This window comes from Phaethon aethereus (genome assembly GCF_964289735.1).
Source record: "Phaethon aethereus genome assembly, chromosome: 21".
Classification (NCBI taxonomy): Eukaryota; Metazoa; Chordata; class Aves; order Phaethontiformes; family Phaethontidae; genus Phaethon; species Phaethon aethereus.
In genome coordinates this window covers 7,742,431-7,886,609 of record NC_138597.1, presented here as the reverse complement: position 1 = coordinate 7,886,609, position 144,179 = coordinate 7,742,431, and the positions used below count along the sequence as shown (strand labels likewise).

Sequence of the window (144,179 nt, the reverse complement as noted above, 5' to 3'; positions counted from 1 at the left end):
CTAGATTATGGCCATAATTAATAAAACACGCCTGCTTAGAGATAAAAGAGCTTTTGGAATGACAGTGTGCTGATAAGGTCTACAAAAATATTATCCTCTAAACAAACAGGGTCAAACAGATAAATAAGTATCTCTGGACAAGTGAGAAAAAAGGAAAAGTAATGTGATGTTATGAAAGTACGATTTAGAAAAACCCCTGTGCCTATAAGCACAGGTACAATTAACATGCCCACAAGTACACTTTATCCTCTAGATAAAATTCTAGTGTAAATGTTAAAAAGAATAAATCCACCTACTGTGCTTCTGCGGTAGGCTTCCTAAATCCATTGTCTTGTAGAAATAAGAATTTTTTTTTCAATTGCGTATGTTAGAATGTAAAAATACTCAGCATTTTCCCTCTGTCTTGCTCTCTCTTCTGCAAGTCCCTCTTCTGTTCGTGTGAGAAGGCAGTTTAAATTTCATCCCATTTATTAGCTCAGTCACTGAGGAATCGCTGTCAGTTTTCCGATGGTACAAGCTCCTTTACTGTACACAACACCCAAGGAAGCGGGGGAGAGAAAAGAGGTAGGATTTTATCTAAACTTACTTTTTGCTGAAACAATTAACTCTTCATCGACTGACATCTCCTTCCTGGTACCTCTAGTGTCAGTTGACACCGAAACGTCCATTCCTCTAAGGCAACAGGGAATTCTTTATGACAGCTGTTTAATGCTCATGTTCTTTCTTTTAAGATTTCCTCTGCTTTTTTCTTCCACTGCTTAAAATGGAACAGACACTGCCACAGCCATGATTTCTTACAACCGTATGAGGTGTCCCTTTGAGATTATGCCAGAGTGATAAAGGATCACAAATGCTACAACTTTCTAAGTTTACTGTGATCCCCTGTCACTAACAGCTTCTAAAACTTCCAGAGATCTCTAATAGAGCTTTATTCTCCACCAACTAATGTTTGCTTTTTTTTCAGGTAGAGTATTTAAAAACTGTAGTCCTGAATATCCAAAATAACAGAACAAAACTATTTGCAAAGAGAACAAATTCACTGCCTCTAGAAAAATAAAATGTGGATGCACCTGTATATACCACCTTCATTCTCAAACACTTAAGTTTTCAAGGTAGCGGAGCAGAATCATATTTGTTCCTTTGTTGTGAATTTGCACTCATTTAAGAAAGGATGATTTTGCTCCACTTTTCTCAATCACCTATTCTGATAAAGAAACACAGTTTAGTAACACCACCCCATAGCCAGTTCAGTACAATCAACCAGGACTGCAAAGGTTTTCATAAGTTTAGTGCTTTCCTGGGATTTCTATATGCTCTGTAGATATTTGCATCTCTTAAGAGAGAGTTTAAACTTTTTAATCCCTGCCCACAGTAAAACTTCTCTGATGCAAATTTTTGCCTAGAGCTGCATGAGAAAAGTCAAAAGAACTAGATTTTCCTAACTAGCCATTTTCCTCTGGAATACAGCATTCTGGATTAAGCACAAATCAACCTTTTTTCTCCCCCTCCTTCAAACAGTACTTTGCTGTCCATCTACTCCTTATTTCTGCTAGTAAATGGTAAGAACAAAACCTGTTCTGTAATGATGGATCTGAATGCCAGTGCTTCTAGCAAATGACCGTTTTGAACTCTCACTAAGCTCCATTTCTTGACTTTTAAGCTTGATCTTGACAGCAGCCCAGCTCCTACATCTGCCACTATTAGAGAGATTTGTCTTGTGCTGGAGCACAGCTTTCTTGGAACGATTTTCCTCTGACTTTCACTAACGGTCTTGCACATTCCAAGTATCTGCATATGTAAGCGCAAAGTTCATTCACTGTGACACAAACCTGAAGTTTTGTTCTTCCTTAGATCCAATCACAAACCCTGCTAGCCTACTAGGAACAAACACATCCCCGTCCGAAGAGATACACCAAAGTTAAGGTTATTAGGATGGTCTCTAAACAAGTGCAAAATCTTTTGTCATCTTCTTTACTGAGACAATTGTCTGGAACTTGTCCAGCATTTCAGGAAGGTAAAAAGATTATTACTTCAGGGAAATACCTGGTTCCAGCAAGTCGTAGAGTACTGGATTAAGTTATTTTGTCCACTGTCTATAGCTCTGTGTCCTACGACTACCAAAAAAAAAAAAAAAAAAAAAAACCCCCAAAAAACCAAACTATACCTTCTGAGTGGTTTAAACAGTTAGTCTCAATTCTCCGTTAGATTTTGGAGTATTAGCCCTAGACATGGTTAAACAAGCATTATTCAGAGACTGTTCTAATCAAATCATTATGGAAATGGCCAAAATGAAATATTAAAAACCTGATATATATCTATCTTGTTTTTCACAATTATATAGTGCTGTGCAATACAGTACTTAATCAACCACATTCTTAAATATTTAAAAGCATGAAATGAAAAAAGTTTTAAATACAAGGAAAAGGTACACAGGCAGATCGACATGATGACAGCATATAAAATTCAGTAAAATGCCAAAACATGTTCTAATATATTCATATCCTTGGTGATCTGATGGCCTGAAGCTTGGCTCTTTATTTCCTCCCAGAGAAGCACCTCCCAAACTCCACCCGACATTGAAGGAACAGAGGAACTGGTTACAGTAAAGTGAAATAAAGGACTGAACCCATCAATGTTTCTGTTTTTAAAATACATGCCAAGGAACACTCATAGTAAGGTAAAGGAAGGCTTATTTGTTACTTGCGATAAGAGCCGTGTTTAAAAAAACAAAAAACAAAACCAAAGCCGACAACAAAAGCCACAAACATTTGAGACGGCACTAGAAAAGCCAGGCGCTTGTTGAGGTAAGCTCCAGCTCTGTAATTACCAGCTATGCACACTATGTAAGTTCCTTTATAGGGCTGCTTTTGTCTACTATCTGCAAAGGCTCTTGCCGTACTGTTGCATGGCGTTCTTTCTCATCTAAGAGAACACCATTCAGGCATTCTCCCAGGAATTACAGAGGAGGAAAAAAAAAGAAAAAGAAAAAAGGAGCACGCATTTGCTAGTAGAACTTCTCTCATCATTAGAAGTAATATTAGTTTGTCAGCAACAGCATGTGCACCAACTCAGAAGGATGTCTTTCTCAGAAAGGTCTCTAACCTTTTAAGATATCTTTGGCTTAATGCTACTGAGTCTCAAGCATTCAAAGCAGCAATATGGTTCCCCATCGTTGCAAGCATGATGCTTGGGACTCATTCCGATCACTACCTAAGGAGTCTCTCTCATACTGAGAAAAAAAATCAACAAAAACTTAAAATACTGCCAAAAATAATCTCATTCACTCTTTTCTATAAACCATTCACAGCTCTTCTATGTTGTGCAGAGCATTTTCAGCATACAAGGTCCATAATAGAACAGCTTCTCTTGACGTTGGCTACACTGTTAACTCACGGTTTGTATCTCCGAGATCCCAAATTCAAAAGTAGAACATTCTCTTTTTCTTTTTTTTTTACTATATAGCTAGTGATGTAGCTGAAGAATCCTGGAAGATAGTAACAGCCACACATAAAGCAGTTCTTCACAGTTAATTAACTGTAGAAAACCACTATGATTGCTACAGAAGACAACTGAAGTTATTTGTTCTCTCAAAAAACAAAGCATTCCTCTCTCTGATGAAGTATTTAACCTCAGGTTGAACTGACAGATAAGATTCTGATGTGAACAAAGATAAAAAGAAAACTGCTTGTAGATGAAGGGCATTTAAATGTTTTGGGAGGTAAGCAATATCTAAAGCCAGGCGGATTTCACAGTATCACAGTCAGGGATGACTTGGATTTTAAAAAGCCATTTGCCAAACTCCAAATGCAACTCAAAGCCAGACAACAGTCTATGCTGTAAGACACAATGGCCAAGAGTCACTTGGCTGTATCTCCATTCAGTAACTTTCAGGAGGATTAAGTTTACCAGAACTATCAGCAGATACAAATAGTTTACTTGTGAGAAAACGTATGAGGAAGAGACTTCAGCTTTTGTTTACAGTGCTTACAAGAAGAGCATCTTTCTGACGTGATTTGATTGACAGACTTTGATTGAAAGACTTTGGTTTTGATTGTTCCAGCACTGGTTTGGTCAATCCAGACCTTAGTTTACTACCTCTAAACATACTGCACTTATTCTAACCTTCTGACTGAGCATTATTTTTACTTATTTCACTAATGTCTATGAATCAAACTATAAAGAAATTTAAATTCCCTGCTACCGGATACTCAACACCCATCAAGAACTTTTATTCTGCCTTGCAGTTTTGAAGGAAGACAGTAGCAGTTGCCCTGGGTAATAACCATCAAGTGATGCCAGGTACAAAAGCTCTAGGAATAACAAGTACTCTGACAGAACTGGTTCAGAGGCAGCATGAAACTTTCCAAACCTGCATTCTAGAACGATGAAGTGAATGTTTGGAGGCTATGTAAATATGAGTACACATGCAGTGCAGTCTTCTGTGATTTTTCTCTTTCATGGGAAGCCTGCATATTACTGGTCATATATGGTAGGAGGACCATATTTATGCATCATGTTTTTGTCACTGTACAGTTCACAAGAGCTGTTTAATAACCATGAAATATATATATGTATAAAAATATCACTTCTTGTTCCACAGTCTTGTCTCTCTCTTTTTTAGTTAGGTTTCTGCTCATGATGCTAGCCTAACATTTGTGCAATCATCCAGTAGATGGCAATAGCTATCTGGACAGACCACTGTATTAGCAATAATCTTATCCTAGACTCTGGAATGCGTGTGCAAACAGTACTATTTATTCTGCTTGAAGTGTCCCATTTCCCACGACATACTTTAAAATCTTTACAGGCAGCAACAGATATACAAGAGAAAGAGCAAGAATATGGCTATATCTACATGTGTAGTACACTGCTTTTTTTCTCCCCCAGTACAGGAAAAACACCGATTCAGCAACATAGTTCAGTCAGTACCTTTTATCTTGTTTTCACTCATTAACTTCTACAGAAGAAACAGAGCTAGCACATAAACTGACTAGCCAAGGAACTCTCCCCATTTTATTATAGTCGCATGACTTCAACAGCACAGAGCGGAGAAAGGTGAGGCCAAGCTGCAGTATTCCTACTGACAATGGAGAACGACCAGCAAACCAGACCTCTGGTCTTAAGGACCTCTGTGGTTCCCATTGCTATTTCTGACAGTTTCACAATTTCCCACGCATTTATCCTGACAAAACTCCAATAAGACAAAGACAGGTAGTTGTTAGTATTTCATGATTCTAAAACATCACTATCCAAGGTCAAAGGATGTGTGAATTGCAGACCTCTGCTCTGTCGCAGGTGTCAAATTCAATAGTATTTAGGCTCCTAACTTCCAACATATTTCAGTAGGAATGTCTGTGCCTAAATAGGAGTTAGGAGACTAAACACCTTTAGACATCTTGGCACAGAGCCTCCAAGAACTACATTACAATACACTTCACTAAAAAACAGGCAAACAAAACCCTCAACCAAACAAAACCAAGAAAGAAATGAATCTGGAAAGCTTGACAGTTTTTCATTGCCTGTTGAATCTATTTGGGCTAAATGGCAAGGCTTAAAAAGCTCATTTGATCCAGACTAACATCCTTAAGAAAACAAATATACATTCCTCAAAGGCAGGAAAAAGGAATATATGAATCACATAGCCAAAAGACAAGATACCAATGTTCAGCACAGTCAAAATGAAATGCAAGATCCTCATACACTGCTTGGTCCAGATTTACTATTGAGCTATGCCTTCTATCATCAATTATCCTACAGAAGGATCGGAAATAGGTATAAACCAGCATAGTAGTATTGTAAGGCCACTCTGTAAATAGGCGAAGGAAGATAACAGCTGAGAAGCAATCCAGGTTGTGGAGTGCTTGCATTAATCTAAACATAAGCTAGAACATTTAGAGATTTATGTTGCTTTTGTATCACGAGAGCACAGATCAAGCTCATTAAACTGGACAGAAATATTCCAGATTTATTCTATTGCAATCTTGAAATGCTTAGTCAGACGAGTTTTAACTGGTTCATCATGAACATTAGCAGCCTCGAGAAAAATTTTCATTCAGTGCAGTACATCAGAGTATTTTTGAACCCTACTGGACCCTTTTGCATGTTAAATGTTTCAGATACAGTAAGATTAAATTTTGTATAAATTATCTGAAATATAAATTAGCTGCTTTACATATCTTTGAATACCTCAAAGCAAACAAAAAACCTCCACCAAACCCAAGTATATTACAATCAATCCAGACCTTCCCTTCAGTTAAATTTTCCTAATGTTTTCATTAATTTCGACTATTACTTCCCCTCAATATGTTTTCTCATGCTGGTTTCCTAGTGATTTGACTGCTCAGTTATTTTTTGTTCATGCATCTTAAGTTATCCTTCTGATGTGCACTTCAGCATCAGTTCATGTCCTTTAATAATGACAATGGTTAATACAAGGACTATAAAAGTCAGCAACTATTATGTACAGAACCATGCCAAGTACTTTCAAAATTTTTGTTTTAAATTCTCCGATTAACACTCCTCAGTCAGCTGCAAAATAAGAATTGTGTGCATTGCTGTAAGATTTTTTTTTTTTTAATCCAATGATGACATGGAAATACAACCCATATCAGGGATGCTTACATGGAATCACTCATTGCACACAAGTGACAAAGTGTAATTAAGCACTGCCTTTATATGTCATCAACTGTATCTTACTCAAACTTCAAATTATTTTATACATCTTAATTTTGGGAGGTACGCTTCAAAAAATATTAAGTATAGTGACTTTTCTCGCTTAAAAAAAAAGTAAAGATTGCTGAAATAATCTGCAAGAGAGACTCTAATGAGCCACCACAAAAATCATTGCTCAAGTGTCTGTTAAGCTACCTTTTGTAGCTGGAAACAGATACTTTGAGGCCCTGTAACCTGGGCACCAGTGGTTCAATCTGGACTCTTATGACTGAGCCTTCTGCCCAGCCCTTCTCTGGTGGAGAGGTAGGAGGGAAGCAGGGACTGCATAATGAGCCAAATGTCTTGCTGGTACCTTCTGTCGTATATGATTTGCAAATCTCTGCCTTACATCAGCTCTATGCAATGTATGTATGGAACACGCATCTGTGCGGGGCAATGAATGCATGGATAAAATTAAGAACACTGCTGCCCTCTAGTGTTAAATTACAGTCAAATATTACCTTCTGTAATACAAAATGACCTGAGGACTGGAAGTTACTCTTGTCATCAAGTAATTCGAGAGACGTTCTCCTTTACAATGCACACTACGTTACATAAATGGCACAATTTCTTACAATTTTGTCATCTCTTAATGGGAGATAAAACAGCTCAAAGACGGAATTCTTTCAAATAACTTTTCTTTTGAGACTTTAACAGTATTGAATAACGCTACATGAGCATGGACAACAGAAAACAGCCTTTCTCATAAACTGAAAATTGATTCAGTTTCACCGTTTCATCAGTCCTCAGATCTGCTCCAGACCACAATGACTCAAGACGAAAATACGTCAGTTTGTGATCTCTCAGGCAAAACACCCACCTAAACATTTGTCTGCTTATTTGCACATATATGTCTGCAAGTAGAACACATTTTCTTTCAAAAAACCTGAAAGTCTGGCTAGAGATTGCCAGTCACATTCTGAATCTTCATTAGGAAGCAGTAAAAGCCTAACCTCAGAAAAATTCTAGGCGGAAATGGGCTCCATCTGTTTAGCTCTACTGTTCCAACTCTCAGGTACCGAGGTTTGGACAGACTGCTAAACCTCAGAGTTGCAGATATGGGTATCCATTGCAGCGTAGGTCTCTCACACTTATGAATGACTAAATGCTCACACCTCTTTTCCAAATTAAATTAATACTGTTAATTTGTTACTCACCAAGAAGCCTCAATAAAAATTCATCCAGTAGGGTACATGCAGAAACACTTTTGAGCCTTCTATTTACAACCTTTGTAAAAATTTATGTATTCTAAATTTATGCAAATACATAAATAAAATTTATGTGTTCTGCCCCTCAGATACACACGTTTACTTCCAAAGAAACCATCATCTTACGTCCAAGGCACAGAATTTACGTCACAGAAATCCCACAGATAGGTGAAACGTTAGTCAGAGAGGGACTGCAAGGGAATTCTCTACCCAGACGAGGGAATACCTGTCAGCTGAAGCAGCCGTACATAGCTGACTGCTACACAGATAGTATGTTATTGTTCTCCATTTCAGTCTTGTAGAAATGGAGGCACCGAACAAGGATTCAGCTCATCCAGGATAACTGCAAAAAGCAAACAGCAGAATATGGAAACTGCTGATTGCCATCCTTGTGTACAGTTCACACTACACCATTTCGCAGACATACAGTTCAATCAACATTTCTCACAGCCCTGCTCTAAGTCTTTCTCCAATATTTTAAAATGTTAACCTGACAAAAGTAATAGCACCTTTTCCCTCTCATTCTTAGCATGGCAGTCCCCAAATGGAACCAACTGGTACCTAGAATACATAAGACTGCTAAAAGAGCATTTGCCTTATATAACGGATGCTTCAACTAGTAAACAGCCCTTCATCATAAAAGACATGTCTTTTTTTAAAAAAAAAAACAAACATCTAAATCAGCAGCTTGGGCTTTTTTGTTGTTGTTATTTGGGTATTTTTTTTAGCAGGAAAGGGAATAAATAACATTCCAAGCTTATTCCCACCTAACTCAGTGTTTCTACACAAGACTTCCAGGGTTCAGATTCTTTTGGGTTCTACAGATTGTGTTTTGCAAGACAGTTCCTAAGAAGCTGATATCAGTACCCACAAGCGTCACTGTCTGGAAGATCTTACCACAGTTATTTAATTTCTGAATTGTTTAGGTTGAATATTATTATTATATTTCAGCACAGGTAATAAAGACCCAAACATGGCTGGAAAGTGTCTGTTGTGCAGGATTAGCAATTCCCATTTGTAATCAAAGTAAGAGACGACAGAAGGACAAAGCGAAGTTGCAAAACCAGTCAAACAAGAAGTCAGCAACAGAATCAGAACTAGAATCTGGGTCTGCTGAGCAATCCAGTATAATATCCTTAGATTCATGTCTTTGTTACAACAGTCCAGACTCATGAACACTTTAAATTACTATAAGCTGACATTGCCAACAAAGGAAACAATAGTGCATTCTGCAAGCCTCACTTGTTCATTTCTGCCTCTGCAGCAAAAAGGAGGACAAACAGCAGCTTGCAATGTTTCTTACACTCTAGCCTTACTCTTCATTCAGGAAGGAAAAAAAGGTGTTGAAAATATAATTCTTTAAGTCGAGACTACCCAAAATCTTCAGGATTTGGTGTCAGAATTTTGTAGTATCCACTGTCTGTGTAGTACCAAATCAAGGAGACTGACATGTTCAAGTTTAAACACTTGGAATAAACAGCGTGTCTTTTCAGAGTTGTTTCAAACTACATTAACAGAAAAGAAACCCAAACCAGTATTCATTCTTCAGTCGCTCACTAATACATGCGGTGCTAGTAAAACCACAACATCAGTTCACATTTTATTTTGAACTGATGGGCAGTTTCACAGCAATCTATCTTGAATTCAAGTTACGATAAGATAGCTGATGCCAATTCACATATTACCACTTGCGTGTCTGTTCTTCAGCTAAACTTGTATCATGGAATGGTTTGGGTTGGAAGGGACCTTTAAAGATCATCTTGTCCAACCCCCTGCCATGACAGAAGCATCGCTCATGTAGACAGGCAGCATGTTAAAGCCACATGCTGAAGGCCATCTGAAGTACTTCTTCAGGCTAATCTGATGTACTATATATCTAAGCAAACAGGATTTTGCATGTCTGTGCACAACACTCTTTCATCAGATTGCAAGGGAAAAGTGAGTCTAGACATGCCAGAACATATTTGAAAAATAGAGGATTACTGAATTTGCCATATACCTCCTTGATTTTGGACTTTCCCAATGCTGCTGTAATAATGTTGAATCACATTATACAGCAAAATTATGTAAAAGTTAATTGCATTCCACTCAGATTTCCTTTTCACATAGCAATCTTATTCCTCAACCATATACAGCCTACACATAAAAGTAGAGTTTTTAGTCCAAAAAGAAGAAACAAGTTTTGAAAACTGTTTGTTTCAACTGACGAAATCAGAAAACTGCAGAAGAATGCTAAGAATTTCAAAACGTCTCAGATTAATAAGTATGCCACAGAAGTACACTCTAGGTAGCTACGATACTATGGGACTGATTGATCAGTTGAGGAGCATTTATTTATTTATTCCAACTAGTGATTTAATTCTCTAGCTCCATCTTTTCCTAAGTTTTCTTGCAGATATATACCCAAATGAGAAAGCGAAAGTGTCACATTTGAAAGCATAGGCTTGATAAAGCTGAAATGTCATATTTAAAAGCATAGGCTACTCAATGAAGACAACAGCTCAACAGTATTATGATCACTTCTGTGTAGATTGCTTAGCATTTATTACAATACAAAGACAAAGTACGATAAAAGTTGTCACTGCACTACACCGCATTCAAACGGAGTCATATGAAGAGTTAATTAGGGAGGTAAGAACAAACTTAAGCGGGTGTTCTGAACAACTCTGCAAAGGGATTCCTGAGCTGCAGACCAGCTTTTGTTTAGGTTGAGACCCACTTGCATTGGAATGTTGGAAGTGCTGCACAGGCACAATGAAGACTTTCTCTCCCTCCAGCTATTTCTGTCATTTCTTTGCACTTTGTCCTACGCACGCACAATAATAGAGCTTTACTTACAGAGGTATATAATGGACAATTTTTTTTCAGGAGGCAACAAATTACAATTCATCCTACAAATCAAAGGTAGTTTCTTAAAAGTCAGTTTATATAATATAGCAATAACTGGAACATACCTACCGTCTTACTTCTGCAGTGCCAGAAAATACACAGATTACGTAATACACTTATTTCACCTCCAAATTTCTGTACTTGTGTTTTTCAAACCCCTTGGAAACCAATTTATGAGAAGGTTAGAAAAAAATTATCATTGTTGGTATGATCTGCACAGGAGAGGCAGGAAATGATTTTTGTAAATACTTCTCTTTTTCTAGTGACACACTATAATAGTGGTATTGGGGCAACCTTCCCCAGCACATACGGGCAAGCATATCTTCGCATGCTGAGGAACTACAAGATATGAATCGAACAGCTTGCAGAGTTAAGGACAGGAGAGCTCAAGAGTTGTGCAAAGGCATGAGAGGACAGTGGAATGCTACAGATCCCACTACAGGCCTTCAGTACTCAAGAGATTTGTCAGCTAAGAATAATACCTCTTAGGAAAGGTCCCAGTTTAGCAAAGTACTTCAGCACATGCTTCCTTCCATTGCTAGTTATCATGACACTCAACAGAAGCTTCATTTAGCCAACGGCTGGGGCATTTGCCTAAGCTGCAACCATGCAAACAGTACACTAATAGAGGCTCAACAGACTTTTGAAAGAATAAAAAAAAAAACCCTACTGAAAAACACTGCTGAAAAAATTTCGTACACATTTATACATGCATAATAGCGAAACAGTAGTTGCTGTTTGCAGGAAGTTAAAAATTTGTCCATTACCTTTAGACTACCTTTCAATTAAGAATATGCCTTACGGTTACTTTCAAAAAATAAAACAAACAGTCATTGGAATAATTTATTTGTGAACAGATGCTCCACTTACCTGCATAAAATCAAGAATAAATAGAGAATACTTAAGTACTTACTGCATACAGTGAACCCAAGAAGTGCATTTAGATGATGATCAAACATATGATGGATACCTCTACTAGGAAAAAATTAGTATCACTGCAAATATGATAAAGATAAGAACTAGTGTAATGACAGTTAATTATGGATTACATTTTCACTGACAAGCTATTTTTAATACAACAGAAACCTATTCAACCCCATTAATGCTAGTAAGAAATATACACGTCAGCCCCAATTGTAAGCCAGCAGAAAGCTAAATTCTGACAATTGCTGGAAATTTGGCCAAAACGATGAAATTCATTCCTTAGAGCGCAGCCAAAACTTTTAGTGTTGTCTACTTCCTGACCGTAGGCAGTAAATGAGTATGTATTTCAAGCAAATGTATTGAAAACATGAAGTTCCAATTAAAATCTTGGGCTAAATCAACTTTTTTTATTTGAAATGCAACAATCCAGTTCCTCCTCCTTCAGATCTCTCCTGTAGCACAAATTCATCTGCCACAGACATCAGTTACACAATTCCATTCCTCCTACCCAATCTCCAGTCAACACCTGAAGTGCAAAATCTCATCTGTAATCTCCAGAATTTCCTAAGAGAAGAGCTCATTCTCCTCGGCACAAGCTGTCAAGACTCAAAAAACCCCAACGGCTAACAGTAGTTATTCTTTGAGCTCTGTATCTCAGCTCAGTTCAGACAACTTCATGGCACAGAGCCACAACCTGAGGCAGTATAAATCCCGCTCCCATCAACTTCAAGAAGGATTTTCCAGAAGCACTTGAAAGAATCAAGGAAAAAAGTTGCTATCAGTTTTGATAGTCTCATCCTATGATACTAACTTACATTTTTTAAATATGTGGCCCAAAATGTTTTGATTTGAGAAAGAGCTTGGGTTTTCCTTGCTCTTCTTATGGCCCTCATAACTACATTCTATTGCAATGACTCCTCACGGTCTTCCCAGCATTTAGAGTTCCCTCTGGAATGTATCTGGTAAAGATTAAAGAATAAAATATTTAGGAGCATTTGGCGCTGCTGAATAAAGGAACCTAGTTGAAAGCCAGAAAGTAGTTGATAGGCAACTACATTATAATCACCCACAAAAAGGACAATGCTAAGTTACAGGGCTACCGCTATTTCTTTCTTATTAGTATGAATTGCTTTGACAAGAAAAAGTAAGTTTTTTTGTCTCTCAAAAAGTTTCAGCGTAGCTCACTGCCTTCTTAAGAGAAATTCAGCAGACACAAACATTTGCACTAGCAAAGCTGCATAGACCAGTGCTTATCCCTTAAACCACCAAGACTTTAAGACTTCTATGCCTTTTCTCTCTCTCATCGTGTTTATGTGTCTTGTCAGCTTCATTTTTATATGTATTGTTTCCAATCTACATTAATTGCCAAAGGGAGCTACAAGCCACCAAACTACTATCCGCTGAAGATACTACAGCTAATTAATTCCTCTCAGAAAAACATCTCTGCTAACCAGCATTGGGAGGCAGCTAAACATGCAATGGTCAAAATGAGCAGGTTTGCGTTCTTTCAGAAGAGTGTTAACTTTTATTAGCCACATTTTCAAACTAAACCAGATACCCATTACCTGTTGGGGACAAGAAGGGATAAGAATAAGTAACCAGTCTAATATTGGGATTCTACTGCATTTGGACATGAAAATCTAAAAGCAGGAGCACAGTTTCTGTGTACAGCTGCTTGGTTTTATACTTGAAAACCTGCTTATGTTGGAAATATATTGCTTTTCAAACACATAGACTTTACATTCTTACAGATAGGAAGGCAGGCACACAGCCAAGAACACGGCTGCATCTGCTGGTTTCTGTAAAGGCACCAATGTTAAGATTCTTTCTTAACAAACCATGGATGATATGCACATTCACTGTGGTTTCAAAAGCAGATAGGTATATATGTCCAAATATGCTTATTGATCTTTGAAGACATTTTAAACTTCAGGTATTTAGCAAACCAACAATTGAAACATTCCCTGCCGTGAGAGATTCGGTTGAAGATCAGAAGGGATCATTGGCATTTTATGGGAAATGTGCATACCCCACTTAACCCACAAGTCAGACAATGATTCATAGCCAGTTTGTTACTGATGCAAACTTGCATGGTTTGAAGGTCTGGTAAATAACAGTACTCTTATCTTGTCCTTCCAATCTACCTGTGAATTTTGCCATGTCCCCATTTTTTTGCTATACCATTGTTATTTACAGCCACAGACAACAACACATCAAGATTCTAATCAGCACATTAGGTGAGGGTACTATTTGCATTTTTCCTTAACTCGGGAGTAGAAGTCAGTTTCCCAGTATTTAAGCACATCTCAAAAACACTACAGTCATTTATTCAAGCATACACATTACCAGTTACAATGAAGATACTATGCTGTCTAGCATGTCTTGGGAAACACTCCTATCATTAGAGTTGTAAGATTATGTTATCATGCAGCAAAAAGGTTCATAACAATTCATACTGTACTTAAACACTGAAAAAGCAAGCAGTTCCTGCATGCAAAATAGTTTCTAAAACACATACATAAATTTTGCCCCCCATTAAAATCAGCAAGGAACTAACTGTTTTTAATGGAGAAAAGAGTCTAGGGGCCAGGGGGTTAGTGTAGGTGTCAGTTTAAAACAGTGAGCCAAAAATTTGAGGTAAAAGGATGTTTTCTCAATACCAAACTATTAGACAAAAGGATGGTAAACTTTCACCTACCTATTGTGATCATGTTTGCAGAGAGGAAATGGAAACAGTTTCCATCATGGACCATGGGTTCTTCTCTTTGTGTCAAACCCGCTGCTACAGATTTTGGAGAAGTCAGAGCCATCTCAAGCTTTCAGAGCAGCCTAGCAACAGTGCTTGCTCCAAGTCAAACAAAGTATTTCAGAACAGATATCTGCAGAAAAATTCAGTAGAGTAATAAAAGTATCTGAGAAAAATCAAGAATTTCAGGATGTTGTTGGCTTACTTCAGAAGTCACAGCAAGTGCCTTCTCTGGAATTCCATATTCTGAAGACTGTCCTGGTTTAATCCTGCTGACACATATTCCACGCATTGAAGAACAGAATTTATAGCATCACTGTGGAGAAAGAACTATCACTGAGCTCAGTCTTGATAGAATGGATGTGATGGCCCTTCCCAGGAGCAAAATAGTTACAAGTATTCGGTGTATCTGATCTGGATCTCTTGCATGTTGCAAACCTGGAGAAGACAATTTTTTTTTAAATAGTGGAAGTTGCTTTAACTGTTTATAATACGATATTTACTATAGGAACATAGCTAGATGACATACAATAGACTGACCTCAGCAGTTGCTTATACCCAGAGAGCTCCTCACATAACAGAAGACACTGACTCTTCTTTCCCTCATCCCAGTATTTTCTATAATCACAGAAACCTATGCTTTTGCTGGCAACAATTTCTCCAGAAACAAAACTAGTCATGCTGGGTTTAATTTTTTTATATATACACACACACACACTTAACTCAATCATTCTACATAATATGTGAATGTATCAGCTATATCCCCAAAGTACAACTTTGAGAACTATCTGCTGTCATGCTGGCTTGTTCATTCAGTTCTGTCTCTTAGCCTTTAAAGCTCTCTTCTCACATGCTGTCAGCTGTCTCCATACTGTATCTCTTCATCATTGTCTGGCATTCTCCTTCCGTTTTCTTACCTATCTCCTGACCACTGGCTACAGAAGACTCACCTTTCCGATGGATACCTTTCTCAGAGAAAGAAGGTCAAAGGCTCACTCCAAAACAACAATCACACAAGACAGAAACTCAGGATCCTACCTTGTGCTGGTAACTGTTTGACTCTATGGGAGTCTCCTTTAGTTTGTAATTACAAGTTGAGCTCTGAAACATTGCCCTAACATGTTTTGTTGTGAAAGCACAGATCCAGTTTGACATTATTTTAAAAGAGAGGGCAATGAGGCATCACTACTAATTTACAGTGGGCAGAAATAGAGGGGGAGTTCACATATTTGGAGCAAAAACTGATTAAGAGATGTCCCTGTTACAGCATCTGCCAGTTTGAAGTTGTACCTCTCTTCTTGTTTTTGGTCCCTCATTCAGCTTCTTTGGAAAGTCATTTCCTCTCTATGACTATGTTTGCACCAAGCCCCAACTTCCCCATTCTCTATCTTGTCAAAATCTCCTCTGTTGAGAGGGAGCATGTCAGTCAATGAAGTAATACCCATACACGGAGCCATAGCAACTTCATATATAGGACAGTAGTGCTTAGCAATATTAATCCTGTGGAAATTCAGTATCATTAAAATAACTTGTTTCCACATTTAAATAGGAAATATCTCAAAGGGCAACCTGTGGCTCTGAAGTAATTTTGGGCATATCAGTGGGTGAAATTCATTTGGTGAAGAATGTGTTTATTGCAAAGCACAGCTGGAGTCACCAAAACCAAGATTATAGATTTACGATCGAGTTCACAAACCAACTGGACTGAAAGGGGAGGGAAGTAATAGGTTATCAGAGATAGTCCCTGTCCCTCCAAATATACATCCTTGTACATGCTGTCATCTGTCTCCGTGACTGCATCCCTTCATCACTGTCTGATAGATATACATACATAATTAGTTAAAATACAGAGCAGACATTCAGCTTTAGACTGAACAAAAACAATTCACACATTTCCATGTATTAATTTTGTGCATCCCAAAATTAATGTTTTTTCCTTTAAGCTAACCATCGAATTAATACCAAAAAAATATTTACGTACATAGCCAAGGCTCATTCCAAGTTTTTCTATCCTATATATACTTTTCTCTAGACCCTTTACTGAGGCACATTTCTGATTCTGACACTTTTTGAAGTCCAGCTACAACTCTTCGGCTTATAGGATTACTTGCTCCTACACTCAAGCTGTGTCTTCTATGACACCAGAAAAAAAGGTAAGCGTTCATAATTGTCTCTTGGCAAGAGACACTATTTTAACACTGGAGGTGCACTTCTTGCTGCAGTTCATTTGGGGATGTTCTGACAAAACTAAAACTGTTTGTTTCAGCTCTTACTGATCTGGTAAAAGGATGTTATTATTGCTACTACACCTTCAATGTTCTACCATGACTATAATATGAATGGCATAGCAGCCTGTGCTCAGAGGAACTAATACTATGCATGTGGAGGAGGAGCAGGAACAAGGTACTTGAAGTGAGTAGGTGTAAAACACAGTAGATATTGGACTCAACTCAGCAGCAAGCCTGAGTTATCTACCAATAGAATTTGGGGGCAGAAACCAACTTTTTGCTGCAATTCACTTATGTGTAACAAGCACCTAATAAAACAGAATACTACCTCACAACTGTAGTCTGCTATCACATCCACCCTGTAAAAGCACGTTGACAGATCTATTGATCTCACTTGTATTTTCAGAGATGTCTGTCTACATGACAACACGTGGTTTCCTGGTTGCCACTAACTGCTGTCTTATCAGTATTATGGGGTTTGCAGACTGAACCCCACAGCCTAGGTTAATTTCTCTATTCCATACAAGGTGACAATATGAGAAACTCTTCCTGCGGCTGCTGGTCAAGTTCTGCCTCAAAAGTTGTCTGCTAGATGCTGCTCTAACAGAAGGTTAACAGTGCCAAAACTCTCCTTTGAGTGTATCAAGTCTATAACCCTTTCCAGATATTACTATAGTTTTACTGGCTGTTTTAAAAATCATGGACAAAAGACACCCTGCAACCTTTTACCTGTATCCAATTCCTATACAAGTCTTGCACCACAGACAACAGAAAACCTAGTCCTGGTGCTTTGCCTTCTCATCTCTTCTCCCACCCAACTTAAACATGGAATTTTTGGAGGACTCTAGAATCCAAAGCAGATATTGAAAAGTTAGCCAAAGTGGGGGTGGGGGAGAGTGCCTTTTTTGCATCTGATTTTCAGTGTAAAGGCCATGGGGTGAAGTAGTTTCTGAAATTTAAGTATGCGTGTCTCAACTGTGAGTGAACACATACATACATTTAAAAATGGAAGAAAATCTTAAGCAACTTTTGTTTCTAGTTAGTACATGTTCTTCAAATAAGCATGCACCATGCATACCCTGTTCCCCCTTTTTTTTATTAAAAAGCATTAGAGTTCTCCCCTTCTGCTTCTATCTACCCACTACCTATAAAATCCTACAGCTTAAACGCAAGTCTCTTAGGAATAAGATTGTCTTGTTATCTCTATATGCAGCACCTAGTACAGGTCTCTGTGAAAGGTTTCATGCAACTGAAACAACAGTAACATGTTAAAAAAAATAGAAAGAACTTCAGCAAAGGAATTTTCTTATTTTTTTTACACACAGAGAAACAGCATTGTAGCCAGGTTAAGCCAAAGGAAAAAAACCTATAAAGCCAGAAAACCTCATTGCACATACTCAAACATTTCTATATGTCAGTGACTAGAAGATACCTGCAAATATAGTTGCTGAAACTCAGTATTCAACTGTGCAAACAATTTACCAAGAATAAGACTCCTCACTGGAAGGGAAAGCCTGGTCTGCATTCAGTGTTGATCCTGCTTTGAGCAGAAGGTTGTACCAAACAACCTACCCTCTGAAGTCCCATCAGACTTGAATTATTCTAGGAACTGAAATGAATTTATTACTTGAAGTAGAAATTGCATGATACTCATCAGGAGAATTAACGACCCTATAACCGACCAGGTCCTCACATGGATTAAAATACAAGAGAAATATTTTTTGCTAATGGCTTTTGTAGAATTATTGAAGATCCCAAAGTTAACAAAGAGCTATCAGACTCTTTTAACAGTATCACCTTATCCAGCCATGATGTCATTAAAGCATGCAAATGCTCTAACAGTAAAGCCCTTGTTCTCAGATGAAGTGAGCAACATTTGCTTAAGACTAAACCTTCGTGTTATTACATTTGTTGTGGCTGCTATTCCCATACATTGTTTATACTTTGCATTTATGTAAACTTTTGCTCAAGAAAGAAAATATGCTGAGATGGAGCATAGCTGAGGAAAAGTCTTAAGATATGATCCTGCTTTGATCACTCTCCCCTGTAGCCTCTCCCTATACCTTCTAAAACCTAAAGCTAGGTAACAGATCTTCCTTGTCTAACTTTCCCATCCTACTCAATAAGCATCTCCAAAACTTCCTGAGCATGTCAAGATATACAATGTCAAGAAAGGTAGACTGAATACAAGGAAGAACTGAAGTAGCTATAGTTAGATAGATAAATGCACATTTGCTCAGTATATTTGCTTTCACTGCACCTGCCCCTGATTTACAGTAAATGAGAGAAGACAAGAAGGTTGTTTTAGAACTTTAGGACAGAACCAAAACTAGACATTAGAAGGCATCTCAGGAGTTAAATCAGCTGTGTCCACTGAAAAAGCCAAAACTCTATTCAACAGTATTTCTGGAACTGCTCCATTGCATACTCTGAGCAAGTACTTCCACAGATAATAGGCACTGCCTCGCAGCAGCAGAGTTATCTGTCTGCTTTGGTCATTTGGGCAACTTCTCCTCCTAACCACAATTTTATAGCCACTAGCCACAAAGCACCATTTCTGGTACATGCACATTAAGTGTTTAATCCTGCGATTAATCCAGGAAGCCACAGCTCATAGGACAGATGAAGCTGTTTTAAGATTGAGACAAGATCTATCCATTTCTTTTTCAGAAAGTTGTACTGGTTGGTAGTTATTTTGCCAGGCTCTCTCACCTCTTTGCTTCAGGGGTTTTCTGAGAGGTCATTTCCTTTGGAGGAAGTTCAGTCACTGTGACTCATTACACACCGAAGAACATATCCATGCGAGTGAGGAAGACTGAATGGGCACAGATGTTCATGCTGGTATATACTGGCATAATTTCAGTGAAAGCAGATGAGCTGCAACACTTTACATTATATCAGGATGTGGCTTACTGAATACTGTCTTGAGTCATGTCAAATTCACGTTCTTGACTCTTTTTTCTGATCTGAAAGTGGAGCTATTGTCACTCGGCTGATCTCTAAATGTCTTCTGTTTTCATGCAGAAGATGTTCTTTCTTCACTCAGTCCCACCTTTTAGAGCTTCTGTACAGGTCCTCAGACTTCCCCTTCTTCCCCCTGCTTCTCTTCAGCATACCCGTACTGTTTAAAAAAAAAAACAAACAAAACCCAAAACAAAAAAAGAGATCAGCCCTTCTCCCCAAAAGAGCAAGCTGTACGTCCCCATAAATCCTAGGCAGCCAACAGAAAAGCACAGAATTAATCCATAAAAATACAGCAGGATACAAACTGGTATCCCCAGAACAAGATTCAGGGGCCAGGCTTCCTATTAAAGTAAATGAAAGAAGCTCAGTTGGCTTTGCTGGAAAATTTATTGTGAAGATTTTATGATGAAGGATATCAGTTACATTCTCTGAAAATAATTCACCTCTGTCATACTAGGAAACACTCTGTCCTCTGAGAATAGCACCGCTCATGGACAAAAGTCACAAAATAGCCAAAAGAGAGCAACTGGATCTGTTCAGACCACATGAACAAGACTTAAACTGACTGCTCAGGTTAAGAGCCCTACCTATTATGGTGTGAGGTTCCACATGCCCTTAGAAAACAGGACTTAAAACAATAGAGGCAGGATAGATACCACTTGCAGAACAAAAAAGCTACGTACACCATTAACAATCCTTTAGCCATTTTTATATCACTGTCGTATTTAAAATTTAACCCCAAAAGACCTACTTTTGTGTTCAGGGAGGTATTGTGGGGCACCCACCAGAACTCAGACAGACTCTGATATCCTTCCAGGACAGATACACTGATGCTGTGGATGAAACACAATAAAATTAAGTCATCACTTAAACCTGAATAGTTTGATCCGGAAGCAGATCAAAAGGATAAAAGACCAAATGGGAGGAAAAAACCCCACTTTAAAACATTTGCATCTGAGAGTTGGGCTTTGCTTTCAAACTCTACTGCAGTTCACTATGACATGCTGTTCATTTTAAAGAATGCAACTCCATTCACCGGGCAATTCCATTTGAGATAATTTGCACGCCCAGGCATGTTACTTCACATCGAAAGCAACTGCAAAATGAAAGAAGTCTGTTTCGGTGCTATGGAACAAGGGGGTAAGCCCACACCTTAGGGTGTGATACAGCATTCTTTTTCCCAAGGGACAGAGCATGCACAGAACAAACTGGCATGTGATACAGAGCTCTCTGGCAAACAATTCAGTCAAAAATATAAGGGGGAGCATAGAAAAGTAATACAGAAAAGGACATCAGAATATCCTTCTGGCAGCCTGATGCATTCACCTTACACCCAGAACACAGTCATCCCACTTAAAAGGAACACTTGTCAGCTTTTCCTCACCCACTGCTTACAGCGTGAACTAGAGCTGCTCATGCAGGAAAGCCCTGCATTTTTGCTGAATGATGTAACTGAATATTCCTTATGCAACTGAGAAGACTTATTATTAAATCCAAATAATTTAATTCAGGCTTATATTGACTGTCATATGACTTTAGCATTTACTTTACAAAACAAAACTTGAAATTTGCAACAATTTCTATATATAGGGGATAGACTTGTTTGTAATCCCCTTTCCTATTAATCCCAAATTGCCAAAAACCCTCTCAGTTTCATAATCGTTACTTGTTGCTAGTCAGTTCCCAGCCCTATCTGAAATGACAATGGAAACATAGCACAGAGCAGCCTCTTGCATCTTGGGAAGATCTGCATTTCTTATTAGCAAGGCAGAACTGGAAATTTTTATTAGAAGAGCAAAGGGAACTAATTAAGCAAGGCTCCAAATCTCATCCAATATCTTGGCTCAGAAGTACTTTGAAACTACAAGTTTCATACTATAGACCACGAAAAACAAAAAGCCTCAGAGAAGGAATGGGGAGAGGAAGATCTCCTAGTTAGGAGACAGAGAGGAAGTGACTACTGCTGGAAAAAAAAACCCAACAAGCTTTTACTGGACATGGGAATTTGTGAGTCATAGGAAAGAGGAGATGCAGATTACGGGCTCCAACACCATTTGTAACCAAGGGATCTATAATTCTAATAGTGTTAATACTCTCAATTATGTTAGCAGTCTTGGTCACTCTCCAGAAGCCAAACTGTTTTTTTTTTTTTTTTTTTTAAACCTCATCTAAAGAGACAGGAATTTAAGAATAATGCCTATGACCTTTAATCAAGCTGCTTTAGTTCTGTACAGCAGTTTATTGCTGTACTGATAAATCTCTTAGATATTAAGGAATAATTTATGCTGAGGGAGTTAGAAAGGAGGTAGCAACATGTGTTCTCCTTTTGCAAGTCAGTGGTAAATGATCAGCTTTCTCCTGAGGATGCTCAGTAGGACCAGATACAAAAACCTAAGCAGAGGAAGAAGGACAGTAAGAGAGAATAGGAAATAAAATTAATATATCCTGTTAGCTAAATGGTGAGGTAAAATGGTATCAATCTAACAATTGCTTGTGAAATGAGGATATTACCCTAATTAAAAGCAAAGGTTTTTTTCACCAGCCCTATTCTAGTCATCTTTCAGCGCATACTTATTGTAGTTTTCTACCACTTGTATCATTACTAAGACAAAAAGTTCTATAGCAGAAATTTATATATAACCCCAGATTGGAACAATATGAAAAGCCAATCAGGGTAAACAAAAACTGTTCACATGCACAGAATAGATCCAGAACACAGGTTTGACACCACCGATGACTATGTTTTCCAATAGAAAATCACCAGAACTCCCAGCCCTGATGTCACTTCTCTAACTTATTCTGGGTAGCTGAAAGGGATAAAACTTTGGCTGTGTTTGACACAACTCAAAGCCAATAAGCAGACTTCATACCACTGGATAATATCAAGCACATGCACACAGACTAAAACACTGAGCTCATTACATATAGCTCTGGGAGAAGAGTACACAAGCCCATTCAATTAAAAGTGTGAAAATAGGACACTAGTATTTATGTTCTGCAAATTGAAGTCAAGACTATTAACTTTAACTACACCATAGCTCCCTCTTTATAATGCTGCACAAATACTCCACAAATCTACACTACTTTTTGACTTTCCTCAAAACTTTACACAAAGTAGAAGCCTGTCATGACAGACTTCAGAACTAGAGAAAAAGGACACAGAAAAAATGAAATTACTTTCAGTGACAGGGAGAAAGGTGATGAGCAGAAAGCATGAAATACCAATTCCAAGAACAAAAAGAGAGAATGACAGTCTTTGGAAGGATTGTGGGCTTTCAAATACACTACAAGAGATCCTCTCCAACTCGCTAACAACTTAGATTGCTTCAAAAATTTTACGCCATAACTTCAAATAAAAGTAGATGCCCAACTTCCTCTGCAATTTGAAGTGGTGGTGTCCATTCTCCTTTGGACATCTCTAATCTATTTGAATTGTCCTTAGGGTCACATGCGGCTTTTTCTTAAGATTAGTAGTTGATCTATATTTAAGTGCCTTCTATGATGTACAGTTTTGCTGGGGAGCATTGAATTCTCCTGGTTTGCAATTCACACTTCATCTCCAATAAATACTCCTGGAAATGAGTTGATAATAAAAATATTTTGTGTGTACTCTCCTAATGCCATTGTCTATAAAAATAATCTTGCAGACATTTTTGAAAGCTTAGTAAGTCACCATCTGGGACCTAAGGCTGAGCAAAGGTTTTCATAAGGATTTGCACAGCTGGCAACATTTTAATTTACCACAGTAAGGGACCTGAACAGAATCAAAAGCATGGTCTCTTTTCAAGTGGGTCTTTGTTCACGCCACCCTACTATAAGACAGAAACCAAGCTGGTGAAAGTCACTGCTACATGTGTATGCTGCAAATAAGAAAAACACGCTTACACTTGGCAACTTAAAGAGAAGGCTGTATTTTTTTTTTTTTGCCAAGCATCCAAATTAATTTCTTACATTAATGAATCTCCTTCACCATTAACAGGAAGGGGTCTGGGAACCACTCAATCCATTCTCATTTTGTCAAATAGAGGGCAGCGACATACACAAAGGGCCTAACCTGGTAAGTGTCAAAGTACAGCTCTCATTTGTTCACCACCTTATCCTGGACTTTAGTACTTTGTTAGTCAATAAATAACATTACTTCAATAACCTCATCTCATTCAGAATCTGTCTGAACTCATAGGAGGGGAAGAAAGAAGGTCACTTTATACTGTAGGACACCAAAAAAAACCCTATTAACTTATTTAATGAAGGATGATTCAAAACCAAAATCCTAGACTGCAATCTCACTACCCAAGACGTACAGCACCAAATCCACTAGGTGGTTTCTAAGTGTAAACACCCCCCCCCCCCCAAATCCACACACCAGAGGCCAGCTCTAAGTAAGCATTACAACAATTGGTAAACCCCACCTTTATCAAAGACTCACTCCCAAACCAATGGAGTTTATGCAAGTCTTTCTGGCAATTTCAGCCACCTGACAACCTATCTTCAGCTCCACTCACAGCCAGCTACCGCTATACAATCTAACGTGGACAAATCCTTGACACACCAAATCAAGTAGAAAATATTTCACTTAGTTCTTACAGCAATCCCACCAAACAATACCAGCACATAACACATCCCGAAGTTCTGTTTTTCACTTTCTCCTCTGCAGGTAACATAGTCACTTCTTCTAGGCACCTCAGTTGCATGCTTGCTTTGTTTCCTCAGGCTCCATAACTTGCTCTTTTTTTTTTTAATAAATAGAACATGAATTACATGTTTTCAGTTACAGGCAGAGAAAACTTCTAGAAAATAAGTTTCAGCATCTAAGGGCGCTAGGAAATCTGGAATAACAAGCTGGGGCGGGGGGCATGTTGAAGGGGAGAAGAGGCAGGGAGGAGCTTCTTTTAAGTTATTTTATAGTAACTAGTCCTGCAAGGAGAGCTATGAAGAGACATCCTCTTAACATCAGATTCAACACAAAAAGTGGTATTGCAAGTTTCTGCATAACAGCCTTTGGCAAGTAACACCTGGAGAGGATGGGAACTACACAGTTTTTGCAGCACTTTCAATCTCTCCCAGGAATGTTAACATGTAAAGCTCCTTCACCTCCCCACCTGATTTCCCTCTTAATTTCTGAGGCAATCCAGAGCTTCCTGACAACTATTAAAATGTCAGAAGATTCTCCAGGAGCCATTCCTTAATTAGATGGAAACAAGTGAAGCTGTGACAAACAATAAAAAATGCAGGGCCAGATGAGAGCCAGGTATAGAAAAATCAGTCTCTCAAGTTGCATGCTGGATTTCTGACTCAAATGGATCTGAAAACCTCACACAGCTAATGCTTTCAGGCCCACAGACACGGGGAAACTGCACTTCTAAAACTACTTCAGTACTTATTTTAATGTTTGAAATCCAGCCTCAGATGGATCAAACAGTGAGCACTCTAACATGAGATCCAAAGGCTTGCAGGCTAGCTTCAAGCAGCCAGAGGCTTAGCAACAAAATTCTTACATAGCTCTTCTCATCAACAGAGTCCAATGCACTTGACTCAGAGTATATTTTATTGTGGCCATTTTGCACCTGAGGAAGTTGTTCATGACATGTAGCCTGAAACACTATCTCCCCATCCAGAACCCTATTCCCTTCATTTTCTCATTTCTTAAGTGAACACTTCAGGATTTTTGTTCAATTCCTATTTGAAAGTCAAAGAACTTTCCACGTGTGGACTCCAGCTACTACTGTTCCTTTGTTATCCATTATGCCTCCTGGAGAACAACAGAAACCAAGATTCTCTAAATACTGAAGCATTAGACCTGCTTGTTCTGATGTCTATGTTCAAAATTTCTATCAATAATGCACAGACTCACATGCAGTCTGCCAGACAGTGATGTACAAAAAACCACAGGAAGGAAATCAGAACTTTGCCTAAGCATGTGTAAAGATTTGTCACAGCCTGCTGTTTTACAGGTACCTATTCAGTGACTTTACTGTGTACTTAAGTGTGCTGAAGGCAAGTGCTCCACCCCCACAAAATGTAGGCAGATTAAACAATGAGTAAAAGGTTTGGAAATTCCCTTACCGATTTAGAGTCTGTATTCTAAACACTAATGTGGAAGTCCAGAACTTCATAACGACTTGCAGCAAATACTGGGATCAGACATTCTGCAAACCGGCCATGTATATTATGCTTAGTTCAGGGGCCAGGGAGGGAGAACACTTTTTCCTTCGGAAAAGGACCTGGCTCGTGTTATACAGGCCTTCGCTATCATCTGATCCTGAATGCAGGGTCTATACCTACTACTCATTTCACATATGCCACTAAGAGTTATTCACAATAAGTGATATACAGGAGGGTTTGCCATAATTTAGCGAGGCCTGCAACACCAATGGGAGCAGAGGTTAACTCACAAATAGGGCCAAGACAGTGGAAGTAACTGAAAGGAAATTCAGGCCTAACGCTATTCAACAGTAAGATCAGATTAATTTGTCTTTCATGGGAAGCAGCGGGTCATTTTATAGTTAACTAATGCAGAACTGAGATATCTTGGTGGATGACAAACGTATGGCAGTAAATTCAGATGATCCTTAGTAACTGAGAGACTGTCTTTGCTGAAAAATCTCTTCAGCCTCATCCTATTACCCACTCTAATTTATACAGTCATTTTCTCAGCTCTGGACAAATTAACAGGAATAGCAAGAACAAATTCCAGTAATATTCACAAATAAGTTGGTCCCTTTGAATTATATTTAGGAGCTGAGGGCTCTGTACATTTTATTTTAAAACTAAAGTAAGGTTATAGTGTTCTGAAGCTGTGGATACAGAACTTTAGAAGAACCATACACTCTACATCTTTTATTCCTAACGAAAAGTAAAGGTTCTTTTACAAAAGAATTTCAGTCTTTCACCTTTTTACAATATATGAGTGTTATCAACAAGCTCTCACAGTGAGAAGGATTTCCTGCAGCAACATTCACTTAGATGCTCTCAGACCATTTTGGCTAAGTATGGAGGAGCTTTTAATTCAGCATAAATTACAGAAATTATGAATCCCACATAAGAAGAAAACAAAAGCCTTTTCAGATAATGTAAAAGGAGCTTGGCCATAAACGAGAAAGTTATCATTTTTGCAAAGCCAGAACAAAAACCAACCAAAAGCAAGAAATGACTGAAAATTTTGCAGTGGTTTTAACAGGAATTTACAGGCAAGACATTCCATCGAAAAGCCTCAATTACTTACCAATGACAAGGCATAAGTTAACAAACAATCCATGTATCTGTGACCCTAGAAAACTTGTGGTTCTAGAAGATGAGAATCTCCATGAGTTGCAAGGACAATCAGAGAAAAAATTAACTTTCCAAGACTAACATAAGGATTAGACAAACTAACGAAAAATAGTCATATTAAAGTTCTCCTGGCTTTAGACAGGAAGCCACACCTTAGGCAGGTGATCAGAATGAAAGATTCTTTGGGCTGAGAAGGATCAAAATACAATGCATTATAGCAGCTGATCTTCCCAACATAGTCAGTAAATATAAGAATTAGCAACCCTCTAGTGTTTCAAGATTCAGTTATGCAAGCTTATATTATACAAGTATGTGTGACAGAAGTAGATCTGGTAAAATAGTTTGCTTATTAAATAAAAAAGCCCACTGTTAACTGGTCCGCCACGTCAAATGTATCTATATCCAGTTGTGGTCTCTAGTCTATATACAATCAACCCTCAGTGCCCAGAAGCAGACAATATAAAACAAGTTGTCCACCTACCGAAGAGCTCAGAGACAAGATAGCATTTATTCATCTGTTCTTCATACACTGATACTGAGGTCATTAGAATTCAATAACTATGACACCATGCGACCTCGCCCGCATTTAGATGACTAGTCAGTAGTCACTGACCTTCCCTCACAATCCTCTGTCCTTCATTTGGACTAAACAGTTCCTTCATACCTAATCTTACTAGGCAAAAAAGAATTATCCGCAGCTGAAGGTTTTTTCCCCCCGTCAGGAAGAATAGAAAAAGTTCTCTTAATAGACAAAACTTTGACCGCTTTCTTCTGAACAATAAAGAAACAACTTAATTTTGAGCTAGATTCTGAAGATGGCATCAATTTCCTATCTCAAACTTACTGCAGTCAGCAGTGAATCTTATTCTACTTCTCTTTTATTTTTTAACTGTTGAACCTACCTTTACCATGAAACAAAACTGATTGTAGAAATTATCACCCTTAGGATTTGGGGTATGTTTAAGATCTACATCTAAACTCTGGAGCCTGAGGCACTTGAAGCCATAACGAGCACTAGCAATTTGGCCATCCTTATTATTTGCCATATCTCTGCAATCATAACCACATTTTTATGCCAGGAAAGAACTGAAAATTCCTTCTCTGCAACCCAAAACAACAATTAAAAAAAAAAGCCAAACAAGGAATACCTTTTTGAAGGGTCATGCGTCTCTCTCCTTCCAAGCTAAAACTTACCAACTGTTCAGTCACAGAATCAGACAGGTTTATATTATATTTATATTACTTAACTGGTATTTTATTTAAATATCTAAAGTTTATTTTACATTCAACTTCTCTTATCCAAGTCAGTTTTAGTTTGGCTTAGTATACCTGGGAAAGCTCAAGGCTCAGGTTATCATTTCGGAATGAAAGCTAGTCCCTCGTGCTGAAGAAAGCAGTCGTCCAGTTAGAAAAGTCTAAACTTAAATCACAAATGCGGTTTGCTTCATCCCTACAAGCTCAGAGAATCTAAAAACTTAGGACTAACAGAATTCCAAGGCTCCTGAACTTTTTCATGAACAAGAGAAAGCATGACCAAAATAAAATAAGCATTATACATCATGCTCTTTCCATTCTCTGTCGCAATCATAAAGCTATATACATTCCTGCAGTAGCACATTATAAAATTTGCTGCTAACTTCTAGGACTGAGGAAAAGTGTTGGAAGTACACCAGAATGATTCCCGAAAGTAGCATATTAAAATAAAACAAAACCAAGCAAAAAAAAAAAACCCACACACCTTTGTCGCTTCTCTCTGGACAGTGCAGACAAGCTGTCGCAGCTTCTTGGCACCGTGCATCGGGACCTTCAGAAGCGTGACAAAAACCGGGGGGAGCGAAGTGCAGGGCCCGAGGGTGAAGGCTCCGCCCTACATCGCACATGGTAAGGGCTCCCAGCCCACTGGTCACAAAGCCGCTCTTACAGGCCTTATTCAAACAGTTCAGCTCCAGGGTAACAAATTCAAAGTGGGAGGAGGCGAAAGGAATCAGGGGGTGGCACCAATCCTGAACAGACATTTCGTTCCTTTTACATCTGCAGAACCTGTTCTTCAGGTTGGAAACTGCAACATCTGCCTGTTGCCCTGTTTGAAAGCTGTGCTCCAAACCTCTCCTATACTAACAGGTCTGCAGAGGTAAAACCATATTTAATAATGCACAGACAAGCAACATGTGGGAGGAAAAGTTAATCGTTACTGTGCACCGAGTTTGTTTTACATTTTGGACTTCCTTATGTTAACGTCTGTAAAGCAACTCACTCCCTTATCAGGTCTGTTATAAGGCAAAGTAAAGCGGTATGCAATGGAAATAAAGTCTGCACAGAAATTTGTCTTGCAAAAGCTTAAAACTCAGCTGCTGCGTTTTACTTAAGAGATACGGCAGTTTTTGCAGTTGCCAATATCAATCAGAATACAAAGTAGAAGAAACATAGGTTTTTCTTGCAGGTCACTGTGCAACAACTAACATTAGTCTGGCCTTGCTGTATGCAATGAAGGGAACAATTAGCCTTGTCCATCCCAGGGTGTTTCACCATGTCACTTCCGGTATCAGCTGAAACATAGCATTGGTAAAGAATCATAGTGGGCCAATAATCCAGACAGTAATTCTCACAATACAGTCTATTCAAGAGACTTTCACCAGGTTAGCAGGCAGCATTTGATACGTACTAGAGCCACGGTCTATGTTTTTTCAGCTTAATACACTTTACTGCTTAGGTTATTAGGTTAGTAGAAATATCATTACTGTTATACACACAGGCCAACTTCTCATGTGAAACACAGCAGCTGCCTCAACTATTCACAATGCTGGAAATAAGAAATTAAGAATGTGTTCCCTTACCACAATAATCAAATACAACACATGAGAGGTGGAGAGAGTTCTATCCCTCTCTTGCAATTTGCAGTGCAAGCAGGCAGCTAACTAAACCAGAGGTAAATTCTCCTCAACGGTATATACATGAAAGTTGTCATGCCAAATAATCTCTTTGGTTTGGGTAGACATTATCTCCTCAGTTCAAAACAAAAAGATATTTTGAATTATTTTCTAGATTTGGACAACCATCCTCCTTTTGAGAGGAGAACATATGTTTATTGCTGTACTCATTAGAAACCCAACCTTCAAAATATCACAAACCAAATTAACTTTTAGAATATAACAAAATCCATTTAATTTGTCAAGAATGGTCACATGCAGAGAAGTTAAACACATGTTTTAACATTTGTGGGAACAGGGTCTTGGCAGCCTGGAACCCTAGGTGATGATAAGGAACAGTTAATGTGTGAATTCAAAACCATCAGTAAATAATTAATGAGTTGACCCCATAAAAACACTGATGCGAAGAACAGAAAATGCCCACAAAACTGAAGCAGGTACCATACAGCACTGAAAACTGCTTACAATTTGGATTTTCAGCTGTTATTAAGGTCAGTTTGGGTTTTCTACCACAAAAAGTGGGAATGGACCACATAATCAGTTACACAAACTTCTACCAGACTATAAGAGTTTATTACCTCATTCTTCTTACAGCTTTCGGATACACTTTGACGGTGCTGTTAAAAATAACTAACTCCACTAAAAAGAAAAAGAAAGAATATTATTTACCACACAATACCCCCAAAATATCAAATTTTTAAGGAATGAAAATCAGAAGCTTAAACTTATCTTCAGCTTTATAAATGGTTTCCAATTTAATAATTAAATGCTCATTAGCCAGCACTTCAGCTTTGCAAAAAAAAGTCTTTTGAGCTCTTCTTTGGTTTCTTGACCTATAAAACAAGAAAACCATATTTACCCACTTAAATAAAATGGCAACGAACATTTACCCTGCACACTTAGAAAACATCTATCTCATACAGAGCACAAATTGAGAAGTTACACCTAGCAATCTAATCAACTTCTCAAACAGTTGTTCACAACCAAGCAGATGCCACCCTAAGCTGGTAAGTCTAACAAAATATCACCATTTGCTCCTAACTCCCCCTAGACTCCTTATGTTCCAATTTTCTCACGTGCAACTGATTTAAGAGATATAACCTCTTGACTGCTGAAGGAAATCATAGGACACAAGATGAAGGAAATGCTACCTATCACAGACAGTGGGAAGATTAAACTATGATTAGGATGCACTTGTTGCACTGCGTGTGCAACATTGACATAGCAACTAGTGTTTTTGTGGTGAGAAAGTCACCAAGTTCTCTAATTTTAACCATAGTCTTCCCACGGTTGATATTTTTCTTAACAATAGAGCTGTTGGACACATGAGATAGCATGGAAATCATAGCTCTCACTTTAAACAAAAAACAAAACATATGAGGTTAATTGGAAGTCTGAACAAAATGACCCAAAGATTAGTCAATTGGGTTTAGTTTTATTTTTTTTTTAATGCAATAATTTAGGGTAGCAGCTTCAAGTTTCTTAACTTGGGACATATCAGATCACCGTGATACATCAAGATCTAAGTGGGAATTGCGCACTAGAGGTGAAAATTTCACATGGGGTATTTTCTTGGGCAGGTGCTCCCCCTACTGTTTTACTCAATAGGTTCTAATGTTTTCCTTAGTTGCATTGGTTTTATAGATATAGATTGAACAATCTGCAATTTCATTTACATTATACACCCTTTCATACACTACCAATTAAAAATGTGAGATGCACCTGGAGCAGGGAGGGAAGGGATAGGAATGTATTATTTAAGTGTAAGATTCATCACAGCTTTACTTACAATTTACAACTTCTGGTGCAGTTAAATTAGAACTTTGATTCCCTAAGCTGCATTGCTAATAAGAGTACTGAAAACTACAGGGCTACAAATATGCAGTTTACTTGTGTTTCTCTTTGTCAGTAGGTAGCCTTTCTTTGCGTTTCTCAGCACTGAGAAGAAAAAAAAATTACAAGCTCCAACTCCTTCATGTTACTTTCAAGTGTGTTACTGCACCATTAGTCTGTAAACTCTTCTGGGAAGCATCTACTTTAATCCAAGTGAAAGTAGTTTTCTCAATTAAATAAATTACATCGTAGAACTGTTTAACTTCCCCTTCCCTTAAGCACGTTGCAAACTGAATTTATAACTCTGTGACATTAAAATCAGCTCAGAAAAAAAGAAGTGTTTTGACAAAAATGAGTGTAGCAGACTTCAAGATGCATATAGCTAGCAAACACTTTCAGAACGCTGCTACCTTTGTTAGAAAGGCCATCGATTGTAGGGAGCATACCACAGCACCAGTCACACCTGCGACAGCCCCGTAGTAGGCAATGTGATTCCGGCTTTCTCCATCAAGAGGCCAATAAGCCTTATGACAAGAGTCGTCGCTAGACAGGAGTCCACGCTCAGTTCCCTCAATAAACTAGCAGTCAGGCACAACATCAAGAGCACATTTATCAGAAACGCTGTTGGCTATGCTGGTAACGCTTATGTTCACGGATCTTTAGCTCTCCAAGCCCCACCTTTTACCAGTGAGTGAACCACAAGAGGAAACCACCTAGCTGAGACGCTGTGGCAAACGGATGTTCAGGGACAAGCAGCGCAGCGCCCCGAAAGGCTGGGTGCCTTCGGCCTACACAAAGACGCACCTTCCAGCGAGGGCTCTGGGGCGCGCTGGTAATACCGCACGCCAACACTCCCAGCCGCTCCGGGCGGCTCCCGCACCCAGCACAGCAGGGCCCCGGCACGCGCGGCGGCCCGCAAGAGCAGCTATGTGGGAGCCCGGACTCGCGCCGTCGCCTGGCACACACAATTTACCTCAGCCAGACACGGCCCGGGTTTCTGGGCCGCCGCTTAGGGCGGAGGCCACGAGTCCGCGCTAGCCTGCTCTGCGGACGCCTCAAGAAGCGCGCAGTGGCGGGCAGCGAGCCGAGCCCAGGCACCGGCTGGGCTGCGGGGCACCCACCCTGCGGCACCCGACGGGAGCCCCACAGAAGGCCGCGTCCCTGGAGCCAGGCAGCACCGCAGCCAACGGCTGTCAGAACAGCACTAACGGTACAGCGGCGCACGGCGGCAGCCGCTGCGCCGAGGCGGCGGAGGGAACCGGCTCCCGCACCCTGACGAGGCGCCGCCTCAGACAGCCGCCTGCCCTCTGCGTGGGCGGGCCGCAATGACGCGGCATCGCTGCGCCGCCCGGCGCGCGCGCGGTGCACCGCCCTATCTCGGGTCCCTCCGCGCGCGATGGCGCCGGCAGCCGCGGGGCCGGCGCAGCAGGTGCGCTGCGCGCAGAAGGACGAGCTGTACCGGAGCGGGCTGCGGAGCGGGGCCGGCGCCGCGCTGCACGGGCTCGCGGGTAATGCCTCCGGGGGACGGTTCTTTCGACCCCGGGCCCTGCCGAGGGGCTGGGCCGCCGGGCTGGGCGTTGTGGCGGGCGGGCGGGACCGCAGTGACACCGTCGGTGCTGTAAGCGCGCCGGTGGCAGCAGGCCCCCGCCCAGCTGCGTGCTACCGTACAGCCTTCGGGTCGGGTGATGGAGGTGGGCCGACCCGTCGCGGGGGCGTCCTCCAGTGTTGGCCTAGGAAGAGGCCCGGAGAAGGGCTTAGGTCAGCCTGAATTTTCCGTGAAGTAACTGCACTGATCCCCATGCCTTAGGGGCCAAGAAGTGGCTGGAATGGAGGAAAGAGATTGAACTGCTTTCCGACGTTGCCTACTTCGTCCTTACTACTTTGTCAGGTAATGTGCCTAGTAACTTCCTATTTAGCATTTCTCCCAACAGTGTGAAAAAGGAGCAGTCTCTCCTTTTAGCGGCTGCTATTTGCTGGTGACCACCAACAGGAATGAGACTGCTTGACAGTAATTTTGTTTAATACGGAGTTGTTGGTTGATATTTCTATTAAATATGAAACTACTAAATTGTCAAAGTATGAGTTCAGATGCAGCAGTTTATCAACCCAGATATATGTTCTTTCAAAAGCAAAAGTTCTTTTCAAAAAAGGGATGCATGACAGTTTGAAAAAGTATCCCTTTAGGCTTTAAGCCTAAAACCATTGCAGATACTGATTCTGCAGCTGCTCATGTAAACATAATGCTTGCCTCATTCAATACAAAAAATTGCAACTGTTTCTGAAACTCCAAAACCTGATGTGTTCTGACCTGAGCAGCCTGTCACCACTGCTTAACCATTGCAATTGCCATCTTACCCTGCACGTTTTCTGTTGCATGCATTATTTAGGTTATCAGACTCTGGGTGAAGAGTATGTTAACATAGTTCAAGTTGACTCAACCAAGAAAAGGGTACCTTCTGTTCTTCGACGGGCCATCTTCGTTTGTCTTCATACTGTAGCACCCTATTGCTTAGAAAAGGGATTGCTGCATCTGGAACATGAGTTGCAGATGGAAGCTGATGAGTCCAGAACCTTGCAGAGCAACCCAGCACTTGGCTTATCCAGTAGGACCTTAATGCGAAACTGGATACAGAAACAAGTTGGGGAGCTTACAGAACAGCAGAAGAAAAGAGTCTTACAAGTTGTGTCTGTTCTTAAGCAATGCATACCTGTGCTTCGTCGACTACATCTGGCAGTATTCTACATAAGTGGCACTTTTTATCACCTGTCTAAAAGAATCACAGGAATCACATATGTAAGTGGATGTATTTCTTATTTGAAGATGGTGAGCACTGCAGTATTTTGGCCTCTTTTGGGATGCCACGTGTGTAAAAGGGATGTAGAATTTGGCTGTAGCTGATTGTAATATGGGCAGAGTGGGTGAGAGGGAAATTTCTAATACTATGTAGAGGGATTATGAGTCCCTGCAGTCAAAAGGTTATGGTTAATAAATGGGAATGCACTGTCAGAAGTTAATACCCTATGTAACCTCAGAACACTATCTAGTCCAGTCTGTCTTCTACACATACAGAAAAAGTGAGAATTGGTTTAATAAATCCATGGAAAATACTTAAATATAGTTTTGAACAAAAATCAGTACACATTTAGATAGCATTTTTCTATATGAAGAGCTTAATTTCACATGGTCTTTTCAATCAGTATCCTTCAAAAAATCATCAGCCGCTGGCCCAGAAATATGTATAGACAAAAGACTCCTCAAAAATTCCCCATGTCAATGTGGAAAAGAGGTGTTTGACTATTTGCTCAGCACTACATAACAAAACCAAACCAATTAAAGCAGCAGTTTTGATAGACAGACAGACAACTCAAGACGCCTGATCCTTGCGCAAACAGCAGTTAAGTGTAGACTGACTGAGATGCATCCAGGACATGTTGGATCTCCTGAAAGACAAGAGGTTGATAAGTCCTACAAACATGTCAAACTTTTTTGGACAGAAGAAACCTCTCAAATTAAGAGTATTGATATGGGGAGGGGCAGAGTTTCCTAAAACCGCGGTAATGAAACTTCTCTATTTCTGTGAGCTATGTAGCTGCATTTTGGAGGACTGCAAGGAGAAGATCAGAGTATTCGATCAAGCTACAAGTTTCTTGGAGTAATTTCACTCTTCCATCTTCTTCTGACAATTGGTGTTCAAATGTACAGCCTCAAACAGAAGCAGAGAGCAAGGCAGGAATGGAAACTACACCGTAACCTACCTCATCAGAGGTATGATGATTTTTACTTGCTAGGAAAGAGCTGAAAGCAATGGTGGGAAATGTAATAGCTTTCATGAACAGGGAGAACACTGGAGTGACACTTTTAACTTAAGTTAGAACCTGATGTAAGGTAATGTTTGATGCATTCCTCACTCTCTTAAGCATCTCTTACATTTCATGCTTTCCTTTCATGTTTTTGAGATCTTCACAAAAAGGGTTAAAACTTGAAGATGGAGTTTACTTTAGCATTGCATTATCAAATAATTTTATTTAACCTGCTTGTGAGAAATAAGTAATATGTAACTATGTTAATTAGAAATACGACCAAGGAAAAAACTACTGGGCGCCATTCCCGCTGCACTTTGTGTTTAGAAGAACGGAGACATACAACAGCCACACCTTGTGGCCACCTGTTCTGCTGGGAATGCATCACAGAGTGGTGTAACACTAGAGTAAGTACAAAAGGGCAAACAGAGGCTGGAATGGGTAAACGTGACAAAATTTCTACTTGAAAATACTGGTTTAGCCTCAGTGTTGAAGTAATACCCTTTCTCTCACTAAGGTACCCAAAATCCTCACACAAGCACTTATCAGGACCTATATATTTTATTGGAATAGAATATGCATTACATAGATGAGGTAAATAAGGTGAGCAGTTTTCCATCCCAACCATTGAAATGTAATCAGACTACTGTGGAAGTCAGACATGAAGATAGTTCCTTTATCTACAGACCTAGGCTATAATTCTGATTGCAAAGAAAATAACAAAAGTGATAATGTTCTGAAGCCTTCTTCACTTGATTTCCAGTAAAAAGGAATAAGTTACACCCAAACTGAGCTACCTCTCATGCATGATTATTTTAAACTTGGATGTTGCTCTGGATTAATGAAATACAACGGAATTCATCTAGTAAGGATTTTATAGACATTGTGGAATAAGATGTTCTCCATTTATTTTCTCTAAAAAGTGAAAACTACTTGCCAGAAAAAAGGCATAAAAGTGTTATTTACAAATAAAATCCTTGCCACAGAGTCTATGTATGTGCTATAACTCAGCAAGCTGTTAAGTTCTACGATAGATACACCATTTGAAGACACAAACTAGAATGCACCTTGTGATAAGCTCGTACCTTCCTAACACCACCCTGACACAAATCAGGAAACATCAAAAGTCACTTCAGATTTGCTTGTAAAGACTTAGCCAATGTTCATCAGTCTTGCCTGAATGCTCTTGGAAGCTGTGGTAGAAACTTTCATCTAGTTGTAGGGAGGGAGTGGTAATCTACTGAATTACTCAGATGTGTTTTCAAGGTTGTGAAAATAGATGTTCTTCTTATTGGGTAGTCAGATTCATTTAATACTTTAAAAAAAAGAAAAAAAGTAGTTTCCCTAACACAAGCCATACTGTCTGCCCCTCCAGTTAGCATTTTTCAGCTTATCAGCTGTTTGTTTCTGAAAGAGAAATGTAATGGAGGCAGCAAATGTTATGATGTTTCAGCTGGATGTGCAAGTTCCCTACACAGGGATACAGAACTGAAAGTCAGTGAGGGCCCCCTTCAGAAAACAATCTCCCTAGCCTGGGAGTAAGTGTAACTGAAGCAGGTACCTAAAGAGGGGCCCTGAAACCCAGACGATCCTGCTAGACTGTAACAGAAAGTGTTCCAGACCATTTAACCAGAGAGCTATCAGAAGAAATGAGTTATTAGAGGAATACTTCCTGTACACAGATTTCCTACCACAGTGTTCAAAATACGATATTTGATGAAAGACATAAGCAAGATTGTTAAATATCCTTAATGCAACAATATTAACTCCTGAGTACTGCCTTCTTAAAAAAGCAAAAAACTTAGTCCACTTCAAAATCAAGTATAGGGGAAAAAACAAAGAAAACACTCAAAACTGATAATTAACAAGCAGATGCAAAATGGATTTCTATCTACCTCCCTAACTATTACACTAGCTGACAACAGTTATATCTGTTAGGGGACATTTCTTTTAGTTCATTTTTTGCACTGTTGTCCACTCTAAAGCTGTTCCAGATGCACGTACCTGTAGGTAGGCAGTATTAAAAATGCATTACACTCTGATATTTCATATCTGAAAACATCCATTCACTGTAACTGCATCTTTACCTTATTCTTTGCCCTAAAGGCTTGATGACCAATTTACTGCTCGGGGAGCAGTTGTAAAGGAATTTTTGTTTCAGCTACAGAGACTTATGCTTGTTTTTTCTTAACACTGACAACAATTGTTACCATTTTAGTAACTTTTAGTCTTTTGGAATGTGCTGACCTAATCTTTTCACCCTCCTACTGGATTCACCACGCACAGATACAAAAATTGGAGAGCTCCAATTTACAGATTAAGAGCATCTTATAACATGCAGTCAGTATCTTTAAATAGTACTTATAGCATACATGAGTAAATGCTTTCTCATACTGGCTCTAACTGTAGTTTTTTTCTGTTAGCAAAATTAACTGAAGTAGTAGTATTGCCACCTAGATTAAAAAAAACCAACAACCAACCAAACACCAAAACAACTGTTAAGAACACATCCAGTTTGTTTTGGCTTACTGCTTCAGAAGTGCTTGGTAAATAGCAGGTAAAAGCACAAAAGCACAGCCCTTGTTGGGAAACTGCTTATGATAAACTCAGGACAAAGCAACTAAGAACTGCCTGCAATCATAAGACAAATGAACTCTGCAATGAAGCTGCCCTGCAATACACTTGAGTAAAAACATGCATAATGCAGTATTAGATATTTTGGGTAAAGACAGCAATAAAGAGACTAGCAGTCTGCTAGTTCCAGTTCAGCTGCAAGTAAAAATACAGGACATTATTTTTAGCGTGAAGAAGGAAAATAAACCACAAATTACCTCTGAAATTAGTATATGGCAGCATTACTTAGCAATAGTCAAGGGTAACAGAATATTTGAATTAAAAAAAACAGTGACCATTTGGATGACTTTGCTAGACAGGCTTTCTTCCCTGAAGGTGAAAAATCAGAGAGGTCACTTTTACCTAAGATGAAGACATTACTTCCAGGTGAAGTTGTTGCATGCTGTGTACAATGACCATGGTTTAAAGTCATATTTTAAGGACCCATGTCATCTCAAGTTCCTCTTTAAATTAGGCTAGCTTAGAATGCTTTACATGGTTAAGCTTGGGTCACAAACTGGCCTGAAAAAAAAGTTTAATTATGGATGCTGATTATTTTCTAGAAGTAGCTAAATGGTTATATCTGAATTTTTTTACTTTTAAATATAGCAATTCAGTATGTCTGTCTAATTTCTTTTCTTTTTGTAGCCAGAATGTCCGCTGTGCAGAGAGAAGTTTCATCCTCAGAAACTGATCTACCTACGTCACTACCAACTGTAAAGGAAAAATCTATTCTGTTTCACCGCAAGGGCCTCAGCTCTCATACCCTTTATAAAGTTGTCATACAGCTTGTGTTAGTCTGAGAAAAAGACTTTATTATAAAACTGGTAACTGCCTGTGCAAGGTACAGGCACTTCATTCCTGTTTTACAGAATAAAACTGTTTCTGCCTTGACCCTTCTCTTTCTTCTAACATAGTTCTTGACCATAGTAAGAACATGTCTTTTTAAAAAGTACTTAACACAAATGTAATAGTTTTCTTAACTTTGGACAATGAAAAACTTAGATTCTCATTCTCTAAATGTAAGTGTGGATAACGAGTCTTCCAACCTTCATAGCATGCTGAAGGTATTAGTAAAATTGTATGATTCATAAGACTCCCTTTCTCCTGTAGCGTAATAACGAGTGCATACTGTGGACTTCAGGGGAAAAGGACAAAAGCTGTACACAAATCCTTAGCTTAACTGCAGTTCAACTTCTGATGATAAATGTATGTCATGTACCACTCTGTTTTCATAACAAGGTTAACACCAAAGCAGTTTTCCTTGATTTGACAAACTGAATTTCCTTTAGACAACAGAAGCAACAAAGGCAAATCCACAGTAATACAGACTACTCTGCACACTGATCAATTAATATTCAGCTTCCAAACTCATAGCTTTGCTATCGCTATTAGGTATCAGGGCTTTTCTTCAAGTATTCTAGACATTTAGACTATAGCAATGTAACAAGTGCTGTTTCAAAAAAGCCCTAGTATGTATACTAATAGAAACTAAGCTCAACGATAAAATGCTAGTTTTATAACACGGTTTAAGTTTTGTCTGTGTGGCATCTTCTAGAGTCTAACAAAGATAGAGAAGAAGCTGAGCAGCCACAAGCAGCCCTCTGTGGCAATAGGGGCTATTTCAGCTACGCCAATATTTTAGAGTATAAAGGAGGAGGGATTCAGCAGCATCGCCTTGTCAAGGTTTATTCCCGTAAGTTATTATTAGTTCAGTTATACAAGTACTTGGAGCAGCAGGGAAAAAGAAGATTGTTAGTTGTTAACATACCTTGCCATTCTTGCATGATAGAAAATGTACAAGATGAACTTATTTGTATTCTTTAAATACAGATGGGGAGAAAAAGCCAGATGATCTGCTCTGTGGATCATGAGTTACAGTTTCAATAAATCTTTCACAGATTGCACTGAATATGGGCTTGGGGTGGCAGTATGAGGCATGCTACAGTAAGAGCACTTCTTTTAAGATGGTTATTTCTACTGCAGAGATCCCGGTTAGCTAGTTTACAATTAAATCTCCAAGTGTTATCATAAAAACTCCAATAAAACTAACTTTTCATCACATTTATAAATGGAAGAAAAAAATATATGCTGGTAACTATGTGAACACTTCATCGTTACTGTACAAAAGTGCTTTTTGGAGCTGCAAAAACCCTTTCCTACACCAGAAAAATTCCAGGCATCCCTCACCTATTTAAAACTGTCAAGGCAACAGTGGAAGAAAAATGGTCCCTATCATGAATCAAAACATGACTACCTAAGGAAGTTACTGCCTGATCCCCTTACGAATTAAATAGTAAGGAAAAACATTTAGTTGCACATAAAAACAAACAGGGAGCAGTCAATGACTGGGAAGTATCTGTGAAGTTACCAAGCCAAGTTTTTGATGCATTCTGTAAGGGTAATTTATTTTTATCACTGTGATAAAAATAGAGAAAAGTTTAACAAAATGCCATCAAACTTGTCTGGCTGTTGCATGCTGAGAGTCAGCTAGGGAGCTATAGCGTTGTCCCAACATCATCTGCAATCGGTATTTGAAAACTGTTAATCCCACTGAATGTAGAGCATCTATGCCTACCTAAGAATGAGCAGGCATTAGTCTCAAACTGTCACTGAAGTTCAAAGTTAACAAGGTAAAAATGTCTAATTTGCAGTGGATGTCATTAACACTGTTTAGTAGGTCATCCCAGTCGCTAATTTTAACATTAATAAACAGATTTTTCTCCCTGATCTGCCCATATTATTCAGAAACTCCAGCAAACCTGAAGACAGCTTCTTCAAGGCCGGGCTTTCAGATTTGTAGGCAATGAACTGCAAGCATCCATGACTGGTACTTTTATAAGGCCATTTCTGGATACTGCGTTCCATAACTTTAAATTCGTACATTACTAATTTCCACACTGCTAAGAAAACAGATACACGCAAACAAACAAAAAACAACAGGCCAATGTGAACTAAAACTACCTGTCATTTTCCCAGGATTACTGAAGGCTGAATTCCAAAGCTCCGTAATGACTTCATGTACAAAAATCACATGAAAGGATTCCTACATACATTTTCCAATTAGGTGTCTGTTGAAGTTGCCACTACTCTCTATTTAGTCTTCAAAGAGCTAATCTCTTCCTACTTTCTGCAAGTGAATGCTCCCTGAGGAGTTGAAAAAGGCATTGCATGAAGATAAATTGAGGGTAACCATTATTGAAAAGGAACCATAAATACTGTTAGAGCGATATATGTATATAAAGATAGAGAACAAGTAAAGGGGGACACTGTCTTTTAATAAATTTTGGAATTAAAAAGTCACTTAATAAAACTGCAGTTATATCACATGAAAAAGTTACATGCAGGTCATTTATCTCTTTTTTTTTTTCTCCTTTTTTTCCCCCCACCCCATAGAAAATGAAAAGCTGTGTTAAAACCCACAACGTTTGTCTGCTGTGGCCAGTTTGGGTATATTCTGGAGGGGCTGCATGAATTCAGTTTAAATTAATCAAGAAACCCTTAAGTATGAAAGAAACTCCAACTAATAACAATTAAAAAAAAATATATTTATAATTCCAGGTCCTCAAAGGAATCTGTGATAGAGTTTTGAGTCATCATGGAAAAAGCCCAATTTTAGCATCTGGTAGGAGGCGTAATGGTGAAACTGGCATTAAAACCCAAGACAAACGAGTTACTTTAAAAGCTATATGTGTATTTTTTCCCTACTGCCAAACCCATTATTTAGTAGATTTCTTATTCCTATCTATATTTGTTTGGTTGTAACTCAGTAATACCATGCATTTAGGAAACTGGCTTAAGTTCTGCACCTATTTAGGTCTACCATATTTTTCTATGAAAATAGCACACGGCCATGAAGCAGAAAACAGCATCATGTGTGCCATCTTAACATTTTTCCTCCAAACATGTACACAGCACTTCAAGGTGATATTGAGCAGGAGAACTATGTAAAAATATCCAACTCTAAGACATGAATCTCTCCAGTGCAATGGATCTTGAAAGAAATACATTATCCCTAATCCCATGGGATACAAAGTTTCTCCAACTTCTTACAAAATAGACTCAATGCAATTTGGTTAGAATGCCAGTTTCTTCAAGAAACTGATACTTCAGATAAAAATAGCAATATCCTCTTAAAGTGAAAATTCAACCGCTTTGTCACCACTCTGTTAATCATTTTTTATGAAGAAAAAAGGCATTGTTACAATGGCTCAAAATCGTTCCTTTAGTTAGAAGTAGAATTGGTCAACAGGTTGATTGCATCTTCTAGCTAGCAAACGTCTTTCCCACATCTTCCTTCCCTTTGTATTTCCTCTTGCCATGCGTGAAGGGTATATATCTGTACTTTATCATGTGCTGAAAAGAGAAAGACCAATTTTTGAGGCAAGAAACATAACTAATATTTACAAAAATGTTTTACAATACACATTGTAAATTACAAAGTTCTCTAGACAGTTCTTCAGTATTGTAGAGAGAACGAAATAGCTAATCATACACCAGCTTACATCGAAGTAGGGGTATGAGCCCAATCTTACAAGTCTCAAATTTTGGTACACCCAACAACTTACACAGTACAGTGAAGATTACTGATTGGGGGATCAGAGGAAACTGGAGAGAGCATATGGGTATTAATTCTCTACTACCCTTCAAGCTTTAATTTACGACTTTCAATAACAGTACCTATTCAAATTCTGAATGTCGGGGGGGAGGGTCAGGGGAGGGAAAAGGTTCTCCTTTTGAAATGCCAACAAACCATAAGCAATCTGTTGAAAATGGTCTAAATGACTTGCCTATGTTCTTCTTTCCCTTCTCTCCCATCTACTTCCTGGCATCAACTTGTCAGAACTTTCCTTTTCACCCATCAGATATCCTACAAGACCTCTTCATTAAAAATAGCCATAGTTAACTGAAGAAAGGAAGGGGATGAGAGATTATAAGACTCATCCTGTATAAAAAACAAATACTGAATTCTAAGATCAAAACCTTTTGAAAGCAAGCATAAAATTTCGTAACGTAGTGTATGAAGACTTTTTTTACCAAGTATTTTTGTTTCCCATTGTCAATATTTGCTCAAAGTGTTCAAATTCCCCTAGTAAAGAAGTGCGTGCAATACATTTAGTACCTCTGCAGTGCTGAACTGGATAGGCAGTTTGGATCAATACTGTAAATTCTGACATCGCAAGTGCTACTATCTATTCTCAGCAAATTACCTTGATTTGCCTCTTCATAGTGATACAAAATAGCATAATGAAGTACATCACAAGGATTGGCCAAAAAACGGGAACGTTGAAAGCCTCGAAGAATGTACATGCCATAGCAACCAGGATTCCTTTAGTGGCAGAGTGCCTTAAAAATAACATTAACAATTAATCCTTCAACCCCAGCCACCACTAATTTGATGCAAACATATTTTTCCAAAACAGAGCATGGGCAGACAGATCCACTCACCAGAATTTAAACTCTGGGAGCCTTCTAATGAAAGGCCGAAATTCTTCATTTTGCCTTGTAGGTAAGGAAGGACCATCATCTAAACAAAACAGAAAAAAACCAAAAAACCACAAACCCCCTCATACTAATTTTCCACACTATTTGGACTCCAGATTTTTATTATCTTTAAAAAAAAAAAAAAAGAAAAACTTCCACTGTTACATAGATTCCAGTTACAGTGGCTGTTTTGACGTAACTTAACAGTGATTTCCCAAAAGAAAATAGGTAATAAAAATGAGTGCCAGGTCACTTGAGTTAGTCTGGGGAGAACTTAAGTCACATAAACCTTCCTTCAAAACATAGAAAACTAATACAATACAGAATATGTTCAAGTTCTGGAAAAAAAAAGACAAATTTTATAGTAACTCTTGATGTCAAGTTGTACAGATTTTCTACAAGTCTAAAAAATACAACGTTATGCTGAAATTGCACATCTTTACACTACTGTATCAGATAAAAAGAGCTGGAAGTTTGACTAAGTTCAAAATTACAGCAAAATAAACTATTCATCATACCTGAATCTTCCATTAAAGAGGGGTCTACCTTTGGCGACAAGAAAGCTATGAAGAGATTTAGATGGTAGATTCCCAAGGCATATGTCACAATGTACCAACCCTGGAACAGGGAGGAAAAAAAGAGATAAGATTAAAGCTTTCCTGAAAACTATTTTCAGATACTTATTTTTCAACAAGATCAAACAACTTGGTTTTCTGCTTCATTGAGAAGTGCTTTTCTACGTCCTCACATCAACACAAAAAGTTTTCTGGACTCGTTAAAAAATACTAAAGATTCTCACTGTATAAAATAAGCATTCTGACTCTATGAAAAGATGAAATCACCTATATGAATCTATTTCTTTTATTTGTGTACTGACAAATAACATATGTAACAGTTTTCATTTAAAGCTACCTAAATACTGACTAAACTTACTGCAATACAAATAAGCAAGAAAATCTATTAGCCTTTTTAAGCTACATGGTTTCCAAGGTATACTACTGTAAACATAATATATTAATCAAAACAAGCCTTAGAATATGAGAATATTGCAAATCCCTCATGTACTGACAGATTAAACATAAAATACCAGGCATCTGGTCTCTATTTCAAGATATAGACATCATAAAAGAAGCATAAAAGAAATAAACAGCATAAAACCATCACTTCAATCATCTTTGCAGGCATCAGTCTCTCCTATCTTCCTATTACTACCACCTGCACAACTTTCACATTCAATCTGTAATCTTCAGCTTTCAGGAATAACAATTCCGAAGTTCGTAACTGAATTGCAGATTGGCATGAAATAGAGCCACCTGATTAGTGGAGAAACAGCCTGCCACTGGCCTGCAGTAATAAAAGCACTGAAAAAGCAATGGTTTATGGTTTGCATGACAGAAGGTAGCCACGGGCTCCTGAACGTGTTACACAGCTTTAAAAATAAAAGTAAAAACTTAATTGCAACAGAGTTTTCAGAGGCTTATTACATAATTTCATCATACAGAATTAATGAAGTACTTCCACTTTCTGCTGCCATTGGATGAATATCCTTAAGCATTCGCTCCATTCTGAGGCAGTAAGTTTAACACCAAAAAGATGTGTTCTTTCCTCAGACTAATTTACCTTCTACTCTGTGCTAAATGATACCATATATAATTCCAAAGTAATACCATACTTCAAAAACCCTCTTAACAAAAAATAGAACATTAATGATATCTGAAACTACTTCATCAGTAAATCCAGTTTTCTTACCTGTAGTAAATAAACTCTAATCATATAGATAAAACTCAGACCCAAAGTTACAATCCATCGCACTGCAGTGTATGGAGTAGATTTGTCTAACCAGGATTGGTAGATCTAGGAAGAAACACGAAGTGTACAATGGTAAAATATACAATGCACAATGAATAGTGTTTATTACAGGGTAGTGTTAGAAACAGTAATCATTTGTGAAGAGTATTTTGGGGAGGATAGTAATGTAAACATTTGTATTCTTTATTACAAATTAATTAAATTAAACATAAACACACTTAGAAGCATTTGTAAAGTTCTAGATTTTTAAAAAGGCAAAGAAAAATTTCCTGATGCTTGGGGCATCGTAAAGCAATATAAATTTTCAATATTATATGCAAATTTACTTTCCTTAAGATGAATCTGACATGAAGTCTGAAGTCGCTACTCATTTTTTACAACAACATATATTTTCACTGTGCAATGTCACATTAAATATTCCATTAAGCTATGTATTATAATATTTATTTTTAAAAGGCTTCAAAAGAAATCTTGTGTACAGATTTTAGTATTTCAACAACTCATCCAACAACTAATGAGTTTAAGAAGCTGCACTGAGACCTGCTTCTAATGAAGTCAGAAAAGCCCTACAGAAAACCAACCTGTCCAAGTCTTGAGAAAAATCTATAGACCACAGAAGGCTTTCCATGAACAGACTCACCAATACTGTCCCCTTCTGACATGGTTGCTGTGGAAACAAAATATGATACGTAAGTAACATTTAAAACAAAAATCTAAGCTCTGTGAAGCTCTACAGTACATTATCTCTCTACATGTACTCTACATGTACCCTAAACGTACTTTACAGTACATTTATGTATGATACTCTTTTGGATTGTCCAATGTTTGTTTGAAACAAACTATTTTTACTGAAGTATTCTGAAAGGACGGACATTTATTCCAAAAGCAATTTCTAAAAGAAATTGTCAAGAAAGCAAAGCACAGGATATTTTAAAAAGGCAAGACAGGATCCAATCCATTTTAGGAAGGGAAAAAAACCAAGTCCATACAGAAATGCAGGAATGAGCCTTGTTAGACATTTTCACCTTGAGAAGGCAGGAGCTGAATTATAACCTCTAAGCATTGAGATATGAACTGCAGCACCACCTTCCTGTCACCTCAGTTTCTAAAGGCAAAGAATAAAACCAAAATAAATGTTTTTTTAAAAGCTGCTTAGGACTTTTAAATACTGAGTAACTAGATAGTGAAGAAGTTCAGGACTCTGTACACGAGTGGTTACAGACAAAAAAGTCTACCATAAGTACCTAAACCAAAACACTGTCCAGTGCTAGAATTGTTTAATGAGTTTATCGAGCTCTTGTACATGAACAGCTTCGCAGTCACATAGAAGTTTTACTCATGAGCAAAATGAGTAAAAAAGGGGACAGGATTCTGAACTCAGGTTAAAAAAAAATTAACTAAGGGAATTATTTTTCAGTAAATGCTTCTGCTACTAATTCCAGATCTTTATTTTTCTTTTCAGTTAAGCTCCACTAAGTTTTACAGTTCGCTTCAAGATATAAAACAAACAAAATAAAAAGGATTCTAAACAGAAACATTTTTGCCACATCACCAAAAGCAATCCCTGACATTACTTCCTGAAGTCCTCATCTGTGGGTGGGACTATGTAACTCTGGGATAGTGGGAGTACTTTCAGCCCTGTATTAGTATGTCAAGAACCTCAGATAATAGTAAAGACATATGAAACATTACTAAATCAGAAAAACGTAAATTATCTTAGATGCTGCAATACAGTGATTGCTGCAAGAAGTAATTTGAGACCAAGGACAATCTGGGGAGGCACAGAACCTTAAAATTGTATATCTTTTCTGTGAACGTATTAAAACTATATCCTATTAGTATAATAATTAGTAAGTAGAAAAACAGAGTCCTGTTACGCTTCAAAAGGTAAGGGGATTCATTATGAAACAGGAGCTTCAGTCCACTTCATTTCTTTTCTTTGTAGCTATACCTTGAATTAATCAAATAGAAACTCATACAATATAGATACGGACTACTTCTTTACAGGCAAAAGGAAGTAATTATTAGTGTCCCTATTCACTGCACTGCAGAAGAAAGAAGTTACTCAGCATTATTAGCTGAGCATAATTTTGTGCTTTATTTTGGGTTTTTTTGAAATGTCCTGAGGTACAAAGCTGTTACAAAAAGATACTCAATCTATTGATAAGATAGCAATTCTCTAAAGATCATGAACATAAAAAATCTCATATTCTCAAAAAAAAATTTTACAGATAAATCAATAGCAAATGTGGGCTATAAATAAACCTAACATTACAATCTTATAAATGTTAACCTATGCAGATCAAGTGAAGAATCACATATGTAAGGATACTGATGGCTTTATGATGGAGTAGGCATTTTGCTCACTGTAAAAAGTTACATGATATATGATTGTGTATGATTATCACACAAACAGCTCTTCAATAGCAGACCAAGAAATACAATCTAACATTGTTTTACTGAGAAGAAACCTCTCACTAGCTCAGTTAAAGGAGCATAGACTGAAGTATGTAACATGGCATAGTTTAGAATTTAAGTTAATGTTTCTTATCACTTTAAAACATTTACTTAAAGAACATCTGTAATTAGGCTATTATCAAGAAAAGCAGCCTTCAGCATTGCTTTGACGGTAGTTACAGTTAAGAACACCAGTCAGATCTCATTGGTTTAAGGGAATAATTAAATCTAAACGGTAGCAATCCCTCTTTCATAATGTAACACAAGACTTTACTGTTCACCATAACAAGTAAGCTTCCAGCCATTCCAGCAAAGCCAATAATCAGAAAAGTATACAAAGATTAATATAACAAACAATAGTTTGCTACTAGCAGAATACAGACCGCTAGTAAAATTAAATCATATTAAAACGTTTTTCTCTGCTGAAAAATACCAAGTAGGCGAATGCATGACCTTCAACAACTACGCTTTCTACTACAAACGTTAAGGTAGTATCATTACAAATACCACTGCATCGCTGAGTTCTTAAAAATGACAGAACCTGAGGCAGTAGAGAGATTTAACTTATGCCTGTCATCACCACATACAAAGAAGTATAGATTTTTCAGTCAACCCTCTGATGATAATACAGATTTTTCTTAAATTTAAGATACAAATGAAGCACGTAACTAGCAAACACATACTACTGTTCATAGAAGTTTCCTTATCGCATAGAGAAAGCTTCTTTGAAGAGCACCACTCTAAAGTGATTTATTAACAACAGGGGGAATGGACAACCACAGGAAAATAACCCATTGGCTGTATAAACTGATTTTTTTAATACTGTGTAATTGTATCCATTAGAACAGCAGCCTGGTTTGTCAGAACCTGACGACTGTCTGAACAGCAGCAGCAGCATTGCACCTGCGCTCCTCGCATTTACCCGGAAACAGGGACTTCACGTCCCCTGAGCGCTACCCAAGACCAAACGCTGTGGGACAAAAGCAACACAAGACGCTTTGGAAATAAACCAAAGCGCACGAACGTTGGCACCGTTTCGGCACGGTGGCCAGAACGAGAGGCCCTCGAGGGAGGTCGGGGCCCGCTGAGCTGAGAAGGGCCCGGGAACAGCAGCAGGACAGACAACGCCTTAGCGACAGGGAAAGCGAGCCCTGCGGCAGGCCCCGGGAGCGCGGCCCAGCGCGCCCGGCCGTCCCCGCCGCCGGAAGGCAGCGGCCGGCAGCGCGGCCCCAGAAGCGCCTAGGCCGCGGGCACGGCGGCGGCAGCCGAGCCCGAAGAAGCCCCCGCGCTCCGGGAGGGGCCCCCCTGCTCAAGGCGCCCTCCCGCTCGAGCACTGTCACTGTAACTGTCACCACCTCCGCCCGCCAAGCCGCCTCCCCAGAGGCGCAAGCTCCCACTCCTCCCACCCTCGGCTCCGCCGGGCCCCCAGGCGCCGACGCGGGACACCAACTACTCACAGTCACCCAAGCCGGGTTCTTCCTTCCGTTCCCCCTCCCCCCACTTCCACAACCCCAATATGGCGTCACCGGCGGGGAGAAATCCACTTCCGCTTCCGGGGCAAGAGGGGTGGGATAAAGACTCGGTACTGCCTTGCCATTGGCCCTAAGGAAGGAAGTGGGCGTTGCCGCGGCGCCGAGGAGGGAGGTGGGAGGTGGGAGGTGGGAGGTGGGAGGTGGGAGGTGGGAGGTGGGAGGTGGGAGGTGGGAGGTGGGAGGTGGGAGGTGGGAGGTGGGTGGCGGGAGGTGGGAGGTGGGTGGCGGCGCGTGTGAGGGCGGGCTGACGAAGGGTTGCTGTTGTGGTCCCGGTTGCAGGCAGCCGCCGTGCTACCGGCAGAACGAGCGTGCCCTCAAGCCGGCGCTGTGGGCGAGACGCTACTAGGAGGGACCGAGCACGGGGGTGCCCTGCGCGGCCGACAGCCGTGCGGGTTGCAGGTCATTTAGCAAGCGCGCAGGCGCGGGCCCGCTTTGCTACCCTCTGGGGACAGGCCCCGCCTCTCGTTCCCGCGTAGCCAATAAGCGTGAGGAGACTGTTGCCACGGGCCGGCGCTCGGAGCGTGCGCGGGGCAGATGGTGGAGTGGTGGCGGGCGGTGGCGGGGCACCGGCCGCGGCGGCAGGGGCTCCGGCCTAGGCTCGCCGGGCCTGTTGCCGGCTTGTCCCCATCCCGTCCCACCGCCACCTTCCCTTCACGCCTCACCCCGCGTCGGTGTGCGCGTGGTAGCGAGCCTTGCCCAGGGCAGAGCCTGTGGCGCTGGCCTCCCGCGCGGTGCCGCCTCAGCCCGGTCCCTCGCCTGGGGGGGCGAGGACGAGACTTCCACGACCGCGAAGTCCGGTCTCCCGTTAAAACGGAGACGCTAAGCCCGCGCTTCTGTGTTTAGGCTAATGTAAATGCAAACCCTTTTCCTCTTGTGGGTTTGTTTTATTTTCAGTGCTAGCGTTCCGTTTTATGCAAAGGCGGCGTAGTCACTAACACTTTAGCTTCTGGCTGTTTGTGTAATGCTTATAATGACCTTTAGATGTTTAAGAGCCTGCGTTCCTGCTAGAATGTAAAATGAATACAAATAGTAAGCGAAGTAATATATTTATCTTCACACAAATGGCTGTACTGAAATTTTAAAATAGGTATCCGTGAGTAAAATTAGTGCTTTTACTTTTGTGTTACTACTTATTCAATATTCAACCTAGCCTTTCAGTATTGTTTAAATAATTTCAGTTGTCTTTTTTAACATGGTGAGCAGGTGTGGGTGTAGAGGCCTCAGCTGAGTCTTGTCAGAGGAATTGGGGCCTCTTGGGTGTACCCAGGGCCATGACCCGAGGAGCACAAATGAATTGAGCTTGCAACAATCCTTTTAGTTTCCCCCTTTTTTTCTAAATAGTGTCATTTGTAGTCTCTAAACCTTTTGTTATGCTATAAGGCAGAACAGGAAGGCAAACGGATCCCCCCTTTTTACACAATAGAGATCGTTACTTGTGAAAGTAGCATAGCTGTAGATCTTACAGACTGCTGTTAAAGTCAGACCCTTGACTTCAAGAGTTTTAAAAACTGCGATTCCATTCTCTTCTATTATAGCCAATACAGAAAAATTTGATTTAATGGGTTTAGGATTTCTGCCTTGCATATACTTTGTAAATCCCTTCAGTGGGGGTCAATGTTTAGATGCTAAGATAGTAAGTCTTAAGAAAGTCTAAAGCATGTGAGGATGCTAACAATACATAGACATAAATTTAATCATATAAAGAAGAAAAGAAAGTTTCAACTTTCAACTTGAGTTGAAAACAGAGGTGGACATTTGTCTGTTAAAAGGTGTTGGAAGTGTTCTATTTTCTAGGTCTGGACAAGGTGTTCTTTAAAGATGGAAGTTACTATGAGGGCAAGTTTGTCAATGGACAAATTATGGGGAATGGATTTCAATCCTGGGCATCGACAGGTGAGCCTATAGCTATTACATACCCTTTAAAAAAAAAAAAAAATCCCTCTCCCCTTAAATTCTGATACATAAGTACATATCATAAATAGCCAAACTGATGTAGTCCAAGTTGTCAGTCTTTCATGATGTTCACTGAAGGGCCATGGTTTTCAGGTTTTCTTGTTGGCCTTTCAATTTAGGCTGGGTTAACTTTCAGTCACCTCAGAAAGTTAATCAAATGTGTTAATGATAGAAACCAGAAGCATGTATCATCAATTTCTGATAACAGTCTCAGTCCTTCAAAGATGCACACGTGCAGACTTGTGCTTCTTTGAAGTGCTCCACAAGATCAGGACAAAGATGTTAAAGGATTTAAAGAACTTGAATAAACTATCCATTATGGAGGGACATCTTATGCATGATTTACCAAGGGAACATTTCAATGAATTCATCTCTCTCCTAGCATCCTGAGCAGAAAGAAGTTCTTTGATTAAAAATCTGTCCCAGTAAGTTGCTCCAGAAAAGAATTTCTCCTGTTTCTGTTTATTCCTCTACAGGTAAGTCAATGACTACTCGACCTGCCTAACCCCTTTAGTCAACAGTTTGTAAGGCTGACAGAAAATTAAGGTTGACTATATGCGATACAGTGTATTATATAAATAAACTGTATAAATACTTGACAGAAAAGTAGTTCTCTGTCATTCTAAGATCACATATACATTAGGAAGTTCACAGTACAGTAATTCTAGTGCTAATCAGCTGATTTGTCAGGATTTGACACAGAAGATTTGAATGAGTACATGCCATCAAAAAGCTGTTAAGGTGACCATGAAATTCAAGTACTTCTTTTATATATTCCTTAACCGTAAAAGAACATACTATGAGTCTTTTCTTTTTAACTCATCACTGTTGGTTTTAAAGACCAGAAATATTATGATTCATTAGTCCTAAAATAACGACTGAATGAGCACACCTATAGTCTTCATTAGACAACATTAATAATTAAAAAAGTAGTTGTTAATTATAAACTTCTAGGCTTTTAGAATGTCTTTTATTTGTGCACTGTAAATAAAATATCACTTATTGGTAAACCTTAAATATATTAAAAAGATGAAACTGTGTTTGACAGATCTGTTGTTTCTTTCTCATATATTTGGTTCAAGGGAACACTTACTCTGGTCAGTTTGTGTTTGGAAAAGCTCTGTGGGCACAAAGTATTGCAATATAAAGATGGTGGGAAATATGAAGGAGAGTTCCTCTATGGAATGAGAGGAGTGAAGGTAAGTTAGGCTCTTTGAGTAAGCTTTGTTTAAAATTTATGCTGTCAAGACTGAACAGACCTGCTTGCTGTATGAATACAATTATTTAATTATTTCATTTTTCAAAGATAGCTTTGGTCTACTGAAAGCCAGGAAGCTAAGCTCTTGTTCTCACTTTATGTTGACTTAATCCCTAAGAATAATTTTTTGTTTGAAAAGTAAGAGCTATAAAATGCTGAGTAATGTTTGAGTAAGTATTTAGAAATGGATAACAAGCTGTTACTGGCTATAATCTACAAGGGAAAAAGCCATACTGATAAGATGTTAAGATTCAGGTAACAACTGGCACTGTCACAATTGTACAAATAGTTTAGTAACATAGCATGGGAAATGGAACTGTGGCCTTAAATTAATTGCCTCTATGCAATTGTTTAGTTTTTCAAACACAACGACTTGTTAATCAGGAAAAGCTTTATGTCCAGCTTGCTTACTTCTAGTCACTGTTCATATTTAGGAATTAAATACATTTTAAAATATGCTTAAGTGAAAAAGGGTGCAGGTGAATTCTAGGAATCCCATACTTTGGCAACATTCAGAGATGGTACAGCTTGGTTGACTGAATTTGTAACACGTACATCATACAAGAATGTGATACTTTAACAGGCTATGTGCTAATTCATTGGCTACAACCTTTGAAACAATTGGAATGAATTTTGAGGGCTCCTGAAAGTTGAAATAATACTGTTCTGGATTTTATTCTGTTTTAATCTAGCAGGACTAAAACAGTTGTGATTTTGCATGTGTTTAAGACAGACTTTAGGTATAGTCACTTGAGTTTGCAAGTAATTTCTTGAGTCAAATGTAACCAATTTAGTATCCCTGCCAAGCTCCATGTTAAGGTATTTGCACTGAAGTCAAGTTACTCAGCGGTGCTACTGCTTGCAGTACCACTGAATAGCAAGATCTTTGGACCAGCAATTTCATTGTGTATGCAGTCAGTTGCCTGTTCTGATTTTACTGTAGACATTCATCTGGTATAAAAACTATGTGTGGGTTTTTTTTTTTCCTCATGTTTGGAGTTTACTGTGCTTAGTACCAATCACTGTGATTTGACTGAAGGTAGATAACGTTCTACTAATTTAAGCCAACTGTAATTCAGAAAAAAAAAAAATCTGACAGCTCGGACCGAAAAGTTGCTGAATACTCATCAGAAATGATCAGGCTCAAAATGAATGAATGAATAAACAAGATTTTTACTTCCGACTTGTAGAGGAGCATATCATTCTTCTTCTCTCTGATGAAAGGTTGGAATGCTATGTTTCGAGAACTGAACTGTGCCATTTCACTGGTCGCTTGAAGTTTGGGGGAAGGACCGTAAGAGTGTGGACTAGATTTGGCTGCCACTGCTTATTATTACTGGCTCACTTCCTCTGATAGTCTGGTGTATCAGGTCACCAAATCTGTTTTCCTTTAAGAATTTCTTGTTTGTTTTCCACTGTTTTAGGAATGAGGATAATTATGAAAAAGCCTGGATTCTAGACAAGTGTCAAGGTCACGGAATATTGCCTTGTGCTGTTGGAACAGTATATGAGGTATGTAAAGAAGACTTACTAGAAACTATACTGATTTGTTTGGAGAAGCTCAAAGGATCATGGTAAAGGATGCTTCAGGCAGATAAACAGAAAAGGCCTATGTTTAGAACTAGTACTGTTAGTCCATTTAACAAATGCATTCCCCATTTTTAGTTGAGTAACACATGAAAAGATTTCAAATTTAATATTTTTTTAAAACATTCTAGTAGTATTTTGTATGGTTGAACTTCAGATTCAATTTCAGTTTGACTTTTCTGGGATATGTAGTCTACTTGGGAGTTTTCTTGTGGTTATTATTTGCAGTATTCCTTATTTGTAAAACAGGAGTAAACAATGATTTGGGGGTTGGAAGAAATGTATGTGTATATATGTATAAGTACATATGAATACTCATACTCACTGACACTTCCTTCAAGGTAGAAAGATCAAGGAATATATTTTCAGTGTGAACTAAACAACAGGACAAGATGTGGTCTGGGTTATTTTCCAGTAATTCAGTGAGACGACCTTGAGGCCTAGGACTTAAGGACCATATGTAGTTGTAGCATGTAAATGAATTGCTGCATGACAAATCAAGAATAGGATTCTGTCACTATGATCACAGTGTCTAAGGGTTAAAACAAAAATCTGAAATTTATTACTGAAATTTTGAGAAACTAAATGAGATACTCTGGTAAGTATTTGGAGAGAAATTCTTTGAAGTAGTAGCATTTTATACTTTGGTAGTAATTTCAGAACTTGAAAACAGTAACTTTTCATTGTTGCATACATATTAAGATTTGAACAGGCACTTCATAAACTATTTCATTACCCATTTATGATGAAGTTCTGAAACCCAGTACTGATATAATCACTTAAGTCTCTTCTTCATTCTGACTTAGATTCTCATTCAGTTTTCTTTCTTGTTGAAAAGAAGGGATCTCCTTAGGTTTAGTGGAAATTCAGAGTAGTACCTGTTCAGAGAAGTTAAAAATTACAGGGAAGGCTGTTCAATATAACTTTACTACATGTCTCTAGCCAACTGACATTTTTTCCTATGAACGTGAAATCACAACCAAATTTCTCCTGAATATTGTTTATGGAGTTAAAATAGAGCATAAAGTACTTCAATATCTTGCGGTTCGGTCTGCTATTGGCGTATACATAAGCAGATATCTTGGCTTTTCAGTTAAGCGTTTGGTTTTTTGGTTTGGTTCTTTTTTTGCACCTGTCAACACAGATTTCTTTTGACTATACATTACAATTTTGTACTTAAATCTGTTAATCTAAACTTAATTATTGAATACAGTTTAAAAATCTTTATGTATTATTCCAGGAACATATGAAAGTTGGGAATTAAAATCAGTAGGACAAGATAATAAATATTTGTTAGCTAAAGAAACAGATGACATAAAAATATGTACAAGTGGTGTTGTGCGTTTGTTTTGTTATAACCTAAACACTGTTAAACAAAAATGGTGGTGGTGGTACAGCTTCTCACTTCAGACACTGAAGGCAAGATATTTTTGTATATTTATTTGCATGCACATGTGTGCACATAGTTTTGTACCGCTGGGTGTCTCTCTAGCATCTGTTTTGAGACTGAATTAGTAAATTCTTCAGGCTTACACTTGCTGGTAACTGCTCTGTCTCTGTAGGGTTGTAAACATTTAGTACTATATTTAAGTTTACACTGGATATGTGCTTAAAAGTGACAAGATACTTTGGACAAAAAAAAAATTGTGACAGTACTGACAACAGTATCTTGTTGATTGATTTGGTATTTATGTTATGCAGAAAACAAGAGACAACCACTTAATGCAAGTGTTCACTCAGCATATACTGCTTTCAAATTGTGTATCTTAATGTAAAACAATGAAAGCATGTGAATACTTTTTTTTCAGGCAAAATAATAGGTTAAAGTTCTTGTTTTTTAAACTTGTTACCATAGATTATGAAAGAGCTAACCAGCCTCTGGAAAGGGTCTAAGACATAGTTGTGACCTACACCTTACAGGTGAATGATTTAGCCATGGGCTTCTGCAATTTTAATCTCTTTCAGCATGCTGCTTGTAGAGCCATTCCCCCGAGTGGTGGTAGTACAAGTGTTATTCTCCTTTCTGTCTTTCTGCTCCAAACACTGTCTCAGATCTCAATCTTCTGTGGCTCTGTCATTCTTACAAAATTTATAGTATGCATTGTCACTTTCCTTTCAGATTAGAAAGTTGACAATAATACACTTTGAGAACAATAATCACGAACTTAATGGATATAAAATTTTCAATACTGCTTGTTTCAGCAGCCAGTCTTGACACGGTATAAGTAACTAGCAGAATCTACCACCTGCTTTAGTGATCTGTTGTTGTCATCAATGAAAAATTGACAAAAATTATGTGATTGGTTAACCATTGTGTTTGTGTACACACTATTACATTTATATCAGTACATTCCCAACAGATACAGTAATAGATCAGCATACACTGAAGTCCAACAAAAATCAAGGCTCAGTTCCAGCAAAACATGAGCCTATGTAATATGGAAGTAAACAGGAAATATCTGAAAATTAATTAGGGAATTATGTATGGGTAGCGCAGAGGATGCAAACCCAGTCATAACACAAGTGGTAAGGCTTGGTTCAGTGCCCAAAAAGGGGCAAGTTACTAAGAAACTCAGGTTAAGGATCTGGAATTCTGTCTGCTTTGTCTACATAAACTTTTGTACATGACATTTTCAAGTTTCTTTTGTATGGTCTGATATCTCAGTGAATGTCAAGCTTTATTGCTAATCAGTTAGTGTACCCATACTTTATACAAATAGTTCTATGCTTGTAAACTGTGTGTAACTAAGGATTTTGAAAAAAAAAAAGATTGCCCCCCCCCCCCCTTACTGAAATAGTACCTTGGACATACTGAAGTAATCTGCTAGGACAAAAAGAATGCAGGCAAATATTTTGAGTTCTAGGGTATTCTTCTAGCATTACTTCTGTGTGGTGTAGAATAGATTGAATAATGGCATGAATGTTGAATTTGTCTGTTTTTCCTCTTCAGTTTTAATGGTAATAATGTCAGGGCTAGATTGATAGATCAATCTTTTACAAGTGGTAAATTTTTAGTGAGTGGATGCTGTCAGTTAATAGCATATATTGTAGTCTGCGAACCGTCAGAGATTCAGGTCGATTAAATGTCCGGTAAACAAGCAATAATTTTAACTGTATCAACAGCGGAGTCCAACGATAACAAACAACTCTGATTTATCTACTGCTTAACCATAAAACTGGTTTCACATTGGGTAAAAATGTTGTCAAGAGATGCAAGATAGAAACTATAAGTGAACGCTAGGGAACATGTAACAAAACAACCTCCCTGAAAGCTGCTGATTTTAAAAAAGAATAAATAAATAAAAAACCCAGTGACCTGTGGTGGCCTGTCTGGTTTTCCTGCATTTGTATGCGCACACCTTTGAGAATGAAAGAAAACAATGACATGTAAATGAAGTTTGCAGAGGTTAATGAAGTGAAACACTAATTTTCGTCATGGAAGTGTTTCCTTACTGTGATTTCTCATTTCTGGCTGCTCCTTAAGTCCCAGTAAGCAGATGCTGTGTTCCATTCTGTTCCTATTGCTGCTGCTTTGTGTGTTTTGGCTGTGTGTAGTTTGTCGTCTTTCCCAGAGGAAGGCCTGCTGTTTGATACACCTGTTAACCGCACTAAGCAGGTGGCAAGCCTTATGGACTTTTTCACCTGCAGGCTTTTGTTCCCCCAGCCGCCCTAGAATCCATTCGAGTTACCTGTTTGGAAGAGTCATAGTTTCAGTTCTGATGCAAATTATTTAAATTACGGGAATTTCAGTTGCTCAGAATTATTACTGCATACTAGTGGATAATATGAAATTTGAAGATACAATAAATCTTCCCTAATCTCGATTACGGTTATAATTACAATGTAATGACATATGATCTAGAAATATAAATAAAGCTATTGTTGATATCAAGACCATGAAAGAGTCTTCCCACTAGTAAATGTTGAGCTCTATTATTTTAATTGTTTGTGGGCAGGACCACTGCCTACTGCATCACTCATAGCTCTAGTAATTTTTAGAAGTTACTGTGTCCCAGTAGTGGCCTGGAAGTGTGCTGAACATACTTATTAATGCATAATCTGTATATTTAATTGCCTTTTTGAGTGATTTTTAGTGATCTTTAGCTGATACATAGTTCTGATGCTTGATAATGAGATGTGACAAGAAGAGAGTGGGAAGATGTAATTAGCAGTCTTCATGTAGGAATGAAGACCAGCAATGGTGGGGGGGGAGAAGGCAAAACAAAACCAAAATCCCACCAAACTACTATTTCTGTAGTTTGCCTAGATTGTGCCATAATGTACAGCATTTTACATTGAGGATTTGTTGAAAATCTTGTATTACAGTAGTCTGTCTTGCTAAAGAGAAACATGGTTGAATGCTTTCCTGACTCAGCCTAACAGAGAAATCATCAGGGCTTCACTTACTACCTTCACGTTAGAAGACAGATAATGAAAGGCCTTCAGAGAAGGCTAAAGTAAGGTTTTAATAAAAATTATCAGACCAGAAATAAACCCATGAAAACAAAACTAATCGGGGCAGAAATTTATATTTAAAATGGCTGCTAAAGTGCCTGCAGAATTTGAGGTTTTGGTCTTATTGTGAAGTGCGTGCTGATTTGCGAATAAGGTAGTTTCTCAGATCACACACATTTCTATATAAAAAATCACAGGAAACATTATTCTCTAGTATGTCTTGATTTAAAATTATGTTAATACTTGTATTTATTTCCTTATTCAAGGATCAAAAGCATTGGAGAGTTATTGTTGTCTTTTATGTATATTAAGCCAGTGTATTTTCTTTTATTAACACTATTTGAGTGTCAATAACTTTCTGGAATGTTGTATAGAAACTCTTTGAAGTTTGAGGAGGAAAGGAAATAAAACCTTGTGTGCCTTTTGACATAAACGGATTTACATTTGAGACTATAGTTCGTGGAACAGACATAGATTCTACCAAGTTCTAAAACCAGGCCATACAGCATGAACTATCTGAACGTATGCAGCCAGACAAGTAGTCAGGATATACTGGAGTAACTCTGTGTATTTAAATATAGATGTGTTTATCTAAATTAAAGTCAGCTGAGGCTGTATACTATAATGACAAAGATTTTTAAAAAGGAAAGCACGGTTCAGTCATCGCTTGAATCTGTTAGGTAATTTTAACAATATTTAAGATCAGGTCCATGCAAACAAATTTGATGAATGGTTGAAACCAAGTAATGAAAATGATTGCTAAAAGCACAAAATATAGAGCACGTGGAAATCATGCACTGTTAGAGGCAGACAAGTTGAGTATAGAGGCAGGCAAGTTTGAATTTGAAGTAAACAGAACTAATTGCAATAAAAAGTGTAATAGCCACTAACTGAAAAATTGAAACCTCATCAATTAACTGGAAATTGCTTCCTGAAATAAAAAAGAAGTGGTAAGTACTTACGACCCACGTACAACATCTTTTTCTATATTCATAAACAGATGTCTTTGAATACCTTGCTCTGCTACACAATGTTGGGAGTAACCAACATTAATAATGTTATTAATTCCTGAATAAAAATTGACAAAATTTAATCCATCAAAGTTACTATTTGAAAAACGCTGCTTAGTAAGAGACTACCCCAAGGAAAGCTACATGTGAATTTCTGTAGTTAATTTAGTACTATTTAGCTGTTTTCTTAGAACTAGGTGTTTCAAAATTGTCACCCATGATGAATAAATTCCTAACGTCTCAGTTTTTTTTTAAATACAACATGAGTCATGCTAACCTTTTTAGGTCGGCTGTTGCAGAAATGAATTAATAATATGACCTTGTGAAATTATTACTGTTCGTGTAATAAATGTTCTTATTTATTACCCATAACATTTAACTGTGGTTTAATAAATTCCATATAAACACATTTACTTTAGAGTTTAGAAACACTCCACAATTACATTGTGCAGTTACCAGAATAAACTCCTTATTACTGATTCTTAAGATAGGGGGATTTCTGTGGTTGATACATCAGTTACTGTTCTTTATGAACTTTTTTCTCTCTGTTCTGGTCTCTATTAGTAGATCGTAATGTCTTTGTGTGTACTGCATTGTATGTCTCTGAATCACAGAAAATATGGCACCTCACTAAAGCTCCAGGATTTTGCTTTGTTTAAAGAAGAATTTCCTGTTCTAGTTTAAAAACAAAACCAAACACAAACAAAAATACCTCACAGCATAATACAGCACATCACTGGAAGCTTGTAGCTTTTTCTTTTCCCTGTTTCCTGCTCCACTTTGTTTGTGTACTAACTGGTAGCTCTTTTTCTGGAGGCCTCTATGTCACTCTGGTTGTTCACGCCTTTATTTCTCTGCATAAATGTGTGATGTATAGATAGTGCTTATGTGGACGTCAGCATTTCCAAACCTTGCATGTGTTGCATTGCTAAGCAACTTTTAGCAACACTTATCTGTCGTCCTTATGCCATCTGGAAAGGAGGATTAGACAAGGAAATGTGCCAGAGAGAGACAAAGGCACATCCAAGAAAGAGGTGGCTTAATTACTTACGAGAATGAGTGACATTAATAGTAGGCAATCATCAGAATTGATTGAAGGCAAGCACAATGCCTTTACAGGTAGCGATAAGGAACCACTGAGAGAGGCTGCATATTTTATACCCCTGTCCTTTTTCCTTCCCTAGAGGAAGCAGCACACATCTGAATCCTTTTGCATGTTTACATACGATGATGCAAGATGAAGGCCCCTATGGTTTCAGTACATAATTTAGATACAATTCGAGTTACAGTGAGTTTTTTCCAGACTTCCTTCCAGTTATGTACATTCAGGAGTATAACTAGCTGGCTGCTGTTTTTTAAAGGTCTCTTCCACTAGGCAGAGAAGACTGTGGAAATGCCAGTGGAGCTTGAAGCTTGTGTACATTAGTTACCAACTGCTATCACTGGGGTAACTGCTGAAGATTGCAGCATGTGCTTTAAAGTGATGGAAGGATTCAACCAAAGCAAGTAGTTTCAGAAGCATATTTCCAAGGAACTGCTCTGTCTTTGCTTTTATCTTCCAGTTTACACCTGTAATTGCTAAAGGTGTAAACAAAGTGCTGGAACTTTAGCTGCTAAATCCACCTGAGTTTCAACTGGGCTCACATACATTTTAGAATTATAGTGGCACTTTATTTGGTACCTCTGCTGTTATCTCATGAAAAGCCACTTTAGAATTTAAATATTCTTGTTCTCTAGTTCCTTATGTACTCTAACGTTGAAAGAATGCTGTCTGATAGCTAAACAGAATTTAGTACCGTGTAAAACAAGTGACTTTCGCTACTGAGATTACTTTCCATACCTTGACTTTTGACTGAACTTTGACCATTGTCTGATTATTTCCTTACCAGTTTAAACTCTTCCAATAATATGGGAGCAATTCAGGCTAATTTTCAGTGCCTGCTCTATGCTTCAAGATGTTTTTGATACGTATTTTGGAACAAAAGTGCATGCTATAGTACACGATACTATACTCTCTTCTCACATCTAAACTGAAACTGGTATTTCTGATTGTGACTTTCCCTGTCCTGTCAGCAAAAACTGGTGAAATGTCTGACAATTTTTTTTTATCTTCCCCTAGTACAGGACCACAAAAAGGAATCGGTTGACTCTGTTATCAGTTAACGTTGGTAAAATTGTGGCTGTGAACTAATTATCTCAAGATTATGCTATATTGAGTAGGAAAGGGTACACTAGAAAAACTGCACATCCATCATGATGTAATACTAAATTGCACGATTACGTGTGCAAGTTTAACGTCGCTAGAACTTTTAAATGGCTCATACCTAAGCTTCTGTGGTATTTGGCTTTGCAGCCTTAGGTATCCCTAAACCTTTAGCTAAAGGGTATTTCTTGGGTGAAATGCAGTCCAGATTTAAATAACGAAGCTTTTTGGAATTGAGTTTGGTATGTTACTTCACTTTTCACAATCTTTAAAAAGCGAAATAATGTGTGATTCTGTACGTGACAAAGCAGTTATTCATTCTTGCCATGCAATTTAATGCAATGTAATATATGAACTGAAGGACCTCAGATAATAGTGTCCCACAGTAACAAACCTTGGGCAAGAAATGTTTAATTCTGCCCCCTTTCCCCTTTAGAGGAGTGCCACATAATCCTTGGTTGTTGTGTGGTCTTCTATTCAACTTTTCACACAAATGTTGGAAGGGTATTTATAAAAAGCCTTGAGGACCACCCACTTTGCTATTGAAAATTGGCTGAAATAATCCCTTCTTTATAATTTAGCTGTGGTGTTGTCGAAAACTCAAATCTGTGTGTATTTCTGTTTAAGGGGGCAGTGGAGAAATGACGTATTCAGTGAACGGGGCACTATAGTTAATTGTTCTGGTGACATCTGTGATGGACTGTGGATCAACGGCTACCCTGCTGGTACGTACATTCATTATGCTCTTCAGTTATTAACAAGCCTTTGACATAATGCTTTGGTTGTCCCTCTTTTGATTAATATGATCTGACTATGGTGTTTAGCATCCTCTGAGTACTTAGTTCTCCTAGAATGCATAGTTCTCTGGAGCAAGGGGGATAGCTGTTTGATACCTTTCTTGAAGGGAGGGAGCTGTTCATTCAAATTAAATGCAGAACTACAGTGAGGTATTGAATGTTCTCGTAATGGATTTTTATCTTGCAATGAGGGAGAGTTTTTTGGTTTTAATAATGTGGATTTTTAAAGCGCAAGTATTTTGGAATTAAGAAATTGGAAAAGATAGCAAAAGAAACAAACTCTCTGTGTGCATGCACAGTATGCATGTGTATAAGAGAGGTAATCCCAGTTAGTTTAAATGGAAATTGGAAAATAGTAGTGTTATTGGAAATAGTAAAGAATTGCTCAGCAGGTTATAATTTGTTAAACACAGAGCAGAAATGAATCCCATCACAATGCAAAGGTATGGACTCAATGGCTTAATAGAAAGCTTTTCTAATCCAGCTGACTTCTGCATTAGGGGAATGTTTACACAGAATATAGTAGTTCCAACTTGAGTGCAGCTGGTCAGGAGATGCTCATAAGCAAATTTCTATATTGCCTCACTCAGATACAAATGTATCACCTCAAAGGAAATGATCCAAAGAACTCGAAATACAGCATATATGCATGTACTCTTGGTGTCAAACAGCAAAACATATAGAATGGAAGCCAGAAGAGCAGGTCTGTGCAGCAGCCCATCCTAAGAATATTTGCATGTCAGAATCACTGCAGTAGGATGTTAACACTCTAAAAATTAAATATTTAATAAAAAAATCAGAAGAACATAATTCACGTGATTTGATTTCTGTCTTTAGTATTAGACATACTTGTAATACTGGGTCATATTTTCAGAACCCAGAATGAAAATTTTTATTTTTAGAAGCATTTCCTATAAAAGAATAAGCTTTTGTAGTTTCATAAGTCTCACAGTAAAGTACTTCTTTAATCCAGTCAAAGTTGGTAGTAATCAAAATTCACAGCTATGTTCAAACCCTATAAAATATTGTGATGGTCTGTTTCATGATTAGTTAGCAGATGTTAGCTTTAACAGGCCTTTTTTGCTGGCACTGTAAGCTGAACAATAAGGAATTGAATAGGTCTTGAAGAAATCTCTACACAATCATGGAAGTATTCTCTTCATATTACTATAAGGATATATTTGAAGAGAGAAAATTTGTTCCACTCCTGTTCATTGGCTACTTAGAAGACTTAATTTTCCCTTTTCTCAGCAATGCAATCATTTACATTCTGCAACAAGAAAGCATGGTATTCCTGTTTATTGCTAAAACTTAATTGTTTTTTAAATCTTTTTAAAATACATTTTTGAGGAAGAGAAGGTTATTCACAGGACTTCAGTTTAAAATAAATGTCTAGATAAGTATTTCAGGCAGCTTGGCTTTTGTGAAGAAACTGCCTTCATTAAAAGGAATGAATATGTATCTTCTTTCCATCCTTCTGGGAAGACAAGTTCGCTTTAATGTCATGATTGTCCAAGCCAAGTACAGATAATATTGTTTACTCTGAGACATTCACATTCACAAGGATTGAAGACTCTGGTTGCCTTGGGCAGCATTTTACCTGTACATGTTTGCTAGCCTTCTGTTGGAACTTTGCAACAAATTTATCTACCAAAGCTTCAAGAGATTTTTGCTTAAGTAACAGAACTGTTTAGTTGTTGACCTGCATTTGAACATATGATTGCTTTCAATTTTACAGTAGTTATGTCAGGAGAGTGTCAAGATCATAATTATTTCCTTCACTTTCTCCTGTTCCCTGAAACAACAATAACAAAAGAATAAGTTTTACAGGAGCTTAATGCAAAAATCTGCTGTTCTGAGTCCATTCGTAAATAAGCAACTTAAAGACAAAATCATGAGCAAAAATTTTACTCTTTGTGGAGCCTGGGAAAAAAGGGCATGTGATGGGGGGGAAGATGTCGTTTGAATTTATTTTTGTGTCTCGCTCTATAAGCCTATCTTAATTTGCAATAAATAGTTTTCCCTGAGTCTGTTTTGCCCATGGTGGTAATGGGTAAATGATCTCCCTGTTCTTATCTTGACCTATGAGCCTTTTCATCTTGTTTTCTTCTTGCTGTCCTGTTGGAGAGAGGGAGTGAGAAGGCAGTTGGATGGGCATCTGGCAGCCAGCCAAGGTCAACCCACCACAAATGCTATGAAAGATATAACAAATAAAGCTACAGTGGCTCACTCTATTCAGTTGATTCTAATTTGGTTGAGATTTTCTTTCACCTGCGTAGTGGTTTTTAACATTCTCCTTAATTTTAACCTTAGTTGTTGTCACCAGCTGTTGATTTTGCTCTATTTAACGCTGCTGGCCAAAATAGAGAGTTCTGTTGCCTCTCTGAGTAGAGTAAGAGTGTTTTATACTCTGACTTAAAAACTTTACCTGAACTTGTAACATGTGACGCAGTGAAAGTAAGAGATAGTTAATATATAATTGTGACATACTAACTATTTGTTGTTCTTTTGATGATCAGCTGTGAACAGTCATGATCTGGAGATCTGGGCTGGCATCAGAAACCACAAAAAACCGTCAAGTTCTTCTACCAACTTATTTGAGTTAATTGAAGAAACTGAGAGGAAAACCGTTCATTCCTGTGTATGTAGTGTGGGGAAGAGCCAATTTCTTTATATATTTCTCTTGATTAATATGTGTATGCAGTAACCTAAAACCAGGTAGTTAGTATGACAATTTCAAAAATTACAGCAAATGTGCAAGTGTTATACCCTAAAATAGTAGCAAATACCTTTTTTATATGCTGATGTGTTTTTGTGATTGTCAAAAATACTTTTATAATGGAATGTTCAACCTTTAAGGAATGCAAGTTGTTTCCTACCCTCCCCTGCCCCCACCTGGTGGCTTGTGACTAATCAAGGAAGGATTCTCTAATCAAGGAAATACAGCAAGCTCTGTCTTCAAAAAAACAGGAGCATGAAAATCATCCTTCTAAATACTAATTTGCAATCCTAAATTAATAATTGATATCTGAAGTATTGATAAATCCACTAAAGTTCCTGGAAACTGCTGAACGTGTTAGTACTTCTAAGAAGCTAAGAGCCTTTAAACCTCACTGAAATTGTTTTCAAAAACCTCACCCAGCATTTGGTTTCTCTATATATTTTTATAGCAACAGTTTTCTTTTTTTCCCCTGTCAAGGATAATAGCTGATGTCAGAATTTTAAATACTCAACAATAATTATTTGAAGTACAATGCCAGCTGAAATAGATTCTACAGTGAAATAGTTCTTTGAAGCTGTGAAACTTGATTCTTTGTTTATTGTGGAAGTCATTGCTTTAAGTTTGTGCAGCACTTCAACAGAACCTGGAAAACACAAGGAGTAACCTAAATGAATTCTATATCCCCATTTGTCAACTGTATCTCCACTTTGACAAAAGCTACTCTACTTAAGTTGTTGGAGAGGTCGTTCTCAATATTATGCTTAATGTGTGTTTTCTGCTCTATACCCAACTGTAAATTTAATATACTGAGTACCTAATGTCTGTCATGGTGGATTTATTCTTATATTTGGACCTAGTGAAGATTTTTAAAACCTATCAGCACAAACAAAAGTGTCAAAACTATTTTCTTTCCCTGGATTTGAGTGTATAAGCTATCTTTTGACATGTGCTGCATCTGGAAAGTGGGAACTGAAATCTACTGTTTCTGTCACTAGCAATTTTGGATTTGCACTGGCTGATTTACCAATCCCTAAGAGAGATAGAGCCAGAATCTGGATCTGACACCCTATATGGAGCAGGAGATGCTTCGAGCAGCCAGCATGGTAAGTAAAGATAATGGATTAGTTGACTGCTCAGCTTTTTAGTTAACTGAAAAATGAAAAAGCGTCTTTGCAGAGCAGTAAAATAACTTGAGAGTTTAAGAAACTGCCTTTATAATACAAATGGGCAGTTCTTAAGTGATATTTTTTTAGCACAGAGCACTGAATTTCTCATAATAAATAAACAAAATAATTTTATGACATTGGTTCCATTTTATAAGAGAAATCTATCCCTCCTAGGGTTTCTTTTCAGTTATTTTAATAAAGCAAAACATACTGGTATGCAGTAAGATAAAAAGAGTTCAAGTAGTAATTTCTACAGTCTTAATTCATTTACTAGGAGTGAAATAGGGCCTAAAATTTTACTCTGGCATCCAGATTTTATGCCCTTCATTAATGTTCAGAAATACTGCCAGTACTTCTCATACTTCTAGTAACAATTTTGGCATATGAAACTGGTCCCATAAATGCAGCAGTTACTGTATCTTAAATTGTGGGAGTGCTAGTTTCAGTAAAAATCAGAAATATTCAGCCATATAGGCTTTTAGGTCCATGCAAAAGCCATTTTACACTGATACAAAATATTCAAGCAGATGGTGCATGCAGAAGTTTTTAATTTTTTCCCGTCTTGATATTATTCTGATTCCTGTCGTGTCTGATTTTTAATTCTTGGTAAATGAACAGCCAACAAGCTTTAACCTGCAAATTATTTTGATGCTGGAGTAGCCAATTCTAGTACTGCCAGTCCAAGCAGTGAGAAGTTGAGTCAAACAAACCACTTTTCTTTCAGAAGGATTAAGATTCTAAAGGTGGTGAATTTTGGTTCTGTTTGTTTATATTGTGAGATTTGAAACATCGGAATTGACAAAGTCTTCCTCTGTATTCATAACACTGGAAGACATAACATTTTCTCTTGATCCCCTAATTTGCAGCAGAGGTTTAAGAAAAAAACACGGAATAATGCTGGCCACATAATAGAATCATTATAGAATAGATAGTTGGTGACTTTGATTTAAAGTTTCAAATTTGATGCTTCTGAGGAGGCTTTTTATTTACCACTTGGTAGCTGGGACTGCAAAGGTAACTGTCCTAGCTATGTGTTACTTTGTGAAATGCATCAAAAATAAGCAGTTGCTTTTGCAATCCATGTGCAAATCCTGTCTGTGACTCATGCAATTTAATCAATTGGAAACAAAATCTCTTGTGACTTTCTGGATGGGATGCCGTATGTTGCAACCGAAAAAGAGCACTTTTAGAGGAGGCATTTCAGTGTTTTTGGAAAGATGGCATTGCAGAGAAAATGTAGAAGAATGTGGTTTGTTTTAAATATTAGGACTTCAAAACAAAAACCAGTAATTCTTTTACATAGTTCACTGAGCTAAAGATAGTTTTGGGGGATTCAAAGCATCCTGTTGTTACAGGCAGTCAACCATAGTTTTCTAGTCTTACAGTGTCACTACTTGGGTATGCATGTTTGTGTGTGTGCACCATGTACTTGTGCCCTGTAGGAGGATGGAATAATATATGTACAAATGTTTGCTGTGTTTTCCATAAGTTTGAAACATTCTTCTGTCCTGTAAAAAGATGGAACAACAAAGTGACTGTGCAGCAGCCACATACATTTGTCCCAGCCGTCCCCCTCTCTCCTGCTGTCCAGCTCTTATTATTTTTATCATCACACTGGCGTGCATAATTTGCAAAAAATTACTAGTTCATAGAGTTCTATTTTGTCCTTTTTCAGTTGTTTTTTAACTCACCAAAATAAATGGAAAACATTGACTTAACACCTGAAGTATTAAAGATATCCTAGAATTACTAGTATTAAATATATGTGCTCCTTTTGGTTGGCTTATGCCAAGCACATGCCATTACCAGATCTTGGGGTCACACATAAAAATAATGTTCTTCCTTTTGTGGGACACTGAAACAGAAATAGTGGAGGTAGTGTTCTCGCACAGTATTTCTATATGTCGTCCTTCCACAAAAATCCTAATCCAGATCAGGTAGATGCTTCATTCCTGGTGCCCTTTGTAAGTGAGAATAGTAGCAGTAGTAGTACTTTGTATTCTCTACTAAGACAATGCAAATTAATTTCCATGTGTTTTTCAACTTGAAATCTGGTTACTTAAATACATAATCATACAAATCTTCTATGAAAGGGAGAAGGATTATAAACTCAGGTGCTTGATCACACATGCGATCAGAGGAAGCAAATGTGGACCTTTGGACATGGTATTTTTTATTTTTAGACTCTTCTTATTTACAGGTCAAGTTTGCCCAAAGCTACCCTACACATGCCTGTTTGTGATGGTCCCTTAATGTGACCATTACTTCAGCAGGATGACTTGGACCACAGAATTCTAGTCTATTCTTAGATGTCCCTCAACCACAAATGTTTTCTGTACTTGGGGTTCAGTGATTAGAAAATGGCAGCTGCAGCAGACCCTGCTACTCTATTGTCTGAGTTGTATTTAAGAGGACAGTGTTTTTATGGTGCTGGGATTTTGAAGAATTAGGCTTTTATTTTTTAATTTTTAAATTGAGTTTTTAAGTGTTCTGTTGAGGTCATGTCCAGTGTGATTTCTTCTTGTCTTTTTGAGTGTTCATGGCAGACAAGTAGTGGGACTTCTCATCATTGATTTTAGTGAACTGATTGTGTGTTATGTCAGGGCCATTGGAATAATTGGTACTAGAAGGCATGTTAGATGAAATGAGGCAGAGGGGGTAGAAAGAGTGGGAAAAGATGCCTAGGAGACTAGAAGAAAGGAAGGAGGAAAGAAAGAGAAGAATAAAGAATACTTGAAGAGCTATTGAAAGATTCTTTTCTCCAAACATTACTGATTTCTCTTCAGATTCTTCTCATCTCTACTTTTGGAGAGAAATGTTGGCTAACTCTCAAAATACCTTGGGAATAACTTCTGCTAATAGGTAAATGATGAGATCCTTGAGGCTTTCGTGCACCACTGCCTATAGTATGGATATAATCATGCGATGATGGAGAATCATCCAGTTTTTATCCAGTATTCATGAACTGCCAGTGAAAGAGTTGCAAGGTGTTTTCTTGTTTAGTGGTAACATATATGTAGCTATTGTTTAAATGTGGCTGTTTTTCCATATTTCAAATAGGTAATGAGATCCACAACCATGAAAGATATTTCAGATGTACGTTGACTGGAAAGTCTCTTTAGTCACTATTTAGTAACATTATCTTATGCTTACAAATTTCTAGTAGCTTCATGATGTTGGCCAAGCACGTGAGCTTGGTATCAATGCAGCTCTTCGCTTTTTTCTTACTATTAGTGATGTATTTTTACAGCATTTTTTGTTTCTGTACTAATTATTTTCCAAGACACTTTTTAGAAAAGATAATAATGACTGCTTAAAGGAGGATGAGATACATTAGTAAATGGACTTAGCGTAGCAATGCTTTCTGGGTTATTTCAGCTTGTTACACTAATGGAAGCAATGTGTGCATGTTGAAGAATGTTCTCATCTATATTCTTGATGTTATTACAAGACATCACAGTGTAATAAAGAAAGAAATTTCTAGGCACTGATATCAGTGACATAATGTTGCTGGTTGTCCAGATTGTTTTAATCCCTGTGTTTTACATTTGCTTCGTATCATCACATTTCTGCTGCATCAGCTAAAATATTTTTCATATTTCTGGATTGAGGAACTTTATTGTGCTACATGTCTTAAACTTGGGGGAATTTATAAGAGTGAGTAACAAGCTTTCAATTGAAACCAGGGCTAGGAATGGACGGAGCTTTCGTATTAAGCCAACTCAAATGTATTGCTGGCTCATTGTTTAGAAGATTGGAGCTGTAAAAAGTTCAAGTTTTTACTGTTTTTAGGTTGCAAGTGCTTAGCCTTAAGTATTCTGCCATCTAATTCAAGCTTATCGCTGTCTGATACTTCTTCTTCCTTCACCCACTAACTCCACTGAGTTCCACTAAAAGTATATCTGATTGAGACACTTTTTTTGAAGGCTCATTATGGATGAATTGTTTCCCTTCTATTTTACCATTGTGAGTATTCAACTGACTGGATTTGAATGAGGAATAAAACACACTTAGGTGAAGCAGTAACTGATAATTTTAGTTGTTCATTTAAGCAGAAAGATCATCGTTCAGATGGACCTATGTTAAAATTACTGGCTAAGCAGGATACAAGACAAACTTTCCAAGATTGGAGCTCATGGAGTTGCAGGCACTTCATTCAACAAAAAAAGTGACATAAAAGAGCTACTCTTAATATCATAATGTCATAGCTCTGAGCTAACAAAATGTTGACTGTATGCATAAATTTAATCACATAACAAATGCTTTAATGGATTAAAATGGTGCATGTAACTAAATAGTCTGAGGGGAAAAAATTTATTTTGTGATACTCCATGTTTAAAACGTTTTGTTTGTAATAGTGTTAAAGTTTTCTTTATGGCCTTGATAATTCAGGAGAATACATATTAATCTGTAACAGAAATAACTTGCACATAAATGTTTTGGGATTGTTCTTTATTTGGCAATACTCAATTTGATTAATTGAAATTTTAGATTCATTAATAGTGAGAAAATTTGTGATGAGAGTGATTATCTTTTACAGCAATTTATACATTGAAACGTACCAAAAAAGGGAGGATAGGTATGATCCTTTATCTTTGGAGCATGCAGGAGGGCCAAGGCAAACCTGCATCTTTTCATAGGTAGTTGGACTTGTTATCATGTAAGGATTTGGAGCAATTTTATACTTGTGAAAGCAGGATGCCTGAGAAAATTGTCCTGCTTTCTCCACACTATTTCTTCATCCAAGAAGCCTTTTTTAGACTATTTGACAAAGGTGAATGTGTAATGTAATTCAGGAACAGAATCAGATGACACACAGGCTGTGTTTAAAAAAAAAAAAAAAAAAAGAAAGAAAGAAAAATAGTTACCATAACAACTGACTTGCCACTTCTATTTTCAAGAGAGAGAGTACCTTAAAAGAAAGAGTAATAGGTCACTCACATGCATGTTAGTAGCGCTTTCAGTGAAAAAGCGTGAAACATTTTTTCATGGGTTGCCAGAATGACTTTTTTCCTTACTCAAGGTTTTGATATAAAAAATAAGATTATGCTTCTTAAATGATCATGTCCATTACTGGAAGCAGCAGCAAGTATGTTTAAAACCAAAACAGAAATCCCCAACCCTGAATACTTGATTTCTAATCGTATTAGGGAATACTCTGTCTGGACATCGGAGCAGACAGAATCTGTATTAAACAACGGAATAACAACACTCTCGGGTGCCTTTTCTTTTTCCTCTTACTGACTTTTTTTTTAATCTTGAAGACTCAGAACAATCTATTTGTATTTTTGATTCATTGTTGAGAACCTGATTCTGCTCATGTTTGAAGTCAATAGGAGTTTTGCCTTTGACATTTGTGTTTGCATGATCAAGCCTTAACATGATTTATTTTATATTTTCTGCCAGCTTCTCTGAGCCAACTTCAAAGCCCACTTCCCCATCCACTTTTCCTGCTTCTCCACTGAAGCCCTTAGTGCTAAAACTCTTGACATCATCAATAGAGGTAGCCTGAGGATCATCAAAGACTTCTTTGAAGACTTGTTAGTAATTTCCACTACAGACAAATATTCTGCTGAAAAAAAGGTTTTGACTCTACCCCCTTTTTCCTTCAGGCAGTGATAAATCAAGAATTTCTGCAAAATTAGATTATTTTAAATCTGACATTTCATATGTTCTCCTGGGTGGGGGCAACAGGAAACTGCAGCTATAATTAGGTTTCTCCTCTATTTTATTACTTAGTTTTGTTACTATCTGGCCTGCATTTCAGCTAGCAGTTTCTGCTTCTTTTAGCCAATAGGTATTTATTGTAATTTTAATAATTTTATCTGGAATTTTATGTGAACCCATCACTGTAGTAATTACTATATTTCAAAAGTAAAGAAGCCTGACTTCTCATATGACATGGAAAAAAAATATTAGGTTTTGGACTCATGTAAATTAGAGTTAGGGAGAAATAATTTTTCTTTAGCAACAGTATGTAAATTTAGTATCTAAACTGTCTATGATAACTTTTTCTTCATAGTGTCTCTTTTAGTTCTCTTAAAGGTCTGAAAAGACACTTATTTGGGTATAGAAACTGTTAGAGCCCCCAGTTAGTCATTTTACTTATGTGCAGCTGACAATCACTGCTTCCCACTGATTTCTCAGCGCCACGAGGCTGTTGCCTGAACGAATGCATTAGTGTACGTAAGTTCTGTGAATTTAAATATACACATTTGACTCCCTTGAGACAAGCGTCAGGACAAGACACACAGTTTAATTACATGGCCAGGGCACGTTATCTCATGATTGTCTGTAGTATCTCAAGATCTCTGTTGTACTTGCTGGAACAAAGTGTGGTTAGGTAGTATTTCACTGTTCGTCTCATGGGATTTTGAAATAATGTTAGTAACAGAATTGCCGCGTCTGCCTTTTCCGCTGTGGTTTCTTTTAATGTTGCTTAAAGTGACACTATTTAGGTTTATAAGTCCACAGATAGACCAATCTTAATATTTTAAAAGGAATAGGGGAAATCTGCATTCTAAATATCTACATGCATTTTAAATATACTACTGAAATAATAATGAAACAATTATTTTAATGGACCTAAAAGAAAGGTGTTGAATGTTACCTCAGCTGTCTGTAGCAGCTGAATAAAATATTACTAATCCTCATCCTAGATCTTTGTTGTATTCCCGCTGTTTTATGTGAACATGTAAAAAAAAGAAAATTGGCATCAGAAGCAGTGTTATATAGCACCTATAGAAATGACTGTTTATTTTGAGTCTGTTTGCTGTATGTGCAGAGTAATCTTTACAATATTGATACATACTTTACATGACAAAACTACCTGCAATTTTTAAAAAAAAAATAATACTAGAAGGGAAAAGTTAGAGCAGTACCCTGCATGTTTGACAAGAACAGGTATAGGGATACACTGAATTTGTGCACAGCTGTACATAATCCGAGACTAGAACCAAGTTTTGTGAGCCCCATACAGATCTGTCTAATGTAATCTTTTTCTTTTCTGTATGTGAGAATGTTGCATAGCTTTTATTTGCTCTCTTTTCTCACTTCTCATGGGCCTCTTCCTCTGCTTGGAAAAACATGTCATTTCCAGATGTTAAAACAATTATTGTGTATGTCCCTAAAAGTGTGAATAGATATAAAATAAAACCTATCAGCACTAGCCATAATTATTTTTGGCTTTGCGGAGGAAGAAGACCAGCAAGTGAACCTGCTCTATTGACAAATGACCTAACAGATAATGAAAGGGAAAAAATAATACTAAGGCTGGGAACTTCAGTTGACCAATACCTTGGGAAAAAATTCTATTCAAAAAGCAAAGCCATGGTCATCTAAACTCTTTTTTTTTTTTTTAAACCGCATTTGAAACTTTAGAATAATAATATTGTCAGAGTTCAATAATTTCAAAATTTCAATAATACATGTGGGTTTATAAAATCTGATCTCAAACGTTGTCCTCTGGCAGAATAGGTATGTTTTGGTTGCTGTTTCAGTGCAACAAGCTGAGATTTTTCACTGGAAGTTAGATAGTCACAAAATTGTGTCATAAGACAGGTTCATGTTGTAGGTTTTGATTTCTTCTTGCTGGAACATCTTTTTGACTTTTGCTGTGCTGTATCGTGCAGCATCTCCTGGTAATAAACAGAGTTCTCTATGCAAGGATTGTGCTTTTTGAGGAATGGGTTCCACTGCAGTCAAACTCAGATGTATTGACTGCTCAATCTCAGTTCAGCAAAGCCTTTCCTAAACCACCTAAGACATTTTTAAAACACCTAAGACAGTGAGATTTAAGCATACTTTCACACATTCTGCAAGTGATAGCTCGTGTGGATAATAATCTCAAGTTTGTATTTTATTCAAGGTTTATATTGCAAGAATATTAAAAAAAACAAACCGATATGCTAAGCTGCAGCACACTTTGTTGTATTTCTATAGGAAGAATATTGAAGAAGAGTATAAAGAATTTATAGAGGAGGGTGCAGCCTAGCTGGAGGTAAAATAGTATGGCAAATGGTTGTTAAGTGATTATTTTGCAGATTATACCTCTGAGGGTTTTTCTGTCAAGGTTTTTGGATTCTTCTTCCTCTAAAAACTACGCAAACTTTGGGTAGGACTGGCATATTTCTTCCTACTTTATTGGTGGAAATGGTTGTGAATTGTTTCAGATATACAGAGAATCTAAAATGAAACGGAAATCCTTATCATCTGTTAACTGAGCAAATTAAATGTCTTCCTTCCAGTCACTCCCGTCTTGCTTCTTCCTCTACTCCATTCCAAATATGTTAAGACTTTTGCAGTGTAGTACTTAAGCTTGTATTTGGAGTGAATAACACCTTTGGTAAACGTCTGTCTCTGCAGTTTGTTTATTCTTCGCTTTTACCGGAACTTTTGAAATAATTAACAATGAAGATATCTTTTTTTTTTTTTTTTTAAAATGAGACTAGCTGAGTATGCGCGTCCGTACTCAGCGAGAATCTACCTTCTGCCTACTCCTGTACTTGATCAATCAGTGTGTACGTATGTGCAGTGCTTGCTCTGTTTCTTCTAAAGCATCAGAGTTACTTCAGGTGCGATTTTACAGTTAGGGCTGATTGAAGAAAAATGCAAGACTAAAATCTTGTGTTGTGCAGGGTTAGAGGTAGTTTATAAATTGAAAAAGAACCAGAAATGCAGTTGATCCTCATTCAAGAGGAATCTGCCTTCTCTTGTGCAGGAAAGTAGGATTTAAATCTCTCATGTAAAACATAGCTGCCTAATAGTCTTTTGGTTTCCAGCACTGAAGAACCAGTGCGTGCAGTAGCTGCATGGAGGCATTCTGCGTGAACGCAGGGAAGCTCAAGGTTCGGTGTATGTTAACCTTCACCTTGAGCCCTGAAACTACTCAGCGATCGCTACGGAGTACCTCTAACTTCTTTTATCTTTAACGGTTTTTCCATTGGTGCTAATGTCTGGATAATGACAGCTCCAGAACTGAGGGAGTTAGCACTTCTTCCCATTGTGTTGTTCACCCCTACCCTCATACCATCTCTCCCAAAACCGCTTTTTTTCCTTAAGGGTTTTGCACTTAGGAGGTCACTTCTCATCTGTGGTTTTTGCAATTTTAATATTAATTAAGATACTCATTAATATTCATTAAAATAAGTATGTTCTAATCTTGGGAAACCTGGGGCGGGGAGGGAGCAAAGCCCTGTTTGTACTAGAATGTGTATGCAAGTTGCTAACCTGTCTTGCCTTTCAGACAAGTGTTAGTACACTGGTAGCCTTACAGAAATATAACTAAAAAGAAGTAATTATGAAAAGCATCTTGCGGTACCATGGTGAAATAGTAGCTAAATCAATTTGTTAGTCCCCTCTATAAACTCTAATACACATCTGTAAGCTCATTTCACAACAACGGGGCAACAAAGTGATGATTAACATGTTTGCCGATTTTGCAATTAGAAACCTTGGGCTAGCCCTAAACGTGCTGACTCTGTTAGACTTGCAAGGAGTGCTGGAGATGTTGCACTAATTGTGATAAAAGGGGTCCCGGCATGCGTCAAGCACATCCATGTTAACTCAATTTAATGAGACATCAATTTGGAGTTAGAATCTAACTGTACCAGTCTCTTACCTGCTTTGCTTTACTGCTGCTTCTGTGGCCTAGGATATGTTTCCCCGGTAATTATGTTATTGTGAGACTTGTTGATTGTTTGTTAAAAAATAAATTATTGGGTGGTAAAAGGAATTAAGCTTTCATGTCAAAAGCTCTTACTTTGAATTTATCTGGATCCAAGTTCCTGTATGACCATTTATCTTGTCAACAAAGGACAACCTAGATAAAGTTTTAGAGTTATTAAGCTTGTATTTTTCCTGAAGATGCTTTGCTGATGTCCATTACATTTCTGTGTTCTTTTCAAATTCATCATTATCATTTAGTACTCTCAATGAGCAGAATGTCTTTGTTTTCAACTGTTCTGCTTGTATTTTCAGTCTACATACAACAAAGCTATGGTCCCAAGCATTATGAAAAACAGATTTATTTTTTATTTTTCATTTATTTCCCCTGGTAGCTACACAGAAGTAGAAACCACTTCTGAAAATACAGATGTTGTGATGTAGTGATGACCTTTTGAGAAAACTGCTTGTTACTAGAGTTGAATCCAAAAATTTCTAGCAAACTTTATTTTGACCGCTAAAATATTTCCCTCACCAAATCCTACAATAAAATAATTCTGGATTTTGAATCTGAACGTGTAAAAAGATCATTCTGAGGCCTGATAAGAGTGGTGTTCATTTTGGTGCTAAGCTTAGGAAAATAAATTTAAAAAAAAATATATATGTATATATAAAAAAACACTTTCTTTGGGTCTTTGGTTTGTTTTGTTTAAAACTTTCTGATTGGCTGCTTGGCATTTTGCTTAAAAGAAAAGCCAAGCTCACGCATATGGAAGATTGCCAGATACTCTAAACCCTATTTTGGTTAAATTACAGTACCCAGACTTTGGTAACAAAGCGCATTGATTTTATATTCAAAAAGATTTTTATATTTATTCTGTTAACCTTTTGTAACTCCCACCCACAGCTTTAAACCATAGAACATTTTTATGCTAATTGTTGTCAGTGGGGTATCTGCCATGGCCCCTTGGTAATTTAAATCCATTGAATTGTAATGCAGGTGCCACTAACTGCAGAACTGTGATTGTCTGACTGGCTGCAGCATATATGTCTCAAACAATTCTTTTCAAACTGGACGTGAGAACACTTTAAAAAAATCCCATATTTGAAGATAAGCTTACATCGTACTTAAAGAAAAAACTTGGATGAATTTTCCTCTCATTTCTAAGACAGTTTTACATACAGTTTTAAAACACTGTGGCAGAGTCTAAGGTTCAACAGCTATTGTATAGCTTTTAAAATGTCATTACTCCATTTGGATTTGGAAGTTTATAGGAATTTTTGTCTAACATTTTCTGAAAATATGGTTGTGTGGTGCAACATCATAATCCAGTGAATACGATACGGGAGTGGGAGGAAAAAAGAGGTTTTGTGTTCTGAGCCCAGAACGTCAGGTGATTTTTGGACAGATTACTTCCTTCTAGTCTTGCTTTTCTCAGTGTGAAATAATGACATTGCTTTTCCTTTGCACGTCTCAAGACATTATGTCTAATCTGAACTACGTTATATCCAACAAAATTCTGTCCTGCAATCTTAATGGGCATACGTGTATATGTTTTCTATCTATAAGAAAACTTAATATTCTTTATTTCTCTAAAATCTTCATTATATGCCTTATAAGATCTACGTAGTGCAGAGTTAATGATTATGCAGTAGCACTTTGTTTGGAATGCACAATATGCTAAAATGCTGCCTGGGAAAATATTTTAAATACAGAGTAGTCATTACTTTTATTAAATGATTGTAATTTCAGTGGGTTTGATGAACCCTCCCTCTGAGTGAAGTCTTTGTTTCTGCAGAATGCTTTAATATGGGTGAGAGTCATTCTCACAAGTAAAATCTTTGGTTAACTGAAGTTACTATACAAAGAAAGAAGGTAAATTTAGGGTCAAAAATAGAAGTTTTTTGTAGTCTTCACTGAAAGGTGCGTGGTGTTTTGTTGTTCTCCCCCCCCAATTAAAAACACTTGAACTCAATATTAGATTCCAAAGTTCAAATTTAAAAGGTGTTCTAACAGTTTAAAGGCAGTGACCAATGATTGTGAAAAATCACTGCTGGAAGCTGGAGTTCCAGGTTCCTGACTGGGAGTGTGGCTTTCTTGGTAGAGCAGGTTTCAGGATGGGCCGGCTGATTTTGGCTCTCTTGCCACTTGCTGTAGAGGTTTTGTTGTGGAGATGTAGTTATATAGCTGTTGCAGTGTCTAGTTGTGGTAATAGTGATTAACTCCAGTGGGTTTGCATTAGACACAGAATGCAAGATTTACTGCTGTTTCTTCATGCCCCTTTATTTGTCTGGACCTAGTTACAGAAGTTCTAGGGATCTGAACACTTCTTTCTTTTAGCCTCATCATGAAGTAGAGAATTTAGCTTATTTTGAAGCAAAAGGAATTAATACTGCAAATATAAGCAGAAAATTCTGTAGAGGTTAAATTACCTAGAGTGTAATATTTCACATCTCTTAGCTGATTAAATCTGAATATTCACTAAAATCTTCAGTGGTTAATAGCTATTTGGAGTAGAGCTTCCACTCTGCCTAGGAGTTACTGCTCCTACTGCAAGACTGTCCATTTAATTCTCCTTTTCAGGTCTTGTTGAACCTTTATATAATAAATCTGTTCTTAAATGATTGAACAAATTTTGTCCAAGAGTCTTCTGAAACAAAGATTATTTTTTTTGTACTTCTAGTGGATAGGTTTCTTATCGTTACTATCTTACTCATGTAACTAAGATAGTATGAGGCTGTTGAGATAAACGGGTGCAGCATTTTTCATATAAACATACATTCTAGCTCATATGGTACTTTAAATCCCTTCTAATGCATGTCTGTGTATGAAAAGTTAAATGCAGCCATTAAGAAGATAATTTTGGTGAGTAAACCCTGACGGGAGCTACATGCTTGGAATTCTTGTTGACTCAGCCTCCCTGGTTCAGGATTTTGGGGGTTCGTTTATCTATGTTACAATTATACTGGTGCTAGTAACAGTTCTTTTTTTCTTACTTCTCAGTTTTCTAATGCATGAGTATGTTGAATAAGGTCTTTACTCTGTGGCAAGACAACTCGGGCTTGACAACAAACTAAGGTTAATATAGAACCCTTGGCTCTTAAAAGCTTTGAGTTTTGTCAAATTAACCTAAAATCTTGCTCTGACATACTATCGGTGCGTTTCATTAATTGAAGTTAGCTTTGCAAGATACTAACAGAACAGCATTTTTTACAGTTAACAGTTGATTTCAGTCTCTGTAGTTTCATGTTTTTCAACTAGCAGTGAAAGCAAACTATTTGTTAAATATGTTGTCTGTGTTTTACATTAGGGAAGTTTGGGTTTTGCTATTGGAAATGTGCGATGTGTTTTCCCTGTGGAAACTCTGGCAGTCTAGCTGTGTGTGGTTTATTTTTATTGTAAGTAATTTGAACACCATTTTCTAACATTGGCTGTATTTTTAAAGCAGTGCTGAGATAAATTCAGATAGTAATTGTTTTACAGTGTGTGCGTGTTTAAAAAGTGGGGGTGTGATTTAATAGAATACCTGTTTTGTAATGTTAGTAGCTTCCCAGACAGGATTTACCGTGCAAAAGAACAGGACTATTTAAGCAGTATTACCAAGCAAGGCATAGATTCCCACCTGCTATGCTGTGTTTTGGTACCACCTGTGCAATTTACACCTGATGGAGCCCTCTCCAATGCCAGAAGCGGACACTGATTTGGCCATTAGGCGTGCCGGGTGTAAATTTTGTTCTGGTGGCATCACATTATATTGATATCAAGTGTTGTCTCGAAATAGGCTACAGCTGAACTGTGACTGGGATTTTGTCATTTCAAAATATTGGCAAAATATAGCGTTCTTCTGAAAAAAGTTTTAACCCAAATGACAGCAGCTTCTCATGTGTTAGCAGCCACGTGTAGCCATAGACATTGTTTAACCTTAGTTTAAGAAGGAATGTTTATATAAAATATTAATATGAAAATATACTTACGCAATTAACAATATCGGCGTAATTATATTAGGGCCTATATTGTTATATAGTCTTTAGTATAAGACCTATTGAATTGTAGCCCTAAGGAAAGAGAAGTTTTGAAATGGCTATTTTATAGCAGTGGTTAGTTCCATAGCAACAGCTGGCTCCATTTGCAATCATAAAGCTTCATACAATTGACCTCGATTTGTAGTGTTCAGGTGGCTGAAGACCACTATTTGTTTATGGAGATATTCCTCCTGTCTAGATTCCAAAATAATACTTCTCGTATTACTCTGGTGTTGATTCATACTGTGTGCCAGGTTGATGAGGTTTGCCAGCAAAACCCATTTCTCAAGGAAATTCGGTTGGCATCAGAACTCTTTTTGGGAAATGGACACAGACATCAGTACTGTATTAAGGCAGCAGAAAAAAACCCATTAAGTGTAGAATAGCCTTTTGGAATAGAAAGTACTGGTAACTGTGGCTGAGGTGCAGTACAGAAGGTACAAGCATGTTTCAAAAAAAGTCTTAAATAGGAGAATTTCTCTTAATGGGGACGCTCACAGGACAGACACTTAACTGGTGTTGGTTACATTGCTTAGAATACTAGGAAAGAACTTTTAGGTACCGCAGCAGTGATTGTGATGTAAGAACCTATATAGGATAGACAAATCTAGAAGAGAAGTTCCTGTAGGATGTTCTTTCATGCAGTCATGAGTCTGCAGGTGGAACAAACAGTGCTTTTCTTTCAGAATATTTTTTAAAGAGCGCTGAACAAAGACAAACCTGCCCTTTAGAAACAGCACACTGTTAGTGTTACAGAATAGGGATGGGGGAAAAAAATCCATACTGGCTCCTCGTTTTTGCTGTAGTATAATTTTTTAATTTGAATTTGCAGAGTTAACATCTATTTTGTATGAGCCTCCTTTTTGCAAAGCACTTGGGAAGAGTCAGAAGAGTTGCGTACCTAGCCTCTTTGAAGCTCTCTTTGCCCTCTTGAGTGATACAGAACACTCTGAATATGAATGCCCTAAAATCCTAAACCCCTAAAAGACTAGACTCTGTTCCTTGGATAATGGTATATTGTATTTTTTGGTCATAGAAGTTGATCTGCAGTCCGTAACGGAGTTTTCAGAGCTCCCTTTTTTTTAGGAATGTGAGTGCTAATGCCTGTCAGTATGCCAGCTGCAAAGAAATTGAAGGTGTCACTGTAGCATACGTATGGGTTCTAGCCTTAATCAGGCTGTGTTAAAAATCGTAGTAATGGAGATGAATCAGAGTAGGCTAATAAGCTGCCAGCGATCCTTGTAAATTCTTTCAACTTAAGCCCGAGTCTTTCACTGCTATGGCTAGGATACTGGCAAGGGAGACTGAAGTTTTTTGCAACAAAGAAATTGTCAGTTACCCTATGGCCATGCTGTGAGAGTTTTAGCATCACAGCTACTGTTAAGTGCTTAACTTCTGCAACTGTGTTGTCAAAATGTTTTGTTGGTTTTTTTTATACTTCAAATTCTGTCCATCAGGATTGCTGAAAGGAGTCTTGCCTTTCTGTTTCAGATATGGACTAGATAACTTTTTCTTTCTGGTTCTGTTATCTATGCTGAAATAAATGGTCTAAGAATCATTTAACAGAAATTAATGTGAGAAGATAACCTTTAACGTACTCCTTTCTGCCATAAATTTTGGTTTTGTTTACATAAAGCATACATTTTGCATATACTAATGTATTTATACATGCAGTCATACTTCTTTGAAGTTTGGCCTCTGTAGCAATGTGATCATAAATTAATATATGTTTGGTTATATACTAATATTCTGCTGTGTACATTATTGTAGATATAATGCACTTGATAATTTTCTTTGGGATCAGTATAGTAGTGAAATAGTCCTCAGTAACTTGAGTTAATATTAGTTTATTTAACGAAAGTTAAATGTGTTTTGCTTTCTGCTGAATAGACCATCTTTCCTCTCTTTTTTTTCTTTAATGAACAAAGCTCTTTGGTGAATTGACTCTAACATTAAAGACTAATGCAGTGTGTCTGGTCACCTTTAAATGAAATGTCTATTACCCCTAGGACCAATAACTCCTTATTTTTAAAACAGCTCAGTTAAATGAGGACGGTATTACAGTATTTAGTCTGTTACAAACAGATCATAACTATTTGCATGATGTTAATAAATGTTACATCTGCAACTGTGGGATTGCTGCCTTGTCATCCGTACTGAGGGTTGCTCACTGCTAATGTTTCTTCCTTGCTTTCCCCAGCTGCTCCCCTCCCTGCCAACTTCTGGCTTGATGTCCTACGCAAGTGATTAGTGTGCTGTAATTGAATTGGCTGTAAAAAGATAATTAATTGATATTTCACTCCCAGAGAGGTCAAGCTGCCCTATCTTGAATGGTTGTTATGAAAGTAGTCATCCTGCTGGCACTTATCCCTTGAAGGTGACACATGGTCTTTGTCTTGCTGATTGTAATAACTGTTATAATGGAAATTAACACAAAAGGGGTATTTAAGGAGTGATCCTCTGATTTGGATGCTTTAGCTCCACTTTGAAAGCATGTGAAACTGGAATTTATAAACCTTACTAGGTAGTTGTCTGGGTAGTATGTTTTTAATGCCTGGCACAATACTACCTTATTTGCTGTCTAAACCTTCATTGTGCCATATTACCAGTAATGAGGGACAAAAGAAATACGACTATAGAAATGTAAGGTTTCTGAGATGACTAATGTCAAATCCTGTCAAGCACCTTGAAACCATTGATCTTAAACACCTTTCATGTAACAACTGCTTATTTTGAGATTATTTCAGCTCAAGGTTGGCATGAATAATTTTTTTAATAAATGGATTATCTAAATGTAGGACTTCCACTGATGTTTAAGAGGCTCATAAATAAATAAGGGAGCAAAATTCTACAAGTGACTCTCTTGGAAAAGGTGGGAAGACTTTATAAATAAAGGTGGGAGTTGGGTTCACTGTCTCCTATGAAAGGCGTATTTAACTATTTGCTTTGTGTACTTAAAACTGTCTTAGAGAAGTATCAGGTGACACAGGCTTCTGCAGGCCTAACAGCTATGGCACTTACTCTTTTTAAAGACTATTCACAACTGTAGACTTAATGACAATTAAGTAATTCTACCATTCCTAGTAAGCCAGGTATGTACTGGTACGTCCCTGTGCATCAGTGTAGGGCGACTTACTCAAGGCCATACAATGAGTCAGGGTGTGAACTCAGAGTCTTTGTTTTCAGTGCTTCCTCACATCACACAACTGTAGCAACTGTAGTCTTTACTTGTTCCTATAAGTATCTTGACATTCACTGTGCGAATAAATACATTATGGGCAAACCTCTTGAAGACTTGTGTCAAACAGAAAAACATTTGCACTAGAAATGTTCACTCCTTCTTTCTAAAGAGTCACTGATGTTCCTTTTCTGCACTGTTAAAGAGGAAAAGTTGAATGGGGTCCCTTTTTTAAACTTGCCTTCCCATCCCTGATGACATTTACACTAACCTTGTGACTATAGTGCACTGCTAGAAGTACCTGCTCAGTGTTAAGCATTTCCTTTGAAACTGTGTGGCACAAGAGCTATCAATTAATAATAACAATTTTTAAAAAGGTTAAATTTAGTGGCACAGGAACCTTTCTGAAACTGTTGGTGCATTAAGAACCTGGAGGTGTTCTGGAAGCAGTGTGGTTTTCATTCATTGCCCAGAGAATAACTACTACTACTACTACAGCAAAAGCTAATGGAGAGAAAGACGTTATTTAATGTCCTTGCAGAGGCAAAGACTTAACTTTTATCTTGCCATATAATGATAAAGTTACGGTACTATGGAGAGAACTGCAGCTTTTGCAACTAAAATTTCTTAATTTAAGGTACTTTAGTTAGGATGAAGTATTACAGTTAGAATATTGCCTTTCTTTCATGCTTCGCCCCACAGAATTTGGGACAAACGCTACTATTTTTGGGTTTTGTCTTGAATAATTCAACAGGAGTTTTCCAACACACAGTATTCCTGCCAGGATGGGAAATTACCTACCAAAGCATTTTCTAGTCTTCCGGTTTATGTTATGAAATGCTGCTTCAAGTTTCCACTCATTAAGAACATGACCAAAACAGCCCTCTTGCAGGTTTTGCAGGGAACAGAAGTTACTTAATTGTGAAATTTGAGTTCCTGCAGGGTGGGTTGGTATAAAATTATCACGAGTAATTGCATTATTACATAATTGTTAGTTATGTTGGTTGTGACAAAAACCATACAAGATGGCATCGATTCTGTTACACCTGAGTGAAAATAGGAAAAAAAACCCCACAACACCCTATTTTGTGTAATGCTGTCAACATCATTTCTCAGGCTCTGCAGTACTTCTTACAGTGGGATCCTGAAGAATATTTCAGGAAAGTAAGAAAAGTAAAGGCTATTAAACTTTCATCTATGCCAACCTCAATGTAAAATACTATATCTGCATGGATACAATGTACTAAAACAAAGAAAACAATGGTGTAGGCATTCAAAAAGTCCAGGAAATAGTTCAGAAAATAACTTGGTCTACTAACTGAAGGCTTGAAAACAGTATTTTAGCAGGACCTGTTGCAACAGGACAAGGGGTAATGGTTTTAGCCTAAAACAGGGTAGATATGAACTAGATCTAATGAAGGCGTTTTTGACAATGAGGGTGGTGAAACACTGGCACAGGTTGCCCGGAGAGGTGGTCCATGTCCCATCCCTGGAAACATGCCAGGTCAGGTTGGACGGGGCTCTGAGCAACCTGATCTAGTTGAAGATGTCCCTGCTCACTGCCGGGGGGTTGGACTAGATGGCCTTGAAAGGTCCCTTCCAACCCAAACTGTTCTATGATTGAGAAAATTCTCGGGGAAATCCTAGATGCTATTGCTCAAACTGAGAAAGTGAGATGTGCCCACTCCAGAAGTTCAGGTATAGATAAAATAACTATTTACTTCACTCCCAGTAAGATTGTGGTTCTAAAAAGTAAGAACTTCAGATCAGACAATTTGATATAACTTCTGGTTTCAAATTCTTTTGACTGGTGAGCTATGCATTCTGGCTTTTATCTTTTTTTATGATTTGGCTCATGTTACTGTAAGGGATGCTAATAGTTTAGTGACCAGGATCCAATTTTGTTTACAGAAATAAATAATAGGAAATCCTGAGAGAATCTTAATCCTATGTAAATCAAAATTCACTGTATTCAAGTGCTGATGATTTTGCATTTGTTGTGAACTTACGAGTGCAAAGGAAAACACTAGCACATCATAAATTACACCATTTTTGGAACTTTCCTTAAGCACTAAAGAAATACTTTTTTTTTTTCTTTCTCTAGAAAAGAGGCAAAAAGCCAAGTGGCAAGGTGTCTGCTGAGAAAGCTGAGAAGGTGACAGTCTCGCAGGAGAAAATGGAAGACAGCAGGTATGTGTGAATCAGTATTCCTACTGCTCAGCTGGAGAATGCTGTCTGCCGAAAGCAGTTTTTATCTCTTTGCAATACACCGCTTCTAATTGGTGTTATTCTCTTGGACAAGCGGCCCTGTCTTTTTCTTAGCCAACCACTGTGATGTAATACTGCCTTTCACATTGTATGCCAGTACATCTTTTACTTCCTTATAACCTGGGCTTGTGCTTTCAACAACAATGTTTTTTAGTCCTTCAATTTGGAGTGTTTGGTGTTGGGTGTTTTGAGTATTTGGGGTTTTTTTTTAAAATGCTTTTCTTGTTTTATTAGACCTTTTTCCCCTCTTTCAAATGAAGTAGGTGTGGCAGGTTTCACTTCACCTTAAAAATTGCCACCAGATCTACTACTTGGTTTTTCAACTCAGTTTTGCAGTCTACTCTAATTTCTATGTTGCTCTGATTACACTGAGTAATTACATCTAACCTTGCTAGTTTAAAACTGGTGTGTTTAAACGAACCTCCATAATTGCATTACATATGATGTAGATAGTTAAAAAGACAAGAATTACATAGAGAAGAAAAATTTTTTCCCTGCTTACTAGGTTAGCCAAGTTTTGCAAGGGTGATCTGAACAACTGTGGCAACATAAAAATTTTAGTTTGTTTAAGCACAGAAAATCCCCGCTTTCTTGAAAAAAAACCTGAAAACCACTAATTTGAGTTTAGCGATCGTCTAGAATGGGATTAGGTGAAGAACATAGTACATTATGACCCTTTGTGGTGTTAATGTATCAGAAGTAAACTCTAGCTGTAGATTTTCAGTGCATGATTGGCATGCTTTCTGTTTTAATGTTTGGCAACAAAAACACTGGAATTGCATTTTTCTGCTTGATAAGAAAGAATTATCTTGCCCTGTTTCATAATTACAGCCTCAAGAAGGTGTAAGTATTTTATTTTGCATGTTCCATGTTGAGATTCATAGACTCAATATTTAATTAAAATGGAAATATCAAAATTCTCTTTGAACATATATCTTCAATTGTGGATGGACAAATGGCAAATTCCTTCATGCAGGAACCAGGTAGAATTATCATTATCGTAAAAAGGAATTAGGATGTAATCCAAAAACCCACCTGAAGTTCCATCCTTATATGTTAAAAAGAGAAAAGTTATTCTTAACTTCCATCAGTGCAATTACATACAAATTGCAAATTGCCTGTATATTGTTCTACTTTTATCTATCAAAATTCAAATTAGCTGTTGAAAAGTTTGTGATTTGTTTCATAGAAACTTTTGTGACATCTTTCAGATTGCTTCCTATTTCACCCCCAATGGTACTGACTTTGTATGCTGAGTATAGGAATTTTTTTTGTTTGTTTGTGGGTTTTTTTTCTTTCTTTGTTTTATCAGGAGAATCTCTGTAAACTAATGATTTTTAATGCTGCAAATAGAAGCTACAAGTCCATTTCCAGCTCTGCAACTCAGAAACTTAACTGCAGTATATAAAAGCTTAACTGGAGTAAGCTTTCCTTGTCCAGTGTCAAGGTCTAGGTGAACTTTCAAATCCTCTTACTCTGTTGTAGGGAAGAATAAGGCATATGCAGTAGTCAGAGAAGCCAACTTGGGAAAAGTGTTAGGTCACTCTCTTCATGCTGGAACACTTAAAATGTAAAATTCTGGCTGATGGTCCATTTAGCTGTTAGCTGCTTTAGGTATTAGTCACAAACTTTCAAATCCTATTCCTTCAATTCCAACTGGAAAAAGAGAAGATGCTGGTTTTGTAATTTTGCTAATGTAAAGGTATGGCAAGCAACTAAAGTAATAGTAGGAGGCTTTTTAATGTCAGGGTAGCTTTGACTAGCCTGGAAGAGCAAGAGAACTTGTAAATGTCGGATACTGATTTACAGAAACTCTAGCTTTCAACGAAGGGAACATGGCATCTACTGCTTTCTTAGATTGAGGCCAACTGTCATGATACAACTGATTTCTGGAGTTGCACCAAAGCTAAATTTGGCTCAGCATGTGTAAACTGCCTCGTATGTGTGCTAAAAAAAGAAGAGAATAGTAGAAATTTTTTTTTGAACAGCATTATTTCCTCAAAACAAAAAGTAATTGGTTTCTTTCATGATACTGCTTTAGATGTGAATTAAAAATATATTTTTAGCTTTTGGATAACTTTATGCCTTTTCAGTTGTTTTCTGAGAGAATGCATGTGCAAGTAGACCTCCTTCTATACTTTTTATATTGAGTATTCTCATACAGATATTTTTGCTAGGTGACTAACTGGAAGAATAAACTGTCATTTCAAGTACAGTGAATAAACCTTCCTTTTTACAAGTACCATATGAGAACATAGTAAATAAAAAGGCTGGTTTCTCATAGCCATTTAATCGATATGCAACCCTGAAAGCAATACTGAATCTTTTCCATGATCCAGCCACAGATGTGCTTGCGTTAAGGCTGTGGTATGAGATGACAGTAAATGAAATTGCAGCTACAGCAGCAAGTATTAGGGGGAAATGAAAATTCCTGACTCAGAGGAGCAGGGCAATGACAGAAAGACTCCTCATTATAGGTCTTTTCATATGGAGAAGAATGACTGGTAAATGAGGTTTCTGTGGCACAAAAAGGATGGAAATACAGTTGGACGTTCATGCAGAAATTGTGCTCACTGTACAAAACAAATAGAAGAATAGGGGATATCTAATTTGCATTTCTTAACCGACAAAATGAGTATGGAGATATCCTCTGAGACTGATGACGGTTGCAACAGTTGCCACAGTTGCGAGAAGGGTATTGTTTAACTTTCCCATCGCTTGTGATACAAGTGACTTTTACTATAGCCTGCTTATTGGCAACTTTTCCAGTGTTCACTTTAATTTATTTACTGTACAATAGGTTACAGGCTTTTTAAAATACTGACTTGAGCAAATCTGCCATGATGAGTAATTCTCCACCTTTTTCACTAGTTCAGCTATTAGCAAACCATAAAATAATTATAATGGGACTTGCTGACATAAGCAAGCATAGTGATTCCGGTGTCTAATCAGAGTTGGTTCCACTGATTTGCAATAGCTTCTCTGTAGCAGACAAGGTATTTTGTCATCTTTAACCAATATGAGAAGTCACGTTTATGTCAAAATAGATGGGACAATGTGCACTGGCTCATAAAAGAAACCAGAGGTACCTAGCTATTTAAAGCACTTCTAAAAAAAAATGCTTCATTTACCACATGCAGCAACTGTCTCCCTCATTTTTTGCAGTGTGACCAGGGAATTTACTGTAGACTATTGGGTTTTTTATTTTGGTATGTTTTTACTTAAATGGCTTCGCCTGTCTGCATTCCAACCCCTTAGTGTAAGCTCTTTTCCTTTATCCTATTAAGTGGCCTAGAGAGTTGCAAATTCCCAGATTTCTGGATCTAGAGTAGCTCGAGGTGCCTTCACGTAGGATGCCATCTCTCTTCTGTGGTCTCTCTTTGGGCATAAGATACCTTAATTTTTTTAATTCTTTTTTAAATTCAAATTCAATGTCTTTCAGTCCAGTTTAGTTGGGCTTTTATACTGTGATGTGAAGGGTATTTACTTGTGTGCTTAGAATTGGATCTACCTTTTCAGGTACTTGAATTGAAATGCTTGACTTTGTCTTAAATATTTTATACAATCAAAGATCAGGAATAACCTGTATAGTCAATGTATGTAGAGAAAAGGCAACGCTGAAGTTTCAGGACAGGTCACTTAATGTACTTGCAGCTGTCTCGTCATTCCTTCAAACCCACCGTAAGTCACACATTGAGTCATTAGCTTCCCTGCGAAGCCAGTCTCTGCCTACAGTGGCAGCCCCTGCATTATCATCTGGGGTATTTCAAACAATAGAAATGATTGAAACAGGAACTCCTACATTTCTCTGAAGATTAAGAATGGCACACCACCCTGTAATTTCAGTAGTTGTGCAAGCTTTCATTTGCATTAGCAGAATAGTACACTCTGTGTTGAATTATTCCATAGAAATATCTTCAGGTTTTGAAAGATTTACTGTGCCATATGTATGTTTATTTTTCAGTGTTCTCGTTTGGTAGTGATGGATTTTGTGGTGGTTTTAAACGTATGTGTTTTCAAACGAAGGTGAAACTAAGATGCATTAATTCTCTAGAAGCCCAGAGAGTGGCACATTTGAGTCTCAGTGCTGGTTTTAAGCCTTCAGAGCCACCTTAAAACTCTTGAGTTACATTTATAGAATAGCTGAATTTAATTTTAAATCTATCAATCAATTCCTTTCCTTTATTAGTAAAATGCACTTTTCGTATGTGATGCTGACAGTTATTGCAAGCAGAGATTTGTTGTCACATGTTTTTGTTTTCTTCAGTTATGTGGTAAGTAGGGTCAAGTTTGACTACATTTGGTGTTATAATTAATTCAAACTAATTGAAATTTGTATTTACTTGAAATGTGGAGGAAGCTGGCTGCTGTAGCTGTACATACATTTTTCTGTGACTTGCATGACTTTGGTTTAGACAGGATAGTATTTAATCATGCCAAAAATGTAACCGGATGTTACATAGTCATGACTTAAGAATCTTTTCATCTTTTTTTGTCCCTTTAGCTTCTCCATCCATATTCTGGGTGCTATTTTTAATCAGTTGGGTACGCTTTAAAGCAATACATTGTATGTTCACAGGACGGTGTCCGTTTTCAGTGTCACCGCAGAGATCTTTTCTGTCAGGATTGTTGGTCAGAGTACTTCTGTGTAGGAAAATGAGGCAACAGTAATTTAAGAAACTTACTCGGTACTAAACGTTGATTCAGTTATTTTAGAAGAACTGGGACTTATTTGGCACCTAATGCTGGAACTGTAACTTCCATCAGTGCTGCATATTTGATTTCAGGATTTTGAAAGAAAGTAAAGGTTACAAAATTGGACATTTGTTGATAATAGTGACAGGGCTATACCAACTTCTTTTTTTCCCCTGTTAAGAAATATTTAATTTTATAAAAAACATTGTTTTATATACAAGATAGTATATTGTCATCTGGGTTATGCAAAATTGTTTCAGCTAGTGATACGGCAGACTTACTGTGGCTGCAAATAAGATTTGCTGGAAACTTCAGGACAGCAGTCAGGAAACAAAATAGTTTTGTGTTACAATTTATACATTGGATTCTACTTTTTATATGCAATGTTTCATCAAAAGTGTATGAGTTACATGCAAGTGGAAAGTTTGTTTGTCTAATCTCAAGACACACTTTTTTCCTTCTGTTACTGGTTTTAGTACATTGTTTTAAATAGATAGATCTCAGCTGTTGAGGTAGAAGCAGCTTGTTATTTTTCCATAGCAAAGGTTACTATGCATCAGGGTAGTCAGGTGGCTGGCAAATAAAATGTAAAATAATCTTTTAATTTCATACTGCCATCTTGCTTCACTTGAAAAGGATTCTTTTAATTGTCTGGTCATTTTATTTATGCAGGAAAAATTCCTTGCATATTACAGCATTTCACTGCATAAGAGATCCCTATCAATTCGTGAAGAATATTGAATAGCTGAGGAGGATGGGCTTGATTTAATGTATGAGGTATGGGACTTCACCCAACCATGTATGACAGTTGTGTATGAATCTTTGACTGGGTTGGCTGGTGTGAAGACGGAAGAGGAAATGTCAACTTCCTTTGTTATTTATTCTAACCAATATTAATTACCTGTTTTGTGATCGGAAAAAAGCAGGCACATGCAGAACCTAGCCAAGCACCAAGCCCTAATCCAATCAATCTGATGTACGCAGAAAGTTTACAGAATGACCTTGTGCATAATTACTCATTTGATGGCTGTTAGTAAATGGCACAAATGGAATCTGACATACATTATAACACATTAATGATTGCCTTCCTCCCTCCATCCTCTTCTGTACAGAAAAATGATTTTAATTAAGACTTCCGTGATTAGTCATTTAATCAGTCATTAGGCCAATACAGATGGAGTCAATTAATTTTTTTACACTTGAATAGAGACTTGATGCTACTGCAAACCATACAATCTACTTTTTTAATACTGTATCATGGGCAATTGCCTTGATGTCTGTCTGTAAGTGTATGTTAGTTTCCAAGAACCGGATAGCATTTACAGCACATCAGTATTATGGCAACTGTAGGAATGTTTTATTATATGCTATGCAAATTTTAATGAATCAGTTCAATTTTGAATTCGGAGTGACGGTTGCTCTTGTTATGGAGTATCCTTTATTAAAGAGTAGTGGGGCACTACTACTCTACTAGAGTTGCCTTTTAAAGCAAATATATTCAGCATTCTAATGCATTTTGTTATTACAAATGATAATATGTTGTGCTTCAGTGCTAAATTTCATGCAAGAATTTCAAATGTTTTATGAACTTATGGGCCTGTTTCATTTGGTGTGGGAAGATCTATCTACTTGGCAGATTCAAAAATTTAGATGTATATAGCTATGAAATGACTTGCTAAAAATCATCAGAGGAGTTGAGCAATTACCATCCATGTTAGATCAACAATATTTGAAATGACTCATTGGCTGTAGATCAAAGTCATTGGTTGTTTACAGGACAAGAAGAGGACAGAAGTCTTTTATGTTTTTTAGTCTTCTCTAACTGTTTTAGAATACGTCTTCACCTATTGTTGCGGTTGGCTGATACATCTCTTTAAAAGATAGCACTCTGAAACAATATCAAAGCTTGTTTTAAAAAGACAAAGCGACTTATATTTCTATTCTATGAGCAATTATATACAGAGAAAATTAACGAACTGATGAAACTTCCATGATGTTTCTATTGACTGCTCTATGTTGACTCATAAAGCAGCATTGGTTTTGTCTAGTGGTGTGCATTTGTTGATCTTACTGCCCTTTTTAAAAAAAACATAAAAACACTGGATTTTCTTCTTCAGGATATGTTCTGAATAAAATTGAAAATAAAATATTATATAAATTATGAAAAGCAGTGTTGTCTTGAATCAGCACTCTTGCCACTCCTGCCAGACTACGTTCAGCAATGATCTAAATCTAGGTTTGTGTCTGGGAGGACAAAAGAAAGCGCTTACTGGTAGAATGGGTCATAAATGTATCACATCTGAAGATATCCATGAAAAAGGAGCAAGGATTTGTAATTCTAAGTTTCTAAAGTAAAATGTCACTATTATGGAATTCTGGAATTGTAAATATATGATGGATTTGAAAACAGCAATACAGTATTAGTTAATCTTCAAGTCATTATTTATACTGTTTAGAGTGCTACTTTTCACAAGAAAGAAGGATTTAGCATATTGAAAAGGACAAGAGTGCTTTGTGTTGAACACATTTGTGCATCTGATATGTATTTCATAGATCTGCTCTTGGCCTCAACAAGGAATTTCCTTGTCCCTCCTTTCAGTTGCTTCTTCATAGTGTTCCTTTGCAGGATTCATGCTCACTGCTTACTGACCATTATAGTTCATGCAGATGAACACTGTGGAGTCATGCCAAGTGCTGGGGCAGCCTCCAAAGTGGTAAGAAAATCTGCTTGGAAATTGTTAGTTTTAAAGAGATTTTCAAGGATTGCATGATACAGAGACAGGCAAAGTAGCTTAGGTCCTGAAAACACTGGTTAGTATGACTTTTGCAGACCTATGAAAGGTACGGTGAGAGCACTGAAAATCTTCAGTAGTACTGGAAATATATAGAAAATAATTTTAGTAGGTTTTGTTTATGTACATGAGCGTAGAACAGAAATGTCTGTATTCTGTGCTTATGTTTAAGCAGCATTACAGTTCCATCTGCCAACTCCATCATGTTCCATCCGTATTTTCACTTTTCAGGAAAGCAAGATGTGTTCAGGGGTAAAATTTTCAAAAGCAAGTAGGTGTTTTCCCATTTAAACTGTCTCCTATATTCGTGTGTCTCATTCCACTGACCCCTATATGTCCCCATGTTCCCTTGTATTTTCTGGTGCTCGTGCTTATTTAAAGCATAGTGCTTGGTGAGTCAGATAGTCTAGCTGCTCTGGATATCCTGAGGATCAGGTTGCAAAGAAGGGAAAAAGCAGAATGTCTCCCCCATAAGAACTGAATGAATTGCAAACAAGACAGAAGTTTGCTCCATCAAATAATAACCTGGTATGCTAGGTATGAGATGAACACCTGCAAATGGGAAAGTGTGCAGTGAGTACAAGGAGGTCTGGTACATTTGGTTTGCATTTTAAATGTGACTGAATAATTACTGTTGAGCAGTTAATTAGAAAGATTCTAATGTAAGACTAGCCTGTGACACGAGAGAAGATTGCAAAAACAATGACTTCTGAGTCCTTGTCGGTTAAAATTACTTGACAAAAAAGGACAATCAAATACTGAGGCAGTGTGATCTCCTAATAGAGGATAGGAAGGCAGTTCGTCTGGACTGCCAGCAAACAGGCTCTGTGGAACGGTAGCCTGAAATAAGTAAGACTGGAGCTCGCACCGAATGTAGTAGTACATCAGTTTGTTAGGTCACTGCCACCCAAACCTCTTGAGTCCATTTCCAACGTAAACTAAAACCAAAGCAACTGAAATCTCTGGGAGTAAATGAGGTTAAGAGTCCATGCTAACAGCAGGTTTTTGTCATCGATGGTGTTTCTGTTCCATCTTGCCATGTTGTCACCGAGCTGGGAGACGAGGGAACTGTCCAGCCCCGATGCTTGAGTGGTTTCCCATTAGGTCAGATCCTCGCCGTGTCAGTATTTCTTTCAATGTTGTCTTGATGGGCTACTGCAGAGGCAAAAGGGAAAGGAATAGATTGACTTGTGTCTGTCTTAAGAAAGCTTTTAAAGATTGAAAAATGAGCCCTGTCTTGTCTAGCCCAGGAATAATAAATAAAAGCAGGTGTGAGGTGTTGGAATTGAAAACAGCTGGATATGACGGATGTGATCTGACTTCTCTAGAGCTTCAGTCTTTAATCCCTGTGTCTCAGTGTGAATATTTCCCTCCTGATGCAATGCAGAAATAATAAATAGAACACAGCATATGGAAGGGTTCCTCGACTGCAAAATCATAGTTAACTCCCTTTAGGCATACTTTTCCTTCACTTGTAGGTATACCTCAGGAACCTTTCTTAATACATTCTACTAATCTTCATCGTCCATTTCTTGATGTTTGTAGCAAGGCATGTCATGCTAAGATGAAGAAAATTGGAAGCCTTTGGAAATTTGTGTTGCAACTGGAAGGTACCTTAATTCAGAGCTATTTTTTGGAACATGTATAATAATCCCCTCCCCATTTTTTATGTAGCTTTTGCACATAAATGCTTCTTCCTAATTAAAGTAAACACTAAATCATCACTATAAATTGCAGTGAAATGCTTCTCTGTACCGTTGAAGTGATCTGATATTCAATTAAAGTATACGGTCATCCAGCCTTATTCTGTAACTTGAATCCTGTCAAATCCTGACCCTTGTAGTCTGCCAGAGGATGGGTTAGTCCACTGGAAAAACTCTGCCATCTAATTTGGAGAGTTCCATACAAGGAATGGATAGGAAGAGCAATTGAGTTGATTAGAGCTAACACGGTAATTGAGGTGACATCAAATGATTCATTACACTCGTCTGAGACAGCAGGATTCAAAAATAGGCATAGTGCAATTCTATCCTACCCAATAATATTTTTTTATTTAACCTGGGTTTACAATGCTTTGTATGTTGGAATGAATACTTTGGCATGGATGTGAAGTGATATGTAAAAGAAACAAAAGAAGTGCTCACTTAAGTAAATGATACATGAGTTCTTTCTTTCTTGTTCATTCTATTGCAAGAGTAATGGTAAGATTCATCAAGGTCACACTTGGAAGCTGTCTTGCAAAGCAGATAATTTAGAAAAACATTTTGGCACCCTGCTGTTTTGTCATCTATTCCAAGCAGGTTGTGCCAAAAGAAAATTGTAGAAACTGCTGTCATAGAGTACAAAATCATTGGATTTATAATAGGGAGCCAGTGGCGAGAATTCATTATACATTCACACCTGCAGATAAAGAGCATCTAAAATTGGAAGTTTTATTCCACTCATCTTTGATCCTGATATTATTAGACGATATTAGCATCATCCTACACTAGATTCTGGAATTGAGGCAGATATGAGTTCCATCCATTAATTTTTTCATGTAAGTCATTCTTTCTGTACAGCAACGGTATCCTGTATTTAGAGCAGTAGTTCTGGATACTGAGACTTGTGGTTTCTGTTGTTGTATTGTATGGTCCTAATCTCCTATACATAATTTACCTTTTGTAAATTAATAATATAAAAATCACTTGACTCAAATTGTTCCACTATCCTGAATAGAAACTTTTTCATACTTCTAAAGTATTTGGAATCATTTCATCAAGTTCTAGACATAAAGTGATACCTTTACATAGAATCTGCTAATTTAGGCTCTTTCTTTGTACTTGAAAATACATAGCTCTGTGTCAAAATAACACTTAAACACTAACACATACTAAGACTAGGAATTCTCCTTAATCTCTACCTAACCTTGGCAGCCCAAATTCTGTCTCAGCTGAACAATCATGATTCTAGTGTCCCAATTCAGATCTTCCTGCCCACTCTGAGAGATTAAACCTCAAATTCTACATGTGCTGGTTCCTTTCCTTACCCTGCAACAGATAATTTATTCATTCACACTCGTATGTGTTCATACAGAGCTATTTCAAACAGAACTACAAAATTTGGGCCAAATTTTTATGTTGTGTAATGTAGCAATAGTCTTATTGAAACTACGTTTACTGATTGGCAACAGTTGAGTATTTCACTAGTGGATTCTAGTTAAAGACGAAAATTATTTGCTATGAAGAATGATCACAGCCAATCAATCCTGTGTTTCTGGATGTTTGAGTGCTAAATTTTCAGAGCTTTTACAGGGAATTTTTGCACAGTTCCTGTTCCCTGTGTAATGTCTGGAAATACACACTTAAGCGTTTCAGTAGCCATCATCTGTGACAACTTGTGTTGCCATAAAGAGAGTTTATACCAAAATAAAGATCTACAACCTGAAAGTTTTACTTTGTACCACGGGGAAAGTGAAAACAAGAATGCAGATTTTTGTCTATTGTTGTAAGAGAATTGATCATTTACTCGGACAAATTAAAGCGATATTATCTAAAGCTTTATAGACAACTACTGTACAAACATTGTGAAGGCAATTAAATGTATAATAGCAGTCCAACTGAAATTATTTTTATGACTAGATGATGAGTTACTGGTAGGTTATTTGTAGGCAGCAATTTAAGTAAATCCTAAAGGTTACATACTGCACAAAAGAATCTAAATAATTCAAGGTTCTGTAGACCTTTGTTGTAAATAATCATTCGGTCTGGATGTTTTTTACCATATAGACTATGTATTCAGCTAAGAAATCAGCAGTGCATTGAATTCTTCTGACTTTAATTGATGGGGAAAATGGAATATGAGTTAATTATCCAGAATGATTTCCACTTGATATAAAAAGTCTACTTCAGTTGTGTAGTCCATCTTAGTATTACTTGGTGATTTTCATCCTGAACACTTAGAGAAGTTAAACCCGTGTCTGTTGAATTACATGCTTTTCAAGTAGAGTGTAAAATAGAACTAGTAGTGTAGCACTAAGCAGCCAAAGTTGAAACCGGAATAGCAGTTTGTAGTAAGTCATGCAAACTTACCGCTGTCTTTGTCTGACAGAGCAGTAGAAGGAGTGGTAGAACGCACATCTGTAGAGGGTGGAGATGCCCCTTTGTTTCTGAGGCAGACTGGTAGGAAATCATTAATACCGTTTATAAAAAGAAGGCAATTCAATTGATAGAGAGATTCACCTCTCTGGTGAGAAGACTGGCCGTCCCTAGAATTAAAGACACACTGTATGAAATGTAAGGTGATACTGAATTTGTACAAAGAGAAAACAAGATGTTAAAAATGGGATTTTATAGGTCCACAGATTAAATTACCTGGCTTCAAAATTCTGTTGACCAACAAGGAATCCTCCTGGAATTTATAGAACAGCATGTTGTTCACAGTGTGGCAGACACATTTGTTATTTTATTTGCATGTGGAATATCTTCTGGTAGACTGAGATTTCGTTTTTCCATATACACTAAATGACTGGCAAGATTCGGTCAGTTCTACGGTCAAGATTCGGTCAGTTCTACGGTATATTCTTTGGCGAATATTGGCTGGATTCATTTTTGGCAAATACTTGTATTAAATCGTTTGTCATTAGGGGAGGTATATGCCTAGCCATAGTTAACTTGTTGAGAAATCTTAGTCTGTGGAAGAATTTTTGTTTGCTGCTTTACTCCATGTGTAGAGAGGGACTTGTAGCAGTAGTGACTCTGTCCCCCGCACTTCAGTTTATGGCAGAGCCCACCACGAAGTAAAGCGCTCCCTTTGGAGACCTTTCCTGAGCAACAGTGAGTGGGAGTGCCTTCGTACAGGTGGAATATGCCTGTTTTCTTTCCCATCTCAAGTGCTCATTTGTACAACTTTGAATCATTAACTATGAAGACTTTTAAATCAAACTGGATGGCAGATTCTGCAACACCTCCCGTGATATATTTGATCCATAGCTGCTGAAGTTCTAACAAAGAATAGACTTTTTATCTCAGCTACAGCGTTAAGGATCAATGGGTTGTCACATGTATGTCTTTTTAATAAATGCCAGCTGAGATGACATTAAAGTGATAGACTGATCACTGTAATCAATGCAATTCAAAATTGCTTTATGTCTTAAATGAACTTGGTTCCTTTCTGTGATTCTCCTACAGTTAACATTGTCTGAGCAATGAAGTGCAAGGTTACATCTTAGTTTGAAGTAAAAAGTGATGATGAGAGGGAATTAAAATTTTTTACATAGGTGCAGGTTTTGCGGTTTAACTCCTCTTTTTACGCAATTCAAAGGACCTAGCTGTTCATTCTTATTGCAAAAAAACAGTAAGAGGAAAAAAAATAAAGTGGAAGAAAATAATACAAAGTGTCCACTTCCCCCTGCACTACCCTCTCCCATAAAAAGAGTGAGTGGCCAAGGCTTGCCAAGATTTTTGTTTGCTTAGTTGTCTTATGTTCAACGATGCATCTTGAAACTCCAAAACACAAAAATTACTCAACTCGAAGGCAATTAGAATTGGTATTTACGCATGCACAGGTGGTTCATCTTGAAAGATAACTGTGTGTACGTTGTGTAGTGCCTGTGCATTTAATGCTAAACATAGGCTTAGCCATAGCATCTAAAATGGTACTGGTGTGTTTTGGTCTCCCAAAAGCACATCTTGCCTGGCCTCTGCCAAGGCAGTGCAGCCGTGAAAAAGGGCAGCCCGACTGATGATGCAGTCGGTGATGGTGCAGGAAGGCAAACGTAACACCAGAGAACAGTCTAATTTTGAGCTAAAGGAATCTTTCCATACCATTATTCTCACAGTCTAATCGGTGTCTTTGAAATCTATTTATGTGGAATACTTCAGAACGCTTTTCTTGTTCTGGATTTATTTTTTCAGAACCCTAGAGGTTCTATAAAAACTCTCAGGATCCTTGTGAACCCCTTTATTTCTCTTAAAGTTGGCAGACTGACAGGCTTTAGTTATGCTTAGTGCTAAATTATTTATCTTCCTTTTCCGTCCTAGCCCTGACTTCTGAATCTTTAACTTGACTCTTGGGACATTTTTGTTGCTTTCCTCCTGTGCGCTTCCCTCCCCCCCGCCCAAGTGAAGCCATTTTTATCTTTTGTCTTTAGTGTTTTACCACAAAAAATGTACGTGTAAAGTTTGAATGTATAAATATGTTTAAGATGCGTTGTCTGGTTTTTTTTTTTTTTTGTAATTGTAATTATAAATGTAACAAGGTAAATAGGTTGTATAAACCATTTTATGTTTTCTTGTATATGATTCTTACTTGTCACCTGCATTCGGTAGTGGATCTCAAATTGATCTACACTTTTTAAAAATACCATTCCTGTACTATCTCATGTGTTATAGAACAGTCTTGAGGTTTTCTCATCTAGGATCAAAATCATTTAATTGCCAAGAGTATTTCAATTATGATTTTGAAATGCTGGTAAAATAAAAACTTAAGTACATAATGTCCTTTAAATCCAGCTTCCCGGGAAGTACAATGTAGTGTTACTATATCAGTCTATTTTTGATGGGACATGAGCACACAATTAAATACCTTCCTCATAATCATGTTATTGTGTGCTTTAAGTTATGTATGTCCTAATAACTTTCAAGCAGGAAAGAAGTGAGTAAATGGTAGAAGAATAACCTTTTTCATTTTCATTGCTCATCAGTAGTGAGACGTTTATTCTTACAAAATACAAGGATAACTATTTAAATAGTAGCTTTTTTCCCCGGTATGTTTTAAGCTTTCTTACGTACAAGGAGTTTTATACACTAAAGTATCAACATGGATACTATAAAATGTGAATAATATGTACACTCTTTTAATATGTGGCTTTGTAGTCTACAGTGTAGCATGGCTGTGACTGTGACTCAGGTAGTACTTGTTAGACATTTCCTTATTTATAATTTTCAAAGTATAATTTTTTATCTGACAAATATGTTTACACCTTTTAAAATTGTTACTTCAATTGGTAATATTTGGCTTATTTGAACAAAGAAGGCAACATGGCTTCAGGATACTGAATGCTTTTGAAAATCCAGCCTAAAGGATCTGAAGCTTGTTACTGTATTGTTTTGAAAGTGGCTGAGTATTTCACATTAAAGTGAACAGTACAAAACATTTTACGGGAGGAAGAGTCTTATGAGCTAATAACAAAAGTTCTCATCAACATGTAAGTAAGCATCGTTATCGGTAGTAACGATATATTTATTCTACTCCTCAGATCTCGTGTGACATCCAAAGAATACAAGCTACAAATACAAACACCTCATAAAGAATTCTAAGATATTACAAGGTAAAAATTGTTTTTCCTTGTCTGTATTATCATATTAATCAAGTGAAAAGCTGTGGAAGCTGCTTTATAGTATAATTTCAGGACTGAATGTATTGATCATGAAGGCTATGTCAATTCTTAAATTAATTCTAGGATTATTAAAGACGGTCAAATTTTTCCTAGAACTTTTCTTTCCAAAACATTTATCTTCAGTGTCTTAAATTAAGTGTCTAATATGTCATTTATCTGACAATTTTGGGTGCTACTTTGAATTAGGCTTCTGTTGTTTCTGCCATTCTCTAAAACCATTATATTTATCTTGTACATGATTATAAACAAGATTGTGGGAGCCCTTCAGTCTCCTGCTCTTATGACACCAAAAAGCAAAGTCACATGTGGAAGGAAGCTTTCATTGGAGTTTCCTTTGAAAATAAATAGGTGGGAATGGCATAAGAAAGCGTGGACAAATGCTTGTTCTTAAGGCTATAGAGGAATAGGAGAAGCAGTGCAACGTGCTATCCACTGGGTCCAGATCCTCAGTTCACGTCAAATGGCGTCACTGAATTATGCTAGTGAAGCTGTACCTACTTGTTTAAGTGACGGAATTGGCAGTTACTGTCCAAGGGGAAATATCATCTCCTGACTGGGGGAAAAGATTAAAAAGACATCCTCTTATTTCCTTTAAATGGATGATGTATACTTGTTTCTTGTGCTGTAGCGAGTTTTATTGTCTTTTAAAAACTCTGATATTTGCCCTTTCTTTAAAAACATGACTGACAAAAACAAAGGCCATTATTATCATAGAAGTCATGCTTCCTTGATATTTTTGTTACTGTGATCTTGAAGCATCCCGTGCATACAGAATAAGAGTAACAGAATGGAAGATCAGCTTTATTCGCTGTTATCAAAATGCACATTCTTTACAAAAACGTTTTTTGGAACATATTTCCAAAGGGCATGATAAACTTCTCCATCACTTGGTGTCTATAAGCCCTGATCCTAACTTTCCCTTCTAGCTTAAAACCGTGAATCTGCATACATGTGAATTTAAAATATGCAGTGTGTTCAAAATGCATCTTACTAATCTTGAATATTCTAGTTTTGTCTTCATTCCAAGTTGTTGACAAGGTAGATATCCTTATCTTGTTTTATTAGACTGTTGAAATTGCAATGCGCGATACTTGCCATAATACTTCTTTTTCATTTTTACTCACATTAGTATTAAACAGTAACTTTCTATTCTATTTTTGAAGTTGGTGACCTCTGAAGGATTTGGAACTCTAAAAGTTTCACTGGTGGAGAAATACCTGATATTATGTTCAGGAACGCTTATGGCTCATTAACTACTGTCTATTAATGGCCGCAGAATTCATAAACCTTTACATAATGATTTTCTTTAACTGTAGTACTATTAAATTTTATGGTAATTTTACTGTTATTTATGACAAAAGAGTCTGTTCAAAAAAGAGATAATGGCACAGGGCTTCCAATTTGTAGATCCTTCTATGCCTTATGGTAATTGTTGCAGGCTCTATTAAAGATTAAGGAGGTTACACGCTTTGACTTTATAAGGTGAAAGTAATTCTTTGAAGGGAAAGTTGTATTATTAATAGTGATTGGAATTGATTACTCAGAGCTATAGTAATTCATTCATGAAGTCCATTCAGTTTTACTTCTTTAAGGGTTTAAAATGTTTCTGTCTAATCTGAGGGATCCTGATTTTGTCTGCTTACCATCTATAGGAGCTTTTAGACTCTTAAAAAAAACCAACCAAACACACAAGCAAACAAAAAAAGTCACCAACTCTGTAATTAGAAACAGTTCAGATTAAAAAGCTAAATTACTATGTTATCTTTAAAAAATACTGGAGAAAAAACAATCTGCACTTCTGTTTATCTGTCTGGAATATACAGAATTTATGGTAGTTCAAGCTCTATACTGCACATGGCGTACAGGTACTTACAAAGGCTGTCATCTTGAAAATGTAATACACCAGAAATAGAGCAGCTAGCAGATATCTTCTGGAAGGTGCATAGTAAATACCCTATATTTTGATCCTTTTTACATGCACAGAGTAAAGCAAAGGTACACACCATACAGGCAGGAGACGTTGAGTTTTAGGAGATGTTAGATTGTTTTACTTGGCATCCTACAGATTCACAGGTTCCTATAAGAAATGCCTTTTCTGTTCATAAGTCAGAACTAGCACCAAAAGCTGCAGCCTGAAGTCTCATTAAAGATTTGCATGTGAAAAGACTTCAGGGACAGAGATTGATCAATCTGTAAATTGGGATTTTTTTTCTAGTGTCAATGTATTGTATGTAGTATCTTAAAAATATTTCTTTCAGAGGGGGGTATACATGTATACATGCTTGTGGGACTTGGCCTGTTGCTTATTACCTGAGATCTTTTGAGAGAAAGTATCCTACAGATACTCCAGATATTATTAAAATCCTATATTATCATAAGTCACTATTTAAATTACCACTGAGGTGTCTTTGCTGTTTTAACTCTATATTGTCTTGCGAGGTTATTGTATATGCTTAATAAATTATAGTCCTAATTGGTAGCACAAATTGTCATACTGCCTACTCAAATATTTCAGTTGTCTTCTCTTTGTGATTTAGCAGTTATAACAGAATTTGGTGTTGGAATTGTATAATTTTTTTCATAGTTTATTTTAATACTTGTTATGATTGTAAATTTTCTTCCTGTCACTTCTCCCTGTTTGCATACTGAAACTGTTTTGTTCGGAGGAGGTTTTGCTTTATTCCTTCCTCATTTGAAATGTTTAATTCCCAACTTTCCCTTATCTTTTTCAGGCCAGTATGTGCTTATGGTCCATGAAGTGACCATGCCCCCATTCTTGGGCCAGACTCTTCCACCTGCCTTCAAACTCTTGAATTTTTCCAGAGAAAACCAAAACCAAGAACAAAGATTCTTTCAAAGTCACCAGCAAGTAAAAAGGATCAAACCCAACAGCCAGGGCTCTTACCCAAGGCACACTGAAGTCAATGGAATTTTTCCCATTGAATGCAGTGGAAGTTGGATTCAGTCTTTGCATCCCAGTCACTTGTAAGGCTTTTCATGCAGGAATTGGGGGCTTCAATTTTGAAACTTACAGTCGTCTGATAGCCAAGAAAATAATTGACTCAAAGATCCATGTTGTGGTTGTCTTCTTACTATTAACACTTTGGAAGAAAAAAAGAGATATTCTCTGTAGAGATTTGAGATACAGATTAAAAATTTGTATCAGTTCTGTTTTTCAATATATGTCTTGGGGGTTGGTTTGTTTTTAAGAATTTTGATCCAATAATATGGTAAATTCTTTTTTATGACAATTGTAATCACATCTCTAATAACATTTGGAGATTGTTTCATGCAATTCTCGTTCACGAAGTACCTCTATTGCATGAGGACAGCCAAGGAACTCTCCTCAAACTGACAGAGAATCTACCAGCTTCAAACAACCAGTTTTCAAAAGAATTATTTATCAACTTTGAATCTGACTGATTTTTGTGCAAATTGATCTTACGATTGCATGCAACAGAGAACATTTTCATGAGGTGAATTATGCTCATGTACTTATCTACTCATATACATTAATGTCCCTGTATTCACTGTATGAAGAAATTTCACCTGAAGAATAAGGTAGGCATCCTCTAAAAGCCTGCTAACTTAAGTGCAGTGCCTTTGCTTATGGATCAGAGGTTGAATGTATCTCTAAAGGGCAGGGCTAGAGTTAATTCACATCACTGCATCAAAATCCGTAATTAGACCTTATCTTAGATGTCTGTTGTTGAAGTGAATAGAAAACTTCAAAGTAAAGGCAGATAAAGCACCTTAAATCTAACTCAAAGGAAGTTTTCCCTCAAGAGCCTCTTAGGGTAGAAATCATCTTTGGAAATGTGGATGTGGCATTGCAAGACATGCCCGTGGCATTCCATGACTTGTAATATCTTGACTTTTTTACCTTTAGAATACATCCGATTTGTCATCATCATCTTTGCTCCTTCTTTGGAGATGAACTTTGTTATTTCCTTCACATTTTCTTGCAATGCAGTCATTTTGTTTGAATAGTATTAGCAGTTACAAACAACAGCAGTATTTTATACTTTCCCTCAGTCTTCATTCAAGACTCTCAGACCTTCTATTCCTTGAAGTTATAGCTAAAATTTCACACCGACTCCGCTGTGAAGTCCCAGGTTTGATACAGCTTCATTATACTTGACTCAGTTATCGCAGTGGCTCTTTCAGGCCTTACTCTAATGAACTGAATGAAGGATAAATGAGATCAGTTGAATTACCTAGCATTTTACTATGCCTGCTTAGGGCACACATGGGTGATCACTGTGATTCAGCTGAGATGATAACCAGTAAGTTCTTGATAACCCTATGATAACTTACCTCTCTGAAGTTGTTAACTCTTTAATCTCCCTGTAAGGATGGTTTTGTAGTTCTACAGATGCAGAAACAGAAACTTCATTAAATACAAGGGATCACAGACCTTGACAGTAGAACTCTGATATCTTGACTTTGGTAGTCCTCTGCAATGCAACTGAATGGCAGTTGTTATTTTACACCTCATTTTCATGAGAACTTCATTGATTCTGAACATTATTGCATGCCTTTTTTTAACTATAAGAAAGAGCCCCTCGCTATGAAAAAAGTTATTTATCTGAAAGTATTGTAAATGTATGAGCTCCTTATTATCGTAGGTGTCTTGCTGCTATGTCCCCAAGTAAATATACAGCTGCCAACTTCTTAATTATTAGCCACAACTAAGATGTATTGTGTCCTTTTTCAAATACATGCTATATATTGACCAAAAGATATATCAAATCCTGTAATACAAAAGGCTTCATCCTTCTCTGGATTTTCCAGATTTTATCTTTTTGTTTGTCCTCTGAAATATGCTTTTTAATGAGCAGAAAGCCTGGAGTATGACGTCTTTGTACCAGTGGACCCTGCTAACAGGCCATTTGTGAATTCTTTTTAGACTCCAGAATAATGAGCTACATTTCCTATTGACGTGATGGCAGCTTTCACTGTGAAGAATCGGTCTTGTGCTTTTAGTTCACATAATAAAATTTTAACAGTGGGCCTTTTCTAGGTTAGCTAACTTTGAACAACTACGTGCTCTAACGTCGTGTCTCTTGGGACAATGAGAACTACACAAACTATGGGTCTCAGAAAAGGAGGAGTCTCTCAAGCTATCCATTTGGAAGTCCAGTTTTCAAATATGTTGTTTAACCCAGCTGGATCACTATGCCTTTCCCTGCTACCGTGGAGATGCCAGCTCGGTAAAACAAAGAAAACAGAAATTCCTGATAATTCTTTACCCAGTGACATTTGTTGGAGGATTGTGGAGACTGTATATGAGCACCAAGGTCTCAACATGTAACAATAAATGAGCTGGTTTGATATTTTGTAGTATTTCCATGTGGGTTTCTTTCTTGTGGAAACTGCACGCTGCTGTGTCTTAAATTTGAACACTTAGTTTGAGGATGTAGGGGAAGTAACAACAAGTTCTGCAAGATGAGAATATTTGGTGGCTTGGCCCTTCATGTACTAATTTACTGCATGTCACTCTAAACCCCCTTTTTTTAAAAATTACTAACATACAGACAATTTTAGCAACAAGTTTTGGATTTTGTTTTCATGTAAAGCTTAGTCACTTTGCTTAGAGTAATGTCCCAAGAGAGTCCCTGGTGAGAAACAATTGCTAGCTGTTAGCTGTTAGTCCTCTATCAAGACAAATTTTTGAATTTAAATTTCTGAATCTCCTGCTGACTACCATCTTTCTTTAGATTGATATTCAGTGGAACTACAGCAGTTTAAATCTGCTGAGGGTCTGACCTACTTATCTTAAAGGACATGGATGTTGCATGAATTTAACTCAGAAATGCTTTTTCAACTTCAGATGAAAAAACTGAGGCAGAGAAAGATTTTGAAGGATAAAAATATAAAAATGTCTGTGTAAAACTGAAACAGATACCTATAAGGGTGCTTTGGGGGATGTTTTAAAATGTTTTCCACTTCTATTCCTAGAACTTTTCGTTTCTTTTTCTTCTGTCTTGATTTTTTTTTTGTTCGTTTTTCTTCAGTAGAGTTGAAATTGGCTCCATTTTGTGTTCTTAGCACAAAGATTGTTCTGTTAAGCAAACAGAAAGGCAAGCAATTATGGCACAGTACTGGAAGTTACCCAAGCTAATCCATACCAGATACTGGATATTTTTTCAATTCCAGCAGAGCTAGTACCAGTTCATTAATAGGAATACTCTGCGGGAGGTGCAATAATCTATGTTTTATCTTAAAGTACATCAGTAACTAGCTGTGTGTGTGTACTTTATGGCATTGCAATTTGGTTGGACTGTCTGCTATTTTAAAATACTATTTAGAGAAAACAGTCACATCTAGCGTAGCATTTCTTTGTACTCTATAATTTTTAGTGCTATAGATTTGCAACAGAAGAAGAAGGAGGGATTCTAGCAGGAAATTGTGATGAAGATGACCTTGAATTTGAAGTCTTTCTGCATTTATAAGTATTTCCCCATCACTGTGGGGGTCAGGAAAGGAGCAGGAAAGTGAAGGTAATAAGAAAGAAGCAGTTCTCTTTGTTTTCTTGTGTACATGTGTTGTAATGAAGGTGAACCCAGGAATTTATGTTTAATGTTCCCCAGGGCTCGGTTCTGGGGCCAGTCTTGTTCAGTATCTTTCCTGATGACCTGGGTGAGGGGGTCGAGTGCTCCCTCAGTAAGTTTGCAGGCAACACCGAATTGGGCAGGAGTGTTGATCTGCTGGAGGGCTCTGCAGAGGGATCTGGACAGGCTGGATTGATGGGCTGAGATCAGCTGTATGAGGTTTAATAAGTCCAAGTGCCAGGTCCTGCACTTGTGTCACAACAACCCCATGCAACGCTACAGGCTTGGGGAGGAGTGGCTGGAGAGCTGCCCAGCGGAAAGGGACCTGGGGGTGCTGGCTGACAGCCGGCTGAACATGAGCCAGCAGTGTGCCCAGGTGGCCAAGAAGGCCAACAGCATCCTGGCCTGTATCAAAAATAGTGTGGCCAGCCGGAGCAGGGCTGTCATTGTGCCCCTGTACTGGGCACTGGTGAGGCCGCACCTTGAATCCTGTGTTCAGTTCTGGGCCCCTCGCTACAAGAAGGATGTTGAGGTGCTGGAGCGTGTCCAGAGAAGGGCAACGGAGCTGGTGAGGGATCTGGAGCACAAGTCTTACGATTGGCTGAGGGAACTGGGGTTGTTCAGTCTGGAGAACAGGAGGCTGAGGGAGCCTTCATCGCTCTCTACAACTGCCTGAAAGGGGGTTATGGTGAGGTGGGTGTTGATCCCTTCTCCCAGTAACCAGCGATAGAATGAGAGGAAATGGCCTCAAGTTGTGCCAGGGGAGGTTTAGATTAGATATTAGGGAAAATATCTTTACGGAGAGAGTGGTCAAGCATTGGCACAGGCTGCCCAGGGAGGTGATGGAGTCACCATCACTGGAAGCGTTCAAAAAATGTGTGGATGTGGCGCTTTGGGACATGGTTTAATGGGCTTGGTGGTGTTGGATTGATGGTTGGACTTGATCTTAAAGGTCTTTTCCAACCTTAATGATTCTGTGATTCTGTGAATGTTTTCCTGGATTCCAGATGTTGATTTTTACTTTTTCAAACCAAACTTATGTGGAGGAATGTCCTTATTTTATTATAGATATATGCAACTTAGCCCCTAGCTTATCAAGGTGAACAATTCTAGTATGTTTAGAATTCCAGTTGCTTGGATGTCATTTGATTCTTCAGTCTTTGAAAAGGCCAGCAGGTAACATTGTTCAGATTTTTTACAAGATTTTGATTTAAGGTTTTCTTAGTAGTTAAATCAAATACAGGTATTTATCTTCCATGATAGAAATGTATTATATAGCCATTCTCTCCCTACTTGTAGGTCCCAGCATGGATGTAAGGAACAGATGACATGCTTTGGGTTGCATGATAAATCGTGGCTAGGAGTATGAAAATACATAAATAAGAGACCTCATTTGATAAACAATCACGTAGTTTCAAAAATAGTGTGTTAACCTATGAATGGATTTGCAATGGCCCAATGCGGGGGCTGATTGGAGGATGATTCCATCTGTAGCTCTGCAATCAATGATTGGAAATCTCAGATGAGTTAGTTTGGGAAGTAGAAGGAGTTTAAGAGTGTGCAGATACCTGTCTTTCCTGGCCTTATGACACAGTGGCAACTCTAGATAGCACTTCAAGCCATCAGGTCAGAGGAGATACAGTTGACTTAACATATCTATCATGGAAGAAGGGAAAATGAATAACATATTCTGAAAGTCTTGATCAAGATAGGAGTCAGATGGCAGTTAATTCAGGAAATTAAGCCAATGAAAATCCAATTCTATACAGAAATGGTTTACAAGAGAACGGGCAATTTTTTTTCCTCTGGCAAAAATTTTCATTCAGTGATTTCCACAGCATCTTGATAACACTTTTGCCTCTTTTTTTTCCCCTTGGTAACTGTAGGCTACTGAAAATGCGATGCCATTAAGCAGTTTATCTGCTACTTGGACATTTCTTTAAGGAAGGAGTCTTAATTTAAATGTCTCTTGAGAGGGGTTCCCTTGATACTGCATCAGAGGTCTTCTGCACATTGTTAACATATGGTGTCAGGAGCAACCCTCTTTTTTGACCAAGAAAACCTTAGGACCAGAAGAACCCCAGCTCCTTTCATTACAAACCAAGAGCCAGAGGGATGAGCGTGCAAACCAAGAAATGACAGTGTCTTTTCTGTGAAGCTGTTTTTGCTCTGAATGTCCATGCACCTTCCCTGTAGTCTTTGGACTTTTGACACTGTCATTTCAGAGTAAAATATTGTTTTATCAGTGAGCTTCATAATGGTAGTGAAATCTATAAAGGAGAGCTTAATTCTTTCTCAATTTTCTTTAGTCCTGGAGAATTCATACTGAGAGTCCTATAGTAGTATCTAGAAGACAGATTTCCATATATGATAAGATGGTTGTTGATTTGAGACTCTTACGTTCCTGCAGGATGATGTATTAAACAATGATAGAGTCCATAATTTTTGAAGTAACTGACAGCATCTATGTACCCAGCCACAATGTGTATATAATCCAGAAAGATAATAGGAAGCATAGACATAATAATTGCCTCTGTGTCCCTTTAAGGTACACAGGATTGGAATAGATTTTTGAAGAGTTGGAGTGAAACCTTTAGCTGAGAAGTACTGGTGCATTGCACCTACAAAATAAGGTTTTGTATGGTGCCATTGAATTACAACATAGATAATATAATTATTGCTTAAGGCTCAGGAACTAGTATATTAAATCTGTTTGGTAATTTTTGATTTTATAGACATAAATCAGGTAGGATGTTCTGTTTTGGTGGTACCTAAATGCTGGAGTCCTCCCTTACTCAGAGGTGAGCATGAATAGTTATCTGGGCACTAATATGTGTGGGAGATACAGTATCTTAATCTGTTCTGGTGCTTGTAGAAGCTGTCAGGCTCAAACTGATTTTTTTAATGAAATTACCATTATTTTACAGGAATAATAGAAAATATGAATCAGGAGTGAATAGGTGGTACTGATTGAATGGTACTAGCTGAAAGTAGTGTAGCTGGTTTTTGTTGTTTTATTAGGCTCCCATTCGTGAAGCACAAAATCTTTCAGTTGAAACCAGGATTGTTCATCCTTGAATTTCTTACAGGATATAAAAGACAGTGTTAGTGTGCTACTGTTCTCCTACAATACCTAAACTATGTTAATCAATTTAAATGTATGGAAAAGTTCAGCATGCCGTTTGAATTCCAGCCAGCCACCACAGAGGTAAGAAGCAAGAGGGAGACAAAGGTACGAGTGGAGCAGGACAAACAAAGGGGATTTACCAGTGGACAGACACATTCTCTGTCTCAGTTTTATCATCAAAGAGGAGTTTGCAAAGTAGTTGGATGCTGAATCTGCCAAGACAGTGGCAGGATTGTCTCGTTTTCTTCTTCCCCTTTTGGTTACAGTGAACAGTAGGGCTGTAGAAACCGGGGCAAAGTCTGGAATGACATTTCTGATTGTGTCGATTTTGCTGCAAGGATCTACGCTGGCCCAGAACAGCATCTGTCTCACCCAGATCACAAGGCAAATAAATCCCTGATGAGGAAATTGTCACTGTCTTCTGGCTGTTTGGTTGAATAGATTTTTTTAATCCATGGGGTTTTGTAATGTTTTCTGAATTTCAAGAACTTACCTAAATAATAACTGATTCAGAAGTCTTGAAGAAGGTAAGAAAATACAGTGAATTTGACTTCTGATCTGTTTTATTCTAGGTTGGGAAAAAATACCAAGTTTTCTATCTTGTTTGCCAAATTCTGACATCCAGAACTACATAATACTATGAACCTGAATGTCAAATATTTAGAGACATCTCACATTAGAAAAGCAGCATTATAAAAAAAAGCTAAGGTTAAAACAACATGACAGCAGAAAATAGAAAAACAGCTGAAGATGAATGTCCAGCACTGCAGCTGATTTTATTGGTATAGTTCAGCTGACTTTACCAGAGATGAGGCTGTAGCACAAAAGTTTCAAAATACAAACCCTTCTTATTTATTAGGCTTCCTGGAACATACAACTTTGTTCAAATTCATATTTGAAAATTACCTATAAGATTGGAATACTTGGCTTGCCAAATGGAAACCACCATCCTTTCTTTTCTGATCCTTTCTGCTTCTGTGAAGAAAATAAAAATGAGAGACAAATGTGGAACAGAGAAAAGCAATAAATAATGTTCCGTAATGATCAATGATGAGAAATATGTGCTTGGAAACTGGGAAACAAATTGTTCCTGAAGCATGATTTGACACTGGTTAGTGCTTTTCTATAAGGCAGTGCTTTTTGACTCGGTGGTAGCGCACGGGTGCTGTGGTTGCCATGGTAAGGTACATGTTTTGTTATGAATGCTATAAATAGTCACATCATTGGCCAAAATTGTTAGTGAAGATCCTGCTCTCGTCGTGTTTATTGAGAGGTTTGATCATGGTCACAAAGGTTTATGTGATGATTTACGTGGTAAATTTAATGGGCACAAAGACAACCCTCTTTGTGTATTTCTGCGATGGAAGTATCTGCCACATATGTAGTCATTCTCTCGTAGATTGTAAGTACTTTTGAACTTCTAATTTTAAGTGACTGGGAGATTTTCGTGTTGTCTTTCCAACACTCTGTCTCACAGACTGTATTCCTGACCTAAGGAGAATAGACTGCTGGATAGACGTACACAGACTGGACCAGAAATTGAGGTTATATGATCTTTGTACATAGGTCTGCTGCAGATGTGCTGCTGTGGAGTAATGCTCTATATCTGAGAAGCAAAAGCAGTAAAACTGTCTCCTGTGTCGAGATGGAAAAGCTTAAGTCTTTGGTGTTTCTGAGCATTTTGAGATCTTTGGGTGAAGAATGCAAAACATTACTATGGCACTTCTTGACATTGTGCATTTGGACTGTCCTTGTCATTGTGTACAAGTCAGGTTTTATAGTACTACGGATATAAGGGTTAAAACAGGATTTTTTCAAAGTTACATGCAAGTTTGAAAGGAACTGTTGTCAGAGCAATTCCAAATCCACTCGCATTAACAAATAGTGCGTAGCGCTGCAGTGTGATTGCTCTAAGCGATGGCAGAATTGCAGAGCGAGCCTTCCTCAACACATTGCCTTATGCTATAGCCACACTCCTCTGATGGTTATAAAGAATTGTATCAGTTTTCCTGTGTAATTCAGTCAATTTTAAAAAATTTGGCATTATCTCAACCTCGTGGGAGGAATTTTTCAGGACTGAAAAAGTATGATGATGATAAAAAAAAATTAAAAATCTTTAAAACCCACTTCCATCCCAAATCCCTGTTCCCCAGTCAGAGCTTTTACTATTTACATTTTCCTATGTCATCTGGAAACATGGCAGACCTGGATTTTCTGTATGTTATGTCAGTGCTACAACATCTGTAGGAAATTCTACAAATGTTTGTTATGGAAACATTTGCCTAATCATCCCTGTAAAATTTTTGAAAAGCTAAGAAAACAGCCTGCCACTTAATGCATGCCATGGCAATACAGACGGCCGCACCAGGAGAGATACCCTGTCCTCAGTAATTGAATTTCTATTACAAAACACATACTTACTAAAATGCATATGGAAAGATTACATCCTCTTTGAGTCCTAGTGAACTTGGTGTAAAATTAACTCTTTGTGACTGTTTGTGGGGTACTTTGGAAAACCTGAGGAAATAAATTTCCTAAATACGCAATCTTTTCTCAATTGTGATTTCTCAATCTTCTCAATTGTCTGTTGGGGCCTCTTTGAGTCCTAGTGAACTTGGTGTAAAATTAACTCTTTGTGACTGTTTGTGGGGTACTTTGGAAAACCTGAGGAAATAAATTTCCTAAATACGCAATCTTTTCTCAATTGTGATTTCTCAATCTTCTCAATTGTCTGTTGGGGTATCATTTAGTATGGAAGTGCACAGTCCAGAGTCGTAAGGAATCTTTTTTCACTACTGTAAAGGAAAGTTGCATATGAAATGATTCCCTATGATTCAGCATGGTGATTACCCCAACAATAACGGCCCTCCTCACAAGCTGGGTGCTCAAAGTAGAGCCTGCGTGATAAGCTAAGGCTGAAGACATCTTGGCATTCCTATAGGAGCGGTAACTGCTTAGTGTCTTGGCTGCCTTACTATTACAAAACAGAATATATGTACAGAGTTAAGGAAAATGGAGCTGTGTGTGATTCTTGGGAACAGAACAGAAGCTGTCCTAATTATGTATGGATTTGTAATTGCAGGAGCGCTCAGCAGAGTTGCATGATGCATGCTCTTGGGTAATGCTGGGGTGACAGCTCTGGACACTGTTTTGTGAGGTGTTTCAAGGGCAGAAGCAGAATAAACTTCTTGTTTCCACCTCTGAAAGTTCACTTTGCTTTTGCCGTTGAGATGGCTAGCCAGACTGCTTACCGGTGCCAGTACGGTATAAACACCTCTTCGTTAGCAGCTGGATTGAGTTTTCCAAATCGTTGTAAACAATCCACTGAATATCCAGCAGAAGCCATTTCATTTGTTACCGCATCTCCTTGGTTAACGAGCAGCAATACCCCTTACACAATTCTTTTAGGCCTTCGGGTAGTAGGATCCAAGTCAACCTTCTGTCTCGAATTCTGTGGCTATCGATAGCAGTCCCCTTTCTAACACAGGTGGAAGGATTGCATCAGAATTACAGTTTTAGGAGCTTCATAATCTCCAACCATCATCCTTCTGCCGCAGTTATTACTCTGGCCCATGTCTCCCTTTTCCTGCCATACAGAAAGAGAGAGTGTGTCACGTAGAACAGGCTATAGCTGAAGGCTTTCTGCTTTAGAATGAGATTTATGTACTACTTTTAATATTAAGCTAGGGAATGAAGAGAAGCACTGGGAAATGTTACAACTGTGATACCAGTATTTTGAGAAGTGCAATGAAAGCTTTATCCATAACACTTTAAATATTGCCATCATTAATATATTCTGAGGGAGAGCTGAATGCAGATAGAAAAATTTTCTTGGGTGTACAGCAGTAGAAATGCTATGTCTGTCTGTTTTTCATTCTTTGCAGACAGGACGAGCAGTTGCTTTAAAAATGAGTTAACAGTCAGGCTATCTGGAATATATTTTTCAAAAGTTTGGATTGTTTCCATTAGCATGTAAGTACCAAGAAATATATCATAAAAGCCAGTTGGCCTCACACGCTTTGAATCTAATACCAGTTAATTGTATCAAGTTGCAGTTGTTTTAATGTTTTCTATGTAAGGGGTCAGGGTTCCAGCAAACATGTTTCTGGAGTTGTTGGCAGCTGAAAGAGAAAGGCTGCTTTATTGCTCTTTCATAACTGTTCTGATTTCCATAGCCAAGAAAGCACCATTAGTGTTTTCATTATTTTTAATTTTTAAAATGGTTTAGAAAATACATTACACAAGGACACCTGCAGGAGCAGAAAAGTTCTGAAATTTTCGGAGCTAATTCTGCTTTGGAAAGAGACGTTTTCTTTTATATGCTAAAGAAAACACAAAATTTCAAAACCTTTATTTGTGGCTTTGTAGCAGTGATAAACTTTACATAATAAGCCATCTTTCTGCTTAATATCATCTAGTCACATCTTCATTGTGTTTTTAAACCAAGACCAGTCTTTGCTTTCATTGCATCTTCATTCCCATTTATGGCTTTTAAGAAGTATTACTAGCCCAAATTTGATAAATGCCCTCAATTCCTAATACATGTGATGTTTTCCCCTTACATTTTTGATCTATCGCGTGGGTAAAGTCAATAACTTTTAAGAGAGACTGCAGATATAACTGTCAACTCCTCTGGTCCCATATCAGGATGGAATTATGTAATCACAGAAATCAGAGATGGAAAAAACCTATTAGGTCATCTTGTCCGTCTCTTCTGCCAGTTCATAATGACTCCCTGCACAATATTCTCCAGTGAGTTGTTTGGCTTCGTTCTGGACAGTTCTTTTGAAAGGACTGCAAAGCCTTTCTTACGATTCTCAGTATCTTTCACTTGCCGTCTCTTTAGTCTTATATGACAGGGCCAGATTGTATCCGTATTACTCCTGTAGTGCAAATATTAGTAATAACAGTAAGAGCAATTGGCATTTTTGTTGAATAAATTATTTTGGATTTAGGGCCAAGCCTACATCTTCTGGTTTTGGTAACTGGCTGAGAAAGTGAATGGCAGATAAGAATTTCTGCAGTACATTTCACCTGTTCTTGTATCTTCTACCAGCAGTTCATGATTTCTGTGTGTTTACTGGCAATTTGCTGAATTGTTTCTGGTAGTTCCTGGTCTATGGTTCTTTCACAAGGAGCTTTGAGTGACCAGAACTGAAATGACAACTGGTTTGGTTAAGTACTGAGCATGTGACATTTTATATGCCCTGATAGGTTAAAATTAACTCAGTTTAAGTGGCAAAACGTGGCAGCAGGGAAAGAGTGTATCAGACAACTGACACAGGAGGCAGGTCTCGCTTTTAGCCCTGGCCACACTATTAAATCGTAAGTACTTTCATCTCTTTGTGCCTCAGCTTGCAGGATGTAAATATTGTCAAAGGGTGAAATGAGAGTGAAGTTACCTTTCTCAGTAAGCCTTTGTGGAGCTATAGAAGACTGAAATTCCTGGATAGATGGTGGTAAAGAACGGTGATCATCACCATTGTCTGTAAGCATTACTTAATAACTTAAACTCAATTGGATTTGAACATTTCATCTCCACATTCCGCTCTGCTGCTTAAGGGCCACAGGAAGGATTTTTATAATTGGGTGCGTGAGTACTGCTGCTCCCCAGACCGACGAGTCAGAGTTGCCATTATTCAAATGTTCTCTTGTATTGAACTTTTGCGTTAAGCCTTCGCATTAAGCAATGCGTTTGCGTTACTGTGTTGTGTTGACCGTGTAGAGGTCAGAGAGCAGAGTGGAGAATTGTGCCGTCCCAGCCATCCACCGGAAGGGAAAGCCAGCGTGTGAGAGTAGGCCGGGAAGAGCCTGCAGTGCAAACAGGTAAGAGACCGTTGTTAAATCAGACTTGGCGATATGGGACAGCTCTCCCCGCAAGTATACGGGGCGCTGTGCTCAAACAGGAACTGACAACGTTTTGTAGAGCTCAGTTCCAGTGTAGCAATTGCATATTAGAGACAAGCAGACTGTGCAACAAGACTCACATGTAGCAGATTTCCGTAAGAAATGGGGGTGTTGGGTTTTGTGACTTGGAGAAAACAGGCCTGTGAATTCCCTTGTTTCAATCTGCAGCCATATGTTAATTTTCACATATTCTGTGACTAGGGCAGAAGTGTCTTCTTCAGAGGGTGTGCTAATTACCTTCCTGGGGATCTTGGTGCATCACTTCTGTGAATGTAGGGCTTATCTGTCAGAACTTTTCAGACAGGAAAAAAAAAACAGCTTATGCTTTTGAGAGGCAGTGGACACAAACTGAAATACTTTTTTCTTATGTTTAAGTAGAATTTCCTGTATTTTTACTGTGCGTGTCACTGAACAGTGGAACAGTTTGTCCAGAGAGCTTGCTTATGAAGTCGCTAACCTTGGAGATACTGAAAATATTACTGGACAAGGCACTGAGCAACCTACCCTGTTTGATCTTGGTTTGAGCGGGGAGGTTGGACTAGAACTCCAGAGGTCCTTTCCAACTGCAGCGTTCCTGTGATTTTGAGATTATCGGAAACGCCCCTAACCTGGAAAGATAGGGATTTTTCTCTTGGAAAGGGACAGAATTATCCAGATTTAAGAGAGCTAACTTCAACTTTTGGATCTTCTACATGTCTTTCTGAAAACTATTCTGCCTAAATCCTAGATTAAAATTTGGGGTTTCAGGTAGGATGACACCCTCATTACATTATTTTTACTCTTCAGTTTCATCATGAAACCTAGTCATTGCCACTCCTGATCTTGATTTCATGTTGCCTTTAAATTTCTAGACAAAAGAAACAGAGACTGCCCACAGAGGGCTGCAGTGAACCTCAGTTATCCTTGTATCAGCAACTCAGGTCTCAGGAAGGCTCTCAGGATTGCTAATTGGTAATCTACAGGAGCCTGCCCTCGTCTCTGTGGTCCAGCCTGTCATGAGACACCATAATCAGCATTGCCTTTCCTTCTGTGAAACCACCCGTACACAGTAAGAAGGCAAGGGAGGAAGAAAGTTTTTGATAAATCCAAACCCATGCCGCTGCTCAGCAGCAACTGCATTTTCATAAAGCTTGTACGTCCATTATACTTATCTTGCAGAATGCAAGGCAATATATCAAGTAAATGTTTACTTCATTAAAAATCCTTTATGTTCTCATTAAGCAGTCATTTTGAAGTAGTAAATTATCAGATTTAGAAGGTTTTGAGAGGCATTTATATAATAATAATGTCATACAGTTTTCATGGTCTGTTGGAAAGAGGAGAATTTCACTGTTTAAAAAAAAAAAAAAAGCGCACTCCTATAGGCCATTGTGAAATGATAAATAAGTAGGTGAGAGCTTGCCCAGAAGCTTAGCTTCTGGTTGGGCTTCACGTCAGTGCAATAGTCTCTGCAACAGGAAACAGGTTTTTCCCATAATGAATATATTTCCAGTAAGAAGAAAATAAGACAAGTCTCAATCTTATGAACACATGTAGGCTTTTATGGCCAGAGAGCTTTAATTTTTTCCCCTTTCTTTTCCCTAAATATCTAATTTAAGTAGCAGTATTCTGATAGGTAGTAAAGTACAAATGTGATGAATAGAAGAACTCTAACTGAGCAGTGGTAGTTTACCCCCAGAGAAATGAACAGCTGGTTTACTTTGGCTGTTTTCCAAAGCCCACAAAGAGTTAAATTGCATTAACTAACTTTACAAAGAATTAAGACATTTGTCTTCACTATGACTGCAGTGTCTTCTCTTGAAGAGCTTGCTATTTTAACCCTATCCGTGCCTTTTGAGATACCTCTGAATCTCAATCAGTGACACTACCTTAATAAGGATGTAAGGAAGAAATTGCATGGGAATTGTGAAGAAAAATGAGTGGTTCTGCTTCTTCTGAAAGAAAAAAATAGCAAGAACAAACAAAAAACCCCTCTTCCTTCTATAACTTTAATTCTGATTTATTTATATGTTTACCTAATAATGCAAATTAGAAAGGATATAAAGATCTGATGGGGTTAAACTGGAAAGGCTCTAATTACTGCCCGGAGCGGGGACAGAGTGTAGACTGTGAGTGTGCGTGAGAGCTGTCTAGCCTTGGCTGCATCCCAGCACAGAGGGGGTACAAGGCTCTTGCCGTGTTTCCTACCTAGGGTGGGGTCACCTCACACACCTTCTCTCTCTTCCACTTTCCCTTTGACTTGAAATTGCTTTTGGTTAACATTTGGAACTTTTTTCTTTCAAGTCAACATCATTTCCTGGGCTAGAGCAGAGCATTTTTGTGATTGGGGAATTCCTACGGTTTGAGATCAGCCAGAAAAAAGTCAGAGAGGTTTTGGCTTCACTTCCCTTTTCTCTCTTTTCTTCTAATATGTGAAGAAGTGTGTCTGAAATTTGTGTAATGCCTAGTCTTACTCCACTGAAGAATTTAAAATGCCTTAAAAGGAATACAACAAGTTCAAGGTTTTACTAGGAACCTTCGTTTATCTTTGGGACTCTGAAAGCTATTATACCATACACTCTTAGGGGCACAGTAATAGAGTTTAGTGTCTGTAGCAATCTGTAGGATCTGAAAACATGAAGCATGTGGTGAACTACACTTAGGAGTCACAACTCCTCTAGGAAAGTGTATGAGAGGTATGCAGGGATCATCCACAGCTGAAGGGGAAGGCAAACACTTTTTAACTTCAAACACAAATGTTGAAAACAGAGTGAAGAGTCTGTGGGCTTTGGAATTTCCATGGGAATGTAGGAAATGGAATATGTTTGTTACATTTGGAATTGAATACCGAACTGGAAACCCCAACTTGCTGTCACTGCTTTAATAACATCAAGTGCTAATGAATTTTTTTGTTCTTTGTTGCACCCAGAAGGAGGCCTTTCCTAACCTAAGTTCCTGTGAGTGTGACGTACCACAGCAAGAGCGAGCAGCCTCTATTTCATAATACTGTGTCTTGTTCACTCTAAACACGCTTCGGTGCCGTCTCTGCTAGATAGAAGCTGGTGTTCCGTTAGTCGTGGTTACTCAGTTGTTATTTTCAGTACATACTGTCCTAATTCTTGATAACAGTCTTTTTCATGCTACCTTCTGGTGCAGCCCTCAAGTGTATATTCTTTCCACATAGAGAGTTTTTGCTGCCCCAGACTCGACTTTGTTGCAATTTTGCACTTTTTGAGGTTGGCATGTGAAGTTGTTGGAATGTAGATGGCACAGAACTCTGCGTATTTCTGAAAATTATGATTTTGGGGGTTTTTCAGCCATCGTATATTACTGTAAAGAGAGAATCGTGTGATGTATATAATTGGGTTTCACGGATAAGGACGGGATAGCCTTATTGCAAATGTCTCAAGTAGAGACCTCAGCAATTGCTCATCTCCCTCCAAACTGTATTTTAACAAATGTCTTTTTTGCTCACTCAAATTTCCCTCTGGTTCTTTAGCTAGTAATTTTCTTTGTAGCTGTGCTATTTAAAGTTCTGTAGCTATGAGGTACTGGGAGGTTTACACTGTTCCTTGGCTTATTGTGGGAGCAGGACATGGTAGTCCCTGCAGTTGCTTAATAAAAGTCAACTAAAATAGATATACAGTGATACTCTACCTCACAGTACCTTTTCTCCAGCTCTGAGATAGCAGTTATGTAGAAATATTGAGATACAGACCAATTTTGTATGGGATCTGTTTTCTTACATGAGCTTTTTTGGAAGCCATTACATGGTTTTTAACTAATCCTATTGCTAGTTCCCTGAAACAACCTATTGCTTTCGCTTTCTCCTTCACCTACATGTACATACGCTTTAAAAATGGGGTGTTCACAATTTAGGAACCACCAATAAGCAAGGCATATACAGCCAACTTGGAAACAGTTAAATATGAGTTAACTGCCCCACATAGTGTTCCACTCCAAACAAAATAATACTCAACCCTAACGTTGCGCTTCTTGTCATCAGTGTGCTATCAATACGGTAAGCTATTTGAGTCTGTATAAAGGAATATTATGTAGCTTTTATAAACGTGAAAGCAGCACAGGAGGTGCACCATGGTGTGTGCGAGGCCGCAGAGGGAGTCGGTAGCGGAGCTGGTCCTGCAGTTCGGAGATTATTTCAGCTGTTAGGAACTTCAGCGTAGATTTGCCAAATCATACAAGGAGGTTGGAAACATCAGTCAGGCATTCCATTTTGGTGACTTTTATATAAACCATCTCATGTCTTTGTGCTGTCTGTGAACAGCACCAGCCATAGCACCGGTGGGAGGACCAGTACACCGCTGTTACTGTCTGGGTGGCCCTGTTCGGTTCGGCAGAGTCTTGGTACTGCTGGTACTTTGACACTCGCTGTAAATCTTACAAGTAACTTAATACATACCTGCACACTTCCAAAAGGAATTCAAATTCCTCTTGCTTCAATGATCTATTTCCTAAGAGTGAAATGATCTTAACATTTCTTTCCAAGTGCTTTTTAGACTCTGCTCCTCCTTGGCTTTCCTTCGTTGTGAAAAGCTGTTTTTGGTTTCTTGGCCTGATTTTTCAGTCACATAGTTAATCTTCCTCTGGCTTCTGATAAGCTGCCAAATGTTTAAAATCTGCTTTGGTATTCCCTTGTAAAAGAGGTTGGATTTACCAGAGTTCATCACTGTAAGCTATTTCTCCGTTTTCCGTGTTTATTTTGCTATAAGATCTTTCTAGCAAACGAACAAACAAAACCCCCATTTTACTGGTTACCCATTGTCAGGAACATGAACTGTCGTTGCACTTCTAATGAATTCCATCCTTTCCTCTAGCACAAACACTGCTCTCCTCATTCGTAATGATTCCGTCCAGGCTCAGTGGGACTCCTGTCTCTGAGCTGCTGCAGCTATTGCCTGGTTTTGTAGCTCATCAGACGCTGTTAGACAGGCTACATGCTTTACGTAGATCATTCTGGAAGTACTTCAAATGAACTTGCTTTGTTTCTCAGTCGGCACACTGCTCCTAACTTCACACCAATATTCAGAATTTCTTCGCTGGAAGGGGTGCTTTCTACTTCTTTTACTGCGCTGTGGCAGTACTCGTGCGTTGCAGATAGACATAGTCTGCCCACTGAACGTTAATTAGCACCTTGCCTTTTGCTGCAGTGAATGTGGCTCTGAAACTCAAATTCGTAGATCTGTACCTACAGGACCCATTTATCATCATCCGGTCTGATTTTCTGCGAAGCACGGGCCAGAGATTTATACCTAGATACAGAATCAATTAGGAAGATATTTTATGAATAGGAATCTGGGCAAGAGGGGTAGATCCTTTCATCAGATTTCATTAAAAAGCCGGTCATTTGTCACCTGCCATTTTGCAATAGTACTGATTTATAGGTGGAAAATACTGATGTGGGGATGACAGATTTTTGGGTCCTCTTTGTGGATGATAAGACTTTCCTAAAGCATATTCATCGGTATGCTAGCTGAATATAGAGTATTGTGAGACTATTGGTGCCCGTGATTCTTTCTGCATGTTTCTTATATAGGCTAAAAGATTTGACTACCAAGTCAGGAGCTAGTCGTTCTTATCCTATACCTGAATGTTCCTATGATCGTCCCATTTCATTTCATAGTTCTTCGTGAAAAGCTTTCTTACTGTGTTCACGTGCATGGTCGTGCACTTACAGAAAAAGATCCTGTTGCTGCTGGTTACATTTTCTTGCATTATATACGGGTTTTTGCAAATGGCGATGCGCTCAGCCTGCGTGTCGGCCAGCGTATCCCCACCTCCTGTGGTGGTGACCGTCTCTACCAACCAGCAGCACGCATGCGTGGGTGATGTGCCCGGACAGCAACTTGGCAATGCAGTGCTACAGTCCTTCTGTATACATACAAAATCTGTTATAGCTGGCACCGCAAAGTTACAATCATACTTGCAAAACACCTTTTTCACAATGAGATGCTTCACTAGTTCTTACTGAGCAGCTGTTTATTCTGTAGGCAAATTCATTAGAATAATTACACCATTTGGGGAATACTCAGTTTTGTGAAACCTCCAGGGTACTTCTTTTTTTTTTTAAAGTGGCAAGCATTTGCAAACATTTTTAGTGTATTATTTTTAACTTCAGTTTAACTTAAGTTACTGAATTCATGAAAGAATATTTTTTTGAAAGCCAATTCTAATTATAATAGAAGCCTGTGCTATGCTATCGGTAAGATGTCTAGTTGGAGTGCCGCTGCTGGTTGTCTCCTAGGAAAGTCCTATATTTTGTAAAGCAAGCATATAGCAGGGAGCCTTCCAGGATGTCTTTAGTCACTGCAAATTGCACTTTGAAACCTGATACTGTACTTTTCTTTCCAAATCCTCTTTTCCCATTTATCTTTATTATTTGCAGCAGTATTTTCTGTTTGAAAATATTGCATGTTTCTACGTTTTTGCTGTCATATTTTTTGTAATACAACGTGTTTGACTTTTACCGTCACAGCAGGTCAGTGCTGCTGTGCTAATGCACATGTAAACTGAGGTTGTACACACAGAAATGGAAAACAGGCTCTGAACTGCAGGTCTGTGAACCGGGTTTGGCATACGGTTACGAGCTGGAGGAGGAGCGGGCTAGAAAGAGTGTTTCATTAGGAACTAGTCCCACTCATATGCTATTCACATAGCCCATGTGAATAAAGGCTACTTAAATGAGTTCGCATTTGTGAGTTTGGGCTTCATGATAGCACAGGTTGGCCTGAAAGGACAAGCTAGAAAAGCAAGAAGTTCCCCTCCACTGGTTAAGGAGCATGTCTGCAGTAATACTGCCCTGTTGGTTACTTGGAGGTCTTTGCCTGCTTTTGCCAAAGCAATTATGATTCATGAGTCTAATTAGTTTTCATTTTCTCTCTTCTTGGAGTTATTGTCTGTAAGATGATTTAAGGAGATGCACAGTCGACCAGTGAAGTGCATAATTCATTTTTATTTGGAGAATACCAAAGTTGGAATAATCCAAATAAAATTACGTGTCCCTCATGGCTCCGCAGGCATTGCTGCCCTCTTTAAGAGCAAAGGTCTGACCGCGTGTGCCAGTTACCACGGGGTAGACTATAAGTAATTTTTTGGGCAGTTACGGTGGGTAGTAAACAAATAAGCTCAGGTCTGGTTTACTTTCAGTCGTTTAGGTTACTGATCCTAAGACTGAAAAGCAAAATGCCCGCACCAGAACTGGTGTAATTGGTATCGTTATGTTGTTGACGTTTTTAAGGTGCCTTTTTGCACTGCCTGGGACCCAGTCAGCAGCAAACAGGTACGGTTCTGTCTTTTCCTTCTGGGCTGAGGTATAGAAGAAAAGTTAGTGGTATTCTCAGAATTCATACTATCAAAGGCAGCTGCTGCTGAACTGTTAACATTCCCTGTTTGACTCTGCTATGTATAGTCATCCAGTGTCTAAGATTTTTTTAGCTATTAGTTTGTCAAGTAGCATTTGAAAAGGCTTAGAGCAAAAAGAAAGTTGTGTATAGGTAGAAAAATTTGCCCTCTGCTTTTAGCAACATTTTAGGAACAGCCACCTAGCATTTCTCCTGTGTTGTTGCTTTTCAGTGTTCTTTGTGTGAGTCACATAGCAACAGGATGATAAAAATATTTTTAATAGGCAAATGCAAATATAAAATAATAAACTCCAGTTTCATCACCTGGTGCCAAATTGGCATATTTCTTTCATTCAAATTTGAATACTGACAAAATGTCAAATCAGTATTGGCCATTTTAATTTTGAAAATATGTAGTTGATATTCTGTATGACTTTCGCACATACAGAAGTCATGTGGCCTAGAAACTAAGAATTAGTGTCTTATGGGAGAATATAATCCTGTGTTTCCAGCATAAGACAAAAACAAGAAATACAGAAAATAACACTGAAGAAAACAGACATTCAGGAAAATGAGAGAAACATCAAGATCTCGGGATTTTCGCTGTTGATTAAACCCGTAGGGCTTTTGAAGTTCATAGAGCTGTAATTACACTGCATACTTACAAAAACAGTTTTTGCCACTAACAAAAGTTTTTTTCACCAAGCTCTTGGTGAAAATTTTGCCATCTAACAAGAAATAAATGCTTATTAAGGCAATCTGCAAGATCCACCAAAGTACAGAAAAGTTTTAACTGATGCATAGGGTGTTGTTGATTCTTTTACATAAACGGCAAATGCAGTCCATGACCTTTTTTTATTACCAACGATCTAAATTGCTAAGGGGAAAAATAGAACCCATGCAACAGTTTCCTCCTTTATTTATGATTTAAGAACAGTTTTATCAAATAGCCATTCCTCAAAATAAAAACCATCTGGTTGGCAGAAATGCCCTGTCAGCAGACAGGAGCGATTACACTGAGGCCAAACAACATCTTAATTGGTTACAAGGGAGCCCAACTGACAAAGAGGGGAACTGTTCAAAGCTAAATAAATCTGCGGCTATTTTTTTTTATTATTTATAATTATCTCAGACCAGAAGAGGTTTCACCAGAAGTTAAATTTTTATTTTCTTCTTCCTTTACTGTCAATACCTAGTATTTGTGGAAGAACTTTCAGGCTTGTTTGGCTCTTTCTCCAACTTGCTACTATTTACCACAGCTCTCTATACAGTCTAACTGCTGTCGTGTCAGGACACTATTATGTCTGAGATGGCTTTTTTCTTTTCTATGTCCCTGTCAAGACTCACCAAGTGGCTTCCACAAAGCCGTTGGTGATCTGTGCAACAGAAACGTGTTTTCTGAACCTCAAGCTAGTGTGCAAACCAATGGACATTGCCCTCTTTTCATCCAGTGGTATCAGCTTTTTCTGTTATTGTATGTATAATATCATATGTGTGTCAAAGATTAAAAGACCCAGAGGGTCTTGACACATTTGTACTCATTGCCAAATTTCATTTTCAACAAAACCAATGGGATTATTGTAATAAATTGCACACGCAACATACAATAGTTTGCCAGGCACTATGTCCATTGAGTTGCTGATGCAGAGTCACAGATTTTATAGCTATTATTGACTCCCTCTTCGGTTTTGCTTCTAGCAAGGGAGTCTTGAAAGCTGTGGGAGTTTCTCCTCCTCTGGGACTTGTAACATGTTCTGTATTTTCTATGAGTAATCAGGAGCTATGTTGGCCAGATAGTGAATATAGTATTTTGTTTGTGTTGCTAAGACCCATATTCTTATTATAATTCAGATCTCTAATTCATAGATATTTCAATTCATGTTAAGATATAAAAAGCATTAAAATTTTGGAGCTGCATCCTCTTTATAACAAATACAGATGAAAACAACCTGTTGTTGGATGCTTGTTATGAAGGTAATAAAAGGAATCATTTAATGTTTGAGAAGATCTAAAAATTAGATGCTAATTTTTAGAATAAAAATCAACATTTTATCTCTTGTGTCATCTTACATACTTGCACAGCACCAAATTATATAGGTTTTGATTTTTTTGTTTAGGCAGCATTGCAACTGTAGAGATGGTAATCTAGAACCTGAATTCCATGCATATCTTGGAGTGCAGCATCTTTCTTCCAATCCAGAAGACAAAAGCAACGCCATTTAACTTACCATCTTTGCGTGTGATCCCCATGTCCACCCCTCTTTTTTTTTCTAAATTCTGCAGGAAGGGCAGGAACATAGCTTTTAGTTTACATTTCAAAATATACAGGAAAAAATTAATGGGATGTAGATACTGAGAGAGCTGTTTCCAAAATGAACTGGAGGATGTAAAGGAACTACATTCTGTTTCTGATGTTGCTACTGATTTCCCTCCCTTACTAGTGCTCTTACCAGCCACTTAACCCATAACCACCAGAAATAGTTTTGATTTTCCCTTAATTCTGGAGAAAAGGAGACATGACTGTGAAAAAATGAATCCTAATTTGCTCAGTTATGTAGGGAAAGTATGGGCTCTTGCCAGACTCTCCCAACTCAACTCAAAGCCGAGGAACAGAGCACCTACTATGAGTGTCCTGATCTTGTTTTGCCTCACGGACAGCAAGGGCAAGAAGCGAAGCTAAAATGTGGAGTGAATTCAGAAGTACTTGGTTTCTTCAGAATCACATACAGCCCAGTTCCTACAGGGACATCTCCTTTCTAGCCAGATTCTGTTCCTGTTTCATTCAACACTTTTGTAAGACAGTGGACGTATGGTCATAGGGAGAAAAGAGAAGCTGAGATTAAATACAGAGGACTCCTAGCACAACTTCCATTCAGCTGTGTGCTTTCTTCTGTGTATTGCTCAAGCATTTGTAGAATCAAGACTTGAGTAAAACATGCCCTCCTTGATATGTACATCGTAGTTCATTCTCTATTAATGCACCCACCATCCTGCAGTGCAGTGCAGCCCAATTATCTCATGAATAACAGTGCAGATGGCTGAGCCACTGTCATGTTGCCTCAATTCTGGATTCCATCTCTGAGCCATTAATGTTATGGATGGGATAATGTTACATGGATGCAAAGCAAGGACATTTCAATTGTTTGAAGACACATGCCCAATGAGGAGGAAGTAGGGAGAGAGATCAGAAGTTTGGTCATGAGATTGTGGAAAGCATGGGAGCCATCAGGAGGTGCTTGGCCATGTAATGAGTTTCGGCTTTTTACTTTTCCAGAAATAACATTTGAGTCTTTCTCTTTCTGAATGAATAAAAAAAGATTTCCTTCCTTTGATGTTTCATTAGGGACTTCAGCTGAGGCAGTGGTAGTGGGAGGAAGTTTGAATGTAAGCCTGGATACACAAGCAAGGGTAAGCCATCAGCCAAGTGCTGAATCCTAAACAATTTATTATAATGAAGGTCTTATCCAGTAGGAGAGTTTGTCAGGCTCAACGAACAGGTAAAAAACTAGAGAAAGTAACAACTTTTATTTCAGCGTTCAACTCGGGAGAAATGTATATCTATGGGTAAGGGGTGAATTCCTATGGGCTTAATCCAAATGCTATATTTCAAATTTTGAATTCTTCTGGCATCACCTTAAAGCCATTGCTTCTTCCTAGGTTCAAGAGTCACCTGAAGCCTCATCTTTTCATCTTGCATGCTGTATTTAAGTCATCCGTCAATCTTCTTTTTGATATATTAAATAACTTCCTTGGTCTTAGTACAAGCTATTTTCTCCAGACCTCAAATAATTTCATCCTGTGTTAATTCTTTGTGGTGTTTCTAATTTTTTCAGATATGATTATTGGGAAGTTTTATAAGATATCCTGGTATTACCAGTGCTCTGTGCGAAGTTAAAATCGTCCTTCTACTGCCTATTTCCATATTTATACATGCAATAATCCCATTAGCTGTGTTTGATAATGTTTTGTTAGAGTAAAAAAAGAAAGACATGAGAAAGGACTGAAAAGGGAAGTGCAACAACTATTTTCCATTTAATCTTTACCAAAGTGTCTTGAGAAATGGAATTTTATTTAATACTTTTTGCAGAAAATATTCATCACTTACAAACCACTTTAATATTAAACTTAGTCCCCGTTGTCTTCACTTAGCCATGCATTCAGTTATATACAGCCCTTAAATGGCTTCACTGAACATGCTAGCGGGACAGACGTACAAATGGATGAAGTCTGGATCATCCAGAGGCTCTGTAATTGTCTTCAGCCTCTGCAATGCAAAAATTCATCAGAAGCGATGTGTAGAAACCAGATCTGCTTTCTAATTCTGCTGATTCCAGCACATGTGGGATGTAATATAGCGACAGTTAGAAAGTGTGTGGTCATGAGTTTGTTGGGATAATATTGCATGCTGAAGGAAGCCTAGTTCTCTAATAACAATGTAAAGCATCACTCCCTGTAATACATACGTGTATCTGCTTGTGTTCCAAGTGTCACTGGGTGGGGCCATAAGGAAAAGCAAGAGCAGCTGTGGTGGTGAAACAGGCTGCATAAAAGTTTGAATTATTGTTAACATATGTCCCACTGTAATAAACCCCCAATTTGATCACTTACATGAACACAGCGTATTGCTGAATAAACCCCCTCTGGATACGTTTGTATTCCAAAACATGTCAGAAGGAAAGATTAACAGTTTTGGAAAGGGATCTTTTAGTTGGGATGAAGATCTCATTTCCTTGCCTGGTACTCTTGGAAGCCTTTCAAAAAGCTGAAAGCAAAATAAAAAAAATCGTAAGATGCTGTGTTAAAACCTGACCAATGTCTTGTTTAACCAGCATAGCAATCAAGCCCAAAGGAGCAAACTGCAAGCAAGGTCGTGGTCTTGGGGAGGCCAATTTTTCTCTGTGAATTAGGCTAAAAAAATTTAGGAGTTATTGCAGTTTGGGAAGTTTGCAGTTTAAAAAAAAAGCTGACATCTTCTAAGCCATTTTTTTCCTCTGCTATAAAGAAATGGTATAAAACAATTTGCTTGAAATAGAGACATTTGTTTCTGCTACACAGGATTGAAAGAATTTCACTTTCATAGCTGCCTTCTGTACTTTTATTGCAGTCCCTAGAGAACTATTTAGGTCTTTCTGGTTTCACCTCTCTGTAATTCCCAAATCCTACCCCAACGTTCATACCTTCTTCATGAAGACAGATCTGCATGTAGTGACAATAGCCTGAATAATTTCAGGAAATGAATAAATAAGAACAACTTGCATCAGTGGGACTGCAGGTTTTTTTACACCAACTGAAAATGGTGTTTGATTAGTTTGTCATAAGGATATTTGAGACCCCGGTATGGCCTCTTTATTGAACCGTACTACTCTCCAGTTCTTCCTCACAAACCAGGTAATCGCCGTCTCATCTACCTGACTCTCACTGATGCCTAAGAAGAGCGAAGATAAATCTGTTGTGCACTAGTTTTATAGAGTGAACTGTAGCCGAAGGAATAAAATGCGAAGTTAATTACTGTCTCACAGTCAAGCTGCTTTTCAAGGGCTCTTAAAACGCCCCTATCAACCATAGTGTGACCATGAACAAAGCAGGAGAGATGTTTTCTTGTGAGTGGGCCGACTACAGCACACTATATTTCAGATGCGTGACATGGTACAAAAAAAAGGAGTGCTATGCTTAATTGCCATTAGAACTGCGGTATTGCATTAACCCTGATCCAGAAAACAGTGAAGCTCAGCAGATTTCAGTGCAGCCTTTTGAATGATGAAGACTGAAGAATGCACTAAATGGACTAGCAGAGACGATTTGGGCAGGCATGCTTGAACGCTAGCACTATTTGTGTACGTTGCTCGTCCCATTTTCCAGTAATGATGCAGCTGCACTTTTGCTAGCAGCAGCATAGTCAGACTAGCTACCTAGTAATTAATAGATATATGAATTTTAAGACTAGAAAAGACTGTTGTCATCATCTAATATGATCTGTTGTGTGATTTCTCTCTATTCATTCCTGCCTCAGATTCGGTAGCGGTGCTGGAAGTGGAATGTGGTAATTGCACTAAAAGCTCCTCTTTTGCTGTTTCTCATTGTTTCCAAATATATAAGCCTATACTTGAATACAATGAAAAATACTTTTTTCTGTATAAACCTTACAGAGCAACTCATATTTTTTTGTTATAGGTGATAGGTACTGTTCGTTGTTCTCCTTGTTTCCTGTTGTTTCTGTTCTACATTCTCTACGCTTTCCAACTTATAGTTGTTGCTAATCAATTTCTCTTATTTCATCTATGCTTTCTGTAGAATTAGATTTATGATTACTTTTCAATCCCTAGTGTTCTATAAATGGTTTTATCTGTTTTTAACTAACTCAATATTCTTTAGTGTTAGTGAGATTGCATTTTTTCCCAATAAGTAAATGCTCTTATATAGTTTGCAGATATTCATGGTTTCCTTTTAAGTTATTTCCTCTAAGCCTTTTTGTCTTATAGTTGTTTTTCTCAAAAACAATTGTCCACTTCAAATGTGTATTATTGATTCAGCCTTTACTTTCTCAAAACAAATGCAATCAAGTAATATTTCAACACTACTAATTTTTTATTATTAAATACATTTCTTTTCACTGCTCAGAAATTCTGCGATGTCGGATATAGTAGTTTTTGAGGGAGAAAATGATTGGTATGATTTTAAACAGGAATAATTTTTTGTTTGTGTGTTTCTGGGAGCCTGAACCCTTCAGCAGACAGTGCAAAGATTGAAATCACTCACTGTAATACATTTTTCCTACCCATTTCAAACAAATGTTTAAGAAGTGGACATTTATTTCTCTGGTGTGAGGAGCTGTGAGTTCTCTAGTAGGGGGAAATATGGTACGTGGGGTAGCAATTCAAATACATGATGAGAAGGCAATGCTAGCATGATGGAATTGGTGATGGGATCCTGTATAACAGCTCCTCCCGTGGGTCATAAATGGGACTGAGGTCTTGAGCTTCAGAGCTGAAAACCCAAATCCTTCCCTCACAAATTAAAGAACTCTTGCCTCTATTATCAGTAGCAAAATCTTACCCCCCATCAACGAAGTAACAGTAAGGTAACTACAGGGTGCACGTTGTACTAGAGCAGGTAGCTTTTATGCAAACAAGATGCTTTTTCAAGAGTAAAAAACAGAAATCTGTTGAAAACATAAGAGCAAATAAAAACTGAAATACAAAATTGAGAAACGAAAGAGGGGAAAGACAAAGGAACACACAATGTGTAGTATTTGTCATATAAGTAACTACTCAGAGCAGGCATGATCATATGAGCAGACTTACTCTTAGTTAGTCCAAAGTGGGCGACAGAGGAAGCGGGGGGAAGTAGAGAAGCACTTCAGGATGAGTGTAGGAGCTGGCAATTGCTGTGGTACAAGACAGAAAGACGATGTGAAAATAGGACTTCAGAATTGGCATCACACTGGGTAAGCCTTGAAACATGACCTACTAGCTATGGGCAGGATAATATTCTAAACAGAGAAAGCGTATTAGTGGCTTCTGAATTTTGATCAATATTCTTGAAAGTACCATACAAGGAAAGAGTCAGCCATATCACATATTTGAAATGTGTGGTGTTTGTTCATCACCTCACTGTCAAACACAGGCTACTTCTAAAGGTGCCATCTGCATTCAGCTGGATAATTTCTGTTCTTTTCATTTATCACAGCTCAGAATGATCTTGCTTAAGAACTGTTTGTATATGGCTTTAGACACAGTATGTTTTGTTTTCTGTATATCACAGCTGAATGCTGTACTTGTGGATAATTGGTTCCTTTCCATAACTTACTGTATGTTCTTATAAAAGAGAAACATATATAGTCACTCTCCTACGAAGTGCTACTGGGATCTCTCTGGAGACTTTGTCTACTTTATTGTAATTTTTTTTCTTAGCCTAAAATAAGATACTTTGAATTGAAAAATGTGTATTTTGGTTTTTGCTCTGAAGGGAAACAAGTGGTCCAGTTATAAGGGAGGAAACAGTCTCACAGTTTCTTTGGATGGCTGTGATCTTTGCATGTGCTACAGCAAAAGTTTTCCTGCTCGTGGCCTTAGATCTCCTTCTCCATGTGTAGACACTTAAATTGCACCTGCAGGCTGCAAGGCACCTTCCTGCTCGCTCCAGGGACTGGCCTCAGTGCTGCTTCCATCAGGCAGGTCCTGAAGGACCTCAGGAAAATCTGCTTTACAGCCTACCCTCTCATGAAGACGTTACTTGTGTAGACGTGGTAGGCAAATAGGCATCCTAACAAAGAGGACTAAGGCATCTCATGCTAAAGAAACGGCTGAAGTCATGTTGTTGCCTGGAATGGGAAACTTCGGTTCCATTTTCTCTTTGTTCCTTTGTTTGAAATGGAGCTTAGCTGGTGGAGACAGGTGAGTGTAAAGAATAAAGGAAGGAGCACACTGAAGACAAATGCAAGCAGGAAATGGGAGAAAAAGAGAATAGCGAGAGAGATTGCAAGAATAAGGATGAGGTGAAGAAATAGCAGTAGGGGAGGGTGGCATGGCTAATCTTTGGGCTAGTCAAGCGTGCATTGTGTGCCGCCGCAAGAGCACTGAGCTGTCCCTGTGCTTGGAAACAGCTCAGTGTATTTAAAAGAGAGAAAGAAAAAGAGATCATAGGCTGGCCAATCCCTGATAAAACAGTGTATTTATTGTTTTTGTACCATTCTGAAGAGCAGTCTGTATATTCCCTTGAAATAAAAAAGAACCGGCCTTTTTATTGACCATAGTTCTTCGTGAACAGCAGCTCTTCCCCCACACTTGGTTTTCTCAGAATAATTTATGCTACAGGCTGCAGTGAAGTGTAAACACTCCATGTGCTTGTAAATGAGTTTAGGTATTGGAAGACATCTAGCCACATTACCACAAAGCTCCACATGGGTTAATTTTCCTCGCGTAACAGCTTCTCAATGCTGTGCTTGTACACTGAACTCCAAGTGTGCTGTTTTGCAGCACTGACACACCCTTAGGAATGAAATTCATCCATTTTCTGGGTGCAGTGTATTTCCTAATGAGCAGCAGTAATGTTCTGAAATTAGAATAATGAGAAGGTTAAAGTATTGGAGTAGTAGTGTTGGACCTCATCAGTTCTTAGATGAGAAAACAGCCTTCAAGGGAAACGGCAGAGATCACTGTTAATGGTGCTAGTTTGAGGTGATACTCTTCTGTCCGAGGTTATAAAATAGTCAGTGCCCTACTGAATGTGGGGGCGGCTTGTGGCAGGCTGGGATATAGTATAACTGAGCACTCTTAAAAGCTTCTGCCTTCTGCCCCAGAGGCGACTAAATATTAGTAATGGAGAAATGATACCTCAGGTTTATGAAGCATGGGGTCTTCTTTCGGGATCCAAAAAGCAGTGAAATTCAATGCTCACTCTTGGTCTGTTTTTTTCTTTTTCTATTCCATTTCTACATATACTCACCCCCCTCCTCTATCCATCTAAATTTTTAGTGAGCTATTTATCTGTATGTCCTTCTGCAGGGTACCGAGCAGGTTTAGAATCTCCTTTGCAACGCTGACCCTTCTGAAGGGGCTGTGGGTGTTTTACTAGGATTCTTTGAATCTGAACCTTGTGAGACAAGGAAGACACAGCAAGCAGGAGCTTTCATGTGTCTCACAGCTGCCTTCCTATCAGATTCAAGATCTGATTTCGTTCCTGAAAGGTCCTATTGTTTTCAGTAAGGACTGTGAAATAGTTCCTTTTTGAGTGACAGTGAATGGAAGGGCAGCTGGGCGAGCAGGGATGGTTCTCCCAGAACAACTGGCAGCTGTGCACTAGGATGGCAGATGTGAGGATCTGACACCCCCTTTCCTCCCCAGGACAGAGTATGGGAAGCTGCTGTTGTCAGCCTAGATGAGAGGTCTCACAATCAAAATTTAGAGACAGACAAGACGGGAATAGAAGAGAAACCAAAATTTCTTTCACATCTGTTTTGGAAATGAACACAGTGGTAGACAGCTGAGAGCTTCCTTAAGTTGCACTTCGTGTTTTTCTGGAGTTGGAGTTTGTGGGAAAACAAGCGTTAGAAATTGAGCAGCTGCTAACGTTGACGAAGGGCCTTTTGTCATGACCATCATGTTGTACCCTATTGAGGGGTCGCGTGTTAGAAAAAGTGAGGAGTGAAAATGGCACTGCATGTCATAGAGCAGTATTTCTGTTGTCCTCAAGCAAGGGGACCTCTCTCGCGCAATGTGTGGCTTGAGAATGTAGCACCTTCACCTGCAGGAGCTTCACAATTCAGTGACCACACAGCTCGTTCTAGCCGTAAGTAGGGGTGCAGTTCCAGACCGTGACTAACCACAAGCTCCATACTTGAAAGAATCTAACTAAAGTGTGGAGGCCAACCATTGCGGAGTCAGAGGTAGAGGCAGGTCCTGGAATTTATGTGATACTGCATTCTGTTGTGGACAGAGCTTTCTTTCTCCGTCATTTATCAGTCAGGTGTGCATACATCCACTGCAGTCAGTACGGTATGTAATAGCAATAGTGTCCTTCTGTAGCTTTTTTAACTCGAAGTATCTCAAAGTAATAACCATTGTGTTGCACAAGTCTCTCTCCCACCACAGTAAATCCTTGCCCATTTGACAGATGGGGAAATTTTGTTGAACAAAGATAAAATGGTTTTCATGTTCTAGGTAGCAGACATGACAGAAGAATACTGATTCCCTGTGCTTTACTACTACACTCTATGCTCGATACTCTGTTCTCTGCTAAGCAATAGAACCTCCTGTGATTTCTGAGGCAAAGCTATTTACTAGTAAACTGTCTCAGCTTAAATTGGTAATAAGAAAAATAAGGCCGGTGCAAAAGAATAGGTGATTATAACAATAAGTTAAGCTGTGGGGCTCATGGTGGGAAGATCATCACATCTTTCTTTCCTGTAACGGCATGTTCTTATACTTCAGCAACAGGATATTTGAGAAATGGTCTAAAGCAAAAAACTCCAGCTGCTCGCTCCTAGGCAGAGGAATGCTCCAGAAATACAGCCGGTGGGTGGCCCAGATTCTGTCACTTGCGATACTGATGTTTTCAAGCAAGCAGGCTATGGCTAGCACATACTGTGGTGACTCATATATTGCTAGGTATATAAAGACACCACAAACGGCAAGCAGCAGTCTGTAGACCTTGGGGGTTCAGGGAGAACTGTAGGAGCAGCACAAGCTGTTATTTGGCTGGGAGGGGGAACAATTGCATTTTTCTGAAAGCTGGTCTTAGTTTTATAGGGAGGGAGTTCCTGTTGGGCGTGAATGGCATTTGCATGCTACCTTACCCTGGCCCTCAACAGCCCATGGTTATTTGAAGTCTATAAATAAAATAGGACAAAAGCAGCTACCTGCATGGAGCCTGTAAGTGCTTTTAGGAAGGGGAGTAGTTTGTCCTCTAGGCAGACAGGCCTAACATCAGTATTCGTCACCCCAACCCTACGCCCAAAGCCCTTGAGTCAAATCGCCCTCCGATTCCCTGCCGTAGTCCTAAGAGAGTTCTTGAAATCAGGGGTTTTAAATTATAGAGACTGAGGTTACATCAGGGCCAGATGTAGCTGGTTTTTTGAACCCAATTCTGAACTGCTTCCAGCAGTTTGTTATCTCTCTTGCTGGGCCTGCAATAAGGGACATCGACTCCTGTGGCCCAAGTAGTCGATTAGTTCAAGGGCAGAACTGGAAGATCAGGTGTAGAATAGGTGTCCATCAATAAGCACAAACCCCTTAATGGTTACAGTTCTAAATGAACACACAGATGCACACACTTCAAAATACTAGTCTCTACATAAAACTGCATGCAGCCTTAATGCTAATTTTGCCCAAATAAAAACAAGTACATACCTGTAAATGAACATACACCAGCACACACAGCAGTGCGTAAACACATACCTGATTCCAGGCTCACATCCTCATGTGCTTTCTGCAAAGCCACTCCAGCACACAAATAACCAATCTCAAGCTGACACTCAAACATGCGTGTTCATGTCAACAAAAATACTTCCACAAATAAACTATATGGGCACATTCACATATTGCAATAAAAATGCTCTTCAGCATATTTAAGCATACAAAATCTTACTGCTTGCAGGAACAAAAAACCACACAAGCAGCGCATGCATACGCACACACACAAAAGACAGGAATCACTCAGCAGCTAGAGTGTTTATGCTGGCAGGAGAACATCAGTCACTGAGCAGCCTGCCTCCAAACAGATGTTTGATTGTTTTTGGGTTGCGGTTTAATTGTTGGATAGTGTTCCAGCACTCAGAGGGGATCGAAAATACTCCAGGTCTGCAGCTGCAGCAAATGCCAGCCTTAAAACAAGGCGGATTCTGAAATCATTGCTCAGGGGGAAACTGCACAGGAAACCTTAGCCAAGCTCTGCATTAATACTACTTTGAAGTCAGAAAATTAATCTCTGCCGTTTAAAAAAGTTCTGGTTTTTCAAGGCCTTTTGTAAGTTTATCTAAGACAAGCCAATTCCTTCTGGGCAACTGTGACAGTTTATTGACTTGCCCAGGCTTAGAGACTTTATTGGGTCTCCATTTATTTTTGAGAAAAATCTTTCCTGGATTCTGTCCTGCACTTCAAAACTGCTGGTGGAAGTAAGAAGCAACTTACTAGCCAGTCTCTTAGTTGCTAGTCAGTTTTTATTTCCTTAAAAGACTTACTCAGAATAATTGACCTCTGTCAAGAGCAATGAGTATTACAAGACTGAATCTCAACTTCTCGAGCCACGTAAAGTAGCAGGTTGCATTATGTGGATGTTCCACTGGAAATAGATGCTGGGACTTTAAGATTGGTGGTAGATGAAGGAGTGTATGGAGCACATGCTCCACATTTAGCTTAGATTTGTTGGAAGCAGTAAACAGAAGGGAGAGTGTAGCTGTTCTCTTAAGGACTAGAAATGAGAGACGTTGAGATACTCAGAGGATTTCCCAAAGAAAACTTTACTGAGGATAATCAAAATAAAAATCAAAAGTGTGCATTTGATCAACCATTTTGGATTCATGTAAAAGGACAATTGCATTGCTGACTCTCTTGACTCATAATATTCCTTGGGAACAATTTCTTTAAAGTAGACAGGACAGTGTTGGGCCTGTTGTCGTGAGGATTCTGGCATCCTTAAGAAGATCCTATGATTGCCTGCTGCAAGAAAAGCAGATGGGATCTGTATCGAGTAAGTGCTGTGCCTTGCAAGTAGCTTGGGATTCGGAATGTTGTATACGATCTCTGTTATCGACAGTGCAAATATAGAGCAGGTAACTGTGGGTTCCTTTGGGATGAAAAACGCTAAATACTTGCAAGTTCTTGTGACTATTGTAAATACGAATGTTCCTCTGTGTGGCCTTATAATAATATGAATGTTGTAGAATTAAATATTTTTTCTTTATTCTTTTGAAATTAAGAGGGATATTTCCTTCAGGACTGCAGAGGAAAAGTATAGGCCCAAGCCCAGAAACTAGGAATCTATCCTGGAATAACGAAAGGAATATTCCTTTGGTTCTCTAAACCAATCCTAGAATATGCATAAGAAAAAAATGTCCTGAAAACACAGCCAAGAAAAGAGCAAAGAACTTCTGTGCAGGGTCTGTCTCATTCCCAAAAATCCACATGGATTCCGTTAGTGTCCAATGCAGTGCTACCTTGACAGCTCCAAACTCAAAAGCTGTAGATTTAATAGGTGTCAGGAGCAAGGACTGGAGCAACAAACTAATTTAATGGCCCATCAGAGCAAAATATGACATCATGGAAGTTGCTTGGTCAGCCCTAGGTTAGGTAAGCCTCAGCACAGCTGTCTCAACTAGATTCTCCATTGCAGACTTCCTCAGCTCTGAATTTTGGGCCCTCTCTGGTTTTTTTCACGGACATTTTTCCATCTCCATTCACCTCCTTCCCTTGGAAAAAAAGAACGACTATAATTCCAGTATTTGTTCCACTACCACTCCTGCTGAACTGACCTGTCCAGATGGTGTTCCTTTCAGCTCACACATACTAGTCAGGAAAGTAAAGAATTTGAAGCTTAAATCCATTAAAAATCTATATTGTACAATTTGGGGAACGGATGAAAGCAGTGGTGGGCCCGTCTCAGAGCCATGTTATTTTCCTGCTGGGTTTCTGCTGTAGCTTGTTTTAGCTTCCTGTAGTCTGATATTAGATGATAATTTTTTAATCTTTTCTGAGGGCAAACCAATTTTCTTGTCATATGTATGCACACTATCAAACACAGTGTTATATTTACTTCCAGGCTCTGTTAGAATACAAGATAAATATATTTTTATCTCTTCCCACTTCATCCAACATTCTTTTCAGGCCTTGTGATTCTCCCAAATCTTATTCTTGACCTCTGCGTTAAGTCTTTATTCTATTTCTTTTCCCACAGCTTTTCATTTAGATTACTAATGGTCTTCTTATGACCATCCATTTGCTACCCAGCATCAGTTTCAAGATTTTCAGCAGAACGCTGAAGGCTCCTTGCTTGCGTCTTTCACCTCAAACTGTTTTCCATGTTGTGTTCATTCGTCTCTGCCTTTCTGAAACCCTTCCAGAAGTACTCTACCATACTATTTAAAACAGTCTCCTAAACCTTACTCCTCTAACAGTCACAATCTATGTAAATCTTCTCATTTTACAAAACCGACTATATTAATCCGTAAAAAATATGGAATAAAAAAATACTTCACTAGTTTGTGTGTGGTGAGCTACCGTAGAATCATTCCAGTTTAGATGGCGGGCTTCTTGGAGCAGAGACTACGTTTTCTTCTCCTCGCTGCATTGTGTTGAACAGAACCCCTAATACAGTATTAACTTGAACAAAAATGAAGTTTTCATTCAGGTAATGTTGGATGGGTTTTGATCCAAGCCGATTTCTACTCCTATTATGCAAATACAGCCAACTTGATCAACACTGGAGGTTGCTCTAAACTAAAACCAAGCATCTTCCAGTGTGTACTAAATGGAAAGGCACTCAAGCAAAAAACTCTCATACACCCAAGTTTTCTGTGGTGAAATTCAAAGTACATGTCTCTTACTGCTAACAGTGGGTTACACTTACTTCAGACCGCGACTAAGCTTTTTAATAAGAGCAATTATCTATGTAGCTAGATGCAACTGCCAAAGAAAGATCTAAAGTAGCAAAGGTGTAAAACCAAACACACCAAAGCAGTCAAGTTATCTTAGCAATCTTACTGGAAAACTTATGTAATGCAGAGGTGGAAAGGCAGAAGAAAGATCATTGGTAACCAGGTAGAGTTAGTTATCTGTATGTGACAACAAATACTTGCAAGTGTCATCAAAAATCAAAGAGCTTTCCTGAATCAAAAAGCTTTTCTGTTCTGCAGGAAATCCCAAAACTACAGTCCAGGAAGCCAGTTTGTCAATTATTTTTGAATTTACCCTAACCAGTTTAATGGTGCCAAAACCCAGCAACAGATAAAACTCAAAATGGAAAATTCCTGGAGTAAGGAGAGTAATTTATTATCTACTTAGTACATTTTCTGACAGGAGGTTTCAAAACGAAAATGAGCAGTGGAGGAAAGGCTGATCGTATTGCATTGTCTCTCTTTGTGGGAAGCACGGAATGATTCACTGGTCTGGGACCCCAGCAGAACAGAAGTCAAGTGGGTCTCAGCCGTGTTACCAGTATGTTTTATAATCACCTGGAAGAATATTATCGCTTCCTCTGTGGCTTTTCAGTCAGGCAATGTCCTTTATAATAAAAGACAAACATCTACATAGATAGGTGGGTGGATTAAGGTTGAATGGTTCACAAAAATCAAGCTTCCCTTCTCTCCTATTCTTCCAGATGGAACTAGGGGAGACAGCCTGCTAAAGCTCAGCCTGATCTGTGTTCAGAAGCTTTCTAAGGTTTTCAATCTGCCACTTGTAGCAAACTTTTAAAGTTTGCTAAAAAAAAATTTATTTTTCTAATTAGAAAAATAGCTGAAGGAGTTAGTACAGTTTACCCAATTTAGTTCTATTCCACCTCCTGAACTGAGCTGAAGCTGCTAAACCATGATCCTAATGTTGTTCAAGTGTTGGCTTTTGTTTAGTTAAACAAGTTCAACAGAGCTATAATTCGTGAAAAAAAACCACCTTTTTCCTAGTAGACAAAACCTAAGGGCTCTAAAAACCAAGCACAAAAGGACCAAGTTAAGACAGGACCAAGTTAAGGCAGGACAGCTGTGATTCAGGCATGACTACTGTTCTTACAACTGCCTTCCTCAGAGCATGCCTTAAGAATAATACTGAAAAAAAGTCAAGCAACATATGTGAGAATTCTGCTCTTTGCCTTTTCATGTGGCTGATTGTTTTGTTAAGCCGATCTTCGAAAGGAAAGCAAAAATAGGAACCGCATTCTTTCCTGCACAAACTCCCTACAGGTAGTTTTCCAGGAGCATATATGTTTTTTAAACAATTTCTTCTAATCCTAGACTTGCTTTATGCTCTGAGCTGCCATTTCAAACATGATTCCACACATAAGCAAGATGTTTCTCCCCCCTCCCACTTTCTCCCTCCCTCCCCTCCTCTACCTAGTTCAGCCGTGCAGCACTGTTCTTTCAAAGTTTTCTTGAGGGAGTATCCTGCATCATCTTGCCAAGCGATGCTCTGCTGTGGTAACATGATGGAGCATTAATCTGATCTGCCGTTCATGCCAAAGTCTCATCCAGAAGGGAGGTGTTGTGCATGTGCTGGCTGCAAGAGAGTTTAGGGAGGGGAAGAGCTGAATAATTTATGCCTTTTGCTTTACAGCCCTATCGAGGCCCTTTTAATTCTTTCCTGTTTGTTTTTCTCCCTCCTGTGGCAGCATTTAGTCATCTCCTCACAGTGCATCGAAGGGAAGGAAGGGAAGGGGAAGAGGAAGGAGAAGGGGAACGTTTTCCAAGAAAACATATCATTCTTCCCAAAGTGGGTGCTACAAATTACAGCTTAAGCAGATCAAACCCATAGGTCTGGGCGACTGAGAATGTTGTTTACAACAAATGCTGCTATAAGGGAAAGGATAGAGTCAGCTAATCTCTCAGATGTTTTTCAGAAAATATAATGTCAGCATATATAATTCTTTACTCCTTTGAGACGTTTCCTTCATTTTATTTGAAGTCAATTTGAGACAAACTAGTAATGCACAGAAATTTGGAGAACTGGATGTAAACTCTAACAAAAGGAATAGGCAAGAACAAAACTTGGAACAGAATAGCAATTAATCCGAGCATTCATCCTGCCTTTAAAAAAATCCCAGCCACCCAGGAATGGGTGCTATGTGCAGTTTTTACTGGTAGTGACTTCTGCCAATAATACTAGCTCATATTCCTACTGTAGTGTAGGGTCTGATCCTGCTTCTACTGATACAAAGATTCCCCTTGATACTTTAGTATCTGTAAGCTGAGGACTTCATCTGAACCTAATAAAAAAATAGGTACAGATTGTGCTGGGATTTGGTTTCCAGTCACTTTTCTCCAACTCTTCTTATGCCATCCGTGCCGAATATCCAGTGCACCTAGCACCCATGATGGTTCAGACTTGCTTTAGAGCCACAGAAGTAAAACACAGTCTTTAGGGAAGACTAGTAAAACATTTTTTAAAAATAAACAAGAAATGTTCTCACTGATCTAAGATATAATTAACTGTGTTTGCATTGATATAAACATTCTGTCAGATTTAAATGAATATAAATGATTGTTCAAAAATAAAGGAAAGGATTCTTTTTTTTGAAGAGCATAGTCTGCTCTAATGGGATCTAATAACTCTTAATAGTCCTCCATAAAAGTAATAGTGTGCTTAAATCTCCACTTGGCAATAATCTGGGGCAGAAAAAAGTGCATTTTAAAAATGGGAACAGCTCAAGGCTGCGTGTTCCCAGCCAGCAACGACAAGCTGAAACAATACAAGGAATCCAGATAATGAAGCACATATGTCTTTCCAGTACCATTTGAGTCAACAGCTTCCTCATTTACGCAATCAAAAGGGGGAAAACAGTCCCCCACTAATCCCAGCACCTGAGGTGAAGGGGTGAGGACTGCAAAACTAAATAAGCCCCTCATATCAGTGTTGACTAAGATTTACAGCAGCGAACTCACTTTGTGCTTTGATTTCTTTTCTCTCTTTCCTTCCCCTCTCTCTCTTCCTGGTATATACATCCTCAAGCCTAGGGACTCTCGGGAAAGCGGATTAAAGCCAGCCCTGGAGGTTTATGTAAACTAAATGAGGCACATGGCAAGATGCCTGGCGTGAAACATAGGGCCCGATTTGTGAAAGAGTTCAAAAGCATGTATGTAAAGTTTAAAACGGGGGGATCTCTTGGCCATAGACTGTAGCAGAGGTTCTCCGGAGGGCGCAGGCTGCTGTGCCACTGAAGGAAGCCCTTGAGGCTTCTATTTACAGGGCAAACGTCACATTTTACTCTGCTGGAGACTGAGGCCTAAGGACCGTGTCCTGCATAAGCGATCCGTGTAATGTGCCTAGAAAACGGAAGGAACCCGTGGCAGTGGGTCTTTCAGCACGTTGAAGTTACTCCCGCAAGGTCGCTTGTACTGATGGTGCCAGCTATAGGGCTCAGACCTCTTGGCTTGTAGTGTCCAACTATAGCCGTCGGAGTGTGATATATTGCACCAGTGTAAAGGTTTGATCTTTGCCTACTCTTAGAAATGGCTATAAGGCTGCATTTTCATTTGCTAGCTGTCTGCCACGCTACACAATACCTTTTCTAACCCTGGATATAGAGGGGTGGGATAAAAATTGAGAAAAGAAAGGGTATTTCTTTTCAGGATGTACTTGAATGAAAACCAGCACATTTTTCACTTGAGTTTTAAAGTCATCTTTCATTTGTAACGAACTCAAAACACTCTCGAAACTACTCGTCTAAAACAAAAGAGTGGCAACTTGTGGTCATATATTTTAGGAAAATTAATTCCATTTGAATTCAGAGTGATTTTTATTTTTCCATAACGGGAGTAAGAATCCCCCCCGAGTGACCGAGAGCAGATCCATTACCTGCAGAGGCCAAAAGGGAAGTTGGCAAGTGACTGATTTGGCCATGAAATGAGCTGAACTAATTTGTAGAGGAATGAGTATTCTGGGCATCTGGTGGCTGCTCTGCCTATGATAGCATGGACAAACTGCACGCAAAAATGAGTATTTGCCGTGCTTGATGGTAGACAGCAATGGCCCCAGAACTCTCTAGTGATTTGGAGCTTACAGAAATTATCTGCATTACCAAAGATTTTATTTTTTTTTTAACTAAACTCTTCTTTCCTACCCAAATGTGTCCATAGCTCTGTTCAAAGTAGCAGTGAAGAAAGACTATTTAGGCACATAGTCACAGATGTTTCCCCTGTTTGTCTGATCTAAGTGAAGCAGATATTATTCCATGCCATGTTATCTCAGAGATTAATGAGGGACAAGTTTCAAAAGGTTTGACATTTGCAAATAATTGATTTGGAGGGACTCCCACAACAGTGAAGCTTCTTTGGATCTTATCAAAACTCTCTGTACATAGTGGATCTGTACTAACAGCCAAAGATGACTTAAAACAGCAAAGGGAGCCCTCAACCCCTGGCCAGAGCAGAACGGATACAAGTTAGTCAAGCACATAAAGAAAAGGAAATCTCTTCTATGACTTCAATGAAGGGAAACTGTTTCAGAGAATTATGTTCTCTAGGAACATGTGCTCATTTTCCAGAATGAATTTGATTCTGATTTAGTGGACAAAAAATTGCCGTTTAGTCTTTTAAACATTGTCATTTTATTGCTTGAAGTAGACTTGGATGACTACTGGATTTTTCAGGTGAGTGACCTTACCAAAAAGTCAGGAAAAAACTGTCTTTTCTTTTGAGAAGATACAAGGAAATTCGGTGGAAATTTTGACACTTTTTAAAGAAAAATCCTTCTTTGGAAAACTAACGTCGTTTTTTTTAACCAGTCATTTTAAAGGAAGTGTGTACAATACACCTCTGCCAAAGACCCTTTCCTACTATCAGGGAATAAAACAGATTTGAAAGTAATAAAACCATATGAAAGTGAAGTTTACATAATAAGACGTACATAAAGAAGTGAACTGTGCATGATTCTTGCATGTTTTTTAATCAGTAAGTGCTTTGCATCATTGACAGGGAAGATGCTCTTTTAGGTTGTTTCTGTGTCAGGCTCTAACCTCCTAAACAGAGGAAACTAGTGAATTCGGCAACACTCCCTCTCTCCTAGCCTGTCGACAGATCTTGCTATTGAAGCCTTCCAGAAGGGACCTTCTCCCCAAAAGTGGGAAATTATTTCCCTCTATTCTGTGAAAATATCTGAAGGCGCTCCCCGCTGCTGATGCCTTTCCCCCCAGCTAAAGGAGGTCGTTTCAGTATTCTCTGAGAACAGTCAGGGAGCACGTACCTCAGTTTCCGTGTAGCTGTGTAACAGCTGAGTTGATGACACTTGACACAAGAGTTGTTGTGTGATGACTCAAGGACAAGTCGAGAGAGAATTAGGGATAATGTTGCCGAGTGGCTCAGTTTCTGTGGCCATTACACAAGAGTTGGGGTTTATAAGAATGAAGCCATAACAACATTGAGATTGTTAGTTGTAAACAGACTGATGGGAACGTATCTTTCCAATTCTTTGCAACTCTCCTTTACCCTGACCTATTATTTAGAGTACATGCTAAATTCGCTGTGAAGACAAGGGCAATTTCTCAAATAACACCCGGATCTTCAACCTTTGTGC

General features: G+C 38.2%; 4 protein-coding genes across 4 annotated transcripts in view; 2 read left to right on the top strand and 2 right to left on the bottom strand.

Moving 5' to 3' along the window:
* PLCH2 (phospholipase C eta 2) overlaps positions 1–14,542 on the bottom strand; it is a gene marked incomplete at both ends in the record, with an annotated part of 98,065 nt that extends 83,523 nt beyond the window's left edge. Inside the window, one exon of the mRNA XM_082009468.1 lies at positions 14,431–14,542. Within this exon, the coding sequence (XP_081865594.1) occupies positions 14,431–14,542 (112 nt within the window). The remainder of the gene's footprint in view (positions 1–14,430) is intronic.
* Positions 14,543–33,095: 18,553 nt separating this feature from the next.
* PEX10 (peroxisomal biogenesis factor 10) lies at positions 33,096–38,833 on the top strand (the record flags this gene model as incomplete). The annotated part of the gene is made up of 6 exons (XM_082009403.1): positions 33,096–33,207; positions 33,507–33,587; positions 34,087–34,493; positions 35,290–35,465; positions 35,772–35,907; positions 38,762–38,833. The coding sequence occupies 6 exons, from the start codon at positions 33,096–33,098 to the stop codon at positions 38,831–38,833; spliced, it is 984 nt and encodes a 327-aa protein (XP_081865529.1).
* Positions 38,834–42,379: 3,546 nt separating this feature from the next.
* Positions 42,380–46,068, bottom strand: RER1 (retention in endoplasmic reticulum sorting receptor 1; the record flags this gene model as incomplete). The annotated part of the gene is made up of 6 exons (XM_082009328.1): positions 42,380–42,469; positions 43,324–43,459; positions 43,562–43,640; positions 44,116–44,215; positions 45,347–45,451; positions 45,988–46,068. 6 exons carry the CDS (start codon positions 46,066–46,068, stop codon positions 42,380–42,382), a joined length of 591 nt encoding a protein of 196 aa, XP_081865454.1.
* Positions 46,069–49,929: 3,861 nt separating this feature from the next.
* Positions 49,930–103,416, top strand: MORN1 (MORN repeat containing 1; the record flags this gene model as incomplete). Its single annotated transcript, XM_082009244.1, is given in 15 exon segments — positions 49,930–50,230; positions 51,190–51,288; positions 52,431–52,462; positions 52,464–52,547; positions 53,336–53,346; positions 54,031–54,180; positions 62,489–62,586; positions 65,178–65,303; positions 66,261–66,414; positions 66,416–66,483; positions 83,317–83,324; positions 85,515–85,600; positions 97,255–97,325; positions 103,276–103,354; positions 103,356–103,416. Coding segments are annotated over 15 exon segments (1,428 nt in total).
* Positions 103,417–144,179: the final 40,763 nt, after the last annotated feature.